Here is a 142,957-nt window from a genome sequence, read left to right on the forward strand (position 1 = left end):
GTGAGCAGCGGGGCTGACATCTCCCCTCCATCAGCAGCACTTGGGGCTTCCCTGCTGGGCGTGGGAGTGACAAATGGTGCGATCGATGAGGAGGCTGAGCCGTGCTGTAATCTCGCTCAGCCCTGCTAAGCCCGGAATTGATCCAGATCTAATCTCACTGATCCTGGGCAAACCCAGGAGCAGATCCAGATTCTGATGTAACATATCCTGTGCAAATCCAGAGGAGCTCGATCAATGTCTGTGTGTCATCACTCTGGTTCCTACTCGCCGTGAAGGGGCTTATCCATGTTATCTGCTCTGTGATGTGTAACGTGATAGAGCTGGGTGCGGCGATCGATCGCTGCTCATTAGTGACTGATGTCCCCTCCGCAGGGCTGCAATGCCCTGCTGTACCTGCAGGGTGGCGGGGCTCCCATGAGGTATGATAGGAAGAGGCTGAATTCTGCCTGGAGATCGGTGCTGTGGATGTATAAACTTTAGTAAGGCCTTTGAATATCTCCAGTGGTATTCTCCTGGAGAAGCTGGCAGCCCACGGCTTGGACAGGAGGAAAAGGAATTGGAGGTGTTAGCTGACAGATGGCTGAATGTGAGCCAGCAGTGTGCACAGGAGGCCAAGAAGACCAATGGCATCCTGGCTTATATCAGCAGTAGTGCAGCCAGCAGGAGCAGGTGGTGGTCGTCCCTCCATTCTCAGCTCTGCTGATGCCACACCTCAGTGCTGTGCTCAGTGTTGGGCCCCTCACTAGAGAAAGACATCGAGGTGCTGTGGGGTGTGAGCAGAGATGGGCAATGTGAGGGGTCTGGAGCACCAGTCTGGTGGGGAGCAGCTGAGGTTGTTCGGAGAGGAGAAGAGGAGGCTCAGGGGAGAGCTTATTGTCCTCTACAACACCTGAAAGGAGGCTGTAGTGAGACAGGAGTCGGGCTCTTCTCCCAGGTAACAGTGATAGAATGAGATGGAACAGCCTCATGTTCCTCCAGGGGAGGCTTAGGTTGGATGTTATGAAAAATTTCTTCCCAGAAAGAGCTGTGATGCACTGGCACAGCTGTCCTGGGAGATGGTGGGGTCACTGTGCCTGAAGATGTTCCAGAACCATGGAGATACACTGTGGGACATGGCTATGGACATGGTGGGGGTTGGTTGAGGTTGGACTAGATGATCTTAGAGATCATTTTCAAGCTTTACGATTTGCTTTTGATCATGTCTCACCTCAGTTATGGAAGTTTTGTGTTGTTCTGAAAGTCAATGATGGAGCTGGGGACATCCGGAGGAGATGCAGTCGGGGTAGGTGGGCTCTTGTGCCCACCTGGAGCGCTCACTGGCTTCCTTACCCAACACCACTGCCATCAGTGAGCACTGCACCCCTCCTCACTTTGTTGCACTGCCCACATACACCAGCTCTGCAGCCCATGGCATTGGGATTGAGCTCATCCAAGGGAGCAAGCAGCAGAACCTACGTGTGCCAGCCAAGGGGCTTCTGCTGCAGGGCCCACTTGCAACTCTAATAACTTCAGGAACAAAAAGCAATTACCTTCTGGGTGGAATTTCTCCAGCCTTTACTCAGCCCACTGGGGAATTTGGCAGGCACGAGTATTGCAGTTTTATTCAGCTATTCCTGAGTTATACCCAGCACAGGGAAAATGGCATGTCTCACAGCTTGATGTTTTTCTGATGTCTTTATTCTAATATATATATATTTATATACATATAAAGAAAAAAAACAGACCCCAAAGCTCTCTCTTCAAAATGCAAAACCTGTCCTTAGCTTAATTCAGCAGAGACTCAAGCAGCTGCTCCTGCATCTTGGAGAAAAGAGGCCTTGTGCTGTTAATGTGTGCTGGGATTGGAGGCGGAGAGATGAAGGTGCCACTCTCCGTGCCCCAGCCCTGTGGGGATATGGGATGTGGAAACGGGGCTGCTCACAGCACAAGCACCCTGCTGACCCTGTTGGGCACTACAGGACACCCTGCAGCCGGGTACCTGGCTCCCCAGGAGGCAGCGTGGGTTCCTATGGCAGTGCAGTGCATGGCAGCAGTTCTCCTTATCGTTCCAACCTGATCGGGAGAAATTGCTTTTGTCAATTTTAATTTCGGCTGAGCTGAGCAGGATAAACAAAGGGAGATGCGGGCAAAGCAGATGGTTTGTCACAGAGCACAGAGCAAGCAGGAAGACTGCAGCTTTTTATAGTGTGTAATGGCCTTTCCTTGCATCGAGCTATCCATCACCGTGCAGCTCCTGAAATAACTGTGCCTGTGCGACGTATGTGAAATAGCCCAATGTCACAGCAGGTCTGGGCCGTGGGGTCTGCGGCAGTCCTGGCCAAGGTGGGGAGCACCCACAGTCCTCCTGGCCCCACAGTGTGGGACGTGGCCATGCTGCCCGGTGCCATGGCACTACGTCCCAAGCAGCTGCGGAGATGGGATTATTTTTTCTTGGAGCTCACGCTCTCTGAGCACAGTGCAGATTGGTGGATATTTGTTTCAATAAGAACCATGCTGGTGTTTGCAAACCCTTTTAAATTGCTCTCAGCAAGCGCTTCTGCATCTGGAGAAAAGCCTGCTTGCAGAAAAGCCTGCAGAAAGAAGAGGACTTGGAGCCTGACGCCCTGCCAGGTTCCATCCCGCCGAGCGCTGGGGCCGCAGCGGGGACGAGTAATGTCCCTGGATGCTGAGAGTCCCTGTGCCAAAACAGCCCCATTAAAGCATCCCTCCACAATCTCAGATACTGTGCAAATAGGAAGGAAAAATCAAAGTATGTTTGGACTTTATTAACGAACAGAAAGAGGGTGAAACGTATCCCACAAACCATTTGCTGCAAATATGCAGAATACCTAAAATAGCTCTGGTGGCTGCTGGAGCTCAGGTTTGTGCCCTAAGCCATGACAATCTCCATACATTCGTGCTGGCAGCAGCCAACCCTGCAGGCAGAGCTGCTGGTGGCTGTGATTTCTGCAGATAGGCGCTGCCAGATTCGAGCCAGAGCATCACGCTTCCACACACCCAGGCAGGAATTGTCCCCCTGGGGGACAGCAGCGTTCTGCTGGCTTTGGTGCAGGGCAGGGGCAGCGAGGCTATATGCTGCTTTTCCCTTTCAGTGTGGTATTCACGTGGTGCACTGGGCTGAAGGAGGATTTCTGCTCCGTCCCTCGCATCTCTCTGCTCTCCGAGTGGGGCAGCAGTGATTGCTGTGGTGCCCTGTCCTTGTGTAAGTGGCATCCATGTGGCACACTGCTGCTCCTAAGTGTTTAAATGCAGCTCCCCTGTGTGATGCCACATCTCCCTGCGTGCCTCTCCCTTCGTTTTTAGGGGAAACACTCCATTCCCATGAATGCCTGAGCGATTCCCTATAGGCGATCGCGTCACCTATAAACACATCAAACCCAGAGAACAGATGCATCCCCTACTGTTAATAGATTAAAATTATAGATGATCACAAAATAGCAGACTACAGAATAAATATAGCCATGATGTAAATTACTTTTTCCTCTATTTCCTTCCATTAGCCAGGGCCCATTTACCTCAGCAGAACACTGTCCCTGGGAAGAGGCCGAGCTGGATGAGGAGCTCAGGAGCTGTGAGGGTTGTTATGGGCTGTGGGATGCAGGATGCTGCCTGCTGCAGTACCTCCTGTTCTGTTCAAGAGAAGGAAAAAAGGTTCTTCCCATCTGATTTGTGCTCTTTCGTCCTGGGCATCTCTTCCTCCACAAAACGTTTTGGCCAGCAGACCAGTGAGGAAAGTTTGCAGCATTGGCAATTACACCGTGTGATATAGGAGCAGACCCTCAAACAAGATGATTACTCATTTTACCGGGCAGAGCTATCCATTATGGTTAATAAAGCACTGCATAAGTAATTCTCAGCCCGATCCAAATGATATATCTTGTGGACCAGCTGGACTCCCTTCCATCCTCAGCCTCACATCGGAGGGTACGTCAGCATCAGCAGACAGCGATGTTTGCACTTGACTGTGCTGACTTCTTCCCCTTATTTTCCAAGGGTCAGATGGGCTCAAGTGCCGCTGCCAGCTCCTGGCTGTGTCCTGCTCGGAAGGACAGGGCTGGTGCTGGTGGCACTGCTGCGCCAGAGCCGGGGACACAGTGTGTCCCTACAGCCACCCCTTGGCTGTGGGTGCTGCAGTGGCACTGTCCCAGCAGTGTTGCTTCCTGCCCGTTGCTGGGACCGTCTCCAGGTAAAAGCAAGAGAACATTTGGGAGCTGTCAGCACTCCACCAGTGCCAGGTATCTAATTTTGGCTGGAGGAAAGGAGCAGCACAATCTATTTCCCATCCCACAGGGTCAGCAGCAGACTATGGAGTGCACTGGGACAAAGAGGGGAGACAAGAAAAAATGCAGAATAAGGGATTTCACCATATTTACAATCTTGAGGCTCCTGCTGGAGCTGCTGTGCAGAGTGCTACCCTCTGTGCACCAGCCACAGAGCAGTGCAGACTGAAGCACTGCACTGAGCACATTCTGCACGTCACTGCCCTTCTCTGGGGGGCTCTGTTCCCTGGCTGTCAGGTCCAGCTCATGGCTGGGCTGCACAGCAGTGCTCTGCTGTGTGCCGATGGCACCAATTGCAATGTCATTGTGCTCGCTTTGCTCCCCTCCCTCTCCTCTCCGTGCTTTTAATCTTTGCTTAACTTGTTGTTCAGGCAATTGCATGGCATTTAGTGCGCAGTGATGTGTGTTTGGGGCCTGCGCTGGAAATGCAGCTCATTATCTGGAGTGGATAATATTAAGCACTTTTCTCTGTTGGCCATTTGATCACAAGGTTATCCTAGTTGATGGGTTTATAGGCTGCAATTGATTGCAGGGGAGATATCCAGCCAGAGCACAAGCTTCCCACAGGTGTGCTGCCGTGCCGCGATGCTGGGGGGCAGGAGGGATGTGGGGGTGATGGGTGGCCAAGCATCCTGGTGGCACTGCTCAGCCCCACTCTGGGTCCAGCTCTTTGTGCTGAAACTGCCTTCACCTTCCCAAATGAAAGAGGCTCTGGGCCACGGTGGCCTTTTGCCTGAGCACCGCACTGCCCCAGGGCACCCAGCTGTTCTGTGTCCCCCCCAGACCCTCTCTGCACCCCCAGCACTACACCACGCTGCAGGCTGTGCACCTGGGAGGGACCCGGTGCTCTTCCCCTGGGCCGACCCCAATGCAGATCTCAACCCTGCACCTGCCACTTTTTTAATATAGGCTCTAAATCAGATTAGAGCTGCCTGTCTGGCTCTGCATGATGCGCTTCGTGATTATTCAGCATTATGTAATCTTTGATAAAAGATGCTGCATCGGTGGAAGCGAATTAAACTATCGAGCGATGGGAGCGGATCGAATCCCCCAGAGCAGTGCCAGGGCCCTTTGGCACTGTCACCTCTCCCCGCAGCTCTGGTGGCTCAATGGCCGAGCAGCTTTGCTCTGAGTTTTCCCATTTCTCCATTTCATCTCTCTCTGCTGCAGTTTTTCTCGTCGGCTGTGATATTAGAAACATTGCTAGGGGAAAAAAAGCACAGACCTACACCGTAACGCTGACACCCGGATGCGTTGAAAAGCTTTCAAGTTTTGCAGCACTGGATAAGCAAAGAAAGGAAAAAATAAACCTACATCATTTATTTTCCTTCTCTGAGCAGCTGAAAGGAAAAGTGCCAGAAAGGAGAAAAACAACACTTCACAAACGTTACCTGTGGAATTAAAAGGACAGCTCTGAAAAAAAATTAAACAGATAAAGTTTCTCTTTGATGTTTCAAATGAATTTTGACGTTGTGGGGCGTTTTGTGTGCAGAGTCTCCCTGCAGCCTCTCCCCACACGTGGTCTCATCCTTTCACCCATGGAAGTTTTTAACACCCCCAGCTGGCAGCTGACACCATGGCTTCAAATACCCATGGCTCAAACCCCAAGATTTACTTCTGATGGGTTTAAGAGAGACAGCAATGGGCGCTGGGCTGGGAAGGTGTTGTCTGCATTAGATCTCAAACAAAGGGCTGCAAGCTGCGCTGTGTGCTTTAATTACAGCTTTCCTTATTGCACAGTGTGGGCAGGAGCAGCAGCACCACCTTCGGTGCGAGGTGCCTGCAAGGATGGCTGCAGCTCCACACTGGCAGCCAGGGGCTCGGCCTCGACCTGTGCATGGGGGGCTTTTTGCATGGGGTCTGGCCAAGGGGAGGGCAGTGGGAGTGGATGGGGCAGGCAGCTCTGTGTCAGCTGTCCCCTCCGTGGTCACAGCGTGGTGAGTGCTGGGCTTTGGGTGTTGCTCATTGAGTTGCAAGGAGCGGAGTGAAGCGTTCAGATTTCCGAGCCAACGTGTGGCATCTTTATTAATGTGCCTGCTTGAGTTCCCTGGGACGCGATGTTTTCTCCTCACCCCGGCCATCCATCTGTGCTGATACCACGGCCATTAATCCATGTTGGTGACAGCACCCGGCCCTCCTGCAGGGCAGGGGATGTGGAGCGGGGTCAGGCAGTAGCCCAGACATGAGCCCATTGCTGTGCCCACACCCTGCCCTTCTTCACTGCCAAAAGGAGGGGAATTTTTTCAGATCTCAGAGCCTTTGCCTGCCTGTCTGGTGCCTCCATCACATCAGCAATTTCCTTTATCGCAGCAGCAGAAAGACACGCACGCAATAAATAAAACTCTCAGACTTAAGAAGGAAATATTTCAGCAGAAAAAGAGCTGGAAAAGGAGGTGGGTCCCTGCCCAGCCCCTGCTCCTCCTCACATCCCCTTGTGCTCACCTGATTCCCTCTGCTTTACTTATCTCCACTGCACAACTTTCTCCCTCCGGGGAATGTCGCAGCCTCATAATTCCCACTGTCAGCAGAGGGGATTTTTTCCCCTGTGACATTCCACCTAAATGCTTCATTTCCTCATTTCCCATCGTCCCTCCTGGTGATGCCCCTTGTTCCATGTTAAATAATTCCTTCTCTCTCTCTCTGTTTACACCAACCACATCTGTAAGGCTCTGTTTGCCTCCTGACATACAGCTCTACACAAGCAATATATATTTGAACCTTTGAATCTTCCTTCTGAACTCGGTCAGTCTGTGCCTTTGATCATTCCCTACAACCTGTTGCCAGACACAGCTCCACACCCACCTCACCCGGGGGGTCTCAGCCTCCTCATCCCCCCCAGCTTGTGCCCCTCCAACCCTGGGCATCACCGAGTGCTCAGCACTCACCTCGTTTTGTTGTTTCCTGCCCACGTTTCCAATCTCGCTGGGCCCTTTCGTGTTAATTTTCCACGCTTGCTGGAGCTTGCAGCACCTCCCAGCATAGCATCATCTGCCAAATTCATTAATGCGCAGTTTACTCCCTCTTTCCAGGTCATTAATGAGGGTATTAAATGAGAGCAGACCTAACCTAGATCTCTGCAGTACCCCATCAACACCTCCCCCTGTTTCTAATTACCCTTTGTTTATGAGCCTTCAGCCGGCTTTCCAATCCGCGTGGCACAGTTCAAGTCATCAGAATCAATTTTTCCGAGGAAGAGACGACAGGAGCTCGGCAGCAGAGGTGCCCCCACCCTCCCCGTCCCCACCTGCCGCGTCCCCTCCTCCCGGGCGGGGCGAGGAGCGGATTCAGGTGCGGGAGTCCCGTAGGACACGGGCCGGGAGCACGAATGTCACCTGCGTCCGTGGCCATCCGAAGTGGGATGTCCCCACGATGATGCCCCCAGGGTGAGTGTCGCTGGGAGAGTGCCCGTAGAAAGGGTGTCCCTAGAGATGGTGTCCCCCAAAGAGTATCCTCATGGATGTTGTCCCCAGAAGGGCATCCCGGGGGACGACGCTTTGCTGTCCCGGGCTGCTGTCTCCGGCACGGTGTCCGGGGACGCTGCCGTGCCCGCGCCGCCCGCAAGGTGGCGCCATTGTGCCTGCAAAGCCGCGCGGGCCCCGACGGCGCGCCCGATCCGCGCAGCCCCGGGGGCCGAGGCCGCTCCCCCCGCCGCCCCGCCGCCCCGTCCCTCAGCCCGCCCCGGCGCCGCCCGGCCGCCATCGACCCGCGGGTTCCCGGGGCGGTTTGCCGCAGAGAAGCGCCAGAGCCCGGCCCTTTTTTAATTTTTATTATCGTTGTATTTTAAACCCTCCGAGATTCCGCTTGGCTGAAAGTTCGCAGCTAAAAGCTCCGGAGCCGCGCCCGCCAGAGCCGGGTGCCGCACCGCTGCCCGCGGCCGTTGGGGAGCACAGACCGCCCAGCACTCGAGCCGCTTCCCCGCGCTACGTAATCACGGTGCCGTGCACCCCCGTGTCCGCTCGGCGACCCGATGTACGGAGCAGTGAATCGCGTTTGAAACCTGGTTTTTCTAAGCGAAAAGGCAGCACCCAGCAGCAGCTCTCGCCTTTCCCAGGGAATTAAAGATAATTAGCAGCAAGTTGGGCGCGCTGCCCGCGCGGGAGCCGCAGGGAAAACCCCAGCAGCGCCGCTTCCCACGGTGCCGTCGCGCCCCAAAGCGCTCGCAGTTGAGGGGCACCGGGCGGACTCGGGCCGCACGCGGCGGCTCCCGACACGGCGCACCCCGCGCCGCTCCGCTCCGCTCCCGACCGCGCCGCTCCGCAGGCCCCGCCTCGGCTCCGCCCCCCGGTCGGCAGCGCAGCTCGGCGCGCTCCCATTGGTGGAAGAGCGCCGCGCCCGCCCCGCCCCCTCGCGTCCATTGGACGCGCCGCTCCGTTGCCCGCCCCCGCGCCGCCCGCCCCCGCGCCGCCCGCCGGCGCTCCGGACTGCGGGCAGTGGCGTGCGGCCGCCGCAGCGAGCGCCGGCGGGAGCGGGTTCAGCCTCGGCTCGGCTCGGCTCGGCTCGGCGCGGCGCGGCGCGGCGCGGCGCGGCTCAGGACCGGCTACACTTCCCGCTCCCGCTCGCTATGCCCGACCCATCCTTTGCACCGGCGGCTCCAAGCTGCTGAGCGGGCGGCGTTGGCGTGGGCGCGGGGGGACCGCGGCTCCGGTGCCCGCTCCCGCCCGCCGCCGCCGCCGGGGCGCTCCGCCGGGCTCTGCCCGCATGCGGGCGGGCGGCCCCTGAGGCGAGCGGCCGTCGGGGCGCGACGCGGCTGCCGGAGGGGGCGGGTGCGGCGATGGGGGCTCTCCCGGCGCTGCTGGGGGCCGCCTTGCTTTGGGCCGGCGCCGGCGCCCTCGTCAACCTCAAGTACTCGGTGGAGGAGGAGCAGCGGGCCGGCACCGTTATCGCCAACGTCGCCAAGGACGCGCGGGACGCCGGCTTCGTGATAGACCCCCGGCAGCCCACCGCCTTCCGAGTGGTCTCCAACTCGGCCCCCCACCTGGTGGACATCAACCCCGGATCTGGGCTGCTGGTCACCAAGCAGAAGATCGACCGGGACCTGCTGTGCCGGCAGAGCCCCAAGTGCATCATCTCGCTGGAGGTGATGTCCAGCTCCATGGAGATCTGCGTGATCAAGCTGGAGATCAAGGACCTCAACGACAACGCGCCCAGCTTCCCCACTGACCAGATCGAGCTGGAGATCTCAGAGACCGCCAGCCCCGGCACCCGTGTCCCACTGGAAAGTGCCTATGACCCAGACTCGGGCAGCTTTGGAGTGCAGAGCTATCAGATCACCCCCAATGACCTCTTTGGGCTGGAGACCAAGACACGGGGAGATGGCTCTCGCTTTGCTGAGCTGGTGGTGGAGAAGAGCCTGGACCGTGAGACCCAGTCCCACTACAGTTACGTGATCACGGCGCTGGATGGCGGAGACCCGCCCAACTTTGGCACAGTGGAGCTGAGCATCCGCGTCATCGACTCCAATGACAACAACCCTCTCTTCGAGGAGCCGGCCTATACTGTCAGCGTGCCTGAAAATGCCCCACCAGGCACACCAGTCATCCGCCTCAACGCCTCTGACCCGGATGAGGGCACCAATGGGCAGGTGCTCTACTCTTTCCACAGTTATGTTTCTGACCGGGCTCGAGAGCTCTTCCAGATTGACCCTCAGAGCGGCCTCATCACAGTCAGTGGTGCCATCGACTATGAGGAGGGACATGTATACGAGCTGGATGTGCAGGCCAAGGACTTGGGACCTAACTCCATCCCTGCCCACTGCAAAGTGACCATCAGCGTGCAGGACGCCAATGACAATCCTCCCCTCATCAATCTTCTCTCCGTCAACAGTGAGCTGGTGGAGGTGAGCGAGAACGCCCCTCCAGGGTACGTCATCGCCTTGGTGCGGGTCTCGGACCGCGACTCGGGGGCCAACGGACGTGTGCAGTGCAAGCTGCTGGGTAACGTACCCTTCCGGCTGCAGGAGTACGAGAGTTTCTCCACCATCCTGGTGGATGGGCGGCTGGACCGTGAGCAAAGGGACCAGTACAACCTCACCATCCAGGCCAAGGACAATGGCGTCCCCTCCTTGCAGGCTACCAAGTCCTTCACTGTCAAGATCACTGATGAGAATGACAACCACCCTCACTTTTCCAAGCCCTACTACCAGGTCATTGTGCAGGAGAACAACACCCCGGGGGCCTACCTCCTCTCGGTCTCAGCAAGGGACCCTGACCTGGGCCTCAATGGCAGCGTCTCCTACCAGATCGTGCCCTCCCAAGTCAGGGACATGCCTGTCTTCACCTATGTCTCCATCAACCCCAACTCTGGAGATATCTATGCTTTGAGGTCCTTCAATCATGAACAGACCAAGGCCTTTGAGTTCAAAGTCTTGGCGAAAGATGGGGGCAATCCCTCTCTGCAGAGCAATGCCACTGTCAGGGTGATCGTCCTGGACGTCAACGACAACACCCCGGTGATCACTGCCCCACCGTTGGTCAATGGGACCGCGGAGGTTTACATCCCCCGGAATGCAGGGGTTGGCTACCTGGTGACAGTGGTCAAAGCAGATGACTATGATGAGGGTGAAAATGGCAGGCTTTCCTATGAAATGGTGGAAGGAGACAGAGGATTTTTTGAGATAGACCAGGTCAATGGAGAGATAAGGACCACCAGAGCCTTTGGGGAGAATGCCAAGACAGCCTACGAGCTGATCGTGGTGGCTCACGACCATGGAAAAACGTCCCTGTCGGCCTCTGCCTTGATTTTGATATACTTGTCCCCAGCCCTGGATGCCCAGGAGTCCATAGGATCTGTTAACCTCTCCCTGATTTTCATTATTGCCCTGGGGTCTATTGCAGCCATTCTTTTTGTCACCATGATCTTCGTGGCCGTAAAGTGCAAAAGGGATAACAAGGAAATCAGGACCTATAACTGCAGGTAAAGAACATCTTTATTTCTGTGTACCGGCCAGGGGCTGCTTAGATTTCTGCGAGCACAGTTATTTTTCCTTTTGCTGTTTTATGCCTGGGGTTTTTGCTTTAGCAGCAGCCGCGAGCTGCAGGTCTGTGAGATGTCCTTAGGAGCTTTAGAGCACTTCTCAGGGGGAAGAAGCGAGCCCCGTGCCGAGGTGCGGGCTGCCATCGTTTTTCATTTGCCAATCTGTTGCAGCGGGTGTTGGGTTCAGCTCTGTACAAAAGTGCCTTGGGCACAGATCCACCGCCCTACCCACGTGCCATGGGACCGCAGAGTGGCATCCTGGTGGTGCCCACAGTAGCGGGGACCGTGGGCCTTTCCTTGTCTCCAAGAGCCATTGTGTGCCCGTGGCGTGGATGCGGCTCAGCCACGGACGATGGTGCTGCTCAAAGCTTCCCATCCCCGCAGGCTGATGGAAGCGATGGGGACACGGTGGCTGTGAGCTGGGCTCTCGCAATTATTTTTGCAGCGCTGCATTCTTTTGCCTGGGCTGAATGTGGGCGCACGGTCCGAAATGCAGGAGGGCAGGTCAGCGCCTGCTGAAAGGGGAAGATGTGGAACTGAGCCCCTGAATATGTAACAGCCCCGCGATTATTGTCTCTCTTTTACTATTCTCAGTGTTACACAAGTTAGTAGACAAACGCTAACCACACATGAATATCAATCAGATGCCATAAAAGAGCAGCTGCAATGCCTCATAAATGGTTTAATCCTGTTACTAGTGAAATAGCCATGACTTCTCCATTCCTTCAGCACTGAGTCATTTCAGATGGGAGGAATGGAAATTAATTTTGCTCTACCTTTGAAACCTGGCATCGCCTGTGGCCGTTCGGTGGGGGGGGGGGGGGAGAAGGGGGATGTGCGGTCCTTAAAGTTTTATTTGTGCAGAAATAATGCTCGAGAGTTTGATTTTTACACCCCGTTTTCACAACATGAAGTGCATTTATAAGGCTTTTTGCATGATGGGGGAAAAAATCATCTGCAAATAAAACTGGCTTTGTGCTGTGTTATGGGGAGCTAATATAGCAGATTTCTTGCCAGCTCGGCCCATTAAACACGAATGGGATCCGAACGTATAAAAATCACGTTGTGGTGCCCCTTGCAGCTTCACGAGTGTGTATGGGCGCTGGGTTTGCTGTGACGGCTTAGGGATTAATGAAGTGCAGTTTAATTAAATAATTGGTCAATAGAGAAAGGACAACAAAATGAATGCCTGCGGGAAATAAATCGGGATCTCGCATTGCCAAACTTAAACATTGAGGTAAACAAAACAATTAAAGCTTCATCAAGCGTTGTTAGGCGACTCGGCGGCGTATAGATTGTTGGCACAACAGAAATCTCTGCCTTGCTCTGATTTATTGCCGCGCTCAGGGGAGGCGCGGGCTGCTATCCGTGTGCATCTGATCAGCAGGAGTCAGCTGCAGAGGGAGAGGGGCAGTGGATCGCCCCGGCCCTGCCTGTGGTCACCGGGCACGCCGTGCTGTGCCTGCACTTGGGCTTCCAGGGCTTTATTTCTGAGCTTCCTCGCAACATCTGGCGGAGAGGCTTCGTAAAACGTGTGAATTTACGGGGCACATAAGGTTATACGAGAGAGCTCTTCGGTTTGGTGGCATTTTCATGCTCAGGCAATTAGCTTTCTGGAACAAGAGTATTTTCCCAATATTTGCCTTTCTAGATAATCTGTATTATTCATTCATCCTATTGTTTTGGCTGCAGCTGTTGTGTTTGGTGGTTGCTGGGGTTTTTTTTGTAGTACATGTTAAACAGAAGAGCAACTCCTGGCTTTCAGGTTGCAGTGGTACGAGCTGCGGTGTGCCTTGGGAAGTGCTGAGCTGTGCGTGCCCCAATGGGGCTGTGTTGGAGGGAGCAGCCCCAGCCCTTCGAGCTCAGCCTGCATAGTTAGCACAAGGTGCAGTGGTGTTCTTTATGTTCTTAGTGTGCTGCTTTATGGTAACTTCTTTATCTCCCCCCCCCCCCCCGGTGTTATGTAGAAGGCAACAAGACACTTCATCAGCTGATTCTTTTGGCAGTGGGAAGCAAAATAGGGGAAGAAAGGCAGAGAAAAGCAAGCTTGCAGTTTTAAAAGAAAAAAAAAAAAAAAAAAAAAAAGGTCGGGAAGGATCATTTCTTTTTGCAAAACACAGTTGTAGTTCTCTGATTTCCAGAAGACGAAAGCCTTTCCCAGCAGGAGGGGGGTGTGTGTGTGTCAGGGGACAAGTGAGGAATAAGGCACGGCTGGAGGAGAGATTGCAGAGATCAGGTATTGCCAGGAGATAGCCAAAATACGAGCGCTTTGGATAGAGTGCTAATAAACAAACGGCCTTTGGAGTGCGAGAAATAGAGCTTGCCAGCCAGGGCTGCTTCTGGGTCTGCTTTATTTACTGCTATGGAAAATGAACTGGGAAAAAATCCACTATTCATTTTGAATTTTCATTATGGGGACCAAATTAAATCACTTTTAAAATCCTTATTACGCATGGAAATGAATGCAGATACCCTTTTCAGTTCATGGATTTTAACATCTCCATTTTTCTCTTCTGCAGGCTGGACTTTACTCCCAGTCACTAAATATCAGCAATAAGAAACACTAGAAAAAAAGCAGGGGCATTTCCCCTCTGCTTTTCATGTCTGACCCGAATATGTTATACATAGGAAAATCGGTTCCAGACTGTTCTGTGCCACAAGAGCCTGAATGTGACGTAATACGCGTGACTGAATCCTGCACGGGGATGGGGCTGAGCCCGCCAGCTCTCCAAGTGCTCCTTTTAGGGGCAGAGTTCGGGATGCTCTCAGCTCTTCCTTTCTCTTCCCTCCCCCAGAATTGCCGAGTACTCCTACGGGCATCAGAAGAAATCAAGCAAGAAGAAGAAAATCAGCAAGAACGATATCCGCCTGGTTCCGCGCGACGTGGAGGAGACGGATAAAATGAACGTTGTGAGCTGCTCCTCCCTCACCTCGTCTCTCAACTACTTCGACTACCACCAGCAGACTCTGCCGCTGGGCTGCCGCCGCTCCGACAGCACCTTCCTCAATGTGGAGAGCCAGAACAGCCGCAACGCCGGCTCCAACCACATCTACCACCACACCTTCACGGGGCAGAGCCCCCAGCAGCCCGACCTCATCATCAACGGGATGCCACTGCCCGAGGTGAGTCCTGCCTGGCTACCGCCGATGGCTCCGTGCTGCCGGGCTGAGCCGACGCTTCGAGGTTGCTTTGCGATGGGTGGTGGGCAGAGGGCAGGTGCTTGGCCGGGCACTCGCCTCCTTCTCTGCTGGGAGAGGTGGGCAGTGTTGAACCGCTTCTTGTGGGTTTGCGTGGTTGTGGCAGGTGTTCACAGGAGGGTGTTTCTCCCACCAGCGGCAGTGCCCAGTTGGGGGATGCTGGCGTGGTGTGGCATGGCTCTGTGTGCTTTGCAGCTGGAATTTGAGCGCGTTGACTTAAAGGAAGAGGCGTTTGTTGGATTGACATGAGTTTTTACGAGCTCCTTAAGGCCTTTTTGGGGCTACTGCTTATCCCACATCCCTCTGGGGATGCAGCACATGATGGTGTGCTGCCAACGGGTGGTACCAAGTGAAGGTGCTGCTGCGCTCCACGCTGTCCTCATCAGGTTCTCCTAATTCATTGGCTTTCCCGTACATCACAGGCATCATTTAATGTTGTTTGTTTGTCTCTCTTTGAATTATTGTTTAGTATTAAGCAAAACAATCAAAGGTTTGTCATGTTTCCTGCTTTGAACGGAATAACAAAGCTGAAAAAGCACCTAAAATATTTATGGTTAGTTCTGCGCTTGCGGTGCTGGTGTAAATGCAAAGTGATGCTCCTGGAGACTGTGGAGCTGCTTCAGATTCAGACTTCTGCTGTGGAGAACAGAGCCTGGCCTTCTGCGAAACAGCAGGACTGCTGGAAATGCTTGGTACTGGCGGGCCCAATCTTTTATGATTTATCAGAAGGAGTGGTGATGCAGTGGGACAGGCTGCCCAAGGAGGTGGTGAAGTCCCCTTCCATGGAGGTGTTCCAGAACCACAGAGATGTGGCACTGAGGGATGTGGTTATGGGTATGGTGGGGGTGGGTTGGCATTGGACTAGATGATCTTAGTGGTTTTTCCAACCTTAATGATTCGATGTGGTGGTGAAGCACACCCCGACCCCAGTATTTTAGCACCTGAGCATAGAACCAGTGCTTGTGAATGCAAGTCACAGGGCTTTGCCTTTCCTTCTCCCCAGACCTTGTGAGACAGGATACATTGCTAAGCACTGGTACATGGCCTGCAGAAATGAATTTGTCTCTGGTGAGAAGCACTATGCTTTGCTGCCCTGCAGTGTCAGCAGCCCTGTGAGCGGGCAGTGGGAGGCTCCCTTCCCTGCTCACAGCCTGGCTCCCTCCTGCTGTGTGCCCTCATGAGGCACCGTCGTGCCCAGAGGAGTTCCCCCGGTCATGGATGACTGTGGAGCTGCCTCCCATGGGGCCATGGGCTCTGGGGATGTTGCAGTACAGAAGGGCAGGGTCAGAGAAATCCCAACTGGAGGCTGCTTGGATGTTTGTTTTGGGGTAGGAATGTTTTCTATTTTCATTTTTTGGAAGAGAGCCCCCACAGTGTGTTTCCAGCTCTTACGAGGGTACTTCTCCACTTGTGTTACTGGGTGCAGCCCACTCCTACAAGCCCAGGTGCCCCCTGAGCATGAGGTGGCTGCCTGATTCTGGAGCAGTGTCAGGAGCCAGCAGTGACCATAGCCACCTCCTGTCTGCCACACACAGTGTCTGCAGAACATGGCACTGAAGGGAGATGTGACCATTGTGTTGCCACCCCCATGCCAGGTTATTGTGCTTCACCACGTCACGCTGTGCATCTTCCTTATCTCAGCCTATGCATCACCCCTGTGTCAGACTGTACATTGCCCCCATGTCATGCTGTTCATCTTCAGCATCTCAAGTTGTTGTGCATCACCTCCAAGTCAGGTTGTCGTGCATCACCCCCATGTCAGGTTGTGTGTCACTCCATGCCAGGTGCTCCCTGCAGAGGCTTCCCAGCTTCTCCACGCTCTGCTCAAGTGCACCCCAATCATGTGGCCTCCTTCAGCCCCTTCCTGCTATCCCACTGCCCAAATCCTGCTCCTTACACAGAGTGCTGCTGCCTGTACCCACTGCTGTCTGTCATTTTGCCAGCGGTTGCTACGGGCTATAATTGTACCCCTGTGCAGATTGCTGTCAGTACACCTCCAGGTGAGGCTGATGGAGCAATAACAAACCCGTCCCGAGCGTGATGTTCCTGGAGTGATGAGCTCTCCCCTCAGCACATTGGGAGCATGTGGCGGGGCCGCCTGGCGGTGCCTGCAGTGACGAGGCTGCTGCTGCGTCCCCCGGGAGCCTTTAATAGGTGTCAGTGTCACGGAGATAGCGCTGACGCTCCACCTCGGAGTCACTTCTCCTCCCGCGTCGATGGAAGGCAACGCGCTGCTTGATGAGAGATAAAGCATGGAGGTAAACATGTTGCTGCAGTGTCACTTAGCATATGATGTTCGTGGTGGTGGTGAGCGGTTGCCTCTGAGCGGGAGCACTGAGTGTGCCGTGCTGCTGCGCTGCAGCGCAAGGCTCATTGGCTCCAACAGCCTCAGGACTGGGATGCGTGGAGCTGCGGTTGTGCTGGTGCTGATGGGATTCCTTCCCTGGGCTGTGCATGGTGTGGTGGTGGCACCAAGTGTTCCCATCTGCCCTGGACTCAGTTTGCAGCAGGGAGTGGGGAAGGCGTTTCCAGTCAGTGCTGGAGCCCAGGGCTTTGTTGCTTGCCGAGCATGGGGACATCAGATGGAGTCCAGTGGGCGCGTGGTCGGATGGTGCGTGTAGACTGTTGGGCTTTGTACCACAAGATGAGGAACCTAAAGTAGTTGGAACCGTTAGTCAGCTCCCTTGATAAAAATGCGCGATGCATGGGGCAGTGTGGAAACCAGTCTGAATGCAGAGTGTTTTAGGATCACTGGGACACAATTTGCATGCGGAGCAGCCACCCTTGGGTAACACTTGCATGCCCATTTTGGCTTGAAAAGAACACTGCCTGTGTGCAATGGCTACCTACCTGTGTTCCTCCAGCCGTCAGGCACACCATGTTGTTCTGGGGGACATGGTTTTGGGAAATGCCACCCCACGGGTGGAACATCTCCCCTGGCCTGGATCGTACCGACCCAATGCCACCGCAATGGAGCAAGTCGCCACAGAGCAGTCATTGACCCCTTAAGGTCAATGGCCAGTGGCACCAGGCAGAAGCACCCCAGCCCCAGGGGTAGGATAGAGAACAGCTGCATTTGTGATCATCCTGCCATAGTCCCTGCCTTGCCACACTCTAGCATAATCCTCACTCACACTGATTTCACCTGGGCTCCTCATAGCAGCAGGGATTATTGGAGCGAGCAACAGTTGTGGGATAAGGCCCTGGTGGTTTCAGATAGGCTTTTTACTACCTGGAAAGCGCTCCGCTCGCCATAGGAAATGGTTTTCTAAGCACAATGGAGCAATTTTCGTTTCAGGCAGCGCAGGCACTTTCTGCTCTGGCTATCTCGCGGTGTTAACGAAAGCACATTTCTACAACACACAAAGGTTTTTGTTTTGTAAGGAAGGAAATGAGCGTGGCTGTTCCTCTTTCTCTGTCATTTCTCTACTTGTCAATTCTTTCTTCCCCTCCAGCTTATCCTCCTCTTCTCCGCTAGCCTTAAAAAGCCCCAAATGTGTCTGTTATAATCACATTTTGTGTGTTACAACCAGAATGAATGTACTCACTTTAATATGCTCGGTTTGAGGAAATCAGTTTCTGTCTGGTATAACAGACAATTTGTTATAAACCGTGCCATTTAGGAGTGAAGGGCCTTGCTTTACTGTAACACTGGGGAAACGTCATGATACATAATTGGAGGGGATTTGGCTTGCTTCTCAGTAATACTGTGTATAGAGCAGGAAAAAAAAGGAGATAATTTCCAAGCCGGAGAAAGTTTGCAGCGCTGAGACATGCCAGACTGTTGAAATAAGGCTTATTTTAAGTAGAGATAATAATTAAAGCATTATCAGCAATGATGTTCAACTAGTCGGAAGAGTGCCTTCGCAGAAAGCGTTGCCAGTCTTGTTTTCTCCTTGGGAGGTCACTGTAACTCAGCACTTTTTTCTCTCCGCGCTGCGCCGAGATGTGCAGGCACGGGTCACGTCTCTAATTAGCACCGCCGTCTTCTCGTGCGTGAGCATCTCTGTCTGGCAGTTAATGGCAGCCTGGCTGCTCCGCGGGCTGCCGGCTCTGCTGCCCATCTCTGCTGCTGGAGGTGGCCAGGTGCTGCATGGGTTCCACCGAGAAGCCGCAGGATGGCTCTGCAGAACCTTGTGGGTGGTGCTGGGTGGCTGGCGGCACTTGTGCTTTGTGCCTGTGGGCGCTCGGAGGCTGGAGGTGGCAGTGGGGAGGTGTTGGGGCGGGAGAGGTTGTGGGACTGCGAGCACAATGCCTGCCTTGGTGGGGTTGTTTCTGTGCAGCGTTGTGTCACTGGATGCTCCCCTGGCACTGAGGGACAACATTACGGACGTGAGCAAATGGTCTGTTCCATTCTGAGGTCTGTTCTATTCTGAGGTCTGTTCTGTTCTGAGGTCAGCTGAACCCAATTGTACATCTTGTAATGTGATTGCTTCGAGCTGTCTGATTTGAAAAGTTCATTTGAATGCCTTGCGACGGGGATAAGTGCTTCAGCTCTCGTTGATGGTGTGCAGTGGCTCTCGCCCATCGCTCCCGCTCTTTGCCGGGCGCTGGGTTCGTGGGTGTGGGGTTCAGCACCGGACAGCTCCTGTGCTGGCTCCATGGGGCAACGTTTGCTGCTGGCATCCGTGGGGCAATGTGGGTCAGGGCTGGCGTGGTGCTGGCAGCCGTGTGGGGAAGACATCCACCTCTTCTCTGATGCTTGTAGAGTGCTGGGAATGGAAATGATTGGACTATACGTTATATGTAATATATAATGCACCATACGCTTTCTATAGTCTATCACGGAATGGCTTGAGTTGGAAAGGACCTTAAAGATGGTCTCGGTCCGATGTATTTGTAGAAGTGTATGAAATTATGTGTATTTATGTAAGTACATGAAGTGTGTAGGGTTGTATATTGTATGCAGTAAATAATTATATGCATAGTCATATGGTTTGATTTTTGGTTGGTCCTGTGTGGAGCCAGGGCTTGGACTTGAATATCCTTACAGGTCCCTTCCAACTTGGGATATAGTATGATTCTGTAGTGAGATGTATATAATTTATTTCCATACTCTTTGTTGGGGTTTTATGGTTCGCTTTTACCAAAAGTACAGCAACCCATCTTGCTTTGCTGTTAGGAATTTTGGATTTGATGCATAATTCTGACTTGTCAAGTCTATAAAATATACCTCCCATGAGTGTATTTACACATGGTAGATAAGGCTTTTCCCTTAAATTAGGAAAGACTTACTGTAAGCTTTTTAAAAATTACATCCAAAGGATGGTCTTGCACACTATTTATAGCCTTTTGTGGAGTAATTTCTAAATTAGCTCTTGTTGTATCGAACAACACAAACCCCGTGGCTTCCTTCTGTAATTTGTTTTGCATAAAGCACCTGCATGCAAAGGAATATTTAGGATCAAGCACACATCCCCTTTGGGTAACCTTACACAGGGCCATGTTTTTCTCCTGGAGACTTCCCGGGTGTTTGGGTCAGAAGCCCTCAGCCAGGTGCCCTTCTGGCTCCTTTTCCTGCTTTGAGCTGGGAGTCTGATGGGTTGAGGATGGAGCAGAGATGGGCTTTGTCTCCAGAGGGTCACCCTGCAGAGCTGCCGTCCCTTTCTGCCCTAGTGCTGTAGGGTTGTTATCTTTCAGATTTGTCCTATGGCCAACCAATGTCCCGCTGTTTGGGAATTCACTCCAGTGCTCCCTGCTTTGCCCTTCGAGAGCTGAAGGGTAGAAAGTTGTTGAGAGATCCCCTGCTTCACTGCAGGGCAGGTGATGCTGCTTTGAACTGTTGTAGGTTTTATGATTCCCTTTGCCCCTGACTGTGACACAAAAAATTGCACAACCTGTCCTGGTCCCTGGTCTGTCACGTTGTCAGCATCGCTTTGAGATGGGGCGTTTTGAATACAGTAGAGCAGCCCAGTTACAAACGTGCTTTTTCATCCTCTGGCCCTTCCTTTCTTCTAGCCTGCCTTTTCCTGGGGTTAATGCTGTTGCCCTCTGAGTTTTATACATAGATACATATGTAAATATAAATACATAGCAGTGCCAGCAGCTGTGCCCGCTCCTGCTGCCCGGCCAGGTTGTATATGGGGCTGTGCACAGCCTCGCTTAAATAAATGATCAGATATTGTTCCCAGCAGAGGCAATAGTTGAGTTCCAATCATTTTCTGGTAATTAAAATACAGGATGGTCTTATTTGTAGCATAAATAGTTGTAATCTGTGTACCTATAAGAGTAATTATAATTTAAATTAGACTGTGCTTGGCATAGGCAGCGAGCGTGAGCGCGGCACAGAGCACAGATCTCATCCTGGGGTCCCTCTCACCATCCCCAGAAGCATCCCAACATTCAGCAAAGTGACACCGAACCCATTGGTAGCTCCAAGTGTGTTTTGGGATATTTCTGTTTGGGCAGCGTGCATTGCACCAGTGGGAGGTTTGATGGAGAAGAGGCTGTGGGATCATGGCTGTGGTGTCCTGACCAGTTCTGGAGTGAAATGATGACTGTGCCAGCTGGAGCAGTGGTCAGTGCCCTGGTGGTGATGCTGGGCACACCGGGCGATCCCAGCAGTGCTCTGGGGCCGTGTGGATGAGCTCCTTGTCTCTGCGTCCCGTTGGAGACTGGGAGGTGAGCGCCGCGCCGCCCTCACGGGGATGTGAGCTTGTCGGATTACACCATCTTTTGTAACGGCAGGTGTATGCCACAGGGCAGGTTTTAAAATTCCTGTGTTGGTGGATTGCATTAACCCATACTAAGTCAGGTATGTAAAATTCCATTAAGCAAAAACCCTCTGGCATTTTCTCACCAACGCGAGAGATCTGCAGGCTGTGCTAATGCAGTGTGCGCGCTCATCTATTAGTACAATGATGGTTTTAAAATAATAACATTTATCTTTGGCGGCGGACCTACAATAGTACACGCAGAGTACAATTTTGTGAAAGGCTCTGCAGATGTTGCCTCGTTCAATCTGGGTCAAAAGGAGTGCTTAGAATCACAAAGGTTAGGAGGAGATCAAATAATTCTGTGTTTTTATTGCTGAATAATGCACTTGGAAAATATCATTCACCATTATTAGACTAAGTGAGTACAGAAAACAGAGGGCTCAATAGTCATTTCTCACTATTGGCTGATTTTACTGTTTTTATAATGTAGCTAAATTCCCTGCTATTGATCGCGGCATCGATTATCGATCTGCCAATCTGAACGTAGCACTGGTGTGGGCACACGGGAGTGTAACGACTGCAGGATTCTCTGCCTCTTCCTGCGGCGCTCCATGTGCGCAGACGGATGTATTTTGGGAGCTGTCTGTGCTGTGCAGTGATGTATGGGGCCGGGGGGCCCCGTGCCCGCATGATGTAGGAGCTGTGCGTGTGCTCAGGTGCTCTGGGCGGTCTGCTGGAAAATAGCCAGGCTGGTGCCGCAGCACAGACATTGCTCTTCCAAAGGAACACAGATGAAGGAGACAAAACTGGAGGAGCAACCGGAGTGTGTGTTGTTTTCCATCCATTGAAGTTGCATGAACCCCATCGTGCAAACCCAGCATGCCGGCTCCCTGCCCAGCTTCCAGGATCAGATTTACAGCTGGGTGCTCTGCCGTGGACCCACCGCTGGTGGCATTTGGTAATCAGATCCATGTGGCTGCTGGCACAGACACAGCGCCTAGCCCTGCATACCCTGGGAGAGGCTCTTCCTACAGTCTGCATGCAGTCCTCTGGTCCTGCCCCTTGCTTGCTGTGCAGGTGTCCCTGGTTTTGGGAGAAATAAGGCACTTTGACTGCCTTAGGGTGAAGCTCTGTGTTTGAAATGGGAAGAGTTTTGGAACCTGTTTCCTTCCTATTGATCATGGAATTGTGAAGGTTGGAAAAGGTCTCTGAGATCATCTGATCCAACCATCTACCGACCTGCACCATGCCCATAACCACATCCCTCAGTGCCACATCTCCATGGTTCTGGAGCACCTCCAGGGACGGTGACCCCAGCACACCCAGAGCAGCCTGTGCCAAAGTCTGACCACTTTTTGGAGGAGTTTTTCCTAATTTCCAACCTGTTCCTCTCTTGTTCTCTGTACTTGGTTGTTGTCAGCATTAGTATGCCATTAACACATGCTCATTAGGAGGAGAATGATGATACCCTGCAGAACATGGGGGAAGCCTTCATTAGGCACTGACATATTGAACCAAGCTGCAGGCTCCGCTTGGGGAAGCCGCTGCTCAGCGTCAGGTTTCTGCACCTTCTCCACGATGCCCTGACAAAGCCCCTTGTTTCCCAGCCCTTGTTTTGCTGTGAGTGATGAATGCAGCCGGCCTGGATCCAAACCCCTCAGGGACCTGAAGCGCATCCTCCCCCAAAGGCAGATGGGAGACCATGGCTTCCTGTGTGCCGACTCCGGGGTTAACGCGACGAAACCCACGCTGAATTCGGAGCTGCTGGGGGAACAGCTTTGCTGCGAACCGAGGTGTCACTTCTGCCGCTTTGCTTTTCACACCACGGCGATGTCAGAAGCGCCTGCCCGGCCTCGCTGCCCGCAGCCACGACCTGCTGCGTGGGGCAGGGCGATGCGATGCTCGTCCTGGAGTGACAGCGTCGCTCCGTCAGTAGGAGCAATGCCGAGTTCAGGTGGGAGGAGCGTGCTGGAGCAGCACATATTTAAAGATTAAGACCCTGTTGACGTGCAGATGTCTGTAGCGATAGGTAACAATGAGTGGACAATGAGGACCATATGTGGCTTTTAATCAGAATATATTCTAAATGGGGTGATTTCGTAGATTTCCGCCGTGCCGACAGCTGTCCTCTGCGTCAGCTCCCTGTGATGGTGGTGGCTTTGCCCCCCGGTGCTGCCCACGCCACGCAGACCCGCGGCCGCGCTTCTGGGTGCTGGGTGAGCCGTGTAAGCCCCGTGTGAAATGCATCATTCATAAACTGTTTAGTGCGACCTTTTGTACGGTAGCACTAATTATTATTATCACAGAAGCCCAGTAAACTAGACTAGTAATTATCAGGGATTTATTTGAATGGACAGCTAAGCTATTCTTGGCAAGTTAGTCAAAGCAGTTGTCATGACAGCTACACAAATGTGTCTTATGAATTGGGTTAATTAGGGTAATTAATAACTGTTGTTTTGCCCTTTTTAACAAGGTATTGCCTAGACACTATCAAAAAATAGCAATTGTACCTAGCAGATGTATTCTTCTTCCAGCAGCAGCCTTCAATTCGCAAGACCAAAGCTGTAAACATCTGGCACTTTGGAAGGGAAAGTGCCAAAACCAGGGAGCTCGAGGGTTCCTGGTAATCCCTCTGCTGAGCTGCCGGCACGTTGGTCAGCCTCGTTACTGCTGCTGTTGTTGTTATTGCTTTAATTCTGTGCAGATGAATGCTTTTGTGGGTGGAGAGGGCAGCGCGGTGTGCTGTGACCCAGCGGCCGTCGGGGCAGGCTCTAAGTGACAGGGCTGAATGCTGGGTTTGAAACCATTTGAGATGTCTGTGAGTTATTGCTGTTCTGCTCGTGCCTCATCGGGATGGCTGACTGGTGCCAGATCTCCCGCTCCTCGCTCAGGCGCAGCATCTGTTTCTTTCAAAACAAGTGTTTGCTGAATAAATGATTTTGGATTTGTCATTGCTGATACCGAGTGATCGGAGCAGCCAGTGCTGTTAATAATAGAATAGGACTGAAGAGCTCAAAAGGTGGAGGGGGAAAAAGTCATTCCCATCCCAGGGGCATCCCCTGCACGACACATTTGGGGATGATCCTTGCAACTGTGACATCCCGCGGGGTGGGAGGGAGCTGCCAGGAAGGGAGGCAGCACTCTGCATTCCTGTTGTTTCTCAGGCTGTGGTTACAATTAGCAGTGCCACCAGCTGCAGATACAGGTGCTGGGAGACACTGGGCACAGGTAGCTGCTGCTCACCCTTGGGGCTTACAGTTGCCGTGCCAGCAATCCCCATCCCATGCCAACAGTTCCCATGCTGTCCCAGTGGAAGTCCTCATCCCGTACCAGCGGTTCCCATTCCGTGCTGGTGGTTCTCCCAACAGCAGTGTCCATCTCATGGCAGCAGTGCCCATCCCATGCCAGTGAGTGTCCCCATCCCATACTTGCTCCTTTCCTGGAGGATTTGATGCCAGTTATTAAAAATGGCCCAAGCTGACAGATGTGACTGAGGAACATTATATAAACTTTGTAGGAAAATGACCTGAATCCATGGCTGAAGGCTCTGGCTGGTTCTCCAGCTGCAAAGAGCCTTGTCTATTTTTATCACCCCTGGGCTTTCAAAGCCCTCTTTTAACTAAAGCTTATTTGATAACACACATCTTTTAAAAAGAAAAGAGTAAAAAAAAAAAAATGAAGGAGGAAAGGGAAAAAAATCCCTAAGAAAAACACCTCTGTGGAGAAGGTATAGTTTTAATGAAGAAATATTTTACACTATTCTTCTACAACCTTAGGGCTAATAGCCTGGAACTGGTACTTTGGCTCCTTAAAAAGCCCAACAAGACAAGCCAATTACGGCCTCTGAAACATTTTTATTTTTAGTTCCTTGTAATAGCAATTCATCCTCGGCTATGGTACATTAACTGGAAGGAACACGAAGTAGTAAGGTTTTGGCATCTTTGTGTAACGCACGGGCTGTGTTTACCAGCTGGTTCCTCACACGGGGCGGGCTCCTCCACCGCTGGGACGGATGGGAGATGGGTGACGTGGGCACAGAGTGGCACGGGGATGGCAGTGCTGTCACAGACAGCCCTTGGAGCAGCAGGTTGGCCTCCGTGTCCCCGTGCTGCTGCGCTGCGCTGACGCCTGCCGTATTTTTAACTTGGCTGCAGTGATTTTTTTTTTGGTTTCCCTTCTGCGGTGACAAATCTGTGATTTCTTGTGTTCCTTGTGAAAGGTACCGCTCTGACCTGCCACTCCAGAGGGTGAATGACAAGGAGTTTTATTTAGCTCTGGCAATGGGAACATTTGAAAAAAAGGTTCTTCTGTTATATTTGTTTTCATTCCTAATAGAAGGAGGCAGGCAAAGGACAGTTCTGAAAGGTTTTTTAACAAATCTGTAAGTCATGCCCCATTACCTCAGGGCTGCTGATTAGATCCAGATTGTTTCCTGCACTGCTTAAAGAGGGGTGCAGCCCTCGCTGGAAGCTGCATCCATAGATCCATGACACAGCTGCAAGTTGCAGGCACAGGTGATGGGAAAGGCCTGCTGGGAGGTGTGTGGGTCACCGTGCCCCTGCAGGGTACCAGCTTGCAGCAGAGTGCCCATGGGGGGCACTGACCCTTGCTTTTGGGGGATCTCCTCCCCAAAAGATGTTCTGCAGGCAGGGGCTGCTGGCAGCCTGCTGCAGGCTGTTAGTTTGCCCTCCCTTACAGATATGCCCACTGTAGGTTCAATGCTTTTCTTTGGGTTCTGCGGTGCTGGTGCTAGGCGGCTGCCCATGGCAGCTCCTGGCTGCGTGGCGGCCGCTGGAGAGCTTTGATGCTGGATGTGAATGGAAGGGGTTTTGTTATTGCCTTTTTGCTCTCCATAACGATGCTGTAGATTTCTGATACGTTGACAAATTCAAACGGGTAATATTATTTGCGGCTTTCAGGAGTGTAATTATGGCTTCATTGTGTGTCGCCGCTCTCAGGATTCAATCTGGGTTTCTAATCCTATACCCTTTCTCAAAATCACATCACTGCAGCTCCTTTCCTCCTGCCTTCGATCCATTTTCAGACCAAAATGAGAAAGCCCGTACTTATTTGGGGAGGGGACAGGAGTTCGGAGCGGATTAGTGGGGATGGCAGCGCCGTCATGCAATCCGTTTTGATACTTTTGCTCATTTCTGATGAGCGGGGTGATGCTAGAGGCTGAACTCTCCCAGTGATTTTTCTGCAATGCTTTTTATTTTATCTGGAGAAAATGGAGGCTGGACTCAGTTCCTTCAGCGTTTAATAACGTCCATCAGAACCAAATGCCCTTTATTTAAGCTGCAATAGTAATTAGAGGGTTGGTGGTGTTAAGCAGCCATGGAGTCTGGCTCTGAGGAACATTCATTGTGCCTCATTAAATTTGGAATTAGTACTTAAAAGGTCAGAAATAAATATTCTGTTTATATTTCAGGGATAGTAAATCTAAATAGCTGCTGTGTTTGCACATCCCTGTCTCTGCTTGTTCCTGCTGAACTGAGCAAGGCACCACTCCATTTGGTTTAGGCAGCAATCAGAGTGTCTGCAAAAAAGCCCAACCCAAAAAACCAACCATGGTTTCATTGATCAAGGGCAGGAAAATGATCTGCTGTATTATATCTAATTATAAAACATCAATATCAGATGCTAAATGCACTTACTTTTTCAGAGACGCTGTGTTGCTAGTTTACAGTTTGCAGTCTCTTACTTTAGCAGTAAGTCAGGATATAGGAAAATGCCTTCACAGGGAGATGCCAGAGGTCAGATCCTTTTCAGCTTTTCAGGCTTCCCCAAGTGTCTCCTCTTAAATACCCCTTAACAATAACCAAAAGTGTTCACATTTGGGGTCAGTTGTTTGGGGCTGGTTGTTTGGGGCTGGTTGTTTGGAGTCGATTAATTGGGGCTGATTGGGCTGTTTTTTTTGGGAATAATTAGGGTTGATTGTTTGGGCCTGGTTCTTTATTTGGGGCTGCTTGTTTGGGGTCAGTTGTTTGGGGTCAGTTGTTTGGTTTTTTGGGACTGGTTGTTTGAAGCTGGTTGGTTGTCTGAGGATGGTTGGTTGGTTGGATAGGGCTGGTTGGTTGGTTGGTTAAGGCTGGTTTTTTGATTGAGGCTGCTTGTTTGGGGTTGATTGGTTGTTTGGAGCCAGTGGTTTGGTGTCAGTTGTTTCTTTGGGGCTGATTGTTTGGGGTTGGTTGTTCAGGGATGGTTACTTGGGGCTGATTGAGTTGGTTGTTTGGGACAAGTTGATTACTTGGGGCTGGTTTGTCGATGTGGTTTGTTTGGGGTTGGTTGGTTGGTTGGGGCCGGTTGTTTGCAGCACTTTCACTGGTGGTGGCTGTGAGGCTGTGTTTCATGCTGCACCTGTTTCCTGCAGGAAGGAGTCTCAGCCCACTTACTTATTTCCCGTGGGGCAATAAGCAGCTTGCTTACTGATAATGACTTCTAGCCATGGCTGAGCGGGACTTCATTTGACCCATTCCCTCCTTTAAAATTATCCACGTTTCAGAAGAGCAGCTTGAGTGTTCTCATGCAATTTACACATATTCTATATTACCTACAATATATCGTGGGCTGTAAGAATTAAGCGTTGGCGAGATTTTCAAGAGGGGAGCAGCAGTTTTATTACATATTGATTGCCTTGCACGGAGCAGGACTGAAGAGCAAAAGGAGAAGCAGCACCACCTGCCCTGCTTTTCCCATGGGAAGAGCGTGTGTGCTTTTGTGAACAATTTGACATTCCTCTGGTCCTGAATGTGCCTGCAGCATGATGATTGGTCAGCAGACCTGTGTTCCTGGTGGCCACGTGTGTCCTGGTGGCGTATTTTGGGAGGATTTGCTCAAACCCCAAACAAGAGATGCACGTTGCAGCCTGGGAGAAAGGTCCACTTTGTTTCCTGGTAATAAAGGGTGACATGCAAGCTTTATTAACAAGGCACGTAGGGAAAAAAAAAAAGGCTCAAGGGACAACTCTGAAAAAGTGGTGCTAAATGTGTCATTTTTGTGAAGCCGATTTTCTGAAGGGTTCCTACGCGCTTTGGCAGGAGGTTGCAGCAGGTTGGCAATAATTTGTAGGAAGATGGAAATGTTTTCACCCCGAAGTGAGAAGCGGAGATGCAGTGGGTCAGGGGTGTGGGGGGACGGGTGCCCCTTCCTGCGGGTCAGGAAGGATTTGGGGCATCCATGCATTCCTAGTGCCTAGAGAGCGATGTGACAGCCTGGAGCTGGGTGCTGGGCAGGGCACACAGCCGCCCCTTTAGAGATGCTCATTTGTATGTTTTCCGCATCGCGGCTAAAACCCAGGAACAACAGGCCCTGAATTATTGAGGTGCGGAGGGACAGCAGCGTAACGCAGCCCTGATTACCCCGTTGTAAAGCTTCTTCCTGCAGCCCCTTTGGGTCCCAATGCCAGGGTCTGGAAGAGTTGCATTGAAGCTCTGCATCTTCTTTAACAAAAATGGGAGCCCTCAACAACAGCTGGAGGGGAAACAAATAAAAAAGAATTTTAAAATGTCCCTGCTGATTGCTTGATTCTCAGCGTGTCTGATGCCGTATTTATATTTGTGTTGCTAAGGCAGCGGTTAGAAGCACTTTCCGAATTAGAGCCGGGTGCTCCCCACAGCCCCAAGCAAGCCTGCCCACTAAGGGCAAAGCAGTAACGTGGTCTGACACCAGAGAGCACAGGCGCCATGTAGGTGCTGCTCAGTGCCCCCTCATACCTTGGTATATGGCGTATTCACACAGTGTGGGGTCCATCCTGACGAGCACTGAGCATCCTTCACGCTGAGCTGAGCGGGAGGTGAGAGTGAGCAGCACTGGGGGTGGCCCTTGACTTAGGCTGAGGACCCTCCCTTTCTCCTTTGATTTTTACTGATCTGATCATTAAGAGAGTGTCAGCTTGTTTGCTTTTACCAAAATAATGAAGAAAATGTGGGCTGGACTCTTGATGCTGTGAGTTATGAAGAGCATGCTGTTTCATCGGCACAACAAGCCTTACCTTGTCCCTCTTTTTTGTGCTTTGACTTTGTTCTTGGGGCCTCGTTAAGAGAGGGAGCGTATCCTTTTCCAATTAAAATGTTGACATGTTGTAGACGTTCTCCTTCCCAGTCGTTTTGCCTCTGTTTGTAAGTGATTGCACTTTGCGGGATGAACTAGATTTAAATGAAGTGAGCTTCGACTGAATAATGCAAATTATAAAGCAGACCTCTTCCACGAAAAATCTCATTGCCGTTTTATTCTCCCGGTTTGATCCCATAGCTTGCATGGAGATCACTTTGACAGATAATCCCATAAGTACCCAGCTACCTCAGAAACCACCTGGAGCACACCTGGCTGCAGTCCTTGTTGCCTTATTGCTCCTTGTCCTGCCGGGGATCTGGAAGGGATTTGCATGAGTAGTGTTCTTTTAGAGATGTGCTGGATTTAAAGCCTGGGGACAGCTAGAGTTAAAGCCTGGGGACAGCTCCAGAGTACGATGAAAGCGCCCCTAGGAAGTGGAGGGGGTACATGGCATCTCTGGCATTGCATCTTCATGACTGCAGTGGTGCAGAGCATCTTGAGCAGTGGGTGATGCAGAGAATCTGCATAGGAAAGGTGTTACTTTAGCCAGCCAAACTAATTCTTAAGGACCTGTTCATCAGGCAGTGGTTTTGCTTGGTTCAGGGGTTTGGCTTTTTTTGTTGTTAGACATCAACGACAGAGCTCCCAGGGCTGTTGGTCGGATCTGCTGTGAGGGCTGGAGTTGGGCTGGGGTAGAAGCTTGTTAGAAGCAGCCTGTTAGAACCACATGGAGGTGTTTCAGTGGGTTTTGGTGGGGTTTTGGTGATGTTTGGGTGGTGTTTTGGTGGTACCAAGTTGAGCATTACCCACAAGTGGCCCTGGATGCTCCATTGGAATCCAGAGCTTGGTCCATGTGCCGCGAGTGCATTAAAGCTCTTGCAACATGTGGGCATGCATTTTCCTCTCTGCTTTCCCATGGCTGCCTCCCACTCTCCATCACTGCTGGAGGTCCCCAGGTTGGCAGCACTGGGACTGATGGGCAGACGCAGGATCAGAAATGTTCTGCAGTGCTTAAATCTTTGCCGCTGCGTGTTTTAAAAATACATGTGTATGCTTCCTGCAGAGACACAGAGCGCTTTAACAATCAAAGTTGTGCTGCAGGAACAAGGATGCAAGAACTGCAGGGACCAGTAGTTTGTGCAGTAAATCTCCTGCGTGACTCTACAGCAGTAATTACTATGTGAAAGTAATAACTGAGCTGTGCTGAGTGCTAGGCCAACTCCCCCGGCTCACAGATCCTTGCATGTTTCTCTCTGGGAGGCTCCTGTTTGGTAAATTAGATATTGTGCTGTATTTCAGAAAAGGTCACACTTAACCAAGGCTGCCTTTGCTTTATTATCTCAGTACAGCAGTATAACCTCAGCCGGGGTACGATTGGATTTCACTTTCGGCTCTGCTGCAGCAACTCCGCTCCCTGCATCCTGCCGTTGTGATTACGTTAGCAGCAGCCTCTGCTTTCCTTTATTTATTGAGACATTAAAGATGCATGCATTTATTTTTACCATGTTCATAATTGCCATAAAAACAGGCCATAGCATCCCCAGGTGGCTCTTTGGAGGGAAAGCAGCTGCGGGGCTGCCTCAGGCTCCTGCTACCTTTCAGCCATGATCCCACCGTGCCAAGCAGCATCCCGACACATGGCTCCCACCATAACTCCCACCACGTCCCACCACTACTTCCACCATGTTCCACCATGTTTGTCACCATGTCCCATCACGTGGCTGTCGCTTTGTCCCACCATGTCCCATATCTGTGGCTCTGGGGTCTGCTGGTAGCACCCTGCTGTTCTGGCGTTTTTTTTCAACCTATGCTTTGTTCCATCCCAGCTGTGAAAACTGGGAGCCCAGGTTCTGTAATCTCAGGTTAAAAGACAGCATTTCAGCTGTGGTGTTTGTCAGTGGGCTTTGCCTGCAAGTGACAAATCCATTGACTTTTCTCCCACTCTTTTGCTCCCTTCCAACTTTTAACCATGCCACCCATTGTCTGCCTTTTATTAATAACAGAGCCAATGTCTCTGAGTGAAATGATTTGAAACAAAGGGAAGTGCCTGCATTAAATTCTCTGGCAGGGGATTACCTTGCTGGCATTTACATATCTATGCAATAAATATTTTAACATGTTAATTATACACTAATAAGAAAAATACCTTTTGAACTTTCAGTCAAATTGACGCACACAGAACCGAGTCCATCAGGGAATTAAAAGCAATTAGTTTTGTAACAGAGCATAGGCACATTGTTTCTTCTCTACAAATTGTTCCATGGTCACCAGCCAGCCTGCTTCTTGGTGTAGGGCTCGGAGTCATCATCTGCTGCTGGATGGGTCGGGATTTGGGTTGCACTGGGGTATCTCTGGCTCGGGGGGGGACATGCGAGGTGCTGGTCCCACTGAGGTGGGCAGAGGTTGTGGTGCCAGGCAATGCCCTGGCCTGCTTCAGAGAGGTACAGAATATCCCCAATTGGAAGGGACCCTAAGGGACATCGAGCCCAACACCAACCCCAGCAGAAAGCAGCCTGTAACTTCTCCCTTTTCTTTTCCTCCTTCCAGACTGAAAATTACTCCTTTGACTCCAACTACGTGAACAGCAGAGCTCATTTAATAAAAAGGTACGTAGGCTGGCTTGAAAGCTCTTTGGTGTGCCCAGCCAAATCCTGATTATTTAATGTTCTTTCTCACTGCGTTATATGCTACTTGCTTTTTTTAATATGCAAAACGTTTCCAGAGTTATCATTTGATTTTAAAAACAGTATTTACTGCCTATTAAGTCCCATTGCTCTTGGTTTGCAACAAAGGAAAATCTTTTTTCTTCTGTTTGGTTCCTACACACTGGGAAGTTACAGCAAGTTAGGTAGAGTGCCGTTACCCTGACAACTTTAAAATTCATGGATTTTATTCTATTTGAATGCACAAGAACAAAATGATAGTTTTGGATGGTGAGTTTTCCTTATAGTGTGAGGTGGGGGGGAAGAAATCTCGTTTGGGGGCAGGTAATTGGGTTTGAGAATGCTCACTGTTTTAGTCTGAATACCGAGGCAAAGCAGCATTTTGCTAGGATTTTCCTTCCAGGGGTAAAAAGCAAATCATCAGTTCAGTTACAACCTAGCAATTTCCCTTGGGTGAATTTAACCCTTTGCATACAACCCTGCCTTGTTGGTGTCCTCAGAGAGCCCACCGGTGGCAAAGGTGTCACCAACGGACTCAGGCCTGTGCTGTCCCAGTTTAACCCCACTGATTTTACCCGGGTTGTATCATCTTCAGGACAGCTCTGAGCTTAAAAAAAAATCCAATTATCTTCCTGGCTGCGATCCCATTTGTTTACATCTTAAAAATATAAGGACTATGGGAGCTGCAAGCACTTTGTATGAGCAACTTGGGTTCAGCTAGCGAGGGGCAGGGATATTTGCCTGCATTATGTGTGATGTTTAACGATGCTAATGCAATTGTGAGAGGCGGCTTGCCTGCGCCGTGTTGCTCTTCGCAAGGCAGTCCACAGACACCCTGAAAAAAAGCAAATCTATTAATCTTTTCCCGCTCACACCTAACATAAAGGCAAGCAGTGCTCCCTCCTGCCACAGCGGGGTTTCCTCCAGCATTGTTTGGGAAATGCTGCTGCTGCCGCTTCCCCCAGACCTGCACATCTTTTGGAGAAGTGTCAGCCACGGAACCGTGTTGTGTGGCTGCTGCATTATGGTCTGCTTCACTGCAGGGAGATAAATGCGTTGTAACGCAGATTGCTGCACGTTGTGAACAGCAGCGCCGTGTAGGACAGCGTTTCCCCTCGCTTTCTACCTTTGTCTTGTATCTTAAGTACAGCGGGTGCCAGGGACGCTGTGCAGACATCTAAGAACAAAAATATTTTCTGTAGCATACTGTGGCATCATTTTCATCCCTTGCCTTTATGAAGATGTTGTAGCTCTTCTATCTCTGGTGAGTGAATCTCCTCCAATCCAGCACTTTAATTAATCTATTTGTACTTTTCCTGTGTTGTCTGCCTGCCTCTCTCACTCACATAAGGCACACACAAATGAATTGTAGATATGTAGTGCTTTCTTAACTTAAAATTCTTTGATGTTGCCTGGAATCAAAGTCAATGGCTTCAACAGGGACATCTTTATTTAAAAGGTGATGTTTGAAGGTTTACCAATTTATATGTATTTCAGAGCTCCCCCCTCGTGTGCTTTGCAAAGCACCAGTTGGTAGGTGGTCTGCTTGGTTTCCGTGGAGACGCAAAAGGGCTTCACTAAGTAATGAAAATCTGCAGCTCCTCAGTGCTTTGAAGCACAGGCCGCTCCTCGCACCGACATTTCAGCCCAGATCTGCCAGTGAGCAAGTTCAGTGCAGCCAGATCTCCCATGGGTACAAGTAGCCCTGGGGGAAGGAGCCAGTGGGGCTTTGCTTTGTGCACCAAGCCCTTCTCAGGTGCTTCTCAGGCTGGCAGCCCTCCTTTGGTGAACACTTTCTTTTTTCCTCCTGGCATCTGCCTTTGCTTTCTGTTCACTCCAGCCCGTGCCCACGCTCCCAGAAAGTTCCATCCCATGCATCTTGAGGTGATCCTGTCTTGCAGCAGCCAGCTGTCTAAGGGCTTGGGGAGTGGCAGGAGGATCATCCGCTGTCTGTGAGCCCAGACTGACAGCCTCTTGCTCCCAGAGGCTCCTGGAGGAAAGCTGGGCGCACAGGAGCTGGCTCACTTGGTTCACATGCACCATGCCTGTGTATCCATGCCAGGGCTGCGTGCTCGTTGTGCTGCTGTTCCACAAGCCAGTGCCTTTGCTTCTGGCTTCCCACAGTGCCAAGGACACCTATGTGCAGCTCACCACTCAAAGCTCTATGCTGGTAGAAAGGGGACACGATGTGGCAGTCAGTGCATCCTGTCCTGGTGACATGCTGGTCGGACACCCCACAGCCACCACTGCTCTGCTGTCCATGATGATGTGCTCCATGCACTCACATCACATCCAACCCAGGATGCAGGTCTTCCTTTGCTTGGATAGCAGCTTCCTGCCCCACTGGGTCAACCGTCAGGATGGGGACATGAGGAATTTGGGACCAGCTCAGCCCCGGTGTCCCTCCTGTGTCGACCTTGGCAGCTGTGACCGCAGGGGATGTCAGGGAGCCGGGTTGCTGCCAGATCCCCTGAAGTCCCTGTGAACTTGGACCCAGATGCACAGACTTATTGTTAAAAATAGGAAAGAGAATGAGAAGAAATTCACGCTTCCTGGAAGGCTTTTATTTTAAACCTTTAAGCGATTAGGACTTGGCCTATAACCTAGAAAATTAAACTTGAGATCCTTTTATCTTTAATTTGAAGTAGCACAATACGAGGAAGCCTAATTGTGGAAACGGCTCATTGGATGTGTGTGCATCCTGGCGGTGGCCCGCAACACACGCGAGCAGCCTGCATTTGGAGTGCGGGCCGATGGTGGCCGGCGCAGCTCACTGCCATGTCTCCCCCAGCAGCTCCACGTTCAAAGACCTGGAGGGAAACAGCCTGAAGGACAGCGGCCATGAGGAGAGTGACCAGACTGACAGTGAGCACGACGTGCAGCGCGGCCTCTACTGCGACACGGCTGTCAACGACGTGCTCAACACCAGCGTGCCCTCCATGGGTTCGCAGGGCCCCGAACCAGGTGAGCACCGCCGTGGCCCCATATGCCTTAGCGTGGGTTAGGGATAAGGCTGTGTGACTTTGGTAGATAGGAATTAATCTTCATGCTGTGCCTGTCAGGTAAGCCACCGGGTGGGATTATCCCATATTTCACCCCGAGAAGCCGTGACAATGCGTGAGATGGGATGAGGGTGGGAATTGCCAGCTTCCAGCCTGGGCTCGTGCCTGCAGATGCAGGGCAGCTCCTTCCTGCTCCCCAAAATGGCTCCTCCAAGAGATCAGCGCTGCTAGTCAGCCATCGCAGCACAGACCAGCCCTGGTGGGTGAGGGATTTGCATCTCTTCCCCAAAATGTGCATCGTGGTCTCAGCTGTTTTGCGTCCCCACGTGTGCAGTTGGAAGATGAAGCCCTGATCTCAACCCTGGTGTTAGCTAGAGGAAAAGAGTCAGAGGAGTTCAGCTGAGCCCAGGCTGTCATTTGTACTTGGACATGAATGTCGCTTTTAATGTCTTACTGATGCAAACATCCTATGCAAACATCCTGTCTTTTTCAATTAAGAAGTATGAATGCGGTTTGGTGCTCCAGCACAGGGAAGCCTCAGGGCGCTTGGCTATATCTTGAGATAAGCTGTAGCTGAGGCTCAAATGGAAGCCCCACTGCTAAAAGACTTAAGGATATGAAAACAAAATGCTGTGATTATGAACTGGTCTTCAGCTGTTTAATTCAATTCATGGTAAACATCATTAAAAGCCTTTGTTTTGCTGTCATAAAAGAGTCAAATGGGGGAGAGAGAGTTCTTGCCATCTGCGCCATGGAATGTTTTATTTTTTTTTTCCGGAGTGAAGCTGATGGCTGTATTAATTCTCGATAGAGTCTGTTAAATGGCCATAGTTAACCCTGTAAGACTCTGCGAGCAGGGGAACGCAGAGGTCACCTACCCATTCCACACTGCCAGCCACGCTAATTGGAGGGGGATGGCATCCGCAGTGATAATGTATTTCCAGACATCCCTACTGTGGCCAAAGATGAAAAAAATTAAACATTTATATAACTGTACAGTGGCAGTTTAATTCTCTGAGGACCAGTGCTGTGTCAGAGAATGCAGGCTGATAGCTATCATTTATTATTCTTCTATTACAAAGAAATGCTTTTTCATTTCGATCAGGAGAGGGTTTCCTAAGACGCGTTTGCAGTAAGGGATGACTGTAGAAGCAAAAAATGTTCATAATTGATTCTTGTCCTGCCCAATAGTCTGAGCAACATCTGTTAATTTTTTGTCACATTTCTTTAGCAAAAAAAAACAATCTCAATGGACTGCAGATAGGGTTTTACAGAGATTACATTTCTGATAAGTCTGCGGGCTGTCTCTGTTGCACACCAGGTAACAATGCAGAGAATTTAAAAAGGAGTTGGAGGCAGAGCTCATTTGAGGAGTTACAAAGGAAGTAAATTTGGTCCAATCTATTGCAACGATAAATCCCTATTGCATGTCAAACACCCACAAAAGAACAAGAAGGGTTTCCAGAAGGAGACTTACAAAAGCAAACCAGGCGTCCATCCCGCTCCCCAGTCTCGTGACTGCATGGCTGCAGGGACAGCCCCAAAGCACCAGCTCTGCATTGCCGTCTGGCTGGACTTGCAGGCAGGGAGGTGAGCAGTCACTGGCACAGCAGCTGAGGAAAAGGTTAAAGAGAATATTTTCTAAGCTGATTTGTCAAGCAGGGGCCGTATAAAATAATCAGGAAAATCAAGGCACTCAGACAGCGGTGATAACAGCGGTTCCACATAATGAAAGCGATGGTTTCGGCATGATAATTTTTACCCAATTTCAGGTCAGCAATGCAGGGGCAGGAAGGAGGCGCTCAGTATCCAAGGCAGGATCACCCAGGATGTGGACTGCCCGCCTCCCTGAGCATACTGTGGGATGCCTGTCCTATAGCCCAAGAGAGACATGTCAGGGTTTGCCTGGTCCTAACCATCCCCTGCCTGGCAGCCCAGTGAGATGCCCTGGGCTTGGACCTCTGTAACACCACCAGTCAGTCATGGGGGGGGAACTTTCAGGCTTCATTCAGATAATCTGGGAATCTTTTTATCTGCTCTGTGGGTAATGATGGTTCTGCTGAGGTCGGATGCTGGCTGGCAGAAATCCTTGCAGCTCAGTGATATCTTGATCTGAAGTCTGTTAATGAGGACGGTCTCTCCATGCTGGCATTGGGGGTCTGGATGGTTTTCATTTACTGAGGTGCTGGATTTCCTGCAGAAAGCAGTAGAAATGAGGGAAAACTCCTTTAAGTATTCTTAAAAGCAGTCTCTAGAACTGTGGGTTTGGAACTTGGTCTTACAAGACTTTTGGAGTTGAGTAGGGAAAGAATGAAGGTTGGTTTTGTACATTATTATTGATATGCCAACGATGTTCAGACACAACTGGTTTCCCACTGCCACTGGGCTGGAAGGGGCTTCACTGCTTCCATGCCAGTCTCTCTGGCTGGAACCCTTTCTCTTCCTTTTGGAAATGACCTAGATTTCCAGAAAAATGGCAGTCTGTCGTGTAAAGGGTGCTGAGCTGAAGTGGGCAGCAGCAGGTCATCAGAAATAGCGCCTGGAGCTCAGCCATGTTGCCTGGTTTGGAAGCAGGACTTCTGCCCAGTCCCTCTTTACCTCAGGATCTTAATTATTGATTATAAATTCATCAGTTGAAAAGATTGCTTTAATTGCTCTAATATGTACCCAATTTGGAGTTCATTATTGCGCGGGATTGTTTTCCTTCCCCTGCTAATTGATACCAAATGGGACATTTAGGAATGCGGGCACTGGGCGCTGCTCCACCTTCCACAATTGCTTGGCTGCTGGTTAATTGTTTGTTTGTTTGTGGAGGTGTTTGTACGCCACTTTTTTGTAACATTACCCTCAGCTGAACTTTGCAGTGGGTTTGTATGAAAAGATTTGGAAGCGTCTGCTGGATGTCAGCGAGGTTTCATGTTGGCTGGAGAAGGCTGCTGCAGCGTGTGGAGAAATTCTGGGGTGCCCTTTGTATCTTGGCCAATTTCACTGCAGTACGTACTGGATTTCCTCCAAGCCCAATCCAGGAGGACTCAGCGTGTCCCGGTGCAGGAATTGCTGCATGGTGATAACGGTGCCTCCGTGGGCAAAGGTGGGGGACGTGGGAGCTTCAGCAGTGGGTTTGAAGCTCCTGCTGCCTGTTCCTGCCAGCGACGGGGGGAAATCTCAGTGTGCAGCGTTCTCCAGCACCGCAGAGCGTGGTGGTGCTTTTCCCGTAAGTGGCAGCACGGACCAGATGTTTCACAGGGTAATTGAAAATTCCATTTTATCAGAAAGCATTTGCTGTCAAAAAGTTTTATCTTTACTTCAACAAAGAGGTTGATTAGATCCCTCAGGACCTGAATTAGCATCTTTCAGGCTAGATAGTCTGTTTTGTGATTCAGGTAGTTATTCCTCCCTTGGTTTTGCTCATACTGGGACTTTTTTTTTAATGCCTTTGCCCTCTTCCAAACATTTCGTTTGTGCAAGTTTGGCTTGTTTTCTTTGTGTGGAAGTGTACAGTCACATAGATCTGCTTAAATCTTTTCTACTGCCTTTTTCACCTTGCCTTGAGCCAGAACCATGCTTGTGCTCTATAAGTCGCAGAAGCTCTTGCCAGTGTACAAATCAGAAAGGAACTGTTTCAAATGTGTGTTTATAATGTCACAGGCAACAGATTTCAAACTTATCTTAATTCCCATTCTTGGCCAGTATTTTTATCATTAATTGTGACAATCGTTGACCCAGTGAAGCAGCGATTCACTGCTTCAGACAAAAATAGAATCCAAAGGAAAATGCAGAAATGATAAACACACACTAATCATAAAAAGGCAGTGTTAGAAGCAGTCACCACAGCCATAAGAAAAGAAAAAAGCTTTAAAATCAAAGTTTGGGGGTTTTTAAGCAATGCTTTATGTCGCTAATGTGTCTCTTCAGAGAATTGCTTCTAAAAGCATCGCTTTCGTTCTTCTGGTGCCAGATCAGCGGTAAAGGTTGGCATGAAATGTCATCAGTAAAGACCTGATCCTGCATACATTTACACATTTGAGTAACTTTGCTCACAAAGGTAGTTTAATTGTGTCTGGGTCTGATAAACTCCAGCAAGATGAAGGGTTTTTTGAGTAGAAATGGGTTATATTTAAATGCTTATGTTAAGTCTTCTTTATGCTATCGCACAGTATAGAAGTAGGCTTGAATGTAAAGGAGAGCTGGGCACTTGATATTCACTGAAACTTTTCATGCTGGTTTCATCCCTAATTATTCAGATACATTGTCATTTAGTGGATCAGGTTTTATCTAGAATATTCCAATTGGTTCTCATGCTCATCTCCATAGTATCTGGTGCATTTCAGCCGTGAACTGAGAACATGGCTAATGGTATTAACTGTAGGCAAGCACAGTTATTAGAAACTGCTGATTTTGAAATTAATTTCCAGCAATCATTCCACTGTCAACTCCCTTTTATTCTGCAGAAGGCAATAGAACTATATAAAGATGAAGACCCAGGTGACCTATTTTAGGGCCTTGGCAGTTCAGAGTAGGGCTGCTTTCCTCTGGAAGTTCATAAAAATTAATAACATACCTATTTCCTTATATTCATATATGCAGCACAAGACGTGCAGTATCCCATTCCTGTGTGAGTGACAGCACATCCCTTAAGATGGATAAACGCTGTAAGCTTTCTTTACAGGACAACGCCTGTTATTACAGCATTTCTGATTTCTGTATTATTGCATAGATCTTCAGTGTAACAGACTAAGTAAGCTCAGTGGTGCTCCTACAATGGCCAGCATGGAAGGAGCAGTCAGCTTTTCAAAATACTTTGAAACCCCTGAGAAGGATTTTTATGGAAAGTGGTAAGCTGGGCTTTAGGATAACAAAAAGAGATGATTGTCTTATGAGCCCTATGCTTTTCAATGATTGCCTGTTGAGCATCTCAGTCTGCTTTGGCAAAAGCCTTTCAAAGGCAGAGGAGCTGTGGCAATTCGGGGTGGCTGGCCTGGCGGTTGCTGATCCCTAGGAGCTGGGCATTGGCTTGGATTGGCCCATCGATGGGCTCCAGTGCCCCTATCACCACGTTGTAAGGTCCCTTGCAGCCCACACCGTTCTGTGGTTGTGCAGGGCAGCTGTCACTCAAGAGATTTCACCTGTGCATTGAATGCGTGGCCGGCATGAATGGGTTCCATGTATTGCTTCTTCTCTAGGCCCACAGCTCTGTAGCTTTTCAGTTTGTCTGAGTGTGGCTTAGAGGAGTCCTCTCTGGACATTGGTGGTGGGGCAGGGCTGACACTGAAGTCATGTCCATGGAAACAAATGAAAGCCAATCCCCTTTGCACAGCAACAGAACTAAATAGCAAACAGATGTGCAACCTCCTTTGTTCACATAGGAAATGTTATCTTATATCCTACGCTGCTGGCACTCTTTCTTCAGCTTTTAGGTTCGTTCCTTTAAAGATGATTCTTGCAACGCCTCCATCGCTGCAGTTTCTCAGCCAGGGTCACACAAGTTATAACCTTTAGATGCTTGAGTCCTTTCTGTGTAAGCACAGCAAATACTCACCAGATGTGAACATTTTGGCAACTTAGAGAGGAAAATTAAAACTTGGATCTGTGCCCTGTTGTGTAGGTTTGTAATGGATGAACAATCAATCCAGGAAGTTGCAGCGTTTCTTGGGGTTTTTTGTCGTTTTTAATGAGATTTTGTCCAATTTAGTTATTGCTCACCCATATTTTTGCTGGGTGACTGGAGAACAATTTGTAGGAGATGTGAAGGAATGATACTTCTGATAGTTTCAACTATGAGTGTGCTTAGTTTTGTTAAGCACTCCAAAACTCAGGTCTGGACCAAGGGTTCAGCTGAAGGACGTGGCAGTGCTAACCTGCTTCCCTGACTCTCCTGGTGCATCCTATTCCAAAACCACCACACAATACTTAGATATTCAAATATTTTAAGATAAATAAACAAGTCAGTGAAGCTTGCAGCTTCCTTTTCCCCTATAAACAAGCCAATAAAAGCTCCTGTAGGCTTTTTTTTTTCTCCTTTGACAGTAACTTCTAAGAAAACCATTAACTCTTTCTGTCTCACAGCAGTTAAGGTTAGTAATGGTCGTGGTACTGGCCATCACATTTAACAGCGAGGAAGGTATATGAATAAAAACCAACCTTCTGCTAACGCAGCAAGTGAGCACTTCCCCATCTCCTCCTGTAATCAATCTACATTGTTAATGACTCTGAAAACAGACTGAACTGTTGGGGCTGGCACCGGGAAACTTGCATTACAAACTAACCATCTCTTATTAACCTTTTGGTGTTTCCCTCACAACACTAATTACAGCCAAATAGAACTACTGTTTGTGAAACTCTTAAGTTAAAACACGACATTCAGAGGAAATATGGTAAAATCCAAAGCTCCTGTTTGCTTGGCCTTTCTTTTTAATTATGATGGAGGATGGCTGTTACTTGTTTAACAGAGGCTTACATGATTAATGCCGTAATGTTACTGTAATTAAAACAGCAAAAAAGATGTGATTGGAGTCTGTATAATTTACAGACATCTCCACATTCTGGTGGCAGAGCAGCTCTAAGTGTTGCAAAGAGGAATCATAAAAATTTATTCTAATTAAAATTGCCAGATTGACTAAACAACAGGTGACTTATGTAACTCGAGCAACTTGCTCTTTGGGTGAGAAATCATCTGAAATCAGTGAATTATACAGAGCTGTCTATTATTCTAGTAAATGGGAAAGTGTGTGCTTACCATGGCAACCTGCATCAATTTTGCTGCCGCTGGAAAATACAGGGCCCTTTATTAAAGGAATAATCACTGCAAACAGTGCGCTGACCCTCGGCCTCCGCAGGCTGTCGGTACACGGCATCGCGTTAGCGCGGATCGTTACAGGTCGCAAGCACTTGCTATCAAATTAAATAACTCCTGGTGTAGCACAACATGAAGGGGTGACGTGGGCAGAGCGCCGCTCCTTGCCCCCCGTTTGGGCTCAGGGATGGTGAGGACATCCCTGCTCCTTCCCCTACAAGGGGGGTGTTGGCTTTTCCAGCAGCGCCCTCAAGCTGTCCCCACACCTTGGGCAAGGGATGAGGAACTGAGGTGTGAGGTTTGGGGCCGTCACAATGCTGGCTCCCTTTGGGATGAGCTGGGTAGCTGTTTTTTCCTCCACTACTGGCAGAATCACTGCGAATAACTTTAAATGTGCCATAAAGAGAAGTCACAGTCCTCTCTTCATTTGGACCACTTACTTACAACAGCATCATGTACAGAGTGCCTTAGTGAAGGGGCCCACGGTTTTTTGGCAGGAGGTGTACATGGTGAGTGTCTGAAGCGCTCTGCTGCCAGCAGATTACGACTGAAGGGAGGCATAGCACAGGGTTTGTATGCGGGTTGTTTTACTAAATGATCTATGTAATAATGTATAAGTCAAAACTCGGTAATAATTGGCACCAAACAGCCAAGAGAACTTGAAGCTTTTATCCGTCTTAAGGGAAGTGCTGCCACTCAAAGCTCTTCAGTGCTATATTTTATTTCTTACACAGCATAGATGAATGTAAGTGAGCAGATATTTTTTAAATAGGTCACAGAATTATTAAAAAGTTTTGCAGCTTTTCTTTGCTGCAGATGTGCAGTGTGCTGGGAACGGAGCCCGGCCAGGCCCTGGCTGGTGCTGCATTGCCTTCTCTTTTGTATCTGCGTCTACAACAGAAGTCCTTTGTAGCAAATACATTGTTGATATATAAGAGCCACAATGTATGCAATCACAGTGAGCATTATGTGGCCCCATTTTTGCTGAGTATCCATAATAGCGATGATAAACATCCCCGCTCCCAGCATCAGATCTGTTAGTGTTTCTATTTTTTCGGCAGAAGTCTTTATTTTTGTTCCATTTTCCTTATTTTCACCCTCTTTCAAGTGTGGAGAATCACTGGCTTTGTAACCAGCTTCATTAGCTGCTTGCACATTGTGTTTCATTACCGGTGCCCGTGGATGGCTCCAAGTGACAGCACACAGCAGCAGGTGACCGACTGCCACTGCTGTGTCACTTCACGTTCAGGCAGAGATGGTCGTGCTCGGGGTGTGGAGAAGTCAGGGCAGGGCAGGTTGAGCCCCAGTGCTGGGGTTGTCAATAGGAGAAAACTGGAGTGTGTGGAAGGGCTGGCTGTAGTGAAGGCAGGGCTTTATCCTGGAGGAGTCCTGGGTTAAAGTGGGTCCCTGTAGGAAAAGGAGAAAATTGAACCAAAAAAGAAAAAAAGAAAAAAATAAAAAAGCCCCGTCTGAATTGAAGCGATAGGAAATGAAAATTGCTGAGATATACTGTCATGTGGGTAGTGGTGCTACCAACCTTGTGCTGCAGTAATTACCTCTATGCATGCAATTTGTGCTCGGCTACGAATGATTTCCCACATCATCCGGTGCCCAGGCTATATTCAATCAGTCCCAGCTGGAGAAAACTATCTTGGATCATTTTGTGAGATTTCACCACAGATGCTACCTTGCATCTTACGGAAGCACACTGGGAACTGGAAGCCACAAAACGTCCCTGGCACCCATGTGTGGGTTGTGGGGATGTCTCAGGAGGCTGCCTGCAGCCAGGAGGGCTGGGATGGATGGAGGCAACTCCTTTGGCAGGGTGCTGGGGGTCAGAGCAAGCAGCCCTGGCCCATCCGAGGGAGGGGGCTTTGCTCTGCTGCATGATGGAGAGAGCAGGTATTGTTCTTGCACAGTTAAAATGGTAGACGAAGGAGGGTGAGGAGCACTGGTTGGAGTTCTTGTGAGAAGCCTAATGGAGTAGGTGTCTGCACTGATCGCAGACCAAAATAGGTCTGGCGCTTGGTTCTTCTGGCTGCTTTGGAAATGTCACCTTCATTAAAGACGTACAGACTTCTCTAAAGATTCATGAGTCCTACTGCAAATCGTACTTGTTGGCTGCGGCGCATAAAAGGTCTGTGCTTTGTATATTAAGGTGTCCTCTTAAATGTCTTAAAAATCCTTTTCTTCTGATTTGTCCTGCCTGGCTCTCCAGGGCATGCCAGCCTGGTTCCGCATTTCGTACGGCTCTGAGAGATGCTACAAGGGGCATCGACAGTTTGGGAATTTGTCTGGGAATCTGAAGCCAAACCATGCAGAGCAGTAAATCAGGAAAGGTCAGAGCCAGACATGTTATTGGAAGCAGTAGGTACATTAGTGGAATATATAAATAGCTCTGGGGAGTGTGTGGCACACCCAGGTGGGCCACTAGGTATATTTATGCTGCACTTCCATTTGTTTCCTGTTTTTCACTGCGAGTTTACCAGCTATTTGTGCTGCTGACATTGCTTTTCAGCAGCAGGTTTCAGAAGCCATGCCTTCCTGATGCCCCTGTCTGCCCGTCCTTGCCATTCTGTTGCAGCCATCCAGGCAGCGCAGGGCTGCAGCTGCCCTGTGACACTTGCCGCTTCATTTCCATGCTCTGCATCTGTTCTGACGTGCAGTGCTTTTGCATCCACTCTCTGACAAGTTTTGGTCCCTCGGATGCATTGATTTACAGACCTTTCCTCTGCAATACAGCTTCTCTTGATGACAGTCCATGAAGCACATGATAACTCAGCAGCCTAAATTATTCAAGGAGATTGAATGTGTTTGGCTTGTTCCAAACTTTTGTTTCCTTTCAGGGCTGTCAGTAGAACAGGTAATCGTGATGCTTGTATCAAACTCATTCGAGTGCCAGGGAGACACAAACAGCTCGAGTACAACCCGTGTTTTTCCTCACTCATCACTTATTTCCTCCTCAAGCCGTTCTTTTCCTGTGCACTTTTGTGCCTTACAAAAATGTTTATCTTACATTTACAGTGTTGTTCTCCTAGGAAATGATTTTGTGGTGGAAATGTCCCTGTAAAATTCAAAGAAAACTCTGTGTCTGTTCCACTCTTCAGCCACGTGTCCTTTTGTGGAAGTGTATTCACTCACGCACGCATCACTCATGCAAATATTTAGATGAAGTAGTCATCACAGTAGGATCCAGGAACCTCACGTTAATGAAGATGTGTAATTAAAATGAACAATTCCACCTGCAATTCCCTAATCACCTGACCTCTGCCTCGTCAGCCTTCCTCCTTTGTTGCTTGGTAGATATGCCCAATTAATTCACTCTAAGCTCCACACAGAAGTGCTTTGCAGAGCTCACTGAGCTCCAGCAGTCATGAGAAGAGGTGCTTTGTCTGTGCAGAAATGTCCCCTTGCTTTCTGGGGCCCTTCTGCATCTGCAGTGGCCGTAGAAACTTCTGGAGAGTAGGCACGGATTTCTACTCTCCAAACACATGCATTTGGTTCCTATTTCAAATGGAGCTTCAGGAGCTGACTCAAAGCCTGCTAAATCCAGTGGGGTGCTTTAAGCTGGTGCTGGTGGGCTCGAATTAGGACCCGAGAGAGATGGCAGCCTCAGGGAGATGCTCTGAGTCATTGCTCATTGCTTGAGACATTGGTCATCTCAGCCGTCATCCAAAGAGGGGACAGGGTGTTTGCTGCTCTCTAATTTAGCAAATATGGCACACCCACTGCTGGAGGGTGGAGGTTTGCCTCAGAAAATTCTAGCTGCAAATGAGACGCGTGATTTTAGGAATTAGAATAATTACCCCCCAGAACAGGCTCCCAAGAGATGTGATATATTCTGTATCACTTAGAGTCTTTAAATCACATTTGCATGTTTTTCCTAAAAGCGTGCCTCGTCACTCAAAGTGAAGGGCTGTGCTTGAGACAGGCGCTGTGACAAAGCTGCCTTCCCAGAGCAGGGCATGCAGTCCCCGTGGTCCATGCAGATCCAGCTGTGGGGGTCCATGGAGGAGTCCTGGCACGTTCTCCAGTAGGACAGCTCGCGGAGCTGCAATGCGCAGGGCTGAGCAAGAAACCGCACCGGGGCTGACTCAGGAGCAAGTTCCCCCAGCCAAGATCTGCCTTCCCTTTCCAAACACATGCTGACAGCTGAGCAATCCTGGCTGTATCAGTATTTCCAGGGCCTTCCCTCCCACCACTCCCTAAATGATGAGAGTGTTTTTTTAAGACTTCATTTCCCGGCCGTTCCCTTTTATCTCTCCAAGCAGCAAGTAAATGAGCAGCCCTTTAGTTTTTAGTTACTGCTTCTGCACTTGGTGAGCTATCAGAGGCTGTTGACAACGACTTCTCTCTTTTCCATGCTCCTGCCTGCAGGATTTGGGGAGATAATTCATTTGGACCTGGTGCATTGTCAACTTTCAGCAGGTGTAATTGCCTAATGATCAGTGCTGATGCTGTTGTTAAGCCTGTTAAAACTTTGTCCTGCTGAACAGCCAGACTGCGGCTGTCTCAACGCCTTGTGCCTGCTGTGTCAGCTGGGGCTCGCTTTGATGCTCACTCCCTGTCCCCAGCTTGGATTGCTCCTTTCCACCTCACCTCAGAGGGGATGTGGCAGCATGCTAAGCTGTCTGAGGGAAATGGGCCAGAACGTACAAAGAATTGGAGAAGAGCCCCATGGAGAACCAGGTGCTCCCCCAGGAGAAGTCGCTACCCCTGTGCCCAGGCTAATGGTGAGATGGCAGTGAGCGAGGATGGGGCTGTCACCCACCCTCAGGCATGAAGGAGCTCTTAGGGGAAGCTAGCACTAGTGCTATGCTGCTTCTTGGTGACCTCAGTGCCACTTCTGCTCTTCTCTCTATCTTGGATGCCTTTTCTGTCTTTGTTATCTCCTTTAGAGCTCTAATTGGCCACTGTCACTTCTTTGCTATACATCTGAGGTGCCAACTGGCTGCTGCCATCTCCTGAAGCTCCCGTTTCCCATCCCCGCCTCTTCCGAGGCTTCTCCTTACTTAATGGCACATGGTGAGCGTTAGAGCATTACCATCCCTTTTCCAAGAACAGTCTCCATCCACTCTTCTCTCGTCCCCCAGTGCCTCATCCAATTTAATTAATTATACTTAGTATATTACGCATCCTGTCAAAGTTTTTCCTTTCCGAGGTTTAATGGTTTTTTAATTCTAATGCATGCTGCATATGTCAGTGTTTTAGAAGCGAGCAGAGCACGCAGCGGCAGCGAGGCGGCATTACATCTGCGTGCAGCAGACAGCGAGCAAACACGAGGGTGGGTCCCGGTAGGGAGGCTCCAGCAGAGTGACTGCAGGACCACTGCGTGCCTGCAGCTCACACTCCTGTTGTGCTCGGAGGGAAGAGCAGCCCCGTTCCCACTGTGGAGGGACACGCTGGGATCAGATCTACGAACTGCAGCTCTGTGCTGACACCAGGCTGTCAGAGCGGCCGCAGCCCCGTGCTGAGCTCGGAGGTGAGGAGCTGGACTCCTCGCCTTTCACTCGCTCTGTCTGAACGCTCCCAATTACCGCCGTCATTTCAGCCTTGCTTTGTTCTTTTGCAGGAGGATGTGGTGGGGACTGCACTAATCAGGGAGCGACAGTTGGGGCTTGTACCTATCGTTCTTTATTTCCCAGTGACAGTTGAAAGGTTTGGTCAGTGAAGTGGCTCAGTAGAAGTGACTTTGCGGGGCCTTACACTTAGTAGCTTTTGGTATTTCCAGATAAAACCTGCTCAGACTAAGAGAGTTGTGATGTTTTTTTTTCCACCCGTCAGTATTGAAAACCACTTTGGTTTTGAAACTTCATCTGGGCTCTGTGTCACATCGTCACTGGGAATAACGGTGCTGCAGTGCCCTTCTGCTGACAGCCCTACAGGCTGGGGCCAGGAGTGGATGCAACGCAGTGGGTGCACCTGGGAGCATGGAATGTTGTGAGATCAGTTCCCTTGAGGCTGCACGGGCAGAACAAGAGCCAGAAGCCCACCCTGTTTCTGGTTTGCCTAGCGATGCCCAGCCCCACTCAGTCTGGAGCACTGAAGGTTCGCCGGTGTGCTTGAGAGATGTGGGTGCAGGGAGAGGGAGGGGAGAGCATTCCAAGAGCAGAGCACAGCCAGCTCAGTCTCAGCCCACCACATCACCTTTAGTTGTCCCAGCTACCTGTCAGTGGGAGAGGGGGAGCTCAACAGGGAGGATGTTTATTCTCCCAAATTTAAGTCAGGAAAGAAAGGAGGAAACATTAAAATATGTATTTCCAGCATCAGTGCTGGGACGTGTGCGTGCAGCACAGAGCTCTTGCATGAGACCATCCCCATCGTGCAGCAAACACACCATGGAGCCAGCTGCTTTCCTTGGAATACACACACCATTATTTTCCATTATTCCATAATTATTCCATAAATACCATTATTTTCCATTCCTGCAGTTCAACCGCCTCCCCAATTCACAGCTCAAGGCAAACCAGAAGGTTTGTTTTCACTGTCACCCACACGGATGTGGGGCTGATGGAGCAGGAGCCCACCTGCGTTGCTAGAAATTGAGCTTGGTCATGGCTTGCAGGCAGCGTAATTTCCCTAGACTTCTGAGGAGGTTTTGGATTTGGCTGTTGATCTTACAATAGTTTTAGATGTATATTTGTGGGTGCTGCTGGATGCTGAACAATTTAGAATTGCTTTTGTAGAACCACCCCCGGGGCCCTCCTGGTTCCCATTGGTCACCTTTGGGATTTTCTGGTGCATCTGCAGACCTTGTGGAGCGTCCTGTCATGGGCTGTCCCTGTACTCAGACAAAGGATCCAGCAGCATGGAAAAGCTGCTTGCTGGTCAGAAAAAAAAAAAAGCAAACAGTTAAACACCAGGGAGGGGATAATGCTGCGCTCCAGCATGGAAGAGCGAGAGGTCAAAGTCATGATGAGAAGTGGCCAGGAACCAACGCTTTTGGTTTAAAAAAAAATAAATTCCCTTACTTGCTCAACAGTGGGGAACGCCCCATCGTGCTGGGAAGCCTTCCAGCTCCCCTCCACTCCTTAGAGCTGCGTACTTTTACAAAGTACAAAGAGCTTCTCATAATGTTTTGCCTTGTGGGTACGTATATGATTAATTCCATGCAAGCGTTACTGGTGCAGTAACAATACTGGAGGTCCTAAAACTGCAAAAGGAAACACATTTGGCTCATACTTCATACACAATCACTTACACTTAAGCTATTGATAGTTGATTGGGATCTGTAGACTGCTGGGCTGGTGCCACTGGGTTTCTGAGTGCATTCAACGGCTGGAACAGACAGCAAGGCTGTAGGTTTTGGCAAGCTATAGGTCTCATTAGTCAGGCTGACTGTATCTGACACGAGAGATTCCCATCCACCAAGATGAAGCTCACTTCCCTAGGCTTTGGCTGACGTCCCAACAATATTTACATGAAGGACAACAGAGGATCAGTGTTAGATTAAGGCTGTGAGTTTCCAGTAGGCAGACAGTTAAATATTCTATTGAAATCCTCTTTTGATTATTTAGATAATAATGAAGTTTATGCGTGTCCTTGAGAAATCTGGGGAAAGGCAGTTGTTTTATGCTAAGCATGCAAAGATGTGTTTAATCTTGATAATGGGAGTAAATTATGTATCAGGGTTTATAACTCAGCTCCTTCATTTCTCGCTTGCTCCGTGGAAAGAGCTCTGAAGGAAGCGAGACGCGTGCGGATGGAGGGAGCAGGCAGGAGGGCTGTGGGATGGGACACGGGTGTCCCCAAGGCCAGTGAAGCCGTGCTGATGTGCACTGGCCCGCTCCACGGCAGGTACAGGTGGCTGGGCATGGCTTCCTGTCACCCCCAGCTGCAGTGTCTGTTTGGCTGGATTTTCGTCGGGATCGTCAAGTAGCAATTTTCTGAACGCCACCTAATTTTGAATGGGATGCTGTAGTAATTTGATTCATTGTTGCCGTTTGAATTTGGATGCGTGGCTGGTATTGCATTACCGCAACACAGTCTATTTGAATTTGGCTGCTTCAGATTTGACAATAGCACAGAAAAGTAACCTTTGGATTAATTTGCTCTAGCAACTAAAGTCCCATTAAATGGAAGGCAGCTGGTGTCAAAGGCATAAATGGAGACAAAGTTTTGCTCCCAATTGTAGGAAATGTGTTTAAACAGACTAGAAATGTTTCCATCTCTGCAGGGTATAATATACTCAAATGGTTGCATTAACATGAAAAAAATATAAGAAAGAGAGTATTTAGGACAATCCCTCTGTATCCAGTGTTAATGAAATTGAATTCCAGTAATGAAGTCAAAGGGTTGTATTCTTCAGTCAGTGCACGCAGTACAGTAACTTCCATTAGCATTAATGGGAGTTGTGCATATGAATTACAGAGCCATAATGGCTAGAGATGGAAAAGGTCTGTCGGATGCTGGAGTGCTTCCCTCTCTGAGGATCCTGCTCGCTCCAGACTCATGTGCAGCCTGTTGGCTCGACGAGGACGTTAATGAGCCCTGCAGTGAGTGCCCCAGCTGATGTGCAGGTAGCAGAGTTCTAGAGGTAAAATCCTGCTGCTCCGGGGCCACAACAAGCTCTGTGGATCACTCAAGTCCCCAGAAAAGGATTAATTGGAGTTTAAATGGTGTGTTTTGCCTGTTCTCTGAATGGGAATTAATTTTCCTGGGTAGAGGGGCATGTCCAGCGCTGACTTGCATCCTGGCTCACACCTTGAGAGCTTGGCTCTGTTTTACTGCACAGTGTGCCCAGAACCCAGCTCCTTATGTAGCACTTCCTCATGGCATTGCACACATCCAGAAGGCTCCAGCCAGCCCAGGAATTCGTCTGGGGAGAAAACGTTCACTTCTTGGAGGTGCATCCACCCACAGTAGGAGGGAGGGATCCCCATTGCGTCCCATTTGGCCATTACAGAGATGCTGCTCACGAGTCCCATTCCAGTGTGGGTCCTCATCAGTTACATAATGAATTAAACTAATTCCTATCCCTTGTTTCATTAAGATAATTCCGCTTGGCATTAGCTTTGTCCAAGCACCGCTGACCTCCAGTGCTCAGATAGACAATCCAGGATTAAAAATGCAACATTTTTTTAGCTCACATAAATCCCAAATAATGGCAAAAGATAGAAAAAGAAGGGCTCCTTGTTGCAGTAAAAAGCATTTGTCACTGTCTGTATTTATTAGTATCCTCTGAGCATTGTACAGGAGAAGCTGCAACAGGATTATATTTGTGCATAGACTGGAGGCTTTTGATTAAGCAGGGTGAAGAAGGCTTCATAAAAGCCCACAGGTCAAAAATATAATACACTATTCCCCACCTCTTGTTTCGAGATATTATGCTATTACAAGAGATAAGGGGAGAGGTGCATAGTCTTAATTTACAAGCAAATGATGAACCCTGGCTGGAGATCTCTTGCATTTTGCTTGAGCTTATTAGTGGCAGGGCCAACTATCCTCACATGGCCATGCAGGGCAGGGCAGCTGCAAAATTCAGATTTTCCTGCAGCATGCAGCTTCCCAAGAGAGGCAGCGAGCTGTGCACAGGGCTTGCACAGTGCCTGGCAGAGAAAAGAAGGTGCTGGAGTTGAAAAGAAACCCCAAAGTAACTGGGTGATGGGTGTTAAATAATGCAGTTGCGCATTGTCCGTGAAAGATGGCTAACCATGAGTAAACATCAGCAGCAATGTTTGATCCCTTCATGTTTACTATTTATTCATATTTATTATTCATAAATTCCGTCACAAATGTTAGGCCTGCACCCCAGTGAGACATTTGCATTTTATTTTAAGTTGTTTTTTTTTTTTTTCTCCCCTAGTTTTGTGCACTGAGATTTAATGATTTGCTTTTCCACAGAGTTCCCATGCTCACTCTCCTTGGCTCCTCTCGTCTTGTTTCAGGAAGAGATTTCTAACATGGAAAAGTGATATTTGAATAGATTCCCCTAAGGCAATCAATTTACTTTTAATTTGTCTGGAACTAAGCTTTTCTTTGTTGCAATGAGAAAAGATTGAAACTGCTGTAAAATTTATTAGCTTCCAGGAAGATTTTGAAATGAATTTTTTAATGATCGTGCTGTTTGCTGTACCCAGGAGCAGTGTCACCGTGATTACAGTACAACCATACGGCTGATGGAGACGCACCACAACACAAAGATAAAGCTGTGCACCCATGGCAGGGTGCTGTTGGTCACGGCCAGGGCAGCCCAGGGACACCGCTCCCATCTCCTCACACCCAATTTTGGGTTTTGGGCCCAGCACAGCGCATGCAGGTGCTGCTTCTGCCATCCGTTCTTTCTTACTTTTCATTTTCAAGCGTCTCCTCCACTCCTTTTCCTTGCTCTCCATGTAATAGTACAAATGAGCTCCACTTACTCACCCCTGCAAACCTGCTCTGACATGGATTGGATTGAACTGAGCGTCTGTTTGAAAATGGAAACTCCAGGGACTATTGTCATCGCCCAAATTGCACCTTAGATTGTATAACAGCACATGTCATCTGGCCATTTATCAGGAATATTACATTCCCAGGCACTTGCACCTCGGTGCGATTTAACTTTGTCTCTTTGGCCAGCACTGAGATTCCTCTGCAGATAATTCAATTGCTCTGAGAGTTGAATGGGCTCCTTTCAAACCGGTTTCATGTTGCGCTGCCGCAGAACCGAGTTCAGGTACTGGAGACTTTGAATAGGAGACTGAAAGCACTTGCAGGTGCAGGATGTCCATTAACCCTTCCTTTGAACTGCAGAGGGCCCCGTGCTGGGAGGAGCTGGAGGCTGTGCCGCTCCATGCACAGCACTGTCCCTCTGTCCCCGTGTTCTCTGGGCTGTACAGAGATGAGCCATGGGGGTCCGCACTGCCTCTGCTCCTTCTGCAGCCCCTGCCCAGCTCTGACCCACCTGTAGCACTGGGCTGCCCGCAGCACATCGTTCCATCTCTGCTGCTCCCCCGAGGTACGGGCTGAGGAGGTTTGAAATCCGGAGCTCAACGTGGGTTTTGCTGTACTTGTCAAGGAGCGTATTAATTCCAGAGGTGGCTGCTGGTTTTATTTTATTTCATATTTGCTGTGCGAGAGCTTATGTTTAGCAGTGACACATTTTCTTCTGCCAAGGATAACTGCGCATCTTCTGGAAAGGCGTCTGCTGGGCTGTTTTGCACCTGGGGAATCAGTTTAAAAGCACCATGCCCTGAGCTGCTGTGACTTGAGCTTGTGGGTTTGTGCTGGATGAAGGCAGGAGGTGCTGAGAGGTGGGCACTGCCCTGCCCTGCCGCTGGGGGACCTGCAGCTCCCATAAACACACCGATGGCAATTGGGCATGGTGTTCAACATCTCCCCCAATAGCCAGTGCACAGTGCAGGTTTCTGACTTGCCTTCCCAGTGTGTCTGTGGTGTGCTCAGCTGCTTAGAAAGCCCAGTTCTGCTCAGGACACCCTCAAGCAAACAGTGCCCGAGACCTGAGCTGCCCCTTTTTTGCTCCTCCTGGGTCCTGCAGGCAATATTGCTCAGCCCTGTGCCACCCCTGTGTCTGGCGGATGTGGGAAGCTGCCAGGTCTGGCTGCCTGCCATTCATCATGTGGTATGTGATGTGGGGGTTAGTACCTGGGCTTTGCTCCTTGCATTAAGAACATTTTTTAGTGCCGACAATAACAGTCCTATTGACTAGGGCAGGTCTAGAGCTGTAAAAGAATTTCCTGTCATCCTATTTCCGATTGTTAAAGAAGAAAAAGACAGAATAGTGCAATAAAGAATCCGTGAATGTGAATGGCTGTCCTGGGTGCCGTTGTGGCTGGGTGAGTCAGACCTGGCTGCAAAGGGCAGCGAGGAGCCGTGCCTGGAGGCTTTGTGCCTGCCGTGCCTGGGGCAGCAGCTCTTGTTCTCCGGTGCTTGGCTGGAGATGGATGCTGCAGTTCAGCCGCCTCTCAACTGTGATAGCAAAGGAGCCGTGCGGTGCTTATATGTATCAACAGGGCATGCTTATGGCATTAAAATGGTGTTTTACATGATCTATGTGGTTAACAAGGAAATAGGGTGATTGGGTGAAGATCCTCATTCTGCCAAAGAGAAGGAGCTGCTGCTCAGTGCCCTGCGCTAGTGCCTGGGGTCTGCTGCCGGCTGAGGGCTCACACTTGTGCTGTCCCTGGGAGCAGGACAACTTCTGGCTCCTGGAATTGGTCTCAACAGAAGTGAGCTGAGACATGGTGGGGACAGGAGCAGGGAGACTGAATGTTTAGCTACTTGTTGTTTTCAGGTCTGTGGATGGATGGTGACTTGTGTCCCTCCACCTGCCAGCCTGCCATCTTTCATAGTTGTTTGCATTCCCACTCTGAAATTAAAGGTTGAAATGGTGCAACCCAACGCAATGCTTTTCATCCCTTCTCCTGCCTGCACTCGAGCTGTCGTTTGCAGGCAGGCATCTGGTGTCCAAGCAGATAGGCACCAGCAGGCTTTAGTAAAACCGCTCCTAAAGCTCAGGTCCTTTTGTTGCATTTGAGGAAAATCTACTTGAACTACAGTAATCATAGAATTGTTAAGGTTGGAATAAACCACTAAGACTGTCCAGTCCAACCATCAACCCGTCACCACTGTGCCACTCCAGGGAAACAAGGTGAAGCCCTTGCTTTGTTTTTAACTGTACCGTATAGCAGCTTGCATTAAGTAGCTCAGGGCAAACCAAACTCACTTGGGGTGAGCTTTGCCTTTGCTGTGGTGATGTAGGGGGCTCACCCCCATGTGGTCCTGTGCTGGAGCAGACAGCCCCAGTGCACCCCAGTCCGATGCTTTATAGTAGCAGAGGGGCTGACACGGTGTGTGCTGCAACATTGCACCCAAGGTCACACAGCACAGTAAATCACATCTCCCTGGGATGAGAACCCAAGATATTTCTGTACCCCCTCCAGCCACTACCAAGTCTTCAGCCAGACTACACAACTTTGTGTGCCTCTAGCACCCTTTTGAAGTTAAGCTGTGGATAAATAGGCAGACAGCAACATTTTCTGGGCAATTTTTCTCCTTTTTTATTTTGCTCAAGTACTTGAAAGCAACAGAATCAAACTGTAAGAGCATCGGCTTTCAGATCTTAGTGCAGGTTGTTCTGCATGTAAGGCTCAGAGCACCTTTCTCTAAAGCTGCTCTAAAGGAGGCTGCCGAAACCCAGACCTCCTACACAGCCACCTCGCGCCGCGCCTCGCACCACCGGGTAGCTGCTCTGATGGTGAGAAAGAGCTAATGTTTTACTCACAGCTTTCCAATTAATTGGCTTCTTCTCCTTTAAAAAAAAAAAATCCCTTTTTTTGAAGTCTGCCTTTTACTCGTTTATTCTCTGTAAGTGTTAAGCTGCTCATATTTTGGTGCATTGTGTTATGTGCTGAGAATTTTTATCAGCTGCCCTAGTGCTAGAATGTGGTGGAAATACCAATGTGTCTGAGGAGCTGAGGTTATGCACACAGATGTACAAAGCATCAAAATGAACTGTTTCAGACAGACAGGAAGCAGACCAAGGCTGAGTCTGCACCTTCGGAGGGCTTGATCTATCACACCGACACCGACTGGGTGCATTCTCGTGTTGTTAATAGCATTAATTCTTCAACACTGCTTTGCTGCTTTACGGATATATAGATTATAGCAGGAAGGAGCTGCATCTTTGCCTGTGAAATGAGGGCTATCTGCAATTACAAGTTCTTATCGAATGAAAGGAAGCTGGAGTCGTAAGCCGAGATTGAAAAGCAGCCAGGAGTCCACGATGTTTGGTGGCAGCCACGGTCTGGTGCTCAGCAAAGGCTCGGGAAGTCGAGACTCCTGGATTTGATTTCCAGTGTTGCACTTGGTTGAGCCCGTCTGCTTCTCTAGGTCTCGATTTATCCACCTGCAGTGGGGACAGCACCTCCCAGGGCGGCAGGGATGGGACAGTGCTTTGGGGACAGCATTAGGGCACCGTGGGGCACCTCCTGCTGCTGAGAGCCACATGTGGCTGTGCTCAGAGTGGGACAGGAGAGGTCCTTGGAAAGTGTGAAATACTGTTCCATATTTCAGCCCTGTAAAGTAGGGTTGGGACAGCCCTAAGTTGAGAGAACAGATCTTTATTACTCTCATATGAATAAAGACCCAGTGCCGGAATGACATATTTAATCTTCAGTGGAGTGGGCAGCCTTGGAGATTTATAAAGGCTGTGTTGTGTGGGAGGCCAGCGGAGTTGAGCAAAAAGTTGACACATACAAACACAGGAGAAAGAAAGCACTCTGTTCCCTCTGCTCGCTTTCCCCTCCAGGCCAACCTTAAGTGTCTCGACAGACAGTGCTCAGAGCATGGTGGCCCTTAGCATGGGCTGCTGAAAGCAGGACCTGCTGACGGCATGCAGCCCGACACGTGGCACAACCCCGTCCTCATTTGTCTGCTGCTGTAACTCGTTTCCCCCATGTCTCAGGTCTGGCAGCAGCAGCAGATCATAGGACGGCTCAGGTTGGAGGGGACCTTAGAGATCATCTTGTTCCAACCCCCCTGCCACGAGCAGACTCGCCAGCCACTAAAGATAACACACAACCAGTTGGAAATTGAACTCTGGTCTTTAGAGCAATGGAGAAATGGCTGTAAAAATCCCCCTTCCCTGCGCTGCTGTAAAGCTGACGGCCGTTTGCTGCAGCGTTGGGGCAGGAGGATTTGGGCAGCGCTCGCCCTCTTCACATGGCCTTGTGTTTTCTCCATGCAGATCAGAGCGAAGGATTTCATTGCAGGGAAGAATGCCGCATCCTGGGCCACTCGGACCGGTGCTGGATGCCCCGCAGCGCCGTCCCCAGCCGCGCCAAGTCCCCCGAGCACGGCAGGAACGTCATTGCCCTCTCCATAGAAGCGACGGCGGTGGACGCGGAGCCTTACGCAGACTGTAGTGCCAAAAGGACCTTCGCCACTTTCGGCAAGGAGGGCGGCGAGCCGCCAGCCGAAGAACGGCCCGCCAACCCCAAAGGCAAAAGAACGGTGGAGCCGGCCGCCGGCAGCCCCAAGGTGAGCGGCACCGTGCGCGAGGCGGGCAATGGCTGCGAGGCCGCCAGCCCCGTCACCTCGCCCCTGCACCTGAAGGGCCCCGCGGCCTACGGCGGCCTGCCCTGCCCCGCCGGCCGGCCCCCGGCGAACACTGGCCCTGCGCGGCCCGCGGAGGCCGAGCCCAGGGGGGCGGACAGCGAGGGCAGCCTGCAGGAGGGCAACCCGCTGCTGCAGGACCGCAGGGAGAAGGACTCGCCGGCGGGCAGGAGACTGAGGGACATCGTCCTCTGAGCAGCGCCCGGCCGCCCAAGGGGCCCAGCGGGTCGTTTTTATCGCTTACCAATGGTTCACAGATCGCTGTATTTAAAAGCTTTCCCTAAATGTATTGTTTATAAATGAAGCTGTTGTTAATGTGACAATCCCACTTGTTTCAGCAGGCGGCAGGGGTGTTCTGTGGGCAAATAGCGCGTTTTCCTTTTGCCAAGAGGCAGTGGCAGAGCCAAGCGTCGCGTCTCTTGGATTTATATATTTTTGTACCTCAACGCCAACGTAAATCTCTGTAATGCTCAAGAATCGAATTCCAAATTCCCTCTACAGAGCCTTTTTTGCAGGCAAAGCAATGGCCATTTCTTGCACACGACTTTCAAATTACATCTGAGTGAGTTTTAATATTCGCCCCACGCAAGGTTGTTTCTGTCTGAAGATGTTGCTATTTTGCTGTGGACACCCCTGCGTTTATGAATCCTTTTGCTGTCACATGCTTATCTGTACTACTATTGTATTTGATATCGCAAATTACTGTCCGTCTAGTGATGGCAAAAGGCTTTCAAGTTTAAAACAAACAATCACCACCATCTCACCGAACCCTTGGGGAGTTCCAGACCGAGTGGGACAAGTGATATTTCCAGTCCCCACCATCTGCAGCCTCCACCTGCTCTCAGGGCAGGACGTTATAAGAAGACATCTTGGGGAAAATTCTGCCTGAATTGCAACCGCCATATGCACTGTGCCGAAGTTTTTCCCTTTATCCACTTCCTTAGCGTAACTTCAAGGCAATGCATGGAAAGGTGTTTCTTTTTTCCAGAAGTTTCTTTTTTTCAGCTCCTAGATTTAGACATGCCCTGTCTCGAGTCATTTCCAAGTCAAAGTGACGGAATTATTTAGGAGATCTAAATTACCTTCTCAATTAGACACACACTTCCCAGTCAGCGTTTCCCAGCCATGATTATGCTAAGTGTGTGTGTGTATGTATGTCATCATGGCATGGATTTTAGACTGTTCCGATTTCTTTTTATCCCTGCATCATGAATAAGCATGGAGTGAGAACAGCGATGTTAATTTAGGGGCAGACAGGTGATATGTAACAACACTACTAATTCAATTAATGTGCCTTCTTAATGGAGAAAAAATTAAAGCGATTCATTATTTTTTCTCATAATTAGGGACTTTTTTTTGTGTGTGGGTACAAATTTACTCATATAAAATTGATTTAAAGATTGAGCTACTTTAATAGCCATTTTGTAGGGGGGAGAGACGGAAAGAGTTTCACAGCTCTCTGCTCTCTTTCAGTGATAATTCCTCAGTGAGGTATGAGTACGGTAGGAGGATTTCAGTTAGTGTAGCATTTTTATTAACCCTTCACTTGTCAGATTTTCCTACCCTAAATAATGTTTCATAGAATTTAAAATTGATTTTGGGAGGGAAAATATATAGCTCTTGCCAATGTTTGCTGTACCAGCAAGTTGAAATTAGCATTTTCTAGAGAAATAGTCTTTCTAGGCATACATTTCATGATAAAATATTTGTTACTTTGATTTATTTAAATTAAAAACGTCAACAGGAAAACAAGCTCCAGTCATTATTGTCCTCAACATAAAATAAGCTCGAGTAATTTGTTTCTTCAGGGTGAACTGACACTGCCTGAAGTTGTAGCCATTCTGAGACAGGTCGGCAGTCAGTGTATTCCCCATGCCACTTGCTAGGGCCAGGTGTTGGGAAGGAACCAACCAACAAAGGTCCTCTAATAAAATTTGTGATGCTTCCCTCTGGTGTTATTACTACCTCATTCAGATCAAATCCTGTGCATTAATGTAATGTCATGTACCCCTCCTAAACGTGAACCAGGGATTTTTCTCTCTCTTCTGGAGTTTGAGCCTGTGGTTAAGGGATATGTTATTTCTGTTCCTGCGTTGTTTCCTGCCTGCGTACTGTACTGCTGTCATTTGTTTTTGTTTCTTTCCAAACGTGCGTATCTTTATAAAACAAGCAACAGAAGAAACGGGCTGGCTTGGGGCTGTTAAAGCAACTGGGTTTTCTGTAAACGTTAAGCTGGGTTTATTCTGACATTACCTGTTTTTGTCAGCTCTGCTGGGCTTTCTTTGAGGAAAATCCATGTATTATTTTGCTGAGCGAAAGCGCCTGCTCGATACACATCTGTCCCCTCTGCAGAAACCATCCCATGCCTTTGGACATCGTCCCCCCATCACAGACAGACCTCGCACCCTCCATCTGGGAGCAGGATGGGACCGGTGCCCTCGGCCCCATCACAGCCACAGGGATGAGAGCATGGCCCCCTTTGCCCCAGGCATCCATAACCCCCACCACCCGCCTCCAGCACCTGAAAAGTGCTGGCTGTTAATTTGTGCTGAGCCTTGCCCTCTGCCTGCGGAGCTGCCACCACCAGCCTGGTGATTTTGGATGAAAAATAGATGCTAACTGAAAAGGAAGAAAGGGAAAAAAAAACAACCCAGAAACATTTCTCTAATTTACCCAGAGGAAACATTCCTTGCCACTCTGAATAAAAGCACAGCCGAGAAGGGATGCGAAATAATTCTGTATTAAAAGGGGGCATTCAAGAGGTCAGTAAGCCCTTATGCCTCCAAGAAAATCGTTTAAACAACAGTTTTGCCTGGGCTGACCCATGCCACAGCTGAGGATGCTGAGCGAGGGGCCCTTCCCTGCCATGTCCTTGCTGTGTGGGATGAGGGCCTCCACTCCACCTCCCCTCCCTTCATTGGATTTGGGCACTTCTGTCACCATCCCTCCCTGTCATTTGAGATGAGTTCAGGGCTCCTGGGCAAATCACAGCATATCTTAGTTTTGTAATAGCTGCATCAAAACTGGTCATGCAAAAACATAAAGGCTGCAGGGTGGGTGATTTTTTTTGGGGGGGGAGAGGGGCTCCAGACCCAATTAATGCTTCTTTAGTAATTTAAACCTGTCCTCAGATTTGGTTTAGGAAAGCAAACTTGGATTTGTTGGCTTCCTTCAGGCAGCCTTGCTCTGCTCCCCTGGAGAAACAGGGCAGCAGCTGCTGTGCCTGATTCTGTACCGAGCATGACGAGGACCTGGTCTGGAGCAGCCCGTGCAATGTCCCTGTGTGCCACCCTCTGCCAGCTTGAATGTCCCTTCACCACAAGGGCAGCGGGGACGGGGGCCTTTGGTGGCTGAGAAAACCATCGCTGAGTGCTTGGTGCACTGTTGTGAAGCTGGAGGTGGCCTGTGGATCACACCTCACGCAAAAGTGAATTCCCTTCTGCTTCTTTTTGTTTTGTTTTTGTATGTTGGTTTTGTTTTTTTTGTTTTTTCTTTTTTTCCAAATAGGAAACAAGTTCCTTTTGTAAAGAACACACTGTCTGATGAACATGTTGAAATTATTCATGGGAAAAAAAAAGTAATTATGAACGGAAACACATTTGTCTGTCGTTGGGGAGCATGGATGATCCTGTTGCTACTGCTGCTTTTGCAGCTATAGGTGATCCTTTACCCCATCCGGGAGCTGTGGTTACCTTGGGGAGAAGCCCAGCCGCCTCCACTGCAAGCACTGCTGGGATGGATCCTCAATCGCCATCAGCTGATGTTCAGCTGATCTACGCTGGGATATAATCTTTAAACACAAAGAGCTGACCTAATGCAGACTGCTTTTCAGCAAGCATCGCCTCCTTGCACTATTCCAAGGTGACAGGTATGAGCTGCAGGCGGCGCGTCCCGCAGCAGGAGGAGCAGCACGGCACCGCGCGGCGGTGGGACTCAGTGCGGTGCGTCTCGTCGTGGTGTCTCCGTTGCTGACGATACGAAGAATAATTTGTTGTATATGCTGATATGTATGTTATGTACATTTTCACAGTGATTGAATCATTGTAAAGAACGAAATGGAAAAGAAAAAAAAAATTCACCATTCTGTCTATTTTATGAAGATGATAAAGCAGCTTTATTAAATTATTACGATTCTGTTTCAAAATGGTGTACCTGCCACATGGGTTTTTTTCATCCGATGAGAACTTTGTTTTCCACCTAAATGTGACTTTCTTTTCTCTGCTTTGAGCATCTAATGCATTTTAGTATTAAAGCAATTATTGAATAAAATGGAAAGTAAGTGTTTGGTTACAAACATGCCTAAGTGGGTTTGCTTTGATGGGCTGAAGGTGCTGGGTTTGCAGAAGCCAGAAGGAGCTCAGACACCCATAAGGTCTGAGTGGTGCCACCACAGCCCCATCCCCACGCACCTCTCCCAGTTCTGTTTGCCGTTGGTGTCCATGGGCTGTCCTGGCCCCCAAGAGGTGTTGTCCCCTGAGGCAGGCAGGCCCTGAGCCCCACGCAGCTCCAGTTGTGGCAGAGCACTCAGGGGCATGAATTGATAGGAAAACCACCGACAGCCCACACTTTTTTTTTCCATTGAGACACCAAAGAGAGGAAGAGCTTATTTCCCTGGATTTTCAGGAGGGCACTTTGGAGGCCCTGGGGAGATGGTGAGGAGCATCCGCTTGCTCTGAATTAATGGCCTATTAATAGAGCTCTTCCAGGAGCATCGCAGCGCTCTGCGGGTAACTGGGGTGAGTGTCCTCTTCTGCTCACTTAAAGGCTCTGCCAAGGAGACACAGAGGTTGCAGTGGGATGGGAGGAAGAGCCCTGTTTGTCAGTGGGGCTGCTCCATGCGCAGGTGGGAACCTGGAACGTGTTCAACCAACCACACCATAACAAATAGGTTAAGGGCGGATGTGTCTGCTCAGTTTTGTTTTGGAAGACATAGGGAGCTTACAGCTCGCACAGCTGCAGTCACCAAAGCCTGCCCGCAGCACCTGGCGCTGGCTGCACCTCGTCAACGAGCCGCCTGGCAGGTGGGAGAGAGGAGGTGGTAAGCTGACAAAAGCAGGCTGTGCAGGGGGTGTCTGTGGCTTCAAACCCTGCTCTCTCCAGGCTGTTCCATGAGGTGGAGGAAGGCTCCTGCAATGGGATGTGCCACCTTAGTATCCCTGCGGCTGGGCTTACTTTGGATACAGGAGCCGACGCTCCCAGTGCACAGCGCAGGGGAGCTGCCCTCGAGCAGTGACAAAGGCTGGGGATGCTCCCTCAGAGCACTCCCTGCTCGCTGGCACAACCTGCAGGGCCCTGTGGGCACCGGGTGCGGCTGTGATTTAATCAGCTCCTGATGGAGGGCAGCTCGCTGTACCAGCTGCCATGCTGCTGCTTGCGGCGTGCTGGGGGCTCTGAGATGTCAGCACAGCGACGTGTCCCCACCGTGCTCCCCGGCCAGCTGTCCCTCTCCTCTGTCCCCACTGGCACACCTCTGAGACCTGCAGCATCTCTTCTGCTGATACAGCAGCCGACAGTGCCTGTGCCCGAGTTTGTATAAATAACAGTGCCAGGAAAGGGCTGAGGTAGACAGTGGGAGGGAAGGGGTGATTTAGAGCCCTCTGCAGAGGAGGAAACAAAGAGATTTTTCTTAACAGTGGTGCTGGTCTGGGGGAATGTGTCCCCTATGGATGCTGTGCACCCTGCAGTGGAGGAGCGGAGCTGCATGGATTTGGTCACAGGGACGGTGAGATGGGAGAGGGAATAAATCAGTGTGCAGAGCTGGCGGCCCTCGTGGCTGAGGTTCAGAGCCGGTTCACAGACACAGATCTCATTTCTGTTTCTTCTAGACATTATTTTATATTTGATGTTCAACTGGAATATCTAAAGAGAGCCAAATTGGATTAACAAGCAATGAATTATCATACACTTTGACTATTAAGCCCACAAAGACAAGAACAAATAAATTGGAGGGATCAAAGCTCTGAAAGCACAGAGCAAGAATATATGTATTTGTTTGAAGCGTGGCTCTACAAACACAGGGCATTGCAGGAAAGGAAGTGTGGGCAGCTGTGCCCACTGCAGCAGGATGTGGATGGGGAGCTGGCTGTCCCTCCTTGGTCACCCCCTGTCCTTGCAGCTCCATGGGCTGGATCCCAGCCCTGCGCAGGCAGGGTGATGCTGCTGCTCACCCTGGGCTGAAACTGGAGTATAACTTTTGCTGTCAGCCCCAGGGACCCATCCACTTGTTTAACTTGCATCTGTTTCTTTTTTGTTTTGTTTTGTTTTCTTGTCCTTTGAAGATGATGCAACCTGATGGTCCCTTAAGAGCCACTGGAGAACAAACATCAGCAGGTGCACAATTATGGAGCTCACCTGTCAGCAGCTCCCTGCCCTCTCACAGGTGGTGGGGAAGAGCTGGAGCAGGAAAGGAGGCTCTTTGGAAACAAGTGCTGGGCGTTAGGGCACACATCACAGAGCTGGCAGGCTGTGGGCAGCATCACTGGGAAGCTGTGTGCACGTGGCTGTGCTGCAGTGTTGTGGACAATCCTGAATAAAAAAGTAAATGGAGGCGAGTGGTGAACAACATTCACCCCATCATGAACTGAGCTTAGAGTTTTTTCCCAAGAAAATAAGTAGGTTGCTCCAAAAGTAATACCTCCTATCTATTGTCATGGAAGCTACAACAGATCCAAAGGGCACAATGACACTACTTGATAGAGCAAATTCTCAGTTACAAAACGCTGCTTTTCAACATAGTCACCATCATGAGCTATATGTTTTCATTAGCAATGAACGAGAGCCTGAATGCTGCACTCATAAAAATCTGCACCAGCAGAGGTGATTGTTTCTTTCACAGCTGCTATGATGGTTTTGTTGCTAGGAAGATGTTGCCCAGGAAGTCCAAATTTCATTTGCTGACATCCCACTGTTTGGTCTCCATAAACATGCAGCAAGCATTGAATGTCAGTGGGCACCACTTCTTTTGCATGGAAGAATTCAGTTTCACACCTTTGCTTCATCCACACTTCCATGTCTGACCCCGCTTTGTCAGACTGTCCCTCTGCTGCCATCTGTCACATGGCAACGGAATGGAATGAGGTATTGTTGGGAAGGTTCAACCTCTATAGCCATACCATGAACAACCACCTCTAATGTTGTATGCCAATGTAATAAAATAAGAGGCGTTACTTTCAGAGCAGTCCTCAGAGTCTCCAGACTTCTGAATGCGAGCAGGGCTCAACAGGGTGAGTGAAGGTGCCTGGGGCAGCGAGAGAAGCACAGTGCCATGATTCCCCCTTTCCATCCCAAACCCCTGCCTTTCCCTGCCACGGCTGCTCTCCCACCACACCCACTGGTGCTGTAATGGCAGTGCATTACTCCAGCTTCCACCTGTGCCAGGCTGTGCAAACACAGTAACATTGCTCTACGAGTGCAGCGCTGAGGGCTACCCGTCTGCATGGAGACTGCCCCGTGTGGGGGCTGGGGCAAAAGGTGGCAGAGGGATCCCCTGGCATCGCTCTGAGCAACGCAGAGAAGCCCTCTGCTGCTCTGCTCTCTTGGTGCCCATGCAGAGAGCAGACAGAGGCGGAGTTGTTTTGACTGGAAAAGGAAAAAATGAGCAAACAACATTCTCCAGGTTTCTTTCTCTCCTTTTTCTTTTTTTTTTTTCACTTTCCAGATAAGGAAAGAATCTTTTTTTTTTTTTTTTTAAAGTCTCCTCTCTGCCTGTTCTGCAGAGGCTCAAAGGCTGTTCTTTATCTATTTGATTCTCTGTAAAATTGATCTTATTCTCTTTGGAGGAGTTAGATTTAAATCACAGGATGAAATCTGGGCCTCAGTGAATCAATATCAAATCTCCTATCAACAACAGCCCGGGGTGGAGATTTTGGCCATGGGGCTTTGGCTCCCAGTGGGGATGTCACCTGTTGATGGAGGACATCCCAGCCTCGGCCCTCCTGGCTGTGTTTGGCACTGAGGCAGGGCAGACATCTGCTCTCAATCCCAGCTGAAGGTCTTTGGTACAGCTATGGGCGACCTCCCCAAGGCTCATCTTGCTCATCTCTGTTGTGTTTGTGGCTGCTGATGGGTCGGGGGGCAGCGGGCTCCATCCATCCTCACCATCCCTCCACCTGGTCCCTGGAGGTAGGCAGCACAGCAAAACTGTGTCTTTATCGGAGGCTACCGGTAGCATTCAGCTGCTTTTGAAGTCTCCAAAGAGATCCGAGATGTTTCTTGATCTGCTCTTAAATAAGTCATTGCGACCGCTGTTAACTTGCATTAAGCAGCGCCGGGTGCATGCAGCCCGGTGCCATGCGGGAGCGGGGCGGTGGGGAGCCTGCTGCAGGGCTCAGCCTCCGGGAGAAGCTTGGGGGCTTTAAATATTTCATGCACAAAGTTTATTTTAGGCTGTGCCTCTGGAATGTAATTGGTTGGAGGCTGGTTTTTGCGAGGCAAAGGCTCGGGCCATGTGGCAGCAATAGATCAGCGTGGTGGGATGTTTGCTGGGGACAGAGCGGTGCCCGCTGGCGTTCTGTCAGCAGCAATGTTGGCAGGTCAACCTGTGTCTTCAAAGTGCTACTTTTCTGCTTTTGCCTGTTCCCCTTGGATTCTCTTCCCACCAGCAGCACCTTTAGCATTTATCTCATTCAAGGCCTCTAAGCAAATCTTATCTCTACATTTATTGCATCTTTGGGAATAGTAATTTTCAAGTCAGCTTTCACATTACTCCGTATTTGTTACTACTCCTCTGTCAAGGGAAAACCCGGCTCGTTATTAGTTCTCTGCCTGATACAAAACATTTAATTTGAACAGAAACCACCAAGAGAGAGATACATATTGCTTTTCATAACCAAAGTGTCAACATCTTGACCAGACCGTAGCTGAAGTAATCTTTACCATATGGTGGATTTTTATACTCCAACGTCACATCTGCATTCCCGCTGCCTCTCCTTTCATGCTGGAGATGCCGTGCTGGTGATAAAAGGCTCTGTCTGCACGTCCTTCCTCACACAATCACAAAAGGACCCCTCAGCAGATAAGGAACTAAACCTGAGATACAATAGCTGTGGCTTCCCACTGGCTTTCTGCTCAATAGCTTTCTGCTATGCAGGGGGAAAAAAAAAAAAAAAAAAAAAAAGAAAAAAAAAAAGAAAAAGAAAAAAGGGAAAGAAAAAGAATGGCAACGAGGGAGCATGTGTTGGGAAAATAAGCCCCTGTAAATCCCAGGGAGGGCACGGCGGCAGAACATGCTGGGAATGGCGACGAGAACAGGGCTGAAACAAGATGAAACTGCTTGGTTTTTATTCTGGATTCCTGGTAAAAGTGATGCTATGGCTTCAGTGGAGCTCGGGGATCTTCCAAGAATCCCGACTTGGTTTTTAAAAGGATTAAAACAAAAAAAATAGGAAAGGTACTGCGTTAGTGCTGGGTTCTACTACGATATAATGCAAGTTGCATTAAACTCGTGTGAATTGTGGTGGTGCAGCCCCTCGTTTAAACGCTTCTCACCTGGCTGGGAACGGCAAAAACGGAGCCCCTCTTCTCATTCAGCCTCCACGCAGCTCTTCCACAAAGGAGCTTTTAAATCTCTTTTTTCTCAGACTGGTCCATCCTGTTTGGTACCCCGGGGCCTCTACCTGCTCAGTGCCCCCCATCCTTCTGTCCCCCCGGGGGAGGAGGAGCGGGGCGGCGGGGGGAGGAATGCAGCGGCACAAAGGGAGGATGAAAGGCACGGGGTGGGCTTTGCGCTTTCAGTTGGGGCCCTGACGCCTGCAAGGAGCCAGCTGTGCTGCCCTTTGTGCACAGGTGCCGCATCTGCCCTAAATCAGGGCTTTGACAGACAGGAGGGACACACCCTGTGACAAACAAAGGACGATTAGTCCCTTTTCTGATGGAAAACAAGAGGGATAAAACAGAGAAATAGCTTGGACAAGATAGCAGACACTTGTGACAGAAGCACTACCTTCCCATACAATGGCTTAACCGCAGAGTATCCACCACCCAGGGGCACAGAGAGTCTAAATGCCATGGGCTGCCCATCACCCAGGGGCACAGATCATCCATACTGCATTTCCCCATGCATCCCAGGCCAAGCATCCTGGGAGCCTCCAGGACCAGGTTGTGTCTGCCTGAGTGCAAGGCAGAAGGGGTCTGGCTCCCAGCTTGGCACATGCCCTCAACTCCTGCCCCAGTGTTTTGCATGCCTCATCAAATTTTATTGTATCGCTGTAATGGGAAGTCATGCAGCTCTGAACCCCAAATACACAGCTTTGTAAAAGTAGTGGCTGGAAGAATCCGCAGATAATTCAGTCCTGCCTCTCTTAAGTGAAATAGGATGTTAATACAATACAGTGGAGAATCGCTAATACAATCCTATTTTTATACTAGCACTTTCATGTCATATTAGAAGAAGATTCGACTTTTAGATCTTTTTTAGCAATTTAGCACAGTAAGGATTTCATTATACTGACAGAACTATTGACAAAAAGAAACACATTAGAATTGGAGGGATAATGGTCCTTTGGTAAGAGGAAATTTTGCAAGGCTTTTCATTTAAAACTGGACTGGACAAAGTAACAGGCAGTGTGCTGTTGGGAATAATCCTGCATTAGCAAGGGGGTGGACTAGATGACCTTTTAAGTCTTGTCATGGACTAATAGAAGTCAGAGATGGAGGAGACTTTTAGGTCACATCAAACGCTTCTTCCAAGCCAGAGAAAGATTATTTCTTGAGACATTTGATGGTGTTTTTTTTTTCCACTTCTAAAAGTTCCAAGTCATGAAGCTCTCTCTCCAGAAAAGTCTTTTTCTCACTGTTCCACCCAGTAAGCGTGCGCTTAACTTTGCGCGCTATCATTAATTCCCCTGAATTTAAGCCTCTGCGGGATTTAACAACTTTAATTGGATTACTCACAGTCTGCAAAGTTAAGTACCTGCAGAAGGCTTTGCAAGAGGGAGGTTTAACAGATCTTAGCATTAAGTTCTTCTCACTTTTCCACCTTCATTTTTATTTCGCTTCACAGCGCTCTCACCTTCCCCTTGCCCGGTTCTGCTCACCCGGGCTCCTCTCCTGCCTTCCCCGACTTGCAGGCACTTCTCACTTCCCTGCTGCCTAATGTCTGTGACTCAGACCAAGCAAAGCTCTTTGCAGCAGACGAGCTGCGATTCTGAGAGATGGAAACCTGCGTCACCACCAGCAGCGTGTCTTCTGGCACAGGAGCTAAATTGGGTTTGCTCTTGCTGCACGAAACAATTAAAGCACATTTTCCTCCCTGCTTGCTTTGCAACGAGAGCATAAGACACTGCAGAGATCTAGGCTGGGATGCCTGCACCGCCCAGCAAGCAATCTGCTGAGGTGGTGAACCTCTCTTGCCACAGCTCTGCAGCAAGAGCAGAAGAAACTTTCTTGTTCCATCTGCTCCCAGCCTTTGCGATGAGGTACCGGGTTACCATGCCGAGAGCAGATGTTCCTGCTGGAAATAGGCTTCCCTTCTGAAGTTGGAGCCATCACTTTGCATTAGAGCCTGCAAGCCTGCTTTCTGCCTTATAGTGCTTTCCCCGCTGACAGGGTGTGAGGCACAAAACATTTTAAATGAAGATCTTTACAATTGTGAACATGCTGCAATAAATATTAATGTTAACTTGTTAAATGGAGAATCAGCAATTTATATAATGGCTGGGGATGCCTCTCCTTAAGTGACACACGGCTGCTGGGTGCTGTGCCACCTTCCTGCAGCTCACCACTGCTTTCTGAAGCGCTGCCCATGTCCCCTGCCCCAGTGTGCTGAATGGAGGGAATGTGACCCCTCTGGGTGAGGCTGTGTCACACTCACCACGCTGTGATGAGAGGCTTGCAGTGAGTGTTTCAAACCCCGCCTGCTTTGTCTGCTCAGCATTTGTGTTCATGTCTGTGTGAGCCAGAGGAGGTGGGCATCTCATGGGGTTTGAGCGGGGCACGCCAAGCCTGTCCCAGCCCCGTGAACTCCCTGTTGTCTCTGGGGCTCACATCCCTGCTTCATCCCCTGGGAAGGAGAGATAAGCCCCCTGCTCACCTCACTTCTCAGGGCTGTGAGTGAGCGCTGGCAGAGCTGTCTTGGGATGGATAAATAATGAGCACCTCAGAGATGCGAGCTATTACTATTAATTAACATATCACATTAATATGATGGAGATCTGAATGAGCCGATCAAAGCAAATGCTCGGTTTGCGTTGTTTCCCTGGCGATTGGGGCTGTCAATAGAGCTGCAGCCCAACTCCCTCTCTGCCTCTGGCCTCCCAAACAGTGGTGTATTGTCCAGGCAGGAGGTGGATTTTCAGTGGAGACAAAAGCAAGACAAGTTCCTTTTTTAGATTTTAAGCTTGAGTTCATCCAGAGGAGACAATTTACTTCTCTTTGTTGTTTCCAGCATCATTCATCCCTTCTGTTTGTGCTCTGTAGAGGCTGAGCCTGGGATATCATGTGAAAGAAGTTTCTCTTTCAGGATCTTTGAAGTTAGGTTTGCTCTATGTATATTTGAAAAGTACTTCTGCGATGACAAAGCTTAGTACTACTCCTGCTGGGCTGATGTGTGTGTGAACCACACCAGTGAGTGGCAGTGATTAATCCAGCTGCACCACGCGCTGCCATATGGACAAAGGAGCAGCACGTTGGGTTTATTTTGGTGGCAAAGGGGATTTCACATTTTCCTGTCCCTTAGACATGCAGGAGAACGGTCTGACCCACGCTTCCAGCAGGCTTTTCCCACTGCTACAAGGAGAGGTGCCCACCTGGGCTGTCAGCGAGGGGCTCGTGCTGTTTGCCAAGACAGGTTTCAGCTTTAAGCCCTCGATGCCCAGCAGTACCAGCACTGACACATGCTGGGAAATTCACCCCCAGGCTCTGCTGCAGTGCCAGAGCTGAGCAAGAGCTCTTCAAGGGATTGGCTGACTTGTTGCACATGTTACTAATTAGAGAAAAACCCCTGTGCCCAGTGGAGGCTGATACCTGCATCTAAATCCCTGCTTATTGGCACACCTGTCTTGCAGCATGCAGCCAGCTTGCTTGCAGGCTCCTCCCAGGGCACTGTTGAGTCTCAGCTTGCTTCTTAGAACTCTTCCCATGTGTGAGGAGAATGCAATCATGGCTGTGCCGGGTCAGCACAGCTCAAGGCTCAGCCCTCTGCTCTCTGCTCTTCTTTCAACACCAGCCAGCAGCAAATGCTAAGGAAAACTCTGAAAAATAAGACAAGTGCCCCGTGAGCTGTCCCAAGGCAAAGCTTCCACTATCCAGCAGCAGGAAGCATGGGGATGCTTGATAGCCAGATCTGCTCCCTGTTTATATGTCTGTCCTCTTTTGAAACACCTCATGCCCTTGGCTACCACACCGGGTGGTAATAAGCTGTACCGTGCATTCTGGGGGAAAAAGGGTTTCCTTTTCTTTAGCTTCAATTTACTGTTCCATAATCTTGTATCCCTGAGAATGGGCTGGGAATGTGATGGTGGTACCTGTGGGGTGTGTCCTTCACCCCTGCCCGTCACCATCTGCACCTCTGCAGGGACACCCTGTGAGCTTGGTGCAGGCAGACTAGGAGGACCTTGCCAGCCTTTGCGTCCTGTGTAGACAGCTGAAATCTGGTTTTGTTTGCTAAATGCTAAATAAATAGCATCCAGATCTGTCACATTTGTTGCTAATTGGCTCGCGAGGGCTGCTCGTTGGAGCTGCACAGCTCTCACAGGAACGGGTGACCTTTGACAGCACTAATGTTTCCTGTGAAATCCCCCAAGTCCACGCATCCAGAACCTTGTGAGAACAGTCACTGCCATGGTCCCCATATCATCCCACACTCAGGGACACGTGACAGGAAAAACTAGTTGAGAGAAGGGGTTAATTAGTCTGTTAGCTGCCTGCCCCAGCACCCATGGAGCAAGCTGAGGATAGGCAGGGCGATGTGGGATGGCACCCTCTGCTCCATGCCTACCCCAGCTGGAGCTCAGCAGGCCTCATGCTGTTTTCCTAGCAGGATGCTTGCTGGACTCCAGCTCTGCCCTCTGTTTTGCCTGCTTGAGTTGGGGCATAATCCTCAAACACATGGCTGTCCCTGCAACCCTGCTTATCCCTATGAAACACACCAGCTCTGCAGCAGCAGGGCTTTGGGCGATGCATGCTCAGCCCATGCTATTTTGTGCGCCCACTTCCCCTGTTAACCATGGTGATTTACATGGCAACCCGATGAGGCCTGGCATTTCAGTGCCTTTATGCATTAAGCGGCATCAGCTCCCATGTAATTTAATTGTCTGTGTTTTAAACATAAATCAGCAAACTGGGCTGCGGCAGAGCGAGCTGACATCCGGCTGCTCCTGCTGGCTGCCCCTCCATGGGACGTGTCCCATCCCAATGTCACCTATTTGAGGTGAATCTCAGAGGTTCAAAGTTTAGCTCATGTCAGTGGGTACTGTCTGGTTCCCACACCCACAGCTGGGTGCTACTGGCTGCAAAATCACCCAGAACTCGGTGCCTCAGGGACTCCCCTTCTGTCAATTTTCTCTGAAATCAGCCAAAGGGCTCTGCATCTATTAGGCACTGTGACTAATAGTTGTGACTCAACCAGCCTCATTTCCTGAGGAAACTGGGCTAAAGCCGTGTGTGTTGGTTGTTGCATCGGGCCTCCCAGATAAGCTGTCTGCACCGTCCACGCTGTGAGCAGCTCCTTGGGAGGCTTTGATCAGGCAGAGCCAAGCGTCTGGGTGGATGCTGAAAGGGGGGGTTGGATGCTGCTCTTGTTTCTTTGTGCAGCAGCTTGCTGGTTTGAATGGGGTTAGCACGCTGGCGAATGCCGGCTGCTTAACGAGGCACTGGGATAACGATGTGAGCGCAGTGTGGGAATGGGAAGAATAAGGATGTGATCAGTGGAGGGCTTGGCTGAGGGGAAGCCCTGCTCTGCGTGCAGCCTTGCTGACACGGGGGAATTTCCGCAGGCAGATTCCCACCACTGCAGATGTGTCACGTGGGAAGTGTCTGCAAAAGCTCTGGTCCCATTTTCCTGGAACCAAGGCCATCAGTGCCTGCCCTGACCGTGGCCAGGGATGAGCTGCAACCCATTGCAGGTCTCTCCTGCAGCCCTTCCTGCATTCCATACAAGTTGCATGCAGCCCTCAAAATAGCCACTGCTGGTGTCTGGGTGGGTGCTCATCTTTGCTGAGCATCCTGCCCTTCTCTTGCACTCCTCTTCAAAGCATTCTGCAGGCTCCAGGGCTCCTCATAGTGCAGTGAACTTCCCATGCGGTGTAAAGGAAGCACCAGAGGGAGCTAAAAAAATAACCTAGTTGAAAAATAACGTTATACTGTCAGGTCTTACCAGATCTGCACTGTGGAACCCGTACATGTCGTACTTGGTTGAAGCTACAGCAATAAGTAGCTTCCTCATACCACAGCTTTTTATAAGCCTTTTTGTATATGCAAGTGCTCCTTGTAGTGCAAAGCTTCCCAGCAGCAGTTATCTCCTCCAGCAGAGCTACATCTACACAGGCATTCTGCAGTGGGGAGGGGATATGTTGTGAAGGCAGCTGCACCTGGGCAGGAGCACAGCAGCGAGCAGCAGCCCTGTGCCCAGCTTGGTGGGAGAACTGTGTGCTGCTGATTAACATAGTTAATTTGGCCGTGAGATCTTAGCCTGCAGGGGGGGGGGTTGGTATTTCTGGATGCATCAGGTGAGACACAGTGAATGATCCTGTGACCTGCAGGCATGAACAAGTAAATGGGCTGGGGCCAGGAGGGTGTAAGGTAGCTGGGGGCAATTTATTCCTTTAGCAATATTCACAGTCTGCAGACTTGAATGGATGGCTTGTTATTTCAGTGCACTGTTTTGGAGAGACTTGTCTTCCATCCTGAACTTAGCTCAGTGCCCACCGTAGCTGGGTGCCCACCGGCTGATATTGCCCATCCTTTCCTGCCTCTTTGTTGGCTGATTTTGGAGGTCCAAATGTGCCTCACTGTTGTGTGAGCAGCTTGGGACAAGGAGAGCAACAAAGGGAGCAGACAATCCCTCTTCAAAAGCCGGGAGGGAGGCAGGTGGTTGGGAGCATCAGGCAGGGGCACAAAGGGGCCAGGGAACAATGGGAGCTCCTCATTATCCACCCAGAGTTCAGATGAATCATATGTGGGGATTGAGCTGTGGATATCCAGAGTCAAAACAGCCTTAATTACTGGGGCTATAGAGCGAGGTAGCGAGGTCTGCCTGGCACCTGAAGCATGAAACCTGGGGCTGATATTCAGCTGGTGAGAGGGACAAGGCCCTCCTGGCCAGGCTCCAAGCATTTGTGCAGGGACACAGCACAGCTCTGGTGACAGCAGCCAAGTGAGCACTGGAGATACCTCCAGGAAAGCTATAAGAAAGGCTGCAAGGACGGGAATAGTCCCATGTTCGCTACAGCCCACCTGTACAGCCCACCCCATAGTCACTGAAGAGTATGATGGGTCTTAAATGGTTGGTGTTGGTAGCCATGTGTGGGTCCCAACTGGAGGAGTCGAGGTGCACTTCAGGCATTTGCCTTAGAAATCTTTCTGAGCTCCTCACATCCTCAGACAGACCATGTTAAGCTTCTTCTAGGACAGAGAAGTGTGTGCCTTTTGAAAGATGAGACTGTCAGGACTAAAGTAGAGGAAAATAAACCTCTTAGCCAGATGAATTCAGCAGGTCAGGCATTGGCTGCCAGCAAATATGGAGCTAATGACTAAATTCTTGTCATGTACTAGGCATAACTATTCCAGAGACCTGCTGGTAAGTGGATGGAGGGCAGGGGCAAGTTTTATCTTAGCACACTCATATTCAAAGGTGCTACTCTGTGATTATGTCATTTTCTCCAGCTTTTTCCTTTCATCTTTCTCTCTGTGATGAGCATCTGTTTGTGTCAGAACAAGGGGTTGTTGACTGCACTCGAGCTGAGCTGCTTTGACCTGCACTTCACAATGCACAAAGGCTTCTCGCTATGATGATTAGCTCTGCGGTGCACCATTAAGGCTCTTTCTTCCTCCTTATGTGTCTTTCATAGAATCTGTTAGGTGGTGAGATGCGAAGGGCTTTCTGGAGGGTCCTGCCACTGCCTGGCACAGATCTGCAGCTGCCCTTATTCTTCCAGAGCCATCCAGTACACTGAGAAACCATCAGAAATTTATGGAGAGAAGGGGTTCAGGGAAGGATTGCACGAAACTGGGATACAAACATAATGTGAAATGCTGTCCTTGGTGAGATATTTCTATGGGTGATGCAATGCCCTTATTTAGAGGAGTTTCGAGTTCAGAAGGAGAAGTGGAGGTGCCCATGAGGCCAACAGGAATCTCCTCTCTGCCAATCTGCTGCCCGTGCTTTCTGTCCTGCAAAACAGCAGCTGTTGGTCCCCTTCAGAGCCGGACTGCTGAGCTAGCAGGGTGGAATTTGCTGGGGAGGAAACTTGGAAGCTTCCAGAGTTTGATGTTCCAGACTGTTCCTTGGTGGAAGAGTTATTTCATGGACGCTCCCATAGATGGAGATAGTATTTTTCCTCCATGTGTAAATCTTAATTTCGTGTTGTTTGGGACACCAGCTTTCCAGAAACATTAGGAAGTGTCTTGTATGATCCCAAATATCTTTGGGCTCTTCCACTGTTAGCTTAGCTCCTGATGCCACATGAACTGGTACTGGCACAGAGGTGACCATGGCCTGAGGTCCCACAGGGCAGATGAACCTCTTGAAGTTATGCTTTTGTACGTGCAAAGCACACGGAGCAGATTTTCAGAGGCACAGTGACCTCCCAGGGACTGCTCATCCCTTACTTATGCGTGACCAGAGAATTACTCTTTTCTTCTTTTGGTAGGATCTTTCCCCTCCTTTCCCCCGATTATTAAATAAATAAATAGAACCCCTGAGCAAATGAAATGTCATTTCACATTCAGGCAAATACATTTGGGTTAGAAATCTAGGTCAGAATGTAAATTATCTTGCTGCCTTCTTGAAGGTGAAGTCCCTGAAATGCTCTCAATTTAACTGAAATTGGGGATTTCCCAGTTTTTGCAAGCACTTTATTTTCCTTCTAATGAATACAAGGAAAAAACTTCCCTGAAACTGCCAGGGGATACAATCTATCTCGAATGGCTGTAATATTGTATAATAAAATAAACCTTAACAATAAATGCCTGACGCTCTTAGAGCCTGTATTTCCAGTATGACATAAAGGGTGTTAAATTTGGTGGAAAATCTGACCAGGAGTGTCTCGAGGAAGTTACCAGGTGAATAGCTCTTCTGAAAATCAATTGCTTTTTTTTTTTTTTTTTTTTTTTTAAGATTTGTGCCTGATGAGGACACCTTTATTTCAGTGGCACAGTGATGCAGGACCCAAGGATGCTCCTGGTGCAGGATGAGGGGTGCAGCGCAGCACCGCGCACCTCCTGGTGCTGGGAACCAAAGTGCCAATGGCACAAGGGTGGAGACAAAGGCATGGAAGGTGGGGAGAGGGATCTTCCCTGGTGCTGTTTTCCCCTGCAGGGCTTTGCCCTTGCCCCATTGCAGAGCTCCCATCCTGCTGGGAACAGCTGAGCACGAGCTCAGTGGAAGCGCATGAGGCAGCGATGCCCATGTGGGAGGGAAGGCATGAATTCGGTCTTGCATTTGATAGGAAAAGAAAAGCTTCCAGTATTACACTGGCACTACAACCGTTTGTACAGCAGAAACTACATTAGCACTGTAAATTATTTGCAGGAAACTACAACCAGAAACACTAGCTGCTGACAATTCTGAAGCATGCAATGGCAGGAGCTCCCGACTTGCACTGCCCCCTCCCTTCCTTTATTTGGGGAATTAAATCCTTGAGTGTTTCTATTTACCACACAGCCAGTGTTTGTTTGTCTCAGTGTTAACATTTCTTCTCTTTTTTTGTCTTTAATCAGCTGCAATTATTCAGTTATATTCATGGGTAGCATTAAATAAAAATAGGTGCATTATGAATATTAAATTCTTGCAAACAAAGCCCTGAATTAGATGATTTGTGTGCTCTGTGTACATAGCTTTCTCTGCTTGGAGAATACAGCGAGCAATATATTTTTCCCCTTCCGTTCTCCTTCATTCTGTGTGTGCCTAGGCTAAGAGGAGGAGCAGCCATGCAGGGAGCAGCATGGGGAAGGAGGTGGGAAATGCAATCACTTGGGAGGAACTTACATCGTCCGCTGCTTTGGGCAGCCATGGAGTGTGGGTTGCATGGGATGGATGCCCACAGTGAATGAAATGGCAGCAGTATGCCACCGTGTCCTCTTCTGATTGCTCTGCCTCTGCCTCCTCCTTCCTACCAGGGCTGCTGCTGTGCGAAACTGGTGAATAATGCCAGGATTAGACAGCTTGTTTTTGTCTTCTTTTGCCTCCAACTCCGTAGGGTTTGTCGAAGGGAGCTGGGAGCTGGGGCCCCAGCCTGGTGAGCCTGCCATTGCTCATCTCTTGTCTCCTGTCTGGATGACTGGCTCTTTACATTTTTAATGGTATTTTGTATTGTTTTTCTTGTACTGCTCCTGGATATTTTGCAACATGCATCTTTGTGGTTGGATGCAATGAATCAATAGCGAATAATAATCTAAGTCTAGGGGGAACAGAGTTTGCAAAGCAGCACACCATTCACACTTGCTGGAAGTGCAATGAGAAATCACCAGGGTAAGAGAAAACGACCTGGGAGAAGGACAAGGAGCAAATCCAATCTTTGAAAATGAAAATAGATTTTTTTTTAAGTGCTGTGTAAAATTATACCTTTAATTCTTTTTCCTTTTAGCATCAGAACTTACCGTAGCTTGTGCCTTAGCAAGCCCCTTGCTGCTCCTGCTGGCCGGCTCTCAGGAGCTGGGTTGTTTTAAGTACTTCTTTTTCCTAGTGCTGCTAGTTTTCCATCTTGGATTTGGGAGGCTGGACTCTGCCTCTGAGCCATGCCAAGCCCTGCAGAGGGGATGGCATCCCCAGCCCACACTGCCCCAGCTCACTCCCAGAGCTGTGCCACTACCAGGCCAGGAGGGACAGAGCTGCCTTGCCCTGCTGAATGCACCCAGAACAGAGAACATCCATTACAGGGGCTTCAGCCAACGTCCACATTATGCCTGCTTTCTCCTGCTGCCCACTCTCCAGCCAGTACGAATTGTCTCAATCTATCACAATTACGAAGGCACTTGAGCTAAATAACTTCGTAAAGATCCACGGGGAAAATTCATTGGTTTCAGACTTTCAAAATGGATTTTACTTACGCTGTCCAGAGAGTCATAAAGAAGGGGTGAGCAGGGCTGTGTCCAGCCCCTTGTGGCCGAGCAGCCACCTACCAGAGCTGCAAAAACCTGCAGGTGCTCTTGACGAGTCATTGCGTGGCACATGGGTCATGGAGGGCTGGAGGGGGATGGCCAGCCCCACTGCTGCCGACAGGAGGTGGGTAGGAGGGAGAGGAGGGAGTTTGTGTTTTAGGGGAGGTCGCTGGCAGTGTGAGCAGGATTTTCCAACACCCTGATGTCTGAACTGCCCGTGCCCCTTTATGAGGACTTGTGTTAGCATCGGAGGACATGGCGGAGATAGGATCAGGTTACAGCAGCATAACAAATTACCTCCTGTCAGCTGAACCGTGATAGCCGAGTATGGATGTGCTCTTACTCTGTGATCTTTCACTGACATTTAAACTAAGCTGTTTTAAGGATTTAAGAGCAATCATAACGGGTCAGGGCAAAGGTCCACCCAGCCTGTTCCACAGTTCCAGGGAGGGGCCTCTGGCCCAAGCTTGGGAACAGTGTAGGAGGCGAAGCCACCCCAGGACTCCCCAAGCACTGTCCACCCCCGGACATCGTGGTGGGGCTGGGGCAGGGTGGGCAGCCTCAGTCCATGTGGGAACAGCCTTCTGCTCACTTCCTTTCTGCTCTTGGACTCAAGCAAATTGTTATCATCTGCAGAATCCTGCACAAGAAATTCCAAAGCTTAACCCCGTGTTGGGCTTTGTGAAATTTTCTGGTTCCATTTGCTTGTTCTATGGATCATTTCTACGCATGTGACAGCTGATCTGCTCCCGCATCCCAGCCCTCATAGCAGGGCTCAGTGGGGGCTGAAGCTTCTGAACCCCACAGCATTTTGGTACCTAAATCCTGTGGGTCTCAAGGGGGCTTTATGTGCTGTGCCACGGACAGTGAGCACCCAGTGAATGTAACACGGTGCCCATCTGGGTGTAGCAATGCGGCGCTGGGAGTGGGCTGCGGGGCACTCAGCCAGAGTGGCACAGATAGGGGATAATCAGTTGTAAAAAATATCCAAGCAGTAGCAGATGAATAAATCATGTTTTTTTAGTACTGGCTTAGGGAATGTCCCTGGGACGCCTGCGACTCGCCATTCTCTGGAAGGCTCTCTGTAGGCTCTGCTGGGGATAACGTGTTCCAAGTACTCAATGCCAATTTGGCTGCCTTTGTTCGTTCCAGTTTCCCTGTGTTAACTGCCTCTGTGCCGAGCGGGGGATCCAACACCAACTGGGTGCTGCTCTTGGCTGGTAGCTAAGCTCCATGACTTGTGGGACTGGTGCTCTGGCCCTGCCGGGAACACTTCCTTCTCTTTCTCGTTTAAACACCACAATCTTTGTTTAGCTACTGCATGCAAATCCATAATTATCGCAATTTTTATCGCCTCTCCAGCAGTTTAAAGAATTATATCTGGATTGTTTTTAGCCCAGATCATTTCCTTGATCGTATTTCCAGGCTGTGCCCACCGTGAGGTGTGGGCAGGTGTGGTGAGGCACACAGTGGTCCGCTCTCGTGGGGCAAAGAGCTGCTGAATGGCCATGCCCATAGGTGCACCGCATGTCTCACCGTCTCTCTGCACTTGTAGTAGTTAGAAAGAAGCTGTGATTTGCCATCAGCTGCTTTGTTTCCTTCTCAGATCAACTGTAGGACTGGGGGCATGTTGTGCAGCTCCACATGCTGCAGCTGTGCACATCCCTTCACCTTCAGCACAAGGCCCCCAGCCTAAGGAGGAGCATTATCTCCCCTTCTTCAAAGGCAGAACCTGCAGCACAGAAACCCCTTGCTCCTTTCAGTGGGAGATTTAGCTAATGCTCTCTCCAATCCATTTTGCTTCCCTGCAGCTTAGTGTGGATTTCCGTCCCCATCTCATCAGCCCACTTAGGACGTGCAGCCCTCTGCCAGCCTGCAGCCATTCTGACCTCTGAGCTGCCTGGCAGGGCTGGGATGCAGAGCACTTTGCAATGTGCACTGGAGGAATTGCACCCTGCAGCCAGGCTCTGGGGGGCTTTTGCAGGAAAAGTGGATTTGAAAGCATTAAGATTTCTGCATTCAGCTGTGCAGCTACTCCTCCTACAGCTCTGTGAGGTGCAGGACCATCTTGGGCAGCCCACAGCTCCCAGCTGGGATGGGAAGCATCCCAACCTGAATCCACCCATGGGTGCACAAGGCACTGTGCAGTCACCACGCTCAGAGTCAGGAGAGGGAATTTAAAACTACACCATCTTATTATGGCATATATAGGTTCTGATAACCCTGCTGGTCCCTCCCTTGTGTATGTGCACGCTGCAGGGCTCTGCATGGGAGCCCAGGAGGTGGTGCAGCGCGGCAGCACCAGCTGCGCCAGCGGTCCGGGCGATGGCTCTCGGGCTGGTGAGGCTTCCCTGGTGGTGAAGCAGGAGGTCTGGATTCATCAGTCATGTCACATTACATTATGTGATGCAACGCAACACGGCATGACTGATGCAACCCAACGTTAAATGTCATAGAGCAATGGATCAGCTCAAGGCTACGGTAATTTTATGTGCCCATTTAATCTGGTATTTAAAAACAAACACTCATAGCAATCTGCATCACACGCTACATTTTGCAAAATTGAGCAGCAAATCTGTACCAAGCAAATTATATAATTCTGTCATCTCTCAGCCTTGTGTAAATACCGCAGTCAGGTTTACAATCAGTGCTTTCCTCCCTTTCCAGCCCAAGACTCATGGAGCTGCTTTAGGACCCCTGCTCCCTGCGGTCTCCCTGTGCACCGTGCTGCAGGCAAAGCCCGACTGTGGCTGTTGGAGCAGCACGGTGGTTTGAAAGGGAAAATCCCCTTTTGTTGTTCTTCTTCCCTGGCTCTGCTTGGAAGAAGAAAAAAAATCACTTAAGCACTTGCTTACTGTGGCCCAAATTAGGGTAGTGGTTCAACATGAGATGAATTTTAAGCAGTGCCATAAGGGCAGGCCTGGGATGCCTTCCCAAATCAGAGCAGCGCAGACCTCTCCAGAGCAGGGACCATTCCTTCTTTTAATGGCTGGAACAACAATAACGGTAATTAATGCTTCCCAAGCCTCTCATAACTCTGCCGAGTTTTACGGTCGAAAGAAGTGCTTCAGTCCTGCGGCCTCCTCAGGCTCCTCTCCGTATCTGTGTGCTGTGCAGTGTCTGGCTGGGAGGGCACAGAGCTCTGCCTTGCAGAAGAAGAAAAAGTAAATTGAACTGAATGGAAGGAGCAGAGGGCAGAAAGCACCGCCGGGAATTTCCCTATGGAGTGGCTCCCATCATCCATGCACTGAGGCTCCTACTGGAGCATCTCTGCGGGGGAAGCAGAATAGGTGCCCCCTGCCAGCACCCTGTGTGGAGCGGTGATGCTGCACGGGGCCAGGAGCAGGGCAGGGTCTGGCTGCAGGGCTCATAGCTCACCCCACAGCACTGTCGCTCCCCGTGCTGCAAACAGGAACGGGATCAGGCCCCAGGTGGGAGCTTGATTGGAGCCACAGAGCCAGCTCCCACTGCTGATGGTTCTCACGGTTTTGGTGCATGCCGTGCTTTGCAGGGCTCACATGGCTGCGTTTGCAAAGCAGGGTCGTGTCAGAACATCCCCTTTCTGACCCGAAAGGCTCTGTTGTGGCCTGACCAGGGAGGAGACAGGGCAGAGCATGAACTTTCCCATCAAAACGCCTTCTCTCAGCCTTGCAGCAGAGCAAGGGAACTGCAGGGCTCTGCACCAGGCCCGGTGGGTGCAGGTGCTGCTTTGCACATCAGCCGCTCAGCTGGGAGGCTGCGTTTGTGCATACCGCTGTTGTCGAGCAGACCTCTGTGTTTTGCAGCATTTGCTAATATTGCTTCATTCAGACTGGATTTTTCCTTGAATTTCCGGAGCTCGCTGGCAGGTAGGGCTGTGAACAGGATGGGAACGAGCTGTTTGGGAGCTGGCAGCGCTGCAACGCAGTGGCTGCAGGGTGTGTGCTCAGCACTCCAACCCCAGGGCTGGGGAGGTGGGTGAGGACAGGTGGATGCTTGCAGCCTCGGAAGTCTGCTTTTACATTTTGGATCAGAAACATGAGATGAAAAATTCATATTTCAGTTCAGATCTTATTTTTGGCTCAAGATCAGAAAAAAAACGTTAAGTGGGGAATCTAATGTGCATTTATATTTGCGTAACTCACTAGCAGTGGAACTGCTTTGTGTCTTATACAGCTCATGCCAAAGTGAAGGATTTGCTCTTTCATTTTCAGCCTGGGGTGAAATTTTACAGTTGAGATTATAGGATCCTGAAAATAATTGTTGCCCCAACCTTAACTCTTACATTATAAATGAGGATGCATCATACTCAGCGTGACTGGGAATTACAGAAATTAAGGATGAAAAAGGCCTCATCTTCCAGCCAGTGTAGGATTGTTTTGTATGGTGTGGCTGATTTTTTTAAACTATTCTCTCCCTGGTGGGTGATGGTCGTTTTACAGAGCAGTGCCACTAATGAATGTCTCCCTTTGAAACAAGGCAGAATCCTCACGCTGTTGTCTCCAAAAAGGAGAAAAGGAGATATTTTACCCCACCTTGATATTTTTCTGGCCCAGGCTAAGGGATTTAAGGCTAACTCGGGTTTGCGTTTCAGGGGGTGCATGGGCTGTCAGCCAGCAGTGTGCTATGGCTCTGGGGCTGCAGAGTGGGGTGTCCCCATAGGGCCCCAGGACAGCACTCTCCCAGAGGACAGATGCCCTCACATCTCCGATAGCATTGTCTTTTCCCCTTAGCCCATCAAACCAGATTGCCATGGTGGAAGGAATAATTGAAAACCATAGAAGGGAAGTTTTTCTTTCTGTGCTTTTTCCTTTTCTGCCTCTCTGTCCGTCCAGGCTCGCTTCTTTCCACCCTCCTTCCACTTCTCTTTGTTGCTGCTAAAAAGATTAAACTTGTTTGACCAGGTTCTGAGTCAGCACAGTTGTAAAGGGAAGATGAATGAGGCTCTTTAACCCTGCTTATTCCTCCAAATGCCCTCCTCGTGGAAAGAAACACACACATGTATGCTCCTAGAAACGTTGGTTTTAATGTTCCTTTTATTTTTAAGTCATTCTTTCCCCCAGTCTTATTTCTACTTCTGTCAGATAATGGTGCTGCTCTCTCTCCCGCTGCTCTCTGTGCTGAACCTTTCAGTGCTTTTCCCTGCTGAAAGGGCTCTCCCTTTCTTCTGGATCTTCTGCAGTAAGCCAGAACAGGATGCGTGATCCTGAAAGTGCAAAGAAGCTCTGTTCTCTTTTGTCCCCAAAACCTTTCCCCTCTCAGCCTGACTCTCACATCTCGATCCTTTTTTCCTCACTCCTAGGAGGAGGCTGCATTCAAACACCTTTTATCCTGGTAGTAAAAATCAGAAGCGTGGAGAGAAATCTGAGAGAGGATGGGGAGAGATGGGGCTGAGTCCTGGGGGAGAGATGGGTCGTGCCTGGCACCCAGGCACCAACACATCAAGGCAGCTAGCTCATCATCATCCCCTATGCTCACAGCCCTTGGGTGACAGCCCACTTCATGCCCACTAGAATGGATCCCAACCTCACCAAAGGGCAGCAAAGCTCCAGGAAATTTCTTAAGCTGAATGCTCGGGAAAGGCAACCATTTTCCAGTTTTCTGTTTGGGGGATAAACAGGAGTAAATGGTGCATCTGTAATCCCGGATTCCGCTTTACAAATGCCTTTTGGTGGTACTGTGTGTCATTCAGGTAGGTGACTTTTACAATGAAAAATCCCATTTAAGCCTGACCTTTCACGTTCTGGAACATAATAGACTGTGCAGCCAAATTGCATCCTCCTAGCAGGGATACCAGTGAACTGGAATATTAGTTTTGTAAGGGGACATTTGAATTCTGCAAAATCATTTGTCAGAAGTTGGGTTTGTAACCATCAGTCCATTAAGGGCAGTGGGCAGGTGCAGCTCTGTAGTGCCATGGGCTAGGAGGGAAGTGGGGGAGCAGCTCTCTGGGGGAGTTTGGGAACACATTTCCTGAGAGCCTGTTTTGCAGGGATGTCTACTTCTCTCCCTGGGAGAAGTGAGGAGAGAAGAGTGTCATGGGATGTCATGGGATGGAGTAGTATGGGATGGGGTGGCGTGGGCTGGCGTGAGCTGGGTTGGGCCATGAAGACATTTTAGTTCCCAGCACCCTCTTGCTGCTCTGCCCCTGCATGCAGTCAGATCCCAGCCCAGTAATCAATTACCACTGCCCTCATGCAGCAGGCTCTCTGTGCAGCTCAGCACTGCCTGCTGGGGCTGCTGCTCCCCATTCCCACTGCTGGCGAGGCCGCTGCGGCTGCCTCTTGAAGCATTTATGTTCATACACTATCAGGCAGCCACATCCCATGGCTTATCATTTTCATCAAGTCTTGGTTTTATGGTTGAAAGGAATTACTTTCAAAAGACCATTACCACCTCCCTGTTTCTCATGGCCTTATGCCTACCTGCTGTTAAGCTTTTATAAAGGCATAATTTTTTTGTGTAAAGCTCATAAAAGCTGCTACTCAAGTCCCATGCTCAAGTCCACTTCCCTCAGTCGCTGCCTCGGACTTGAGCGATCCCAGCTGGGGCTGTGGGGAATGCAGGCAGTACAGAGCAGGAGAGTGGCTGCTTCCTGCTGACCCACAGCTCTGAGCTGGGTGTGCCATGGGCGTGGGGCTGGTGCTATCCCTCAGTGCTGCTGTGCTGGGATGGATGCGATGTGGGCACTGCAAGAAGCTCCAGGCTGTGCATCTCTTTTTATTACATATGCAAGTGGCCTCTATATTTCCTGATTATTTAATTTGACTTGGAATAAGAGGTATTTGTACTCATTTCTAGAGATGATGTACAGGCCTGATCTTAAACTGATTTAGACAGCATTGCATATCAAGAAAAATGAGAATGGAGGAATCTAACGGATGACATTTTTTTTTTTAAAATAGGGCACTTCACCAACCTGCACAGAATTACAAGCAATAAGCAAATTCTGACACAAAAGTCTCTCTCAGATGACAAAGGGACACGAAGAATAGCACTGCTCAGCAGCACAATACCAGCTCCAATAATACCATCACATGCTTCCTCTCCAGTAGTTTGTAGTACGAGGGTTTGACAGATGTTCCCGTCAGACCTTCCTGTGGCAGCTGGCTGTGGTACCCACATTCCATGCCCTCCGTGGGACAATTGTGGGCTCCTGGCTCCCTGGTGCCCCACATCTGGTTGCTTTCTGGCTTCATGTCTGCAAACATATTGCATTTGGGCTGGGACAAGAAAATCCCCACTCACTGTGCGATTGTGCAGCCTGAGTCACTGAGACTGAAGTAGCCCTGGCTGAGGCAGGTGGGTGGGAGCAGTGAGGAGCTGGGTGAGAAGTGCTGCTTTGCACTTGGGCAGGCAGCACGCTCTCTTTGAATGCAAAGATGGATGGAGATAGAGGGGCTGCTCCGTTACACCTGGCTGTTGGAGCAGCACGTGCTTGGTTCTTGGGAGGGCTGCAAAGCACCTCAGAGCAGAGGCTTCATGACAGTGTCCTGAAACCAAATTAAGGGACTGGCCGTGGCTCTGCTTTGTCAGCTTTGAAAGCTCTCCCTGACAAAGCGGGAGAGGATTCAGCAGTGCCGTTGTGGGTTTGAGCAGTTGGGTTACAGTGGTATTCACTCTCGTTCCATCTGAAATGATTTGCCTAGCAGAGCTGCGAGCTGCTGGAACAGCTGCATGGGCAGAGGTGGCCGCGTGCCTGCTGGAGGGAGCATGAAGAGTTCTTATGTGGGGAAATCGCAGGATCAGTGCAAACCCTTCCATGGAAGTAAATACCCATTGGAAGAGGGCCATTTTTTGACCTTGGCTGTGTGTAGTTTTAATTATCAGAGCTGGCTGAATAACAAAAAACATTTTGCCACAAGCGCCGCATTTTTCTAGGAATTCATTTCAGCAGCGCTCACTCCTTTTGGGCTTCATGTTTATGAATGTGCAAATAAACTCACTCCAAAGCAGGTATTTCCACCTAAGCAGTGCGCTGAAGGTGCTGCGATTTTATTTCCACGCTCTTCGTGCTGCCTTTTTATTTAGGCACTACAGAATTCTTTTTCTCCAAAATAAACAATGAGATCCCAGGGCGATGCGAGCTCTCGGTGAGTCCCACAGGGCGCTATGGGGTCATCAGGCCAGCCCAAGGTGCTGCTTACGCCGTGGGCTGGGTGTTCACCCTCCAAAAAAACAAGGGAGCAATGGCAGACCTGGAGCTTTGAGCCTCGAGAGGCGCTTGTTGCTGTTTAAATATGTAATAATGAAATGGAAGCGGCCCTTCGCCTGCTCATGGGAGTGTTCGATCTTCGGAGTGGCATGAAGTGATTTAGCCATTAAGGTTAATGCTCGTCTTCCTGCTGTCTGTTGAAACTCCGGGCTAGGCAATGCAAATAGCTTAGCCAGTACTTCTAAAGGTCATTGTGCATGAAAAAAATAAAGATCATACACCGCTCATGGAAATGTCCTTAGTAATCACCGCCTGCTCGGGGGAGGAGGGGAAGAAGAACTCCTGGAACATTTATCTCATCCCGCTGATAGTTTGGTGACAGCCCTTGAATTTGTGGCAGCTCGAGCTGTGAGTCGGCATCCCCTTTGCTATCTGTTGCTGCCACTGCGATTGATTTGCTAGGTGGTGGTGGTGCTGCCTGGCCTCCGGCTGCAGCTGGTGCTCCTCCTGCCCGGGGTGAAGGCATTCTGCATCCTGCTGGGATGCTCCCGACCAAGGCCAGGCACCGGGCTGAGCAGGGCTTCACCTCCAGTCTATTCTTTGGGTTTCCTGTGGGACTCCTTCAGGTTCAGCTCTTCCCTTCCCCTCAGGACATCCTGTTCCGAATTTATCAGAGAGGTAATTTAATCCTTCTCTCCTCAGACAACTGGCTACCCTGCTGCTCAATTAATTTATTAGCACACTAACCTACTTTAAGGCAATAATCACTTTAGGGTCACAGCAGGACTGGGGGTGACTGATCTCGGCGTCTCCTGGTGACAGATGCTTCCCAAACCTAAATTGCTCAGGGTTGGGAACTGTTCTCTTAGGCAGCTGCCAGCATCTGCCCAGGACTCCCCACTGCTGCCCCTTTCCAGGCAGGAGAGCTGGCAGTGTGTTCCTACTGATCTGCCTGCCCCGGGACACCTCTGCCTGCCCTGCAGTGAGGGCTTCCCATGCAAAGTATGTCTAGGAGTTAATCCCTCCACCAGTGCCTCGTGCTCTTGTAGAGCTGAGCTGCGACTTCCCAGAGGAGGAGAGGACTGAGCCTCTGCTTTGCAGCCTCTCTGATGTAGGTGTTTAGCAGCAGCTCTAATAGCCTCCTCTCAGAGAAGTGAACTATATCCTCAGCTCATTACTGCAGCCCTTAAGAGGAAGAGGAGAGAGAAAGAAAAGATCCTATTCAGTCTCGCTGTTTCCAAACAATACAAAGAGGAAGAGGAGTCCTGTGTTTGTAGTGAGTTTATGTAAGAAATAAGCAATAAATGAGGAAATCCTGGTGACCCGCGATGTGCCCCGAGTCCTAATGTTTTTGGTGCTTGACTGTCCGTGTACAGAGCTGTGGAGTGAAATGAAAGCAGCTTTTAAAGTGCCTATTCTTCTCTTTTGCTGTGAAATTTCTGCCTCTTTTTGTCAAGTGTGATCTTTGTTGGTGTTTTCTTTGTGCCTAGAGTAATTTCTGTGCCGAGAGTGCTGTGCCGCTTCCCGGTGCTGCTGCTCATTGTTCTCCCAACACCAGCTCTGCTTGAGGCTCTGCATTTCGGGTTCCTGTGCAGCTGGGGCTCAAAATGCCCTGAACTACATTTGGGATGAGATCTGTAAGCCATCGCACCTCTTTGGAGGCTCTTTGTGAAGCCACGTGGAGTCGTGCATCTCACTGAGGCAGCCTCTGCAATGGGAAGTTTGGAGGCTGTGCTCCAGGTCGGGCTGGAGGGGTGAGAGGAGGCTGTGGGCTGCAGACTGATACAGCCCCTCTTTGCAGCAGACAGCAAGGCTGCCCCACGGGGCAGAGCTGAGCGCTCCTCCAGCTTCTGCGGTTTCCTTCGATGGCTGCGGAGTGGATGTTAGTGGGCATTAATAACGACAGTTATTAATTGTCTCAACCTGCTTGAAGCTCATGGAAAGTGCACGTTTGGGGCTCGGTGAGATGTGAGCTGACCTTAACTGTGCTTGCACTCCGCAGGTGGCTGAGCAATACGCGCCGAAATCCTGGCGTGTGTGCTGACATCTCTGCGTCATTGCTTGTCCACCAGGACATCTGAGATTGCATGCTGTGAGAAATTAAGTTGTGTATGTTGTATGGCTGCACAAAATCAGGGCTTGCACACTGCATTTTATAACTTCTTCCTGCTTCTCATCTGTAAACTTCACAGTCAGGGTAACAGATGGGGACAGCTTGGATGTTGCAGATATAGTTTGATGTATGTGGGCTCGAGCCAATACCCTGTTGAAGCTAAGGGGATGTCTTCCAGTTGATGGATCACGGTAAATGAATTAATGCAGGCTCTGGGTTCATCATAAATACTCACCCCATCCAACGAGTGATGGCATCAGAGCTGTGGCCGGAATACAACACCTTATGAAACAGGTGCTAGCCCGAGGTTGGATGGTGCTGTTAAATTCCTGATGCAATGCTTGCTTTTGCTGGGATTTTTCCTTTCTCAGGGAAGCAGGGAAGCACCTACAGGAGGACAAGGAAGGGTTAGAGCCAGGAAGTGGCTGCTGCAGTTTGCTTGATCAGCTCCTTGCCAGAGCTCTCCAGCTCCCTGAGGCCCAGCCTGACCTGGAGATGGGCTCTGCCTCTCGGACATCCTCGAGCCGCTCTGTGCCATCAGATGTGGGACGTTTCCTTCTTCCTGTACTCGCGTGTTGTGCCTTAGCGTCTTGGCTTTGCTCCAAGGCATTACAGTCCGGGTAGCTACATGATTTATTCCTTTTGTCCTTCTGTTAAAGGATGTCTCCTGGGTGCTTTGAGAGGCAAAACCAGGCTCTCGCACAACTCAGCAGTGTGACTGCAAGCTGGGAGGTCAGGCAGAGAAATGTGTCACCCAGCTGGGGACACTGGTGGCTGCAGCTGGCCTGTGGTGCCCTTGCCACCCAATTGGTTCTCAATGGTGTCAGCACCTTTGCAGTACTGTGCCCACAGAATTGCTGGGCTGTGACATTGGGGTCTCACCATCCAGAGGAGAAAATGTGGATTGAGTGCTCCCCTCCTTCTCTCCCTCTCCATCACACTCGTCAGAAAAGCCTGCTTTAAACTTCTTCCCCAGCTTGTCCTGCTGAGGCAGAGCTCAGAGAGTTGCATCTGCCTGTCATGTCACGTTAGTGTTTGCTGTGAGCCACGCCATGACATCCCAAGCAGACTGGCATACCATGGAAATAACGTTGCTCTATGTGAAAATGGAAAAGTTGTCGCTTTCCAGAAAACTGGCTGCAGAACATCAGCTGCAAATGGGAATGAAAAAAAAAGCTTGTCTGAGTGGATGAACGGATAGCTTTTAAAAGGCAGACCCAGCTTCCACCGATGTCAATGGAAAGCCTTACACAAACGTTAATGGCTATGGAGTCATGCCCTAAAGCATTATATTTTTTGGGATGATGTCAAATCGTAGTATCTCAAACGACGCTTTTGTGTTACTATAATAAGGTCTTTTTTGATTCAGCTACTTAGGTTAGCTCTTTAGTGAAGTAACTTCACCTCTCTCTGCCCCTGAAAAATAGCTCTCATGAAACCTGTGCAACTTTATCAAGTGCTTTGAGATCTACCAGTGGTGTTAGACTATTGGGGGTGTATTGTTATCTCTCTCACCAGAGAAGGATTTGAAGGAGGAAAACTGTTTGTGATTCTTTGGGCAGATCTGCAGAGGGCAGAAAAAAAAAAAAAAAGAGTAATTTGTCCCTTATTAAAACACTGTGAAATACTCTGACTCTGGAAGAATTTCCCCCGTGCTTTCAGAAACCCCTTGAGTTCAAAGCATCCACCCCCTGATGTTCCAGCCTAAGCTGTATCTTGTAATCTCCTCTGTACCCATTGGGAAATTTCCCCATGGCTTTGTGTACACAAGAGAGACTCTTCTAAGGAAATTTTATTAAAAAAGACTTTTTTTTTTTTTTTTTTTAAAGTGGGATTTGAATAGTAAGCTGCATTCTCCCTGTCAGCACTTGTCTCCCTTCATGTATAGTGCGTCCTATTCGTGAGCAGATACCAGTCTTTTATTGGCCACATACGAATCTGTGATAGTGAAGGTAAGTATCTGGCGGAAGCAGTGGGAGCTGATGCAGGGCCCACTGTTTCCTATCTGTGTGATGTGTCTGGAGTCATCACATGGGGAGCCACCTCTGCTCACACCGCCCCTGCAGCCATGGGAGCGGAGATGGATGACCTGGTGCCCATCAGAGATCTCCTGTCCATGGTAGTCATCACATGTGCTCCGTATGGGCTGGACTCAGAAACACGTTCAAGTGCCTTCCTGAGCTGCCATCAAAATCTTATCGCGGAGGTGGCAACAGCCAGATGAATATTATGGATTCTTCTTGTGTTGTTCCAATAAATACTGTCTACAGGGTACACTGCAACAAATGATACAAGTCCCAAATAAGGCACTTTCAGAAACAGTACACAACATGATAATCTCATTATTTACTACTCCTACACAGTATAACAGCAACATCAGATCAGCCTTAGGTGTTGCTGCAATAGAAATAATTAATAAAAATCAATCTGCCACCTATAATGTCTTTAAAAAGCAATAGAGAGCACACACAAGCTCCTGCAAACAGCTCAGCCCCTCAGGACTGGAGCTGGGGGTAACATCTTCTGCAACTTATCACTTGAAAAAAGAAAAAATTGTTTTGCATTCAATCCATTTCGAATGCTGTGAATATTTTATAATATTTTGCTGACAGAAAATGGTGAATTTTTAAGGGCTTATTTGTAAAACATGCATTTTGAGCTTTTAGGAAGAGCCGTACCGCAGGTGCAATTTCTGAGGGTTACAGGTGGCCAAGCAAGGTGCAGTGTTAGTGCTGGGCCAGCTCGCCTCCTGCTGCAGAGCTGCAATATTGGATGTCCACAGCCATCTTCCTGCAGCAGTTTCCAAACCACCACTTGTAACTTAGGTTAATGACTACATTCTGCCTTTCAAATCCAGTGAACCACGCTTTGGTCCCAAATTGTTGACTTGCTTTTATCACATATGGAGGAATCTAGTGAACAAAGCACATAAGGTGGACGGGGGAGGGTTTTCAGAAAAAGCTTTGTGGGAGAGTTCCTTAATGTGCCTTCTCACGGGCTACAGCTCTTCCAGCCATGAGCAAACATGGGGTAATGCTGTGGGATGCAGCACCGCATGGTGTTTGCTCTGGAGACCATTATCTGCAGGTTTGGGCAGGAGTTTTGGCAGCAGTGTTTCCAACACTGCTTTCCCCGTTCTGCACGGGCTCTGGGGTTGCTCCCCAGCTGGCTTTGCCCCAGCAGTGAGCAGCAGGATTTTGGCCCTGCGGCATACCCAAGGCTGGCACCACTAAGCACCATTCGCAGGCAGGAGTAGCAGCAGGAGCTCTGTATTCATAATGAAAAATACTTCCACAAGCAAAGCAGTGTAGGGAGATACAAGGGAGTCTGCCCAGTTGGGAGTCATTTGCAGATGGTTCTGGTTCATTTGTTGACTGCTTTTTCTCTGTCTTCATCAACCACCACTTCCCTTGGCTTAGCGGTGCACTCGGAGCACATTCCTTGCCTTAAGTACCCGAGAAGTCCCATTGACTTCAATGGGGCGACTAATGTGCTTGATTAAAGGTAAGTACCTGCTTCAGTGCTCTGCTAAATCTGAGGTCTGGGAATAGAAATAAATGGAAGGAACCTGCCTGCGGAGGGGGGAAATTCTGGGGAAATATTTACTCCAGAAGCAGCGGATGCAGTCCGAGGGAAATGTCCTATCTACATCCTGGCGTGTGCAGCAATCTTTCTTTGGGAAGTTATCTGTGCTGAGCATGTGGCTCCAAACTGAGCCTGGACCAGTTACTCTGGTGGTTGCAGGAGGAGAAAATTTATTTCACTGCTGTGGCCTGGTATGTAAATGTAAGAAAACTACAAAAGTGAGTAACTGCCCTCTTGGGAGGAGGTGAAGAAGGCACTCTCCACTCTTTTAATCTTATATTAGGATTAATTTAAAGCCAGGAAATAGGAACACTGCAGAAAAGCTCCCTACTTGCTGGCTGACCTTGGTCCAGCCCCATTTCTTGGCAACCTGCCTGTCCTTCACACCTCAGTTTCCCCATCTGCAAGGTGGGGATGATGCTACAGGTCTCACTATCAGAGTGCTACACAGTCTGTTGACAGCACATCCCTATTTGTAGTGGTAAGTGTGGTTGAGGTGACCCCACTCACAGCCAGATTGGGGTGGCAGAGGGAAAACCTGCATTCCCTGAGCACTCTGCTTGAATCCAACTTCCTCACCCCCTGGAAACAACTCAGGAAGCTGGGCTGGTGCACAGACCCCTGGTGGGGACACCAAGTGAGAGTCAGGCTAGCAGAAGTGGGGCTCTTTGTGAGTGCCAGTGAGGACCAGGACAGGACTAATGGGCCACTAGCCTCTGGGGACTAATGGGCTGGCTAATAAGGACATGGATTTTGACATCATGGAGCAAATAAGAATTGGCAGGCATTAACCTCAGACATGTCTGCTACCTAGAGAAATCCAAGCCCCTCTCTCACTCTTCGTTCTGTTTAGCATATTAATGTTTAATTCCATTAGCATCAGCAGCTGTGGCTGCTGTTCAGCCCAGGAGCTGCTGGGGCGAGCCTCAGGAGGTGCCACTCTTGGAAGGGGACCCTGCAGCTGGCTGAGGGCCAAGGAGCCCTGCCCCAGCTCATCTGCCAGCAGCAGTCCCTGAGCCATGGCTGCAGATCACAGCATCTGCCTCCTGATCTCATCCCCCTGCTAATTCAGCATCAACCGCTGCTGCCCGCTCCACGGGCTGTCTCCTTCCCAAAGCACTGCCCATGCACTTCATTGCTGTTTGTTGGGGGGAATTTTCCCTATCTCCTCTGCTTTCACCTCTTTTCCCTTTTATTTTTAGGAAGCAAATCCTTGTTGCCCTACAACACACCTTCGGAGACAAGCAAGGAAGCAGGGGCTGCTTCCAGTGTGGAAACAGGGTGGGGAAGAAGCTCCTCACAAAGACATGATCCATGTTGATTCATCTTCCCCAGCCTCCTTGCTAAGTGGCAGTGGCAGCAGCAGCATGGTGTGCAGTGGTGCATTTCCCCACGTTCGACCCAGCAGCCCTGCACCTCTGGAGAGGATTGATCACAGAAGGACAGCAAAGAAGCAGCCCTGATGTCTGGTGTGATTTCTTACAGAGAGAAACCAAATCAGTGTGGTGGTGTTCTGCTTCTCTCTCCTTTCACCCCTTAATGCTTCCCTTTAAACGAGATATTAAAAATAGGAATATTAATTTGGCAGATGGTGCAATTGGGCTTTTGGCAGGAGCCTGCACGCTGTGCTGCAGTTACAGACCTCTGTCTCCATGCTGGAGCGCTGAGCGGTGCTCTGGCCCCTCTCCAACCTCTTCCTTCCTCCAGCTCTGGGTGCTGGGAGAGCCCTCTGGGGCAGAGGGAGTTCCTGCAGCTCCTTCCTCCCGCTGCAACCAGGGAGCTTTGATTTCTGTCAGTTCTGAACCACCACCAAAGGGTGGGGAACTCCTTTCTGCTTTAATTGTAGGCAAGGTGTGATTACAGGGGGAGCTGTAAACACAGCGCTATTTCTGTAGTGAGATGGCAGGGTCTCAGTTCTGGGTTTATTTGGGGAGATCCTGAGAGCCTGGTGCTTCCTGCAGCATGGGATGCGCTGCTCCCCCATGGGGAGGGGGCCTGCAGGGGGTGAGTATGAGGGAGTTTGTTTCTGGTGTAGCAGGTAGTGCATTTCCACTGGGAGTGATTTTACAGACTTGTCTGGGTGCTCTTTTTTTCCCCTTTATCTGTCTTTTTTGCTGATGGTGTGGTTGATCACAGCTCACAAGCAAGTGGAAGGTTCTGGTCTCTTACTGCTTTTCATTGCCTGCATTTTCAGCGACACTACAGAGTCAAATTTCCCTGAAGTTTTCTTTGCTGGAGCTTCAGCCCAATGCAGCAATTTCACCAAGGGCAAAATGAGCCCTCATTAATCCCTGTAAATCTGTTGCATCCCTTTTGTGTACCTGTAGCCTCCTGTTGTTTAGCAAATCTCCCCGGTAGCACGTTCCCTAGCCAGCACTCAGTCCCCTCTGACCAACCTCATTTCTCGGGCTGCAGCTCCTCCAGCCTCAGCAGGCCCCTGGGAATGAAACTGAACAAAAGCAGCGTCAGGTCTCGCGCTTGCGGTTCATTTTTCACATGTACACAAAGATTTCGCTTTTCAAATCTTTGTGGCATTTTTCGTTGTTCTTTGAACTCCCTCCAGCTTGTCTGTCTTTGTTACAATGCGATGCCCAGATCTGGGCACGCTGCTCCAAACAGCAGCCTGATGAGCGCTGTGAAGAGTGGAATAATTACCTTGCTGGACTGCAGCAGCCTGATGGTATTGACTTCTGTTCAATCGATCATCCCCCCAGACCACTCTGTTGTATAGCTGTTTGGCCAGATATCTCCATACAGCCTCTGTCCTTTTGTTTATTCCTTCCTATGTGTTAATCTTCCGCATTTGTCCTGCTGAATCTCTTTGTATTGATTGCAGGCCACTTCTTTAATTTATCAAGCTCGTATTGTATTTTATTCCTGTCCTGCGCATTATTTGCCACCCTCCCATCTTGGTAAAATGTTCAGATTTGATTAGCATACTCCTGGTCCAGTCTCCAAGTTGTTAATAAAACTATTGAATTGTATTGACCTTGCAGGGCACTCAGTAGGACCCCACTTAACATTTCTATCCACAGGGCTCTGAATTGTTGAGGTATGCACACATCTATTTTTAATCAGCTGCACATCTTTGTTCTTGTATTTCATCTTATTTACGCGATGTAAAGAGCCACATGATGTTTTGATTAATAAAAATGATGATCTGTGTAGCTCCAGCCATCTGCCTGAGGATCTGCCCGGTGATAGATATGGTATCTGACACGATGGTCTCTGAGCTCTTGTCTGTAGATGAGCTGCCAATAGCAGTGGGCAGAATTTATTAAAAAAAAAAAAAAAAAAAAAAAGAACAAGAAAAGAAAAACCCAAAAATTGAAGTTAAAACATCATATCAGACAAAAAAAAACCCTCCAAGGCCTGGATCCAGTAATGAGTCCTCCCCTTCCCCAGAGTTTTCCCACCCGTCGCCCTGGGCAGGCTGGGGGCTCTGACTAGTGTAATTGTGGTTGTGTGCAGCAGCTCTCTGGTCCTGCCCCGGGGAGGTGTATCAGCACATGGCTTACTCAAGAGTCCTGCTGACTCGGATCAATCACCAACATGAAGCTGGAGAGATAACAAAGGGCTTTCTTTTGCATTAAAAAAAAAAATAAATCTAGGAACACCTCATGCTTTGTCTGGCTCTGCCCACAGTATCCTATCCTGTGCATGCAGGGGCAGCTTGCAGAGGCTGTGTCAAGCCTGCTCTGGGTGCTCAGCCTGGCTCCTGGAGTCAGGGGATAACCTGAAGAGTGAGACCCCCACCTGGGTGGGTGGCAGCTTCTCGCCCCTCCTCTGGCTGTTCCAGCACCTCTGTAGTCTCACTTCTCAAGCAGACACTCTGCCCCTCAAAAAAAGCTTATATTTAACAGCTTTTCGTCACCCTGTCAGTGAGAGAATTTGCTTCTAAGAAAAAGGAGAGGTGATGGAGAAAAAATATCTCACTAATTCGTTTGCATGCTTCTGGCGGCCAGACCCAGGCTGTGTGTTTCACACTACTGCTGTTTGCCAGCACTGAATTCTGCTATGTTCTCGATGGTGAGAGAAGCCCCTAGGGCTGGTGCTCACTGGAAGGGACCCTTTGCCTTGGTCCTGACCAACATGTGCGTTCCTGGCTAGCAAATGTCAGCCAGTCCCTCGGTCGCTGAGGGAAAACCTTCTCAACATAAGGGAAAATCAAGCTTTAATAAAAATGAACCCCATTGATCTGAGGGTGTTCTAGAAATGCTGGGGATAAATGTCTCTGGCAAGCTTTGTCTGTCGTTCAACATCATCTTTTTAATTTATTGGTGGGTACCCCTGCTGCATGCGTTACATGCCTTTTCATTTTATCAGCTGTTGAAAGCAAATGGCAGCTCATCTGTGATCACCACAGCTCCCCATTGCCCTCCCTCAGCCCTGAACTGTGAGGCCTCTCGTGCCACACTGTTCCCTGTCCCCATGGGTGAGCGTGGCTGCATTAGTTCTCTGTGTGCCTTCCTCTGCCTATGACAGCTCCTTTTCCTGCTAACTGTTATTGAATTATACAAGCCTCTTAATTGTCTCAGTTTCCTGAAAGACTAAATCAAAGCAACTCTTTAGTTTATTAGTCTCCTCGCTGTCTGTCAGACCTGACACTGTGTGACTGAGCCTGTGTCAGGTGATATTCTTTCTCTGCTCTCCGCAGGCAGCTCCAGAGGAGTTCACCCTCCCGGGATGTTTTTATGCCCCAGAGTTGCATTTTGGGGACCTTGTGGTCCCCAGTGAGAACGGTTTCCAATTGCACGAGCACATGGCAGGGATGGTCTGTCCCACACATGCTGGTCTGTCCCGCGTTGATGGTGAATAATGGAGCTTCCAAAAGTGCTTGGCCCCAAGCTGCACACCCGGCTGTGACTCAGCCAAAGCGTCTGGTCCCCTGGGCAGAAGCACCTCGTCCCGCCACCTCCAGACAGGTCTCCTCCTGGCCTCTGCTGGCATCTGCCACGTGTCCCCTCCTCCTGCTGCACACTTGTCTCATCTGCTTGGCATCTCTCTGGACGTGCATGCGGCCTCCTGTCCTCTTCTCTCTGTGTCACGGAGCCCAGTCCCACAGTGACAGGTTCTGGTGCCTGTGCAGGGAAGGCCTTGTCCCTGGAAGCGGTGGCTGCATGGGTTGGCTCTGTGCTTTCCACACAGACAAGTGGTCAGTAGGACTCCTGGCCTGCTGGAGGTGGCTGAGTGCCCAAACGAGTTGGCTGTGCCAGCCTCAGCCTGGCTCCTTCAGGGCTGTCGGACTTCAGAAAAGCAACAGTTTCTACCCGCGAAATAGCAAAGGGAATAAAAGCCAAAGAGATAGAGATCCACTAAGAGCTAAATGCTATTAATGAGCCAAATGCTGTTATTTTTGCATCATATAATAGCTGTCTGATTTTAGTTTTCTGGGATTCCCTACAGAATACAACATGGATCTCAGCTTTCACACAAGGGATGCACTAGATCTGGCTGCATTGGTCCTGACCAACAGTGAGAGCTGAGGCATTAAGGAGACAGACACAGCTTCCACCTAACTCTGCCTTGCTGTCAGTGGCTCTGTCCCACATGGTGGCTGATCTCTGCAGGCACTACCCCCTGGAAGAGGGTCTCTTCCCTTGCCAGCCACCAGCAGCAGCCCCTGCCACCTCCTTTCTTTCCTGCTCAGGCATTTGGCACCAACTATATGCTTGTCAGCTCCAGAGCTGTGGGGCTCTCTTTACGAAACTTTCTCTATGGGATAATTCTCAGTGCTGTTGTAAAAGCCTAGCTGTGATGACAGTTGCTCAAATGCAAACTGATCTCCTCTCTCCCACGATGATAGATCACCCATCTGCCATGTGAAGCCAAAATCCATAGGCTTCCCCTTTGCTTACCCAATTTGGCCAACCCCGTGTGCAACGAGTCCCTGCTGCTTGGGTGCTCCCTTGGGAAGCTGTGGGATCTGCTTTGTGCAGGAATACAGCTGCATTTGAAGAAAAGCGGCAGAATCCGGCCCACAGAGGCTGACATATGGTGAGGCAATATATGTTTCCTAGCATGTGGACCCAAAAATTATTCCTACAAGGTGCACAGTCACATTGATTGTATTACTGGATTATCAAATGATTAAAGCCATTAACAATCCACTCTTGAGCAATCAACATAACAATGTTTAGTTGCCTTGCAGTAACAATTAAAAGATGAAGCAATTTGCAGTAATTAGGTAGTATCTGGAAAAAGTAGTCCTCATTAAGAGAAGTTAAAAGGACTTTTTAGTGCGGTTGAGATGAACCTAGCAGGCCAATTTCTTTCCTCCTTTTCCTCTCTCCTCCCCCCTTGCATTTAAGGAAAACAATCTGTTCTTGTTTAGCCTTACATTTTGGAAAAGATCAAAAGGGGATGTAACACAGGATGGCTTGCTGTGCAGGCAGGGGGCATCTCAGGACTGCAGAGCCAGAGCCGCGAGCTGCTTTTTGTGGGGGACCTGTCCCAAACCATTGGGCTTTTGGGTGCCCAGTGGGATTTCAGACACAGCACCAAAATCTCAGCAGCACTTCCAACAGCTCTGTTTCTCAGCAGTGATTGCTCATTCAGGAACATTTGCGCTACCGACGGTTAGAGGCAGTAGCTCACCTCCTGCAGTGATCTCTGTGCTGGTGACCGCTGGTATTTGCTTTAAAGAAAAGCTTATCTATGCACATTTATTATTAATGGGCATTGCTCTGTGTGGATGCTTCAGAAGATGCTCCGTTTCCTCATGCAGCAAAAAAGTAGACGTGTCCCTGTTCTGAGTCCAGCCTCCAGCCATGTACTCTGACATATACAAGGTTGATGTTCCTTTGAGTTTAGTGCTGTCAGAGGAAGAAGGATGTGGAATGTGCTTTTTAGCACAAGGTCTGTAAGAAACCCAGGTGCAAAAGTCTTGGTCTCTCTAACAGAGTAAAAACTAATCCAGTGCCTGTTACTCACCTCCACATGCTGCGTACCTGCCAGTGAAAGGCTTGTGAGATCCATAGCTCATGCAGGGATAGGTATGTTACTTCACTGAAAAATAACCTCCTTGGTGACAGTCCAATCGTTCTGTCTGGATGACTGTGCTCCACAATGCCGACAGATATTCCACCTGACGGTATGAATGGAGACATTTAAGTCAATAAGTAATTACAGAAACTGGGATCTTGCTAGATTCCCTCCTTTATGCTCGCAGAAGGTGCAAGGCTGGGATTTCTTCTGGCCTGCAGCAGGCAGGGCTTTGGTTTTCTGCACCATCCAAATGGCAGCCAGTCTGTGGCCTCCAAACCATACTGGGACACTTGTGTCCCTGGAGAAATGCCATCTATCTCCACATGGAGTTTATAACTATACTGATGGCGTTAGGAGATTGCAGACGAAGTGGAAATGGCACAAATTCAGAAAACCAGCTTGGGAGAGTGCACACAAATATGGTTGCCCTACTGCCCTGCAACTTCTTGAAATGTTAAAACACACCAAGTGAAGTGGCCTTCGCCACATTTGAAGCCTGTGTAGCACTTAGAAAAGGACAGAGAACTTGAGCTCTATGATTCCCAACATGAACATGATTGAGAGGGAATATGGTGAGGGGGAAGGGCCTGGATTGCCACTGGTGATGCAGCACCAGTATGTCCTCCTTGGCTGTGTCCATATGGAGTACCATCTGGTGGCAGGATGCAGGCTGTGCCTTCGCGCTTCCCTGGAACACGCAGCTGCTGGGACGCGCATTGCCATTCGAGGCACAAAAATTAGAAATTATATCAGATACTGTAAAGTTGTCATGAATTATATGAACTGATAGGAGCCGATGTTCTTTAGCAAACTACTGCTGTCATGAATAGAAAATGAGAATGGATTGAACTACATTAGTGCTGTGAGAGTAAATCATCTGCAGTTTCTGGAATATTTAGAAATATGAGGATACCCTGAAGGTATCCTTTGCTGATGGGGAGACTGGAGTGAAAAATGCATTAATGGTGGGTAGACATGGTTGCTACGATTATTTATGTAGTCCTCAGAACAGCATTTGAAATAAATGATTGCAAGTACCTCAGACAACAGGACTTAGGTACTTTAAACCCAGGCAACACTCTTGTACATGTAGCCTTGTTGACCTTCAGTGTCATGGCTGGAACAGGGCTGACACCAAACTGAAATCACTCCACATTCACCTTTGAGTGCAATACGTGAGGGTCAAACAGGTTTGTTCTAATGTGCAGTAAGACGTGACTGGGGATTACAATGCAGGTGTAACAGCGAGGATGTGACTCCATAGATCACTGTCGTTAATCAGCATCATGGGGCATTTCTTGAGTACATCATCCGTTTTGTGTCTGATGCCCATGCAAACCAGGTGCTCCCAGCAGAAATAGATGATGGGGGGTGTCCCCAGCATGCTGGAGCTGGAAGGAACCTTTGGGTCAGGCACAAGCAATGTGGTCACCTTAAAATTTGGGAAGAGCTGGAGGCGGGCCTGGCAGCACGGCCAGAGCTGTGGTCTGCGCTGCTGTGGGCCAGCCAGGAGATCACACGTGGGGGATAGAGCTGTGGTGACCCCTTGACAGAGCTCAGTGGGAGCCCCTGCTTGGATAAAACTGTATGTAATGGAAAAGCAGAGTGATTGAATGATGCTTTGGTGCTTCTCTTAAGTGCTGTTGGTGAGTGAGACCCAGCTGCAATGCTACTGCTTAGCACATGGCAGCAGAACCTGTCCCTCAGTGCTGGACCCACTGCAGGCAGCAGTGGAAAGATTGCACTGGGGTTCAGCAGGGACAACCTGGATACCTGAGTGCTGCAGATGTGCGTGATGGAATAATCTTAGTTTCAGCCTGTATTTATGTCCCGGGCTTGATATTCAGGCTGCTTCCCAGAGTAATGGACTCTCCTGGAATAATTTATTCTCGATTCCAGTAGTGTGCGTGCATCTTTCTGCCTTTTATTCACAAATAAAAATTATGTGGAATGCTGTCTTACAAGAACAGAAATATATTTAGTGATTCAGGTGGTGTTATAAAGCATGAAAATGAAGCTCATGTTGTCAGTCAGGGTATGCTGAGACGTGTTTATATTGTTGGTCATAATTTCCTCGCTTTAAAATATCTGGTTCTGGGTTTGAATTTGCACAGGAAAGCAATTACACTAAAAGAAGAAATGTAATGGAGATGCTTTAAAGAAAAAGTGTGCATGCATGTATGTATATATGCATAAATATGTACTTTATAATATCTATTTATAAATCTAGAATAGACTGTAAATCAAATATGCTGTCAGTGCAAGGTAGAACCTCATATTTCACTGAATTTGTCAGGAATTTCCAAAGTCTGAGCATGTCATACCAGTCCCACATTGAAAACATTTAGAAATGCTCAGGTCTTCATTATAATGGCATCCAGACACCCTGTTATAGTGGGCAGTGCTCAGCAGCTTCTAGTGCTGCTTTAAATTAAAGGTTATTCCCATTCTGGAGATGGGGATAAATGATACATTTGGTACTATCCAGGAAATCTGCGCAGCATAAAAAATTGGTGCCCTGTCACTGAGTCCCCTCCAAACAGAGCACATATGAGCCCATCCCACCTCTTGTCTGTATCAAAGGTTTCCAAATGTTTTTAAGTCTTGAGCTCAGTTTGGCATGGTTTTATGGTACTTTTATGCTAATCTTGAAAGCAGTAATTATATCATTTCTTGCAAAATCACCCATAGCAAAAGATTATACAGTTCCTCTCTCTGATTGCTGCTGCAGTTAGGCCTCCTGGAATGCCTTTCAGACTGCTGCTGAGTCCTGACTGCACCCAGGTAGATGCGAGGTGCCCCACACAGGCGCCCACCTGTTGTCATAAAGTGCACCATACCTCTGGCCCCATTCCTTTTTTGGTTTTCCCCTGGAGAATCAGAACACAGAGCAAAAGCCTGCTTTCTCAGCTAAGGAAAAGTCCGGGTCCTGGTGTGAAACCTGTCATCCAGCCCAGGTGAGCTCCCCTGGTTGGTGGCTTGTCATTAATTCTCATTAGGGCTCATGTTGCCATGCTGATGGGTGGCTGGGGGTTGCAAAGAATGAACGAGCTCCTGACTACTCGATCATATCCCCTCTTGAACTAATTTCTGGCTGCAATGGCGGCTGCTCAGCAGCACAGTACGTGGGGAATTAATTAGCAGTGTACTTCTCCCAGGGAGTTATTCTGCCGATGCCCTGGGCACTGCAGTGATAGCACGCCATCTCGAATCATCAGGGTCAGCCCTGCCTTTCTGCTGCTGTAGCAGCTCCAGCACTGCTGGGGTAGGGTTTTGCCATGCTCCTGCACTTTCCTCCTCCTCAGAGGTGCGGGTGGCTCCTGGGCCGCCTCTCCAGAGGATGGAGCAGCCCTGGCTCCTGTGAGCCTGCCCTCAGCCCGCCATGCTGGTGAGGGGCTCAGTGTGCCTGAGGATAGCTCTCTGCATCCGCAGCAGGAGATTTCTTTCCCCTCACCTCCTTACTTGATCTTGCATTTTCACCCTGGGCTGCCACGTAAATGAGCAGGGACATGGGCTGTGTGGCAGGGTTGGACCAGAACCTGGCCAGAGGCCTTTTGCATATGCAACTGTTTGATGTCTGCTCTCCCATCCTGACCTACATAGAGTTGAGAACTTTCTGCAAATCTGAGATATTTTTTTTTTTTTTCAATGAAATCGTATAAAAACTTTCTTTTTATTCTTCCTTGTCCCCCCACTTTCTGTAGAAAGGTCAAGTTGTTCTCATCGATACATCGATTATGCATTTCTCCTTCTACTGATCCTCTTTAAAGACTGTCCTGATAGGTGCCTTGGATACTAATCCCTAAATGCACATTTTGAAGCTGCAGAAAAAGAAGAAGAATCTCCTAAAATGGATTTGAGGTTTGCTGGCTTTCTATGCTTCAGCCAGCAATTTACCCCTGTAGAACAGCCCTGAAAGCTTTGGGAAATGATAATACCTCTGATTTCAAAATTTTTGATGTTGGGTATTTAAGGGAACAACAAAGCTTTAGTGACTGTGTGCTGCTTGAAAGGAAGAAGCGTTTCTTCCTATTCCAGCTTTGTAAAAGAGTCTCTCTTTTGTACAAAATACAGAAGGAAAGATATAATCCCGGCTGAGACCTGTCCATGTGTAATTTAGCAGAAGTCTTTATGGTTCAGCCTCGACAGCCCCTTACAGCCAGGCGGAGCTGTATTTCTTGCTACCAGTTTAAGGCTACAGCTTACAACTAAATCTTCATTTCTTTTCCTATGGGGCACAAGACCTACTGAGGCGGGTGCATTTGGCTGAATTGTGTCCTGTAGTGTCTTCACGGCCCTGCTGGCAGTCAAGTTTCACTTTCTTAGGCAGCGCTCAGTCCAATTCTGTCAGTTTCATTGTGAATTCCTTTCAAGCTGCAGGATATAACATAGTAATTAGCATCGTTCCCTGCACAAGCGTTGGAAAAGAGGCACCAGGGAATTGAGCTAATATCCCTTCTGCAGGGACTTCCTGCAAAGCAGTGGACAGGAGCAGAGGAGAAGGAGTGAGACTCAAGAAGAAGTCTCAGCTGAATGTAGCCCCAGGGTTTGGCACAGGGTGGAGTAAGGAAGCTCCCAGGCTGGAAGGCCAGGTGGGGTTATGTGCCAGGGGGCTAATGGAGGAGCTCACCTTTGCTACAAGAAGTGGGTAATTTAGCAAGAGCCTGGGGCTGGCTATGAGCACAAGAGGATAGCTCCCAGCATCACACCTGCCAGTTTTCTGCTGTGCCCTGTAAACCTGTGGCTTGCCCTGTGCAGAGATTCTGGGATGAGGAGAGGAGCAGTCAAGACCAGACTGATCCTGCAATGTGCAGTAATTCAGGTGATATGGAAAACAACCACAGTATTGAGTGTCTGACCTCAGGGCACCAAGGTGAATGGGAAGTGGATGCAGAGCACGCACAGACCCAGCCAAGGAACCTTGAGACTCTTGACTCCAGTTAATAAGTTGCCAAGACAACAACAATTGGAACCATCTTTGATGTTACACGTAGAAAAATGTAATGTACAGAGGTCTTGTGCCATCCAGGACATCTGAGACCTTTGAAGGATGCAAGCAGTATGAACATGCTGGGCTCCAAGAGGAAGCTGCTGCTGACTGCCAGCACCCACGTGCTTGGGCATGGCCCCCCACTGCTGCGCTGTGCTCAGCTGTGTTTCAGTGCAGAGCAGCTCCGCAAAGACAGCATTGATCTGAAATTTAAATCCAATGTAGTAACTTAAGCGTTTTCAAATGCCTCTGAATCAATGAAAATGATTGAAGGCAAGATCCAGACGGCCGCATCGCTGCGTCGTATAATGCAGGCCGAAGGTTGTCATTTTCTGAGCAAGAGCATCTTTCGTCAGGGCCTTAGTCTTCAAAGAGTTGCACATGCCACACATTACTCATCCTAGGAAAATCCTTTAACACAAACCCTTTTTCTCCCCCCACTTAGTAATCGTCAGTGCTGTCACTGGGATTGTGATCTAATCCTTTATGGATGTTGTTCTGTTTCATGCTTCCTACCGTTCTGGGAATGAGTCATGTGCATGGTGAGCTGAGCCACTGCGGGCAGATCTGATTGAGAGCCACACAGAGATTCTATGAGAACTCTATCGGGGTCTTCCAGCCTCTTCTCAGCAACAGAGCATCATGGCAGCTCTGTCTGGAACAGACAGAAGTTTCTGGACGTGCTGGGTACTTAAGTGCTGTTTTCATAGTGTAATCTTACTAATTCATACGTCTCCACTTGCAAATGTCCCATCAGTGCAGCTGTTACTGGGGCAGGCTGACTGGGATCTGCTGGGTGATGCAGTGGAGGTCATCGCCTCCCATTACAGGCTGGCTAAACTGGCATGTAGCTTCCAATTCTAAGTGCTCAGTGGTGCTCTTGGTAACACCATTCTCCATTTAATTTTCTTCTTTCATCATTCTTAGCATTTGATTTGCTTTTTCAGTTGCTGATGAGCACAGCACTGATGTTTTCAGGGAACGTCACCAGTAGCTCCAGTTCCATTCCTGAGCACAGACAGCTTGCTTACAACAGCCCCTGAGGTGTGTGCACGGTGAGGCTTTATTTCCCCATGGCATCTGTCAGCATGGAGCATTGCCTGCTTTTTTACTACTCAGTCATTCATCACCGTGAGGTCCTTCTGCAGCTCTTCCCAGTCAGATCTTAAATTATTAACAAACTTTGCCAGGTAGCTGTTCACCCTCGTTTCCATTTCAAATACAAATACACTGGGCAGCACTGAACGGAGCAGATCCCTGTAGATAACCTCCTCCACTGTGAGTACTGACCATTTATCTTCTTTTTTAATTTTGCCTCTACTGAACAGTTGTTATTTCAAGAGAAGATCTTTTCTCCTTTGCCACAACCCCTTAGTATCTTTAAAGCCCTTTGGTGAGAAGCTTTGCCAAAAGCTCTTTGAGGGCTCCTGTACATTACGCCAGCTGTCTGCCTGTTATTCCTGCAGCAGTGACACTTCAGAGCGCATCCCAGCACCTAAACAAGGAGGCTCTCAGCAGAGCATCTTTGTCCTGGGAGGGGACCTGCGGGGAGCAGCCTGCCAACACAGCTAAACAGGGAGCTTGCACATGGGTGGTATGAGCCACATGTCTTAATCTCTGCCTCAAATTTCCAGTTTTGCACAGACTGAATGTCATGGTTTTGTGATTTTTGGTCTTGAAGGACTTGAATGCAATTTCAGGGACTCAGCTATTCTGGTGGTTAGCGCTATACGCACACAGGTATACACAAAGATTATTTCTATCTGTAGATCAGAACAAAAATTCCACACGAGCCATTTGGGACTATCAAATCCATAGATATTATTGAGGTAGAATCCTGTCTTCTGAAAAATCCCTATTATAAGGTTTTGATTGTGCCTCAGAACTGCTGGAGGAATTGTATTTTAATGTAGCTTATTTTCTTCTTGCAGCTCTCAGTAGGCACACACCCACATGAGGCTATTCTAAATGATGGTGTCATTACATTTGAACCCTTAGTAACAGGGTGTTTTCAGCAATTGAATTCATATGTTTAATTTTGATTTTTTTTTTGTTTTGTTTCTGTAAACAAATTAAAGTCTATGATGGTACAGCTTTCTAGTGAGCCTGGAGGTGTAAAGAAAATGTTGAAATGAAAATTAGAGCTGTGCAAAGCCTTTTTTTTTTAATGAGCTCCATAACGCATCGACTTGAGTTTGCAGCAACCTGGAAGCTCAGCATGGCTCGGAATTACAGCGGGGCTCGGAGTTACAGCAGGGCTCCCTGGCCAAGGCAGCGTGGCTGCAGCCCATGGGGTGACCACCAGCAGTGCATGACACGGCGAGAGGAGCCAGCTCTCAGTGGCACTGCATTCTTACGCTGCTGCCAGCTGCCCTTCCCCATGCAGTGCAATTGGACGGGATGGTGAATGTGTGGGTTAGGCAAAAACGGAGGGAAATTTAAGGAGGTTGTTGCCCCCTATGGGAGGTAGTGGTGCTGCGAAGGTTAGGAGATGTAATCTGGGACACCTTTCAGGTGTGAACGTTGTGCTGAAAGGTGTCACCAGGACGCCACTTTGTGTGGCATGTGAGTGTTTGTGTCTTTCCTCTGGAGATGGGGTTTTTCCCTCTCTGCTCCATATCTGCACAGCAGGAGCAATACAGACCCTCGTCCTTCCCCTTGCAATAAATGATGATGTGGGAAGCAGCGAGTCTTGCTGTACTTCCCACATCTGGGTATGTTAATGAGATATCCTTTTCCTGAATGTTAATAACTTAACACACACGTATAAAACTTCCTGCCTTAAGACACAGAATGATCTGTAACTATTAGGGATTACAGCTAAATGTTCCTGTTGCAGGAGTTTGAATCCTAGGGCTGTTCATCATGGGATTTTAATATTCTTGTCTGGAACAGCTGGTGCCAGTGGAAGTGTGCTGGACTAGACAAAGCATGAGCCTTGTCCTCCCTCATCCTATTTTCATATATTTTGATTTCCATCTGTATGAGATGTTCCTGTGTTTCAGGAGATGAGCAGAGTGGGAGTGATGGGGGCTGTCAGTGGGAAGGCGGAAGAGGGAGGTGGGAGAGTGCCTGGGAAGAGCCATTTCCTTGCTACTGCTGCAGCATCAGCTCAGGTTGCAGGAGTGGGCTGTGATGAACAAGTCCTGGTTGTTATACAGAAAGATTGTCCCCACCTTCCCAAACTTTTAACTTGAGAGAGTCACAAATGCAGACCAATGAGATGGAAAAGTAGAGATCTGGATGTGTTAGGCAGCTTTTTAGACGCTGTTTGCAACACAATTAATGAAGTCTAATGAATGCTTTTTTTTTTTTTTTTTGTTAGCAGAAACTAGAATATTAATGAACAGTTTGGGAAGAGAAACAAAATGAAGGCTTGCAAAGAATCTCTCTAATAGTGAGGGGCAGTGGAAGAAAGTAAGAAAGTATTTTCTGTGAAGTGGGACAGCATTGGGCTAAAAAAATTGAGTATCAGTTTAGACTGAGTGTGCTGGTGGGAGTGAGCAACAGATTGGATGGGAGTTGTATGGAGAACACGTGCAGGAAATGTACATGTTACGTTTGGTGTAGTGGGGATCAGGGCTATGGGGAGGATGTACAGAGTAGTGGCATGCTCAGGCAAGATGCTGATTTTGGCAGCTGTGTTTGCCATGAGCTTTAATTTCTCAAGATCAGGGAAGACATTATGCTAATGGAGGCCTGAGACAATGAGAACGCAGACAACAGCTCCAGTTATGCAGCTGAATACAAAATGCAAGGAGACATAATAAAGAACTTTTAAAATTCAGACATGCTCCAGAGAAGAAGCTGTAGAGGCTCAGAGTGGAAGCTGGTGTCTGGGTAGGCTGCCTGCACATCCAGCAGCACAGAGTGACAGAAGGGGACAATCACAAGAGGTCAGGAACACTTCCAGAAGGAGCACGGGAGCTGTAAGGAAAGTGCCTGAGCTCCCGGTATTTCTTGCTGAGCTCCTGGGTATGCAGAAATGGGGAGAAATGGGAGCATCAGTCCCTGGGACTGAGGTGTCTGAACAAACACACAGCTTCCAGGGAAAAGCCAGATCTACTGCGCACGGGGGAAGTGACAGATCTGTATGGTGGAAAGAATAAGTTGTCTGCCTGCATGTAAGAAACATCCTTTTAGCATAGGAAAAGATTCACCTGTGGCGAGAGGAGAAATCCCTCTGATCACCACCCACCTGCTTCTCTCAGGCACTCTCAGGAGTGCCTTGCTGTGGCATGGTGCTTCGCAGCTGCAGCAGATGGAGACGAAGCGTGGCAGCACGCAGCTCCTCCGTTTACCCTTCTTTCATGCTCCCAGAAACGTCACAGCGGCTGAGCAGAGGGATGTTGCAGTGTTGCTGTGGATGCAGTGTGCAGGTGTGCAGTGAAGGCTCACAGCTGCCGAGACAACCTGTGCACATCTCCAGCTGGGCAAGCATCTGCTCAGGCACCTAAGGATGGTGATGCCGGTGGTCACTTCTATCTTCCTCACCCCGCACCCCAGGGTAATGCCACTGTTCTCAGGGAAAGGGAAGGAATCCTCATTCCTTAATTGTGAGTATCAAAGCCCCAGCAATGAATTCACGGTGTGCAAGATGCTGAGCACCTACCAGGCTGGGGAGTACCACGGTGCTATGCTCTGTCCTGTCCACATCACACCCATCCTCTGGATTGCTCTGGGAGAAGGCATCCCTGCTTCTGGAGTACCATTAAGGGAGAAAACTAGCTGGCAGGTATCAGTTCTGAGCTGCTCTTATCTGATTTATTGTGAAAGTCACCTCTTTTGATTTAGGCAGTGCTGATAGTGAATGAGAAAACATGTGTTTCTAAAACAATGGCAGTGAAAACATTTCTTGTCAGGGACTGTAGTTTATTGTCTTACTGCTTGAAAGGTAAAAGATCCGGCAGGGAAGACACTGTGTCATCATAAAGCAGATGTGGATTATACAATGCGACACTAACTTCCTGGATAATGCTCAGCACCGTGTCTGAGCGCGGGCTGCATCGAGACAGCTGTGCCTTGGTGGCTGCACAACACCTTAGTGCTCACAGCTCTGCCAGATCCGGCTTTCTAGACCTGAAAATTTGGAGACAATTGCTCTTATTCCTCATTTTGTTCAGCACTTGGCCCGGGGCTTTTCCCAAGGGAAGGATCTCCACAGTTTTGTTCGACACCTCCTCACTTCCCCATGCTAGGTGGCTCTTGCAAACACCATCTCCGCTGAGACATGCCTTGGGGCACCCAAGCAGAAAAACCTTTACAGAATCAGCATGTGTGTCTGTGTCCGTATTGACTGCTTGAGCCAGAGTCCAGCTTTGGTTTCCCCTGTTGGGAGGAGACCCTGCAGTGCATCCCAATCCCCTCTTGCTGCTTGACCCCTCTCCCCAAGCCCATTTGCCAATGTTTGCTTCCTCCATTTGGCAGCTCACCTCTAAGCCCCATTGTATTTAAATGTTTAACTGCTCTCAGACCTTAATTAAGTGTAGTAGCAGCAGCAATAGCTATAGCTGTAGGAATAGCTGTGATTTCTCCTATCTTAAATTTTAATGGCTTTTGTACAAGGCTCTGCAGAAAAGGTGATTAATGGCATCCAGAGAGACTGAGGTAAATGTTTCTCCATGATGATTTTTGCCCTTTCTATTCATGACTCCCTTTCCTGACTTATGAAAAACTAAAAGGTCCACTAAAAAATAATTCTGTGATTACATTTTTTTTTTTTCTGGGGTTCAGTAGGTGCTTAATACAGCACTTAATATATGTGTTGAACAGAAGCTGATCTTTCAAAGACCCGGCTCATGGTGGTCTCCATGCCAACTCAGCTTTGCTTTGAGCAGTAATTCCTAATAATGTTGGTAGTCTCCAAGGATTCGGTGGTTTTGGAGGCTAACTTCCCCTAGGCTAACCTTTATTTTTTCATCTCTTGTACTGGGCCAGAAGGAGTAGATGGACTTTTCATTTGATAAAAACATCAGTGCTTGAAGTTTTATTGTTTTAGGTGTGTGGAATGGGTCACTGAGTCATAAGATGTGAAACATCTGTTTGCATTTGCAGTGAGATGACCAACGGAGTCCTAAAACTAGAAGGAAAAAAAGGGAAAAATAAAAGCTGTGAAAAACCCTAGGGTCAATCAGCAGCATCATGATTATTCTCTGATACAGAAAACATTTATTGTGACTTGTAACGATGTCCACCAGGTGGTTAATTATTAGCGTAGATATTGTCACAGTGGAAGAAAGTGAATGCAATCCACACAAAACCCTCCCAGATAAGCAGCAGCATAAAGGTGATTAAGCTGTCAATAAGAAGAAACACAGAGAGGGGGAAAGCGGGTGGGTTGCAGTACATGCCCACAATCTAAACCCACACCACAGATTAGAGCAACCGTTTACATTGTTAATATTTGTCCTCTTGCAATGCCTCTGAGGTTTAGCCACCAACCAGGATCCCTCACTGCTAGGCACTGCACTGATCCTAAGTACGAAATGCCTCCGCATTAAAGAGCTTATGATTTAAACATTAGCCAAGAGACAGCGGATGGGCATGAACAGACAGATGAGCGTGTACGCGGTACCGGTGAGGGCCGATCCGTGCAGCACAGGCTGGCCCAGCACGACCACAGCCTACCTGCTGTCATTTTCTTATCTTGTAAGCAACATGGCAAAAGCATTGGCGCTTTGACAGTGCGTACATCATGAGATATCTTCCCAAATGTTAATTAAGCATTGTCGAGCCACAGTGGTAATATTACAATCCTCATTTTGAAATGGGAATATCTGAGGTAGACAGCTTTGCAAAGCTGGGCAGGGCAGCCCACAGCTCCTGGTTTGGGCAGTGGCACGTTAGGAGATGAACCTCATCATCCCCATTGCTCCTCAGCTCCCCATTCCCCTGCTCACGTCTCCCAGCCAACCGTGCGGAGATGACTGTGAGAGGCAGTTAGCTGTATTTCAAAGAACGTGAACAAAGGCAGTAACAAAAGCAAAACTTCAGGTGACAGTGTGAAGAAAAAATGATAATTTTTTTTTTTTTTTTTTTTGAATTACAGTATTGTCATCCTGTGTTGGAAGGAGCTCAGATCTCAGCTCGCAGCTTTTTTTGAGCATCGCTGCTTCCTCTTTGCCTGGCACAATCAAACACTGGCACGTCAGTGCCTCTGGCTCATACACCGAGCCGTGCATGTGATCTCTTTCTAGATCATCAGTGTACCAGCCTCAGGTTTTGACAAGTTCTTGAAGTTTCTTGGGCCGTTTGTGCAGTGATGGCCCTCAGTGGAACCAGTGTCCACCTAACGACAGGTGGCAAGGTTAAGTATTTTAAGCAGGTGTTTTTAGACTGAGTCTAGGAAGGAGAGTAAACTTTGATGGTTTTTATTTTGTCTTTCTGGAAACCTAATGTGTTTCCTATGGCTCGTGACCACAATTCATTTCCAAGTGATTTTCTCTTGGCCAATTTCCATTTATCATTTAAATAATCTAGCAACAAAGAGGATGAGGTATTCTGCAAGAAGGTGTATGACTCAGTAATCATTCTACCTTCATATCCCCTTTGGGGGGAATTATTAGAGATGAAATGACCTTCCTGGCTATCAAGCATTACCATTGTAACACAGATGGATAATATGACACCCTTGACACAGAGCCAAAGGCAGGTCGAGCTGAGTGTGCTGTACCCGATCCTGCAAATGACAGAGACATGATTAAAATGAATGTGAGAAAGGAGACCAAGAGTGATGGGAGCCCTCTGCTATCTCACAGGAGATTGGGGAATCTAGCTGTGATGTATCACCTTTACAGTACTTCTCATTTGGGCTGTGATGAGGGGAATTTGCTGTCTTTACTGTCTTCTCAAGGGACCTTGATCTCTTTGTGGTCTTTAGGAGGAAATGATGCCTAGTGGATAAAGCCCTGCTAGTGAAACAAACACCATTTCACAGTGGTGAAATTCAGTTTCTTCATTTGTGTGTTGGTGAATATTTTATATCTTTTATACAAGCTGCTGAAAGTGATGACTGGTGAACTTGCTCACACAGAGCTACATGGAAAAGTAAATGTTGCTGTCTTGCATAACTTTTTTTTTTTACTCCAGAGGGTGCTTGGGCAGTCAACAGGATACTTCAGCACTTATTGCCTCAACTTTTGGGCTGAGAAACTTGTGTAAGATTTTTGCTTTTTATAGTCCCATGAGCTCTCTTCACGTTTCTTGGGTAGGCAGCCATCTGTGGTGTCTAACACTGTGGAACAGTGTTTAACAGAACTGAGATTACAGAGCAAAGTCAGGAAAAGTCCACATAGATCCTCAGACCTGAATTCATCTGAAGCAAATCCATCTTGCTAGCACAATCATATTTTTGCCCTTAAGCAATGTATGATGAGATATCAGAATTGATATAGGGCCCTAATAGCCTCCAAGAGGATGTATTGCCCCATCCTGATCTTTCTTGCAGACTAATTTAGTGTGTTGATTACTATGGTGTTGCCAAGGGGTCTTAACTGACCTTCAGTGGTGAGGACGTTGGCTTTAATCATGGCTGGTGTGGGTGTGCAGTTATTTACATTATTTAAATCTCTGTTTTACTTAAAATGAAAGTTTGCAGAGAGAATGGCATGAAGAACTGTTTTTCTTAGCTACCACCTCCCTGTAAATTGGAAACATGGATCCCTGCCTCTCAGGAAGGAAAACACACAGAATGGTGACCGAGAATGGATTTCATAAGATGCAGGAAAGAAAGGCCAGAAGGAAGGCACAGCTCTTGACATGAGTCAAGCAAGCCTGTGAACTCAAGGGCTTCCGCTCCATAGCACGTCGTGTCTGCGCCTTCAGGACGCTCTTGCCACTCAGTATTCTGCTGATGGAGCAGAGAGGTTCTGAAGTCCTCTAACTTCATTTTCTGGTTCAACCTCAGGAAAAGTTGTGCAAAGAGCATGATTTATCATGACTGTTATGGTGATCTACTGTGATTTAGTGATGAAATTACAATGATAGATCATAGTTAATTATGATCATTAAAAGACATCAAAAATGCAATCGGCTGTTCATCATATACCTTTTAAAAGAAAAAAATACATCGGGTTTTTAAAGACTAGGATTCTAGGTGTTGATAAAATTAGAACATGTTTTATTCATGCTGTGATACCGCGTTCTTTCTTCACTGAGCTCGTTGTCTGGGCATTTCACTTCAGAGGCACTGGGGAAGGATTTGAATGAGAATTTAGTGCAGTGTAAACAACCGTGGGTCCTAGTTCTACCCTGGGCTCCATGGGGTGCAGGTCATGCCTGTGTGGGGCACGATATGGAATTCTGTAGGGTCACATCCATGGGGAGAGCACATGAAGCACTGCAAGGTGCAGAGCAGCACCCTGGCAAAAGCTGTTTGGATTCTGGAAAAACATATTTGCCCCCATTTGACCTTGATTAAAGTCTAGCACAGTTTAATGAGGCAGCATAAAATGCAAGTCAAATGCTCAATAGGGAAAATCTTGTCAGACATAAGGAACAACTGGGATCAAGTCAGTCAGAGCTTCTTTGGAGTTTTAATGACCTGTTAGATTCAGCTTTACTGTAGGGTTTTACAAAAAAATAAAGTGATAATGACTGAAGGGAGTGTCATTAGTATTGGAGTGAGATGGCTAATGGCTCCAGATTACTCACAGGTGTCAGGGAAGAAAAGTTTCTCCCTAGGCAGCAAGCTCTGTGATAACCATCAGCATTATTATTGGCACTGCAGGAGCGCCTCTCAAGGTTAATGGAGACTCACCCCCTTTTTTGATGGGGAGAAGTTAGGATGTGCACAGAGGAGAGGGAATGGGAAGAGTGAGCTCAGTGCTGGCATCCCTGCCTTGGTGCACAATCCGCTGAGGGGGGTTTGGCAAGACTTGGGGGAGAAGCATATGGTTGAAAGCAAGGACTGGAACGTTTAATAAATATTACTGTTATAATGTGTTGCTATTATAACTCAGTATCCTAAAGGGAAAAGTAAGGTGTGATTTGATCGTGATCTGTAAGTCTCTGTGTAAGGAACAAACCTTTTTGTTGGGCTTTTCTGTTTAGCAGATTAAGTGCAGGAGTCCATGAAGGAAGCTGAGCATAGACATATCTATCTGTGACAGTAATTAACATTGGCACCACTTACCGCATTTCCTTTGGATCCTCAGAGTCTAGCAATGAGCAAATCAAAGCAGGGTACATTTTCAAAGAGGTTTGTTTTGATTTAAAAGAGAATTCAGGGAAGTCCAGTGGCCCCTATGATGCAGCGCTCCAACTCAGATGATCGCTTATCCTACTTGGCTTTAAAACCTGTAACACATTATTATGCCCCAATTAACAGATGGCAAACTGAGGACCAAAGAAGATGTGCCCAAGGTCAGACAAGATTGGGAAACTCACAGGGAATGAAAAACATCTGGTAACTGCATGCAGTAGTGAATCAATGCTGCAAAGAGTCACTGGGGGTGGTCAGTTGGAGAAACAGAGGAGGTCTCTGTGAGGTCTTGACTCTCATGGAGGTGCTGCTCTCCTGGGCTGCTCACACATGAGCTATGAGATTGGTCTGAGTTGCTGGCTGGGGCTGGGGTGGGATGTTCATGGGGGAGTGGGCTCAGCTTTCTTCTTGGAGATGGGCATGTTTGGTCCCTGGTCTGCTCACAGACACTCCATGCCCCGTGCTGTCATCTGGGTCCCAGCAAGTCTCAGTACAGCAAGGCTTTGACCTTTATGTTTAGAATATTTTTTCTTTTTGCCAAAAGGGCAAATACTTACAAGGGAGTTTCTTTTCTCCTGTGGGGCCGGTGTGCATGTAACGCACTTTTCATCTTGAGAGCAAAGTGTTTTTGCAGAGACAATTGAACAAAATTAAGAATGGCACATCATGATCGTTTATATCATGTGTATCTCAGAAAGTTCATCAATTCATATTACATTAGGGAATATGTAAACTAAATGTGCACTCATTTGGCATAGTCCTCAGAGCAATTATTCTTCAGTTGATTTAGTGCACTTGATAAAAATAAAGGTTAAGGAGAATGTTAATTTCAGATATTTTTCCTGTTTTTTTTTTTTTAATAAAGTGTTAAAATGGAGATTAATTCCAGACTTTATAATACTGCATCCAATTGACTATCATATAAAAATAACTTGCATAAATCAGAGGAACAGGCCTGATCCTCATGCTCAAATAGTCACAGGGAATTTTGACATTGACTTCTATAGGAGCAGGCCCAATGTCAAAACCTAGATATAACATGAATTTGTGCCAGACACGTTAGAGCTCTGCTAGGAACATCCTCATTGGAGCATAATAATTTGTGAGAGAGAGATGCACTGTGAGCACTCCTGGGGTTGGGGGCTGTGGGCAAAATGTTGGTGGCAGAACTAATTCCAGTCTGAGGAGATGAGAAAAACCAGTGTCTTGAAATGCTGTTGCTTCCAAATTTCAGCCCATCAGCCTACCAAAACCCTACATTTTCTGTCCGATTTTGGAGGTGGGAGAGTGTTGGCAGGACATCCTTAGGAGATAGTGAAAAGAGATAAAGCCACTGTGGCTTTTTTTTCTTGAGTTCAAGAGAGAGCAGTGAAAAACCTGCCAGTGCTGCCCTAAAATTGCTAATGAAAGAGAGTGAGAGAGGCATATCCTTCAATATGCTCAGCCAAAATGGAATTTTCAAAGGAGTCTGGATAAAGACATCAGACACAAAGAAATCAGTACCTAATAAAAGAACTTACCTGAGTCAATCCTGCTGATTGGCTTCAATAGCAGACATGTGGGTGTTGAAGCAGAATTCACTGCAGAAAGTAAAAAAAAAAAAAAAAAAAAAAGAAGAAGAAAAAAAATTATAGAGTGAAAAGGAAAAAGAAAAATGACATGCAGGTAGCAGGGAATGCTAATGACATGACTAGGAAAGGGTCTTTTCTCTGCAGGGTCAAGGGGCTGCTTTGTAGCAGCTGGGAGGAGTGGGAGCAGTCTTCTTCTCTCAGGAATGAATCAAGCCTATATCCCAAAGTGAATCTGGGGGCAGCTGGAGTGAAGGATATCTTCCCAGAAGAAAGATGGGATTATAAAAGTGAATAAGGAATTACATGGGAGTTATATATAGGGGATTTCGCTGTAGAAAGATGGGGTTACATTTATAAACCTATGGCTTATTTCAGAGAACTCTTATCCTTGGCTCTGCGATTGAGAAATTGCACATCTTCATCCTTTCTTTATTGCTTATCCTTATCACTGATGCTGAAGGACAACTCTTGGGTCCCTAGAGCTCCCTCAACCCTTGTCAGCCATGAGGAAGCGCTTTCTCCTTAACTTCACCCCCATGCTCTGACCCACCTCCCAGGAGCATTTAGGGTTAGCAGAAAGCCTCTCCTCCCTGGCAGATGAATCCCAGTGGTGCAGCACAGCACTGGAACCCATGCAATGGGGAGCGAGGCACTCACGGTCCATCGCCCACCCTTGGCATCACCGCCCCTGGGAAATCTGCTGTGCTGGGAGTTCTTAGCATCTGCATCTGCTGATGCCAGGAGGGGAGGTGAGCTCTGTGTTGTGCCCTTCCTGTGCTGCCCAGCTGGCCCAGGGTCTCCTCTTATGGACATGCATGAGTAAATGGGGGAAATTCTATTTTGCTCCTTTCGAATTGAGTTTATTTGGATTTGTATATGTAGGAGACTGCTGGATTTGTGAGCCATGCCAAATTTCAGACTTCCTGGTCCAAATCCTGTTGAACCATGTGCATCCAATTCTCTTCCCTCCCCCACTTCTGTGAGAGGGGGAAAGCGCTGGAATGCCCGCCTTGCGCATCGCTGCTGAAAACATCCTTGTCTTGGCTCAGGAAATGGGCCCTGTGATTCACACAGATCTTCTGTCCTAAAAAAAATCATCAATATGAGGTTTTATTTCTATATTTTTCCAATTTTTTAGTGGTTTTTTTTTGTTGTTGTTGTTTGTTTGTTTGTTTTGATAGTGCTATCCAAGTGTAGGCCTAAGAGTTTCAAACGTGGATTGTTGGTGACTCCAGTCTGCAAAGGGGCTTTTCTTCCTGCTATCAGAGAGCACAGGCAGACCACGGTGTGATGCCTTACTTCCATTAAGCTCGTTTTTTGGAACAACTCGTAATACTACACACTTGTACATTTTTCTAATAAGAGGAGCATGCCGAGCTGGAGTTCCTGCGATGCCAAATGTGATTTCACAGCCACTATCTGGATAGGATTGCCCTTTAACATCATCCAAGAAGTTCTTGTACACCCAAATTGTTCCGTCGTACATGGAATTGCCGAAGTAATTTGGTCTGAGTTATTTAATAAACTTTGCCTTGCTACAGTCCACAAAAAAATTACTATTTTCTCAAATTTCCTCATAATTCAGTTATTTCTTGCTAGATAACTTGGATGAGTGCATTGTGGCCTGTCGACTGTATGCAAGTGATTAATTAATTGCACATTTCTTGATGCTGAGTTTTAAGCGTATTGGTCAGTTTAATTAGATCAGTAGGCCACATGACGTGCTGCTGTTCTCCAGTAGGATGCATGCCTCTCCTTGAAAGAATCTTCCAGGAATAAAAATCCTGATCAAGCATTTAAAGCAGGCGTGCTGGCTGAAATGCCAGGATGCAGGCAACCACAAACTCAATCAATTGCGTAAGTGCTATTGGCATCCCGGAAAGTGAAGTGCTGAATTGTGCTAGTCTTCTTCCAAAACAGAATTTCAGCTCGAAAAAATATTCATAGAAATATTACCTAATAATCACTTTGCCAAGCTCAGTGCTGCCAGTAAGTTCAGTTGTTAAAACACATGTAAAGTACAAGCTCAAGCGAAGCAAATCTCTATAAAAATCATGTACAGAACATGCTTTCATCCACTCCTAGTTCTCACTGCACAGATATCACAGGGATCAACAGCATCTCTCTTTGCATTGTGTTTATCTCAGTTTTATATAACCTGAGTGCTGTGTGTATTCTGGCTCTGTCATTAATTTTAAGCTAGGTCAAATTCATACATATTAGATAATAACCATTTTTAGTCCCCAAATGTGTGTGTTAATTAATTTTATTTCATTCAGTGTAATTGTCCTTATAGCTCATTAAAAGAAGAGGTTGAAAATCCTCCTTTGTGCCTGGCTTAATTTGGGAAGAAATCACAGAAGCTGCCTTACAATTTCTCTGTCAATGCAGATCAGTTCTGACTTGCAAACACCCCACTGCTATTACTGACTCGAGTCGTTTCCTATACCTCGGTGTAAGCACGCATCACTCTAAGGAGACAGAAATTACATCCAAAGCCAGGAAGACCTAGTTTCACGTATTTTCCTTTTGAAAGATGTGAGTGTGTCGTATTGAAGGCAAACACACGCCGAAGCTGGTGCTGGAGGCCCACCTGCTTGAGGTCCACTTGTTCGTATTCCTCATCTTCCCATTCATTTGTCCAAGCTCTAAACACCGGTGAAGGTGCTGACTTGATGTTGAATGTCTTTTCTAGTGTCCGTGCCTCACACAGGAGGTTTCTAATGGGTTATTGACTGTAGTTTATTAGTAGGTTGTGGGTGATTTGTGAACTATATTTGGGAAGGATTCTGCAGCTGTTGTTGTCCAATGTTTATCAGCAGGACTCGTGTGTCTCAGAATTGTCTTTTTGCAGTGTCAACCACCGAAGCACTGAGACTGCTGCAGCCACATCACTGCCAGTTACTGCTTGTTAAAACCCCTGTTTACCATTTATCAGGAATTTATAAGCAAAACCCGAGCGGGCTGATCTCTCAATACATCCTTGAGAGCTGATAGTGCTGGACATCTTTGAATCCTCTTGCATTTTGTGACTTTCTTTTCCTGTGAAAGAGGGACTCTTCAGGGCTTTTTGATGTGAAGCCAGCATTTGAGATGTTGCATTTATACAGGAAGCGCGGATCCCTCTCAGTTCTCATTGATCTCAGCGGAAGACAGAGATGCTCAGCACCTGCTCAGCTTGCACGTATTCCCTCAGTGGAAGGCTAACCACAGCTTCTGCCTCTTGTCCCCCCAGTTCTTCCTTGCAGTTGACATCCTCCCTGAGTTGACTCGACATGTAATCCTGAATAACACATTTTAGCTTTGAGATAGCTACTTTGAGGTGCCTCTGTAAAATGCATGAAGCACCAGCCTGGGTCTTAGCTCCTCTGGTGAACTCATGGAGATCTGATCAGTTTGGAAGCATGGGAAGAGATGCAGTCCCACAGGGCATACGGCCTCACGGAAGGTGGTCCGCAGGGAACGGAACAACTCACCCTCTCCTTTAAATACACTGTTTTTCCTCATCTGAAGAGAATAATGGGCACTGCAGCACACACTGGTGATCATCAGACATGCAGTTTTCTGACCAGAGGGGAAGAGGTAGCCTGAGCCGAGGGGCAGGCAGAGCCTTCCCTTCCAGCTAATGGACTTTCACAGGAAGCACCCCTGATGGAGCTGCACAGGGGAGTCCACCTTTCGCTATTCCCCTTGAGGGTTTTTTTGGAACCATTTTTGCAATGCTGATCTTCCAAGCTAATGTCTTGAATTCCTTGCCTGGTAATGCAGTGCAGTCCTTTGAGACCCCTGGGCCTATTTAATTTCATGCAAGTATAAGATACTTTTTCCCTTTTGGCACCACGATACCAGCTGCAGTCACTTTAACCACTGCCAGTCAGTCGTAGTTATCAGAATCTGAACAGGGGACAGGAGGAGGGAGAAGATAATGGATTTGCCTTGAGAGCTCATCTAGAAAAGCAGCCCTATGCAGCAGTCCGCCTATGTAATGTATTACTTTTTAATAATGTAAATATATTAACATTAGAGCGGTCTCCTCAATCTTCAGTACCTAAACATTACATCACTATCAGGAGCAAATGTAATTAGATATCATAAATATGAAAAATATCGAGACGTTTACATCGGGAGCACCAACGGGTTGCTTTGCTTGTCGTTTAATTGGAAGGCATTAAGGGTGCACTGTGCTGCATGCACGCCCAGTGAGCAGGGATCAAGCTTAATGCAGAGGGACAGCCCCGGTATGCAGAGCCTCACCCTGCGGAACTTAGCAGGGATACTGTCAGGGTTGGTTTTTTTTGGTCTGAAAGCTAACATTTCTGTAAAGTTGATTAACGTTTGCAAATGTTCGTCAGTCGCACTCTGTGCCATTTTCTAATCAGCAGCATTCGGTCTCTTGGTTATTTAATGGTATTAGCGGCAGCAGAAGTGGAACCATTTGTTTCAGGCCAGGCAATCATAATCCTGCTCACTCTGGATGCTGGTATTTAAATACACGTGGGATGCTGTTTTCATCCTGCATTCCTGTTCTGTAAGATTTTTTGCTTTGCAAAGTTTTCCAGTCTCTTGGTCTTCTGCTTAGCACCCTCCAGGTAAGCCTGGGAATGCAGAAATGTCAACTGCTTTATATAAGGTACAAAGCCAAAGTGACATATGAAGATTTCAAACTTCCAGAACAAAAAAGAATTATTTAGCATGGCTCTACTGGGAGTACAGACTCATGCAGAGAAAAATATGATGCTCTGAATGACTTTCTGGCAACGAAATCCATGGAGTAGCCCAAGAGGGAGAAGTCAGGTCCCTGTTGCTGGGGTAGATTAGAGCCTCACTAGAAGATATCTAATCTTGGCTGAAAGAGAGCTCAGCAGGGCTTTCCAACAGTTGTACAAAGGATCTCTTTCTTAGGCAGGTCACCTCCTTCTTTTGGGTTTGTTGGCCCTAAAGGAGTGCCCAGACTTGTGTTTCGTTGGGGTGTGGAGGGAAGGATGAGTTATGCACCCACATACCAAGCCTGGAACTCTGAACCGAAAGCTGGCACTGCTGTGGCATGGAGAGCAAACGGCACGGAGCTGTGTGGAGATTTGCAGCCAGGACACAGCTGTCCCTCCTCTCCTCCCGCACTGATTTCCCAGTGTCTGTGGATCGAGGTGGTTGCAGGCAGTGGGGCTCCCACCGGCGCCAGCTGAGGCTGTCACTGGCAATTCTGTGCATTTTGTCTTCAAAACTCAGTGTTTCCTGGAACTGGTCTCATTCTAGATTTTGATGCCAAGTCCTCTTTCACCTTCTTCTGTTTCTCTCTCTGTACGCCCCTTGTTCTATAATTAGTTGATTTTCTGTCTCTGCTTCGCTTCCTCCTTTGTCCTTTTCCCAGCTCTGCTCTTAGATCTCTCTCTTCTTTACTTTTGCTCTGCCCTCTCATGGCTGGATATTTATTTGCTTATTTTAATTTCTCTGGTGGGAAAGCCTTTCCCACACCGCACAGTGCAGACATCAGAGGATCCCGGCAGCCCTGTGCTGCCCTCCCCGTGCTGCCACCCGTGCTCTCTCCTCACTCTCTCCTCCTCTGCGAGTTGTGCTGTTGCTCTGCTCTCACTGCCATGGTAACTTCAAAAAGATGCGGCCATTTGATATACCAGGCAAAGGAGAAGTCTGCAGGAGTATGTGCACATGTATGTACCAGGGGAGGAAATGGGACATCCCTTTCCTTTCTCTTTCCATATTTAGTTTCAAAGTATTTTGCTGGAGTTGCTGGGAAGAGGTTCCAGCTCTCCTGTCCCACTGCTCTTCTCAGGGTGGCTTTACTCCATGTCCTGCAAAGGATGTTCGGATGCTGCTCCCTGCACCCAGCTCAGACTTCTGCAGCAGCCAACAGGAAAAATGAGGCAGAAACATCTTAAAAGTCTAAGGCATGGGAAAGAACAGCTCTGCTCCTAAGGGGAAACATATGGGGCATTAGGAACACTTTCCCCAGCTTGCACATTTGTACTTGAAAGTTAACAGGGGAAGAAAACAAACATAACAGCTTCAAACCAAACAAGCCGTAGGGGCTCATGGGCTGCAGCAGCTGCTGGCATGAAAAGCGGTGGTGCATCGTGGTGGGGAGGGGATCAGGGACGTGGCCACGCACTTGCCCCCCAGTATGGGGTGAGGTGTGGAAATGGGGCTGGAGAGGCTTGCCATGCCCAGGGGTATTTCTCAGGGTATAGCTCCATGGGGTATGGTATGCTAAGGGGTGATAGCACGCAGCACCCTGCAACAAACCCTCCAGCAAACCCCCTCCAGGAGTGCTGAAACAGTAATGGAGGCTATTCCCAGAGCTTCCTTCCCCTTTTCCAGAGGATTATTAACACCACTGGTATGTTATCCCTTCTGCTGCAGAAAGCAGTAGGGCTCTGCATGCTGCTTGGCTGGGTCTGGAGCCGCAATCTGGCAGGAAAGGGCCACTCTAGCCCTGGGAATTAAACTGCTGCTTGGGACCAGCAGCATGTCTTCTCTGCAGTCTCATTTTGAAAGGGATGATGGTATTTTCTGCTCCCCTGGGCCCTAGGGAGGCAGCTCGGGCAATTAGCTGTGGAGAGGGGCAGTGGGAAATGCTCCTGCCTGGAGCATCGAGGTGTGGGCAGCATGGGGCAGGGGACCTCTGCTTCTGCCCCAAAAGCTCAGCCAACCCCTGGGCAGCTTTGCACGTGTGTGAGTCTGCAGTGCACCTTAATGACTGCACGAGGGGCAGGGTGGCTGCTAATGAGGCAAGCTGTAGCTGAAGCCTGCTCCCTAACGCGGTGCTAACTCACTCAGAGCCATTATCTTTATTTTAATGGCATCGTGGCAAAGCTGTACGAATGCAGAGCAGGGCTTTTTTTTCTTTTTTTTTTCCTTTTTTTCTTTTTTTTTTTTCATCACATTACTGAGTTATTCATGAAAGGGTTGGACCAGATGCACGTGTCCCTGCTCCTCAGCTTGATGTCTTCAACAGGAAGATGCAGCTTGAAGAAAGATGACCAAGATGAACTTGCTGGGAAAAATGCAGTCCATCTTCTTCAGCACCAGAGACAAGTAGAGATGTGCTTAGAAAGGCAGAGGTGGGCTGGTGTTGATGCTGCTTGCACTGCGATGTGTATTACAGCATCTGAGTTCAGGCAGCATGGTGCTGGCAGGAGTGGGGCACGGGAGCTCCGTGGTGGTGGTTCTGTGTCCTGGAGCAGAATTGCAGGGCAGCAGCCCTGCGATGGGGGGAGTGCTCTCATGGGGGATTTCTTGATGAAAAGAGAAATACAAAAAGGAAAATGTCATTCAGGTTAATTTGGGTTTGATTTTCACCTGAAAGCATTTTAAAAATTGAAGGAAACTTCTACATGAAATGATGTTCTGAGTTGAAAACACCTGAAAATCTGCTATTGAAGGCTTTGACTTTTTTTTCTTTTTTTTTTTTTTCTTAAGAGCACACAGCAGCAATGCACAACTATGTTTTGATGCTCAAGCTCCATTTATTTTTTGTTGGAAAGTTTGCTTGGCTGTTTGGTTTTGTTTTCAGCTGCTTTGCATTGGAGAGAAAACATCCTGGATGCGAATGTGCAATCCAGGAGGGAGCCTGCGAGTCTGCCACCAAACATATCTTTTCAGCACAAAATGTCCCTGGTGCCAGAATACCAGGTCAATTTGCCATCCTTTCTGGGCTCCATGCAAACTCTTTAGCTAATTAGTGATGTGCAAACACAATCACCACAACGTATACCAGTGCTCAGAAATGGATAAATAACAAATCTGAGATTGGTTTTTGGGCTGTTTCGTCCTTTTCACCCCTGCTCAGCTCCAGTGCCTGGTGTAAATCTGTTCATCTTCCCCAGAGCAGCCGTTAACTTTCCAGTCAGTCCTGGAGTTTGTGTGATGCTATGGGGCTCACCTCCAGCAGTAAGGAGCTGGGATGGGTTTGGATGCAGGGATGAGATGCCATCAGCCCACCACGAGGAGGAGGCTCAAACAGACGGGTTTGGGAGCTCCATCAAGAGAGCTGCGGGAGGATCTGCTCCCTCTGGGGAAAGACAGGCTGGATGCATTTCATTATGCTTCCCTCATGTGTACGCATATGTATGAAGGGAGCATGCTGGTGCTTGTGTATGTGTGCGTGCAGTGGGAGATGGAGGAGGGGGTTCATGTGTCCAGCTGTCTGCTGGACCAACTCATACCCATGGTAAAGCAGTGGGGCTGGTCAGCCTCTTTGGAGCAGGCAATGATCAGGAGATTTGGGCCCTGAGCTCAATGGGGTGAGGCAGCTACTGCAAAGCCCCAGATACAGCAGCACCGAGGGGCTGACGCTCCCCGCTCCCCATTTTTCGGCCACCTGCTTTGCTGCAGGCTGCAAGGTTGCATCAGGGTTTTTCTCTCCGGCCTCTCGGCTGCCAGCTTCTTGTTGCTGGAGCAACGCGGAGCAGCCTTGAGTACCTGGCTCTTAAAACAGTGCTGTAATTACAGCCCTCCCATGATTATAAAGCTGAACTGGGTGCCCGCCCCTCTCCTGCACCCACTGTGCCTCAAACGCAGATCCCAAATCCTCCTCCTCGGGAAAGCAGAGCCCCACATCTCTTCTCTGGAAAAAGGAAAGAAAAAAAAGATGTCTTAGACTGAACTCGTCATTTTCAAAACTTCCTCTCTTTGTCCTTGAAGAAAGTCTCTTCCTTTCTCCGCCTGCTCCCTCGGAATGGAGTTCCAAACAGGGACACCTTGTCGGCTTTTTTTCTTGCGCTCGAACACAACATTTCAAATGAAACGCCTTTTTAAGTCTCATTTACTTCATCTGCAAGAAGATGGGTGAAAAAACCTATTTTCTTTCTTCCCTTGAAAGCTTTTTTTTTTTTCTTTTTTTTTCCCCTCTAAGTGGCCTTATGGCTCCTTTTAAGAAATTATATAACAAATTGTGGAAATCTGGAAGGGAGCTGGTAGTTTGATTTCTTTAAGGCTCTGCCTTCTGCTACTAAGACAAAGAAAGGCAGAGTAACATTCAGTAGGCAAAAAAGATTTCAAAGTTTCTGTTTGGCTTTTGAACAAGGTACAAATTAGTGAGTATTTGTTAAAACTCGAGACAGCAATTGTCTAAGAAAAATATTTTCAAAGAGGAGAAGGTTTTTTTTTCTTCTTAAATAAAAAAGCCCCCAAACCTTCCTTTCTTTTAACTTCAAAAGAGAGCCAGATTGCAGAGGAAGAGAGAAAAAGCTTAAATCTTCTCCGAAGGGAAGCAAGGATCTTAGTTGAAGTGATCTTATTTAGATTGTGATCAAGTGACTCGGACATTTTTAATTGAGCTGGTGGCAGCTCTGCTGTACCTATGGCAATGCCCAGCGGCCGTTTCTTTGGGAGTGACCAGTTTATGCTCAGACCTGCCAAATGCTCAGGGCATTTTTCAGCAGGCACCAACCCCAGCTCCCCACAATGGCGTTTTCCACTTGGCTCTGCAGCGATGCAAAGAGCAGCAATGCAAACATGCTGGAAGTTAGGCGTGTTTCCAGGTCCTGGTGGAAGACAAGTGGGTGCCCTGCCTGGGGTCTGTCGCAGATACTGCCTTTGCAAACAAGTAGTGATGATAAAGAAGGATTTTCAGATGCAACCCATACGTATTTCATGTTTAGGCAAATGATAATCTCTGAAAAAAGCTGCCTGCTAAGGGCTGTCATGATTTAACCATGAAAGCTATCTCCAGCCTTGTCCAGAGCAGCATTAACCCGTGTATGTGTTTATATATGCAGCATCTGCTGAGTCTTTGGCTGGGTGTGCGGATTTGACATTGAACTCCTCATTTCAATCTAAACTTTAATAACGTGAGGGTTGCCGCAGCGGCTCAGAGCGACGATTCATCGCAGGGCCGGCTCTGCCAGTGGCCCGTGCCAGATGCTTCAGAGGAGATTGCAGAGCATCATCATACAGCTAATTGGTGGGAACACGTCCTCCCGCTGCCAGCTGGTGTTCATCAGCTATGTGTCCTGCAGCACCGGGGTCTGATGAAAATCACCACGTTTAGTGCCTGCCTTCAATCAGAAGAGCACAAACACAAGTGAATGAAACCCCTCATATGTCGGGCATTGTGTTGATGCTATCTGCTGATTGCCTGATATCAGGGGGCTGGCCTCCTGGATGGAGCTTCAGCCATTGCCATCACTGGATGATAGCAGCATCATAGGACCCAGCGCACAAAAGGTTTTGTTGCTGATGGCTCACAATGCCCATCGCCAGGGCTGGGCTCTGGCTGTCCTTCCTGTCCCAGAAGATGAGTGCTTCTCCCTCCATCGAGTGGCAGAACGATTCCTGTAGCTGTCTAGTCCCCCTTTCAAAGTTAGTTAGCTTTTTTATTTTATTTATTTATTTTTTGTGCCTCAATAACCTACAGCAGAGTCCTACAGGCTAATTATATGTTTCATTTTAAATCCTTAATTTTTTTTTGTAGTTCAAATAGATAACTGTGTTTTTCTCCCACATCTTTGATTCAGATGGATGATTTGCCTCATTAATTGATATGTGGAGGAGGGGGTCTAGATATGAGCTATATTTATGCTTCAAAATAATCTTTTCTCTGCTGTTTTTTTCTTCTGTGAATCCTCATATTTATTTCAAAATTATTCTGAAGTGAACGTCAGCAACCTTTGTCCAGGAGCCTTTTGCTGGATTAATTAGCCAATAATGAGTCTACTTCTGGTTCTTTTTGGTTTCCAGCTCTCAGGTTGGCCCGGTGTCAGGCTGTACCCAGAAACACTCCTGTACTCTGTACCTTCCTGATTTCCATCAGGGCATGGAGAAGAGCAAGGTGCTGGGGCTTGTGAAAAGATTGCTGGGCTGCAGGCATGCCTGGGAGGTGCTTCTTTCCTGGAGTGCAGCCTGCAGCTCTCTGTGCTTCTGTCCATGGGGTTGGTAGCAGCATCCTCACACTGCACCATGCTCAGCTGCCCAAGGGAGGGTTCTGTGGAGCCCTCAGTTGGTGGTAGCTGTCTCAGCTCTTCCTCCTCTTGGCCAGATGGAAGCTCCAACCCCTACAAACCAGTCTCCAAAGCAAATAATACCATCATACTATCATACTGCAGTGCCACCAGCCAGCTCCGAGCTCCCTAAGGAGTCTTCCAGTGCTTCTGGCTGGCTGCTGCTTTCTCCTTGTCTTCATCTTTCTTTTTTTTTTTTTTTTTTGGCTTTCAACACACTTTGATGAAAAATGGGTGTGAAACCTTGTGTGTGTGAAGCTTCCATCGTGGCAAAAAGAAATGCTTTTTTTTAGGAATGTGGCATCGTTTGAAGCAGAAGCTGAAATGTGCTGGTTGCAACATTAGGTCCTAACAGTTGGCAAAGCTAGAGTCCCAGTGGCCAGAACACCAGAGAACATGGCAGCACCTCCCTGGCTTTTAGACTCGGGCTGTCTTCTCTTCCTGCTACAGGTGGCAGGAGGGCAGGGCTCGGCTCAGGCTGGCTGGCTCACAGTGACACATTGCACCAGCAGCTTTTTATGGTGCTCATCATGGTGGTGATCTGATTGCCTCCCAAGTGCTAATGAATATCTCCTGCAATGGGCCTGTGAGGTAGGAAAATATTATTCTCTCTAATTTCCAGATGAGCCCAATTCATGCAGATGCATTTGCCTGAGACTGGCTGTTCCCGTGGGGCTTGGTGATGCTGTCCTATGCCCACGCTCTGGTTTCAGCTGGAGTAAAATCTGGAATAAAATCTTCCCTCCAATATCTCAGGTCAGCCTTCCCATCACTGTGAAGCTGTAATCACTGGCCACGTGTCCTGGCTATCTGCTGAGTTTTCTGCTGACTCTTTTTAGGCAGTGTTTCGGGGATGTGCCAGAGCACCAGCCTGGGGGAGGGGACCTCCATCCATTACTCTATTTGTTTGCTTCCTCTTTCTCCATTATCCAAAAGTAGCTGCAGGCTACTCACCATGTTTGTAGTCGGATTTGTAGTACTGTGCCAGGAAGGGGACAGCTGGGGTGGTACTCCTGAGAAAAAAGGCTGAAGTCTCTGCCCTGGTGTCCTCTGAGCTGAGTCGAGCAGCTAGCTCAGCTTGCCCTCTGGCAGGAGAGGTGCCTCATATGGATTTTGATAACTTTCTTCTGGTTACAGGTCATTTCCCACTTTAAATATTCATGTTCTAAGAGGCATCAAATAAAGAACGCTGAACTTGTGAAGCTGAGTAGATTGCAACTTTTGCATTTTGTGCTTTCTTTCCAATTGAGATCTGGTTTCAGGCTGCTGAATGTGACCTGCCCTAAAGTTAGGGAAGGTTTGGGGTTTCAGGCCCAGTTAGCTGCTAGCTGGGCATGCAAAGTGGGGCACAAATGGGTTGCCCATGGAGTCTTTGTGATTGTTGCAGGCTGCTTTCCTCACACCAAGGGGAAAAAGAAGTGCTGCAAGCAGCCATGTCTGCCCATTGATCAGTCTAGAGCACTTCTGCCCAAACTCAAGGACGCCTGACTGTGTGCTTTCATTCTGTGGATTCCAATACATTGCCCATGGAATCTGCATTAAGTGACAATTGTGGAGAAATCCCCATGGTGTGAGATTGAAAATAAATGGCCAATGCCTCTTATTTTATTTTTCCTCTGTTCGGTTGGTACCAGAATATCCCACGCTGCCTTGGGACTTGCAGTTCAATTCAGATACTCTTATTTGCAAAAGATGGTTAATGAATATGAGGTTTCAGGGTAGGAGCCTCTCAGTGACATGAGATTTATGTAGACACAGTTATTATAGCTTCCCCCCTCTCTATCTGCTTCAGAAGGAATATGAATCACAAGATGAAGGCCTCCTGTATTTGTAAATCAGCTGAAACATAACACTGATGTTGCGAAGTTGTACTGAGTTAACTGAGTGACTTCTCAATCTCAGAGCTTTACATAACCCCTTCTTAACGCACTGTTATTTCCTTTATAGATAGACTCATAAATTACTCCTGGTACACAAAATGCGTGGGAAGCTGCCTGTTTGCTCAGCATGGGACCAAGACCTGCACATTCAAATATCGGCAGACAGCTGGAACGCAATCTGTGAAAAGGCACTCGGAGCCTCCAGGTCTATTAAATACAAACTCAGAACATCTATCAAGAATTTTATATCTTACATTACATGGGTGATGCTAAAAAGAATAGGTGCTATACCCTTGGGACAGTAAATGCAGAGTCAGTATCCAAAAAAATCTTTCTTTTGTGGCTAGGTGGATCAGCGTGTGCACAGGGATATGGATGCATATGTATGGTTGTGTATGAATTTGTATGTGTATTCCTATACATATATATTCATTTGAGAAAGGAAAATCAGCCTGGAGAGTTGGGCATGGGAACCTTATGAGGTTCAGCAGGGGCAAGTGGAGAGTCCTGTGCCTTGGGAAGAAAAACTGCATGCACTGGTACAAGTGAAGGGATGACCTGCTGGAGAGGAGCTCTGCAGAAAAGGACCCGGGTGTCCTGGCAGCCAACCGGTTGGCCATGAGCTAGCAGTATGCCCTTGTGGGCACTGGTATCCTGGGCTGCCTTAAAAAGAGCTGGACCAGCAACTCGAGGGAGAAGATCCTACCTCTCTACTCCACCCTGGTGAGGCCGTATCTGAAGTACCATGTCTAGTTCTGGGCTCCCCGGTTCAAGAAAGATAGGGAACTTCTGACAGTCCAGCAAAGGGTCACAAAGATGTGGCCTGCAGAATCTCTCTGATGTGGAAAGGCTGAGACACTTGGGACTGATCAGCCGAAGAAGAGATGACTGATGGAGAATCTTATCAATGGCTACAAATATCTGATGGGTGGCTGTGAAGTAGATGGGGCCTTTCTGATGTCGGGAAAATCTCCGTTATGGAGGTTTAGCTGCCATATGGCCTCTTTATTTCATACTGGCTATATTCATCAAAATTCACTGTCTGATTCTGTAATTTAGCCCACAGGCCAGTGCTTATTCCAAACCCTGAAATGGTCTGTGGTGGCATTTACACTGCCTTCACCTAGTGTGGATGCACAGATTCTCCCAACATATTTTAGTTTCCTGGTGCCCACAGCATCACAGATTACCACAGTAATCAAAATTTGGAAAAATGCTTTACTCAGTCTTTAATCTAAAGACCACCTCTTGATTAAACTGGTTTGAATATGAGCCAGATATGTTTCCAGCTGCGAGTAAGGCCCAGGTATTCAGGCTAGACATACGTCAAATTTGATTAGCAGCATAATCCATTGGGCATGGAAATGTTTCATGAACATTTCAAAGCATCTCTGGATGCACACGGGTTGCAGTTGTTGACTGTGCAGTCGCTGTTGTATATCTGAAGGATCTGAAAGAAATGAAAGAATGAAAGAAATAACACGTTCAGGTTTTACATTCTAGTGTTGTTCTGAAAGTTTTATTAAAATACAGTGAGGGCCACGTGCTGAACGTCTGCTTCATTTTAGGTGCTCAGGGAAGGCAGCACAGGGGTGTATGGTGGTGGGTGAAGAGTGTGCTGGAAGGAGATGTATTTGTGATGTGATCTTTCCCAAAAGAAAACTGAATCCTCTATATTTCTCCCCAGAAATTGGTTGTTTCTGGAATATTTTGGTTCTTTCAGGAACAAAGTGTGGTCAGGAGGGAAGAGGAATGATGTAAAAAAAAAATAATACTTTCTGCGTGGCTCTATTTCAAAGCAAAATGTCTCTGGTGGGTTTGACAAGTGCTGGGAAGGAGGCCTATTCTCTTGCCAGGGTAGCTGCTTGTTCACATATAACATTATTTAGGTTGCACCAAGGTTTTTTTTTACTTTGGTGTATCCTTCACTCACGTAGGATAGAAACCTTGTGCCTACAAGGCCTACTGGATGCATGGGAAATGCTTTGGGATTTTTGAACAAGAGATAGATAAAAGGGCCCAAACTAGCTATTTGTCATTGTAGAATTGCTAAAAAAAATAATAAAATTTGGCTTAAGAGGAAAGGATTAGGTGCAGTACTGGTTGTAAAAGCATTCATTAGGAGGAGTACAACAAGCAGGCATACGCAGTGGGTTTGCTAGCAACTCCTGCTATAAAATGTGGGTGAATTTTTCAGCAGCATAAGCTGTCATGGGACATATAATTCTCATCTTGGTGCTACTGTTGGCATTCTGTTTTTGTATCCCTGGGGGAGAAAAAAAAAGTATCAGTTCTATAACATTCTATAGGAGGTAGAAAAAATTCCTCTCCAACTTTGCCATCCAGTTTGCAATAATAAATGAAGTATCACAGTTTAAGATGTAGTTGTTGTTCTTTCACATCACCTAACTAATGCATTCTGACACCTCAATTGCATTAAATGTGGAGGGACCCCCCAGCTCTGCTCTGTGCCTGCTCTACTGAACTGGGCTGGCTGCGACCATTGGCAGCAGGGCAGGAGTCGAGGATGGGGGATCTCACCCTGTGCTGCCATCAGATATCTCTGCTGAGGCCTCGCAGGGGCAGTGCTTCCATTTGTGTGCCTGTGTACCTGCTGCCCTTAGCAAATTTAAGAAGTAATGAGAGTGAAATCTCAAAGCTACCAGACCGAAATGCAGCGGTGTGCAGCCTGGAGCTGGCGTGCCTCATGTGTTACTGCCATGGGTGCCTCATAAGAGAGTGGAAGAATATGATCAGCAGCTATTGTGAGTGTAATGAATAGAGCCTTTCAAAATAAGTGTGGAAGCACACTGGGAAAACTCCTTCTAGTTACTTATATTGATATCCCCAATAAAATTTCTTCCCACACATGTTTTGTGACTGACACTGCCTTTCCCTGGATCTGTAATAATCAAAACCTGGTAAGGGAAATTAGCAAGGTGTTATTTTTTTTTCCCCAAGAGAAAACAATTGCTCATTCTTTTATCCCACCAGCTTAACCCTGTTTTCCCACCCTTGTCTGCTGCAAGCACTGCCTGTGAGCACCAGCAGGATGTGAGGTGCGCCAATGGGTCCTTGGACATTGCTGCCAGACTTGGCCACTTCCAGACTGCAGCAAAATTCCTCAGCCCGTCTCCATGCAAGCACAATTACTGTCATTAAATCCACACTGTGATACACAATGTCTCCACAACGCTCGGCGATGCTCCCCGACGAGCCTGTGAATTGAACTGAATGACTCCTACTGCAGCTAAGTACCGTACTCAGCTGTTAAGACAACGCCGCACATTTGGCTCCTACTGGTGATGAGCGGTCTGTGAAGCAGCCTGATGGCTTTCTAAAGGCCTGAGATCGCGGTAACACCACCAGAGGCATGGAAAAAGATGTCTCCGTCCCTCCCTCCAAGGCTCATCTCGCAGGCTGCAGCTGCTGCAGATGGAAAGCAGACAGGGCTGGTCCTGGTGGAGTGGGGGATACTGCTACATAGACAGGCAGGTTGAGGACTCATCAGTTCAGCTCCCAAAGCACGGTGTTTTGATGGAGTTTGCTTCCTCCACATGTGAGAAAAGAAACTGAGGAACTGATGGCACTGGTGCTATGCAGGGCTCAGGACCTGGTGAGCAGTGAGGTCCCACCACAGCTCTGGCAGCCAATCCCCTCCTGCCCCACACAACCATCACCTCCCCCTTAGGAATCTTAACGGAGCCCATAATATTTAATGGCTTTGCTAGTGATAATGTCATTTTAAGTGATAAATTGCTCCCACACGTCACGGAATTCTGTTTCTAAATTTTTATGTATTTTTGATAGGCCAATTTATCCCCACTGCAGTTCCAGCCCGTGCAGTCAATGGCATTCCACTGGGGGTGAATTTTGTCTGCTATTTACAGTGTGTGCTTTTAAGCAGTGATTGGTGTGACAGTGTGATCTGTACAGCTGTCTCCCTGTATTTATTCTTTTGCCTATAAGGTTGATTTATACTAGCTCCAAAAAAAAAAACACAAAACAACAACAACAAAAAAAAAAAACCAACAATAAAACAACAAACCAAAACTCATAGCCTTTCATGTGAAAGACTTTAAATAACTGATTAATGATTATTATTAGGATGACTATTATGGAACAGGGTTTGCAGACTTTATGGGCTTGGATGAGCAATTGCATGTAAAGCTGTTGTTTGCCCCTCTCCAACTCTAAACCCTCTCTGAGGTTTTCTTTATAATTGCATGGTGCCCTCTGGGCTCGATCTGACTTGACAGGCCTGACATGAGGTTAGCGGCAGAGCTGCCAGCATGCAGGATGTCTGATGGAAGTGGGGATGGCTGATGTGGACAAGGGTGGCTGATGTAGGTGGGGAAGGCTGATGTTTGCATGTGCTAGGACAGCACCAACACGGGTATCTGCAGGCAGAGAGGGATGGTCTGCACCAGCTCTTTCTTTCTGGGGAGGTGAAATCCCTCTGCATATGATGGTGGTGACCTGTGTGCAAGCAGCATGCTCTGCTCGAGCTTGTATGGTACCTCTCAGCTATGTCTGCATGAATTTTGTGAGCTTAAAATAGTGGTTCTTGGTCTCCAAGGAAGCATACTACAGGCTTGTGTGACATGAAAAGTCTCTGAAGCTTTGGGTGTCCTTTTGCTTCAATACCTTTAGGTGCTGATCCATGCCTCACTCTTGGTTTATTTGGTGCTGCCAGGAATCTCCTGGAGACTTTTGAGGAAGCACAGCCTTCTGAGATGCTTATTCCAGCAGTATTACTGTGCCTGAGCTACCACCTGGGGTATGAAGTGTGAGGAGGGATGAGTATGCCATGAATACCTTTGCACCCTGAAAGAAGAAAGAATTTGCATGGTCGGAACGGCTGTATGCGCTCTCCCGTATGTTCAACTCCTGGGTGCTCTTGTTTTGATGAGTTGCAAAATGTCTGGCAGAGGAGAGGTGCTCATTTATCCCCAGTGCCACCAAGCTAGGAGCACCCTTGCTGTGTAGTTGGAAGATTCATCTCTGCCAAAGTCCCAGGAGGGGAAGCATAGTTTTCTTCTTAGCTTGCACTGCTTCAAAAATACTACAGCATAAGACGAAGTCTGTGAATGCAAAGTATTATCATTATTGTTATTGTTATGTTTATTATTATTAATCACAGTTCAAGTAAACCTGCTTGTGAATTGCTCGTGTTATTTGCTCTACTTTCCACAGGCTTGTGTTTCCTGAGCAGAGCTTGATTAAAAACTTGTGTCTCATTTTGTTCACAAGTGTTGATGTGCTGTGTTGCTGTCACCTCTCTGTGGCCCAAATAATATGAAGACACATAATGGAAGTGGTTGAATACTTGCTACTGGTTTTGATCTTCTTCAAAATATCATTTTCACTTTATATGTCTAGAGAATAGCTGGCCTCCTGCCGTTCCCATTCACATCTTATCCTTGAACAATGAGGAGAAAATCTGCCTGCAGTAAATGTTCAGTTTATGTTAGGGAATTTTTCCAGTACAGAAAAGAGAAAGGGAAATAAAGCAGCTTTATGAAATAATGGTGACATTCTCAGATAAACATGAGTATTTTTCCTGTTAACTTGGCGAACAATGGGGAGTAAGGAGGTCAGGAGTATCTGAACTCATGCCACAACTGGTTACCTATTCTTGCTCTGGGGCTTTTAGGCTTTCTGAAATCCCTTTTTTAAGACTTCCAGACAAGAGTTATGCATGCAGATTTTGCCTTTCCATGTGTAAAAATGGAAGCTTTATTACAGGTGTATCAACGGGGCTCTGGTACTTCAATAACTGTGGGCTTCACAGCCTGCTTGTGCTTAGGGAGAAAGGACACATGTTGCCTCGTGGGATGAAAATGAATGCAGAAGGAGAGGTCAGTACAGAGCCAGGCCAGGTGGGACCTTGCTGCTGTGACGTTGTTAAAATGTGTCTTTGGTTTTGGTGGTGTACAGGGAAACTTTCTGTTGAGTTGTTGGACTGTTTGTAGCCCTGGGACCCTTCTTCACTCCCCTGACAGCAAATCAGTGTCTGTGAGTAACATGGCCGTGTGAAACACGCGCATTTGCTAGCATGACTCCGCAGCCAAACATCAGCTTGACTACTTTTTATTATTAATTTCAAGCTCCAGCTGCTGCCTTGAAGCATTTTGTTTTGTCATTCTGCAAGTTGCTGCTCAGAACAAACAAAAGGGAAAAGAAAAATGAAAGCAAAGCCCCTAAAACTCATTAGTAACATAAAGTCTAGCAAGGATGGCTAATGGTGTCTAATAATCCATCAAGGTGGCTCATCTGTCAGCTATAAAGACATCATCCCCAGAAGTTTACTAATGGTTTATAAGGTCTAAGCAGAGTTTTGTGCTCACAGCAGCAGCGCTGTGACAGCCGTGTGCAGGAGCTGAGGCACAGCCAGCCATCGGCACAGCGCTGGAGTGCTGCCAGCACAAAGGGCTCCTTCAGACCTGGATGCTAAGGCTATCAAGGCTGTTTGTGTCTGAGTGCGGTGCTGTGGTCCAAGGAAGTCACAAAGCCCATCAAAGCATATGGTCTCACCAAGCCCATGAGTTTCCAAGGCTTATCCATCCTGCAGAAACCCACACTGAGGGCTACACTGGGCTATTTTCCACAGGAGATTTTTGCCTTCTGCAATGGCAATCTCAGTCACCTTCTCCGCTTTCCCTTGCAGTGACTTTTCCTTTGCCCTCAGCTAATCCATCATCTGCTGCAGGCACCGGGAGTGCTCTGTGGAGCATTACTGCTGTTTGTGCTGCCGACCTTCAGGCGCTGCTCCCACTGCAGCTCCTGGCCCACTCTGATCCCTCGTCCCTTTGGAGTCTGCTGACATGTTCTGGTTTTGAAAGAGCTTCATATAAAGCTGGAAGGAAGTCTCAAATCCAGATCAAGGCTGACTTCCCCTGCCGCTTCCCCACGCACCCAGCTCGCTCCCTCCTGCAGGGCTGCAGCCGTTGTTTTTCCTCTGCTGTTTGTCCGTGGGGCTAATGAGTTTACCATTGCTATTCCCTCTGGTGAGGGGATGGGGACAGTCGCACAATCACTGTGAAGGGCTTAGAAATGCATTTAAGTGGTTTGTGCTTCTCTGTGAAATCTGAATTCAAATCCCCACTCTTGAAAAAAAAAAAAAAAAAAGGGAGAAGCACTAACATGGAAGAGCAACAACTTAAAAAAAATAGATCGCTCACAGGGAGTCTGAGGTTTGCTGCCTTTTTCTCCAGACGGGAATGTTGTAGTGTTGCCTACAGAGCCTTTCTTCTCTGCATTAGGCGAGCGAGGAGATTTCATTTCATACATCATTTACAATGGAGTACGTCAGGAGCAGAGTCGGTGCATATTAACGCAGGGATGTGGGGAGAGAGTTGGGTTCTTTGAAAGTTTCAAAGCATTTCCACTGAGAAGGGGAGCCGGGGCTGCTGATTCCCTTTCACTCCCTCGCAGAAGCTGCATGTACCAAAAGCCCATGAAATGGAAAGAGAAGAACAAAGGCAGTGAAAGGCCTGTAATGTGCCAGCATTAGTGAGAGCTACAGTAGCACAGGGATGGCGCAGCAACCAGTCCCTAAGTCTGCAGAAACTCTTCCATCTCTCCTCCTCAGTCTCCTGGCTGCATCCTGCCTTCCTTTACATTCACACTGGAGTGAGTGCAGGGAGGAACCTTGGCATGGAAGAGTGCTCATGGATTGGGAGAACGTGAGGAAGACATCCTGGTCCTTCCTCTTTGGCCCTCTTGGTCAGTGGCTGCCCATCATCAACCTCTCCTCAGTGGTCCATGTTTTAAGTTAATCCAGGTCTTTGGAGCATTGCAAAATTATCACCCCAGTATATTGATAAAAAGCTAAGTCTGTTAGATAACGATTTGGTTTAAGAATCAATGTTCTTCTTCTTTTAATATATTTGGGTTGCTTTTGATTTCCTCCTGGAATTTGAAGCCTTAAGATATACTTGAGAGAACTGGAAAATACAACTTGTTATGAGCTCTAAAATTAAAGCTATGGAAGTTGGTGTTGTCTTATCTCAGAACTCCAGGAGATGAAGATTTCTGGAAACTATCAGGCACCACAAAACTTCCCATGAAAGCTGTGGGGCAGGCAGTGAAATCACTCTGCCTTATTTCTTCCTTTGTGGATCTGCTGTTTTCCTCTGGCAGTAGCTGACCTGCCAGAGAGAACAGAGAAGTCCTCAGTGCATCGTAACACTGTGCCAACATCTTTCCACCTTCCTCGAGGCCGGAGAAAGCCACCAGGCAGGAGTGTGTGAGACCTCATGGCCTTCATACGTGCAAATGCTCTCTATGTCCCTTGCCCTTTCTATGAAAAACCACCCCAAATATCTTGAATTTTGGATAGAAGAATCTAGCAGAAAGGACTAGGAATAATGCCAATTTCAAGGCCATCTTCTAGCACTGTTGTACTGGGAATGCAGTGATTAGCTTGTCTGCCCAGTGTTTTTTTTTACCTGTATATGGTTGTAGGTCAAAGGATTGGGAAGTGATTTAATCAAGAATTTCCCTGGCTCCCAAAATTAATATCAAGTCTTTCTTGGCTGATATTAACACAAAGGATTCCTTCAGTGCTACAAAATTCACTACTTCCCATTCTGGTGAGTCACTTACTGCTATCTGATCTGAGGAAGAGCAGATAAATGCCCACCACGTCTGCGAATGCCACCTTCCAGCACTCCGGGGTTTGTTCAGTAATTGATGTTGATCAGAGATGTTTCCCTGGATTTACAAAGTTTATTTTCAATTAAACTGCTGACTGGTACTTGTTCAGAGTCTGCTCCAGAGCTGGTGATGGATTTAAGTCACTCAGGAGAGATTCTGCTTGCTCTGGGTGACTCCTGCAAGGTTACAGCAGCCAAGCACATGCCGGGTCTCTGTCGCCTGCAAGTTGTGTGCTGTTAGAATGGGGAAATGGAAACTTTTCCCATCCCTCCCCCATGAGTGCTCAAAACTCCACAATCCATTTTCTCTCACTCTTCACCTCTCCTCCTTCATATTGGCTGCTTTACACCAAAAGCCCCATAGTTGCATGCACTTTGACACTTGCATTTCAAAATGCCTGATTGTGGAGTTCTGCCAATACCAGCAATTGATCTGGTGCCACGGGCTGGCTTAATTATTCAAGGTCAGTCTCTCTCTGTCTCTTCTTGTCCGGGGAACAGCAGCTACGGGGAATAAAACTTGAACAGTCTTTAAATTTTAATCATAAACTTTAGTAAGTCACAGATTTGTTTGGCTGTATGTGTTTTATTTCTGTTGTACTCCCTGCAACTTTCCCAGCACCACCGCTCAAAGCATGTCTGCACCACTCGGTACAACAGTGTGCTTTTGTAAAGCATGGGATTTTACAGTGCTATTTAAAATGCATAAGTTGTGTGATCTAAGCAGTTTCCAGTTCATTTTTGAGCTCCTGTAAAACACATCCCTTAAGGCATTTCAGCTGAGCAACTAAGAAGGTGAGGGTATTAGAGGTTGTGAAATGGCTTGTCTGCTAATTCTTTCTATGTGCATCTCTTCAGATAAATCTCCTGTGACCTCCTGCTACAAGCAGAACATTAGTTAAGTATCTCCTCGGTAATGGAGTGTCCTGGACCTGATCTTATATTATATTAGCACCTTTCCTGCTATCTGGGAACACGTTAGCCTTCAGGGAGGGTAGGGAAAGTGTCCCTGACTGCACACCTGGTGCAAGCAGCTCTGCTGAGACACACTGGACTGAGGTAGACACCCTGGTCCAGCCTTCCTGCTGGCCAAGGGCACCCAGCTGGGCTGGATGCTCACTGAGATGCAGCTCCAGGAGCACACAGGGTGATGCTGGGAGCACTGGGAAAGCCCTGGGCCACTGCCTGCCCACCCCTCACCAGATGGAGCAATCACCGAGGGGTGGGGAGGGGGGGCAGGGGAAAGCCCAGCAATCTGCTAATTTTCAAACTCTTGGCATGATTATAGTATCTCTGTTTTACAGCACCAGCTATTAGTGAAAAGCACTATGCAAGTCAATTAATGATAATGTCTCTTTCCTTGAGATAAAATAGTTCATTCTTACAAACCGGCCGGGACGCACAGAAAGCCGAGCTGCGTGTTGCCCTTGATGGTGCAGGATGAATAGAAGCGTGGATTCGCTTTCTTCCCGTGCAGTAGCTGGCTTTGTTGCAGATTTAAAGCAGCACTGTTTGAAGCTCTGCCTCTATAGCTGTGCTGTGCTGTCTTCCTTTGTAATGAAAACTTCTCCCTTTTCATCATTTCTAATTTCAAAGCCTTGAGGGGTTAGCTTCCTCAAGGCTACGTCTCAGTCTACGAAGGAGTGAGTATCTCGCTAGGTTCCTCCTCGCCAGCCCAGTGGCCAAGGCTAGTTAGTTGGCTTTCAACTTCCCCTAACAAAGGCTGAAAGCTGGTGTTTACCCATTTCTTGTCTCTAATACATATTTCTTGATGAGGAGCCATTTGTTCCTGAGCTGATGCACCCACTGCTGGTTTGGGGGAGGTTTGTTTACTGCAGTAACCATCTTGTTCCATACGTATTGCCATCACTCTCCCTCGCTATAACCTACAAATCTCTCCAACTTATTCAGCTCAATGCTGGAGACGGTTTTTGAAGTCCTCTTTAAAGGGTAGTGAGTGCCCTTAAAATTTTTCCCTGCTTTGAAACATTCTACCTGTTCTAATGCAGTTCCCTATTTTAAAGATAGGGAATAAATATCTTGGGGATGGTTGGCTCACATACAGCTCCTATCTCTTGAAACATTAATGGTCCATGCTGTTTGATTCTTTTTGAAAGTACTCTGCTCCCGCTTTGTTTATTTAATTTCTTTTCTCTGCACTGGGACTTGCCAAATGCAGTCGTGTCCCCCCGCCCCGCTGCCACCCTTTCATTCACAGAAATCAGTGAGATGTAAATACGGCTCATTTAGTCTTAGCACTGCCAACGTTTGTTTCAAAAATCAGACATAAGGTCCCTTGAATTTTAAATTGGCTTTCAAGAACCTTGTGGAAAAAATAAATTCTGAATATTTTCTGGTTTTGTGCCTTTGAAGGTTCCCACTTTTGAGCCCTCATGCACAATCGTGAGAGCTGAAACTTGTTTTACTGTTAATAACTGCTGCATCCCTTGCAATTGCACAGCTCCAAGAGGGAGCTGCTGTAGGAAACGAGCCAAGCCAAACACTGCAGCTTAATAAACTCCTAAGACTTGACAACAACAAATTTTTTCCCCAAAGATTACCCATTGGTCTGCCTGTAGTAGCTATGAACTCTGGGAAAACAACATGGGAATACAGAATGCCATGATTATTCTGAGGGCTACACAGTAAAGTAAATTACCACCTAGTAGAAGGCCTGCATCGCATGGCCAAGCCCTCCCTACCTCAATCTAAAAGCTAAAGATTGGCTCCAACACAGACAGCTCTGTACCTCCACACCTGTATTCAGGAGCTGCTGCTCATCCTGTCCCCATTGCAGTACCCACAGACAATGGGTCGGGCACGGCTGATGCCTCCTCCAATTCATGTCAGATGTTGAGAAGGGAAAAGCTGGCAGAGCAGGGGAGAGGAGAGGTCCTGTGCTGTCAGAGTTTAGCACTGCAGGCTGAGCACAGGACAGGCCCTCTGTGTGCCATGTCGTGCAGTGGAGACCTACCATCATTTCTGGGTTTTGCAGCCTCTTGTGCAGGAGGTAAGCAGGGGCCAAATGGGAGTGATGAAACTGATGCAGCGTGTCAGCAGCACAGACTGGCTTTTCTCTGTATCGCTGAGGTTGTGATGTGCTGACAGCATCAGGCAGATGCCCGGGAGGGAAAGCTCAGCATCTCTGCCATGGCCACCTATCCCATGTCCTGTAACACTGGGGCCTGCCCAGTGTGATCTGCCTGCATGTGCAGCTCCAGGCTGACACTGGGAAGCAAGAGAGACCACAAGCATATGTACAGAGCCTCGGCATTTAGAAACAAAGGCAATGGCTTAATTAATGAGACATGTGTGACGTGGGCAGCCGGGGCTGGAGGGCTGCTCACCTACCCCCAGCCTTCCTATCAGTGCACGCATATCCCCTTGTCTCTTCTGCCTTTTCAGTCTTTCATCCTGTTGGCAAGATGTGTGCATAGACTTTCTCCTTTTCTCCTTACACACACTATATATATATATATAAATATATCATTTATATAAATACGGATATATAAAACGCTGTTCCATCTAAATCCATGCAGACACTCACACGAGAAGCATGTTGCAGAGCCTGTGGGAAACACTGTCTGTAATGGAGCCTACTAATTATAGCAACTCTAATGGCAGCTTCCCCCCACCCTTCCCTACAGCAACCGAGATCAAAACCTTTTTTGTTTAAAATATTTACTGTACAGCTTGCAAAGCTTTAATCAACGTAACATGACGTTTCCTTGCAGCAGCCAAGTAATAAATATGCAATTAATAGGGAATTGAAATACACCCATTAGCTGTTTGCAGAGTCTCTACTTCCCCACCGTAAAAATGCTTTCAGATCATTTAATGTTCTGCCTGCAGTCGGCAAAGCCACCGGAGCACGGGGAGCACAGCAGCCCTTTGCCTTTTGGTGAAACCATGGCAAGGAACTTTGTGAGGTTTGCAGCAGGAAGGAGCCCAGCTCCTGCTGCTGTGCTGTGCCCAGCCTTTGTGAGGGCAGGGTAATGGCTTCAAGTTGTGCCGGGCAAGGGTCAGGTTGGATGTTAGGAAAAACTTCTCTGAAGGAGTGGTGAGGCACTGGCACAGGCTGCCTGGGGAGGTGGTTGGGTCACCATCTCTGGAGGTGTTTGAGAAATGTAGAGATGTGGCAATGAGAGACATTATTATGGGAATGTCTTGGTTAGCAGAAGACAGTGTAGAGTTGGTGATGTCATGGCACGAGGGCTTGGGGCACCCCACAGATCCACCCTGCCAGCTCCCATTGCAGCCATGTGGGCAGCCCCTCACCCCATGCACAGCATGTACCACCTGGGTTGAGCAGCCCTTCATCTTCTTAGGGGGAAGGAGGCCAGGGCTGGTAATGCTGCAGTGGGGTTTTTGCACAGAGCATTGCTCGAGGGGACGCTGCTTCCCAGGGAAGCCTCCTCACCGCACGGCAAGGAGGCAGTGCAGAACTGTGTGCCTCCCAGCTAAGCATTAGTGAAGCTTTTTAATCTCTCACTGTGGGATTTCTTTTTGCTTCTGCATCATGCCATAAAGTATTTCAGACAAGGTGACATTTTCCATCTGCATAAAGTGCTTGCAAACAGTGTGAATTTAACTTTTATTGGCTTGATTTAGGGGTACGGGAGTCTGCATAAGTCTTGGTCTCCCAACCTATAGTCCTGCACTTTAAGTGATGAATTAGTCAGTAAAATAAACAGGGCATTATCTAGCTGTACACACGTCTGCATCTTCCAAACAAAATTAAACCTTGTTTGAATGTATAAAAGCTAATGATGGTGAAATCAGCTTGGCTATAAATTACCCAAAATTCGAAATTAATCCAGAACTTTCTGGAAGCTTTGGAAATGCTCCATCTCCTGGAGCAAAGAACACAGCACGCAGGATGGCAGTGTGCAGCCTCTGCCTGCGATGGTTGTCCATCCTTCTGTCCATACAGCTGTTCCTCATTCAGGCAGTGGATGGGAGAAGACACAAATGTTACCACAGTTCCTGTTTCCTTCCCCACATACTGAGGGGAAGATCCATCAGATACGATCAGCAGCAGTAGACAAATGGTGATGTCTTAATGGCAACCGCCATACAGCTGGAGTGTGATGGAATAATGATGGAGACATTAGTACCCAGGCTGGGGATGCGATTTTATATTTCATTTAACCCAGAACACAACATGCTGCAATATATATATTTGTAACTACTCCCTTGATGATCTCTCTGGAGTATTATAAAGATTTATCATGTAGTGTTTGGTCAATACTAAATACCATGAAATGTCAGTAGAGCAGTTCTTGGAATTGCTTGAACAGTAAATAATAGAATCCTACAATATCCAGAAAGGAATGAGCAGGTGAGCAAGTAACCTTAATGAAACAAAACAAAACAAACCCAACCCCTAACCTTTAAAAAAGAACAACACAGCAGCAAAGATCTTGTTATTAAGACCCCTTGACTTTTAATGAGATGTAGGTATGTTTGTCATTTAAGTGCTCTGGGTAGGGCAGCCTTTTAGGTCTGGAAATGCTATGCCACAGATTTTTGGGTCCTAGCACCACACTGTGTTCCCCACCTCATTCTGCAATGGAACCAGTTCTCCTCCTGCTCCATGGCCAGTGCCAGCTGCAAGCAGCAGAGCATCCTCTGTGTCCCTCCCTTCAGGAACCAGCCCCAGAGCAGCAGCTGCTCAGTGGGAGGTGGTGTGGACGTCCCACCCTGTGCTGAAACATTCCTTACTCATAGCTTCCCTAATGGTGGGATTGCTCTAAGGAAACCTTCCAGATTTTTTTTAACAGATCAGAAGTTGGCTCCTGCTTAAACATATGTGCTTCTTTCCCTGCCTCTGACTTGCAGAATAGCTGCTAACTAACCAAGAGACAACATGGTGAGCCGAGGCTATTAGCAACTAATAATGCCATTTGCAGGCAGCAAAGGCTGAGGAGGCTTCCAGAGCAGTTAGCAGACTGCAAGTATCTCCCAGAAATGCATGAGCAGAGCTCCTGTGCAGCAGCCAGAGAGCAATTATTCTTGGAAAGCACGTCTGCCTCATGCTTTAAAATCTCTGCTAGTGTCTAGAGTTTAAGAAATAACATGCTGAAGGAAAGCAGAGAAACAGGAGTAAAGGGCTGTGCATGCTGCGAATGAACAGGCACACAGGCGCTGCAGCCAGGCACCTGCTGGGCAGCAGCCTGAGCCCAGCCTTGGGGAGGTGGTGCTGCTTAAATCCCTCTCTGGCCTTCCCAAAAGCAGGATATGGGCTCTTCACAGACCGCGTTTGTTAGGATGAGATGAAGTCAAGCAGGCATTTTTTTTTTTCTCCTCTTTTCTTTTGGCTTTCCTGTGTGGTGGTTTTTTTTTTTTTCCCTCCAAACATCTCATTTGTAGCAGATTATATTCCTAACGGGGTCATTTTGAGTGCAGCACTGTACGCAGCTCTGCTCTTTAAAGAACTAGCACAGATCCTAACAGCTCTCCAGGCAGGAAATCTGGGGGGACCTCTGCTTTCCTGCTTACTGATCTAACGCTGGATCCCGAGGAGCCCATCAGCACAGCATCTTGGTAGCAAATAATGACATAGGGAACCACCGAAGGATTGTTTTATGGCCCAAACTTGTTAGCTACAGAGAATACTTCTTTTGCAACATTATTATAGTTTTTGGCAAATCATCATTGCTTGCTAGTTTATTCCATGTCTTTGCTTAACCACTCTGGTGCTATTTTTTTCCCTTTAAATGGCATATTTTAGTTCCTACATGGGACTTACTTATTCTCAAGGATTTTTTTTTTTTAGTGTGTGTGCTTTTTCTGTATGCCGTTGCATCTTTTTTTGAGCTTCAGTTATTTTAATTACGCATTTTATTTTAAGTACAATGTTTTATGACATCACTTGTTAATTGTTCAATTATCACTCTGCTCCTCCGCTGCTCTGCAGCATGCAGTAGCCTTGAAGCGCTGGAGGAGCGTG

At 48.4% G+C, this 142,957-nt stretch overlaps 1 protein-coding gene across 2 annotated transcripts; it reads left to right on the forward strand.

Annotated features, from left to right (window-relative positions):
• Positions 1 to 9,013: 9,013 nt before the first annotated feature.
• Positions 9,014 to 60,954, forward strand: PCDH19 (protocadherin 19). Of its 2 annotated transcripts, none has more exons than XM_048959190.1 (5): positions 9,014 to 11,192; positions 14,048 to 14,375; positions 31,709 to 31,767; positions 34,616 to 34,788; positions 56,309 to 60,954. In XM_048959190.1, exons 1-5 carry the CDS (start codon positions 9,052 to 9,054, stop codon positions 56,869 to 56,871), a joined length of 3,264 nt encoding a protein of 1,087 aa, XP_048815147.1. In that variant the 5' UTR covers positions 9,014 to 9,051; the 3' UTR covers positions 56,872 to 60,954. The 2 variants fall into 2 exon arrangements, with proteins under 2 accessions (XP_048815147.1, XP_048815148.1); XM_048959191.1 differs by having other exon boundaries at positions 34,619 to 34,788.
• The last annotated feature ends 82,003 nt before the right edge of the window (positions 60,955 to 142,957 follow it).

Source organism: Lagopus muta, chromosome 13, assembly GCF_023343835.1.
Source record: "Lagopus muta isolate bLagMut1 chromosome 13, bLagMut1 primary, whole genome shotgun sequence".
Lineage (NCBI taxonomy): Eukaryota > Metazoa > Chordata > Aves > Galliformes > Phasianidae > Lagopus > Lagopus muta.

What these genes read in the sequence shown, in the direction of transcription:
- PCDH19 (XM_048959190.1), top strand. Translation starts at nt 9,052, where the DNA reads ATGGGGGCTCTCCCGGCGCTGCTGGGGGCCGCCTTGCTTTGGGCCGGC. An exon ending in AGAGCTCATTTAATAAAAAG is followed by an intron (nt 31,768 to 34,615) that starts GTACGTAGGCTG and finishes TGTCTCCCCCAG; the next exon opens with CAGCTCCACGTTCAAAGACC. An exon ending in TTCGCAGGGCCCCGAACCAG is followed by an intron (nt 34,789 to 56,308) that starts GTGAGCACCGCC and finishes TTCTCCATGCAG; the next exon opens with ATCAGAGCGAAGGATTTCAT.